The 144179-nt window shown below is 37.6% G+C and overlaps 1 protein-coding gene and 1 pseudogene across 9 annotated transcripts; both read right to left on the bottom strand.

Annotated features, from left to right (window-relative positions):
• Positions 1-29858: 29858 nt before the first annotated feature.
• Positions 29859-140320, bottom strand: KTN1 (kinectin 1). 9 transcript variants are annotated; one of them, XM_046008057.1, is made up of 44 exons: positions 140181-140320; positions 102872-103424; positions 99297-99434; positions 97724-97894; positions 96612-96742; positions 90749-90865; positions 88502-88642; positions 83535-83641; positions 82586-82718; positions 81174-81261; positions 78137-78303; positions 77669-77737; positions 76066-76103; positions 75297-75387; positions 74873-74941; positions 74316-74353; positions 74089-74170; positions 73178-73246; positions 67522-67556; positions 67018-67108; positions 66262-66330; positions 65610-65647; positions 64657-64747; positions 64420-64488; positions 63311-63348; positions 62365-62455; positions 62220-62288; positions 61702-61739; positions 58947-59037; positions 57095-57163; positions 55968-56005; positions 53807-53897; positions 51677-51763; positions 48307-48396; positions 43498-43578; positions 42621-42710; positions 42402-42494; positions 41358-41429; positions 41032-41115; positions 40787-40870; positions 38319-38402; positions 36303-36395; positions 35170-35290; positions 29859-30174 (listed from the first exon to the last, which is right to left on the bottom strand). In XM_046008057.1, the coding sequence occupies exons 2-44, from the start codon at positions 103392-103394 to the stop codon at positions 30170-30172; spliced, it is 4074 nt and encodes a 1357-aa protein (XP_045864013.1). In that variant the 5' UTR covers positions 103395-103424; positions 140181-140320; the 3' UTR covers positions 29859-30169. The 9 variants fall into 9 exon arrangements, with proteins under 9 accessions (XP_045864013.1, XP_045864014.1, XP_045864016.1 ...); XM_046008058.1 differs by lacking the exon at positions 140181-140320 and adding an exon at positions 121322-121363; XM_046008060.1 differs by lacking the exon at positions 41358-41429.
• Positions 69458-69630, bottom strand: LOC123945106 (annotated as a pseudogene).
• Positions 140321-144179: the final 3859 nt, after the last annotated feature.

Genomic DNA, 144179 nt, shown 5'->3' with positions numbered 1-144179 from the left:
ACAAAATACGTGTGCCGGATTCTGCATATGAACCTCATTGCACCACTGCCTTTTTACAAGCCAAGGAAGAGGGTTTATGGAACAAAATGTTTTAGGGAAGTGTCATACGATAGAGGCAGAGGGCAGGGGGAACTCATGCTTATCTCCAGGGAGAAGGGGGAGACCCCATGAATGGAGCAGGTAAGCTCCATCAGCCTGAAAGATACTACTTGTATGCTATGGGACCAAAAAATTGGAGACAGAATTTAGTACCTATTATTTTAATGGTCAACTAAAGAAAATTTTGTAATTCCCTATCTAAGAAATTTTAAGGGACCAAGTTATCTATACTAACCCCAAGATGTCATGTTCTGTCAAACAAAACAAATCTCTCTCCAGATGAAGACAACATTAAATGTAATTCTGTTTTTTAAAACGCATAACTGATTAATAATCACTTAGTCATGAGCTAATAGAACTTACTAGGTTCCCCTTCCTGATTTCTCAGAAATATTTGGAAATTAATGAGATATGATTTATCAGACTAACCCTATAAGCTATTTTCAAGCCTTTGTTCCCTTTTTCTTTCAGGTGACAAAGTGGGCTGCAACTAAGAATTTCTGTGATCACAGTGTATGAGCACTATTGCTAAGTGGAAGCTGCTAGGGTAACACCAGTTTGCCAGGGTAGATTAGTGTCCCATATAAGGCCTCGTCAGTCAACAAGCCTCAGATCACACACTTCTACTTGCTGTCCACACCTCCTCAACTGTGCCTGTTTAAAAAGGCTCAGCCCCAGCAGTTGGTCCATTGTATGCTCTAGTAACCGGGATCAGAAACATATGAGCAATGAAAATTGATGGGCGAGGTAGAATCAATCCAAATTCATATACCCTAAAACAATTATGTGACAGTCACCAAAGTTATCAATTTGTTATCAATAACTTTCAAGTCAAATGGAACAGACCAGCGTCACTGAACCAACAGAGAGCCAAGATAACCCAAAAGGAAGCCCTTTGATTTTCTGACTGTCCAGGAGCCCTGATTCAGAAATGATGGAAGGCACTCTCCCGCTTAAATGCCGAGCAGAAGTACAGCTCTAAAAACTACATATGGTCTTTCTCACACCTTTGGGGTTTTCTGGGCTAGGTCACGGTGGCCATGTTGGAAATGGGAACTCGGCATCACCATCATTCATGTAACTACGTGCCCGTTTTAGGACTTAAGTTGTTACTTTCCTCTAGGCAGAAACTAACTCTCAAGTGGCCTTGGACAGGAGCCACAGCACCTGTATCACCAAGATCTAAAACTGCTTTTGTCAAACTGATGATACATATCACGATCTTGCCAATAAATACCAAATACACTTCCTGCTAGCTCACTCTTCCTGCTAGCGTAGTAGTTTTTCACTGTTCCACAAAGTTCCAGGCTTTCCCAGGACACCTCACAGACTGTTGCCAAGACAGGAAGGGGAAGGAGAAGGTCAAGAGGGTGAGGCATCTATCCCACCTCCACAACCAAGGCCTATGTTTCATACGGTGGGACTATAGTTTTCCACTTGAGAAAGGGTCTGCTTCCTTAAAAAGTACGGAAACCACTATTCTAGGAGATGCCCAGATTATCAGAAAAAATCAGTATCCAGTGTGCCCCATCACAAAGAAGCAGCTACGGAGGTTTCCACTTGTACCTGCGTCCGGGGAAGTCCCCGTGGTAACAGTGTTTCCTCCATGCCTCTACCTCCTCCTCCTCCTTAACACCTGGCTCCCTTCCCTCAGAACGTCTTGGAGAACCTTCCCTCCCTCCTCCATGCCCCAATTCTGACCTGAGCCCAGAACGAGGGGTAGCCGGGTGCCCGGGCCGGAGTCCAGCCAAAACTGACCGCACCAGCTCCGTAGGCAGCTCTGCCCCCATTACTCGGATCAGCAAGGAGGAGGTGCGGGCCCTTTAAAGGGCAAAGGTGACCGAGACTCAGCCACTTCTCAGATGCCCCGGAGCCAGGCTATCCTCCCCTGGCTTTTCTGCTCTTCCACCCACAGTGCAATGCCCCTGCTGGTGGAGGACAACGGCGCTGCCCTCAAGACCCCAGTCCAGTACCTGCTCTCTGGGGCGGAAGCCCGGGACCTGGAAGATCTGCACGGTGGTCGCCCTGGACGAGTGCCCTGTACAAGGCAGACTTCAGCAACCCAGCGGCAACCGCAGGGCCAGCACCTGATCCACGTGCCGAGGCGGTCTCAGGTGCCTGAGATCCTGCAGCCAATGGGCGAGCTGTCGAGCGCATGCGCATTCACTGCCAGGCGAGCCAGGTGCGCAGACTCAGGAGGGGACCTGCTGAACCAGTGCTGGGCTTTCCAGGAGCAGCTCTTTCGCGAGTGGCGTGTCTTCCACGCAGCGAACCAATGTGAAGGACATGGGCTGGCTGGCCCGAGACCTGAGGTGGGTGCTCATTCTGGAGAACTCGCCGGCCTGCCAGATCCTCCCTCCGGACAGCTCCCGACCTGACGGGTGGCCTGCTGGTTTGACAACGTGAGTGACCCAGAGTTCTACGACCTCCCGTCCTCCCTGAGCAGCCCAGCGGCGCGGATGACGGTACTCAGTGTTCATGCAGCCTCAGCAGGGCAGCCAAGACCTGCCCCCACACCGGGGCCCACGCCCCTCACATGCGGGCTCATCCTTAAGAAAGCCCAGCGACCACCACCTCCTCAGCCTCACGGGGAAGTGGGTTGGCCCCACCGGCCTGGCCAGGCTGCAAAGAGGGCAACAGGCTGCACTGAGGGCGATGAGCCCCTGGCTCCTTCTTCTTGGGCGACTGGTGGTGCGGCTGAGTGCCACGCCCCCGTTCTCTGTATCTTTGTCGCTATGTGTTTCTGCTGCCAAACTGAGCACCGTGGCCCTTTCCGGTTCTGTTTGGGTGAGGGAGCAGGTTTTCCCCTGCCCCATGCCTTGGGCCCGCAGTCTGGGAGCAGTTGATTCCAGTGCCTTCCATAGAGCTTTCTTCCCTGCCCAGTTTTCCCAGGGCTGCAAACCCCTCAGCCCTTGCTTTGAAGGGTGTCCAGGTTGTGGCATTCTAGAGTGGTAGGGGAGGAACCAGTCTCCCACCTCCTCCCTTGGGACTGATACAGCTGCCACCAATCTCTACCTAGGAGGGCAGGAAGGGGAGAAGATCTGTTACCACTTGTGAAGGGAGCAGGGGTCTGTATTTAGGCCCTCAGAGTCCAACTTCTCTAGGCTTATCAGCAGCTGAAGCTGAGGGGTCATTCAAGCCCTGACCCCTCACATTTACCTTGACCACCCCAAGGCCTTGGGTCTTGGCTCCCCCAGTTTCTGGTGCAGGGGCATAAGTAGGACCCCTTTGTGGTGCCATATAAATATGTGTACATAGATTTCTAGGGGAAAAGAAAAGGAAAGTGTTGGAGTAGAGACACTCTTTCAACTCTTTCCTAGGACCATGAATTAGAGAGAGGGAGGGAAAGGATTTTTACATTTTTTAAACTCCTATTTTCTGAATGAAACAGGCTAGGCCAAGAGGCCCCAGACCCCATCCTTTGTCCCTCACACCCTCTTTGTTACAATTATTCATTAATTCAGTACACATTTATTGAGCATCTTCTCTGTGCCCAGCATTGTGCTAGGCCCAGCAGCTGAGCAGGGTGAGGGGTGTCTCGACACTTACTTGGTGCCTCCCCCACCCACCCCATACTTAACCATTGCCTTTAGGGGACCTGTGGGAAGTGGGACCCTTTTTGTGGAGTTTGGGAGACTCCAGAAAGCCTGACCAAGCTGTCCCCCTCTCCCATGCCAACCCACCCCTAAAGCCCCCTGCCTTGCCCCCTGCTGGCTGGGGGCAGCTGCCAGGACATCTTACATCTTTGCCTTCTTTATCTGAAACCCCTCCCCCCAAATGAGGAGTTTGGAAGTCAAGGCCTTGGACTGTCCCCAGGGCCTAATAGTTAAGGGGACCCACATACCAGTGCCAAGGGTGATGGTAAGTAACGATACCATTGCTCCTCCCTACCCCCCCCCCCCGGACTGGGAGTGGGAGGGAGGACAAGTTTGGCCTAAATCAGGTGACCTTTCCCTTTTTTCTTAAAGATTTTATTTATTTATTTGACAGAGATCACAAGTAGGCAGACAGGCAGGCAGAGAGAGAGAGGGGGAAGCAGGCTCCCTGCTGGGCAGAGAGCCCCATGCAGGGCTCGATCCCAGGACCCTGAGATCATGACCTGAGCTGAAGGCAGAGGCTTTAACCCACTGGCCACCCAGGCACCCCTTTTCCCTTTAAGTGTCTTCTCTGTCACTGAGCCCCACAGTATTAAGACAACTAAAGAGAATGCCAGAATCTTCCCCCACCCCACCCTCCAACGAGAAGCAGCTATGTGTATAGCAGTGCTCTGGGTTTTCAGAGTAAGGTATTTTCCTTTCTCATCGGTGAGCATTAGTAACCCCTCAGTATTCTGGGAGGAACCAGCAACCCTGAGTGCCTCAACAGCCTCATGGGGCCCCTACTTGATTAACAAAAAAAGAAAGGAAGGAAGGGAGGGAAGAAGGAAGGAAGGAAGGAAAGAAAGAAAGAAAGAAAGAAAGAAAGAAAGAAAAGACATGAGGAGGAAGACTAGGAGATATGAACAAAACAAGTAGTAAAACAGAATGTTGCCACCATGGAAATGCTATCTTGTCACCTAGTTTCATAGAAATTTACCCATCTTTATAGAAATGGTTCAACCCAGCTATTAAAATCTTCGCACAGACTGAAGGAAGCTGAGAGACCAAAGAACTTGAGTAGAGGCTGTGTCTGTGATGGCCTATCAGCTGACCGTCATGCTGAGTCTACAGAGCAAGGGAAACTAGACCCCAGGCTGAATCATCTGTAGTCGATTCTGGATGCATCTCCAGACAAAACAGCAGTCAGACACTCTGGCACCAAAGATATGACCAAGAAAATGCAGGGAAATGATCTGTGTACAGGTCTATGATCCCAAAACAACCTATGGCAAAACGTCTTTGACTCCACGTGCATCAGACTGCTTTCATCCTGGGTGTCCCTGCAACAGACACACCCACTGACAAGCTCCTTTCCGAGCAGGCCAAGATAACTCCTGCTTCTGAGGCCAGAAGCCCCAAGTCACCCAAATGGAACTTCTCAAAAAGCCCAGAGAGGATCACTTTAAATGACTTCTTCTCTAAGCACTGAGTCTAGGAGAAACTCCAGTCTCGGTTTGAGGGGCACAGACCTCAGTGCACCTCTGTGCATCTGGGCTGAGGATTTTGAGGTGGAAAAGGACAAAGCTCTGGATTATGCACTGCTGGGTGGCTTTCCCAGCCCCTCAAAGACCTTCCTCCATCTTATCTGCAATCTGACCCAGCCTAAGGAACTCTGAAGTCGTGAACTAATCCTTTCTCTTCTCCAATAAGGCAGCTTCTTTCATACTGACATTACCAAGGCAGCCCCTTGTCATTAGCTTGGCATGGAGGCTCAGCAGCTTTGCTCTGTGGTGGCTTTGATCTGGTATTTTCATCATGATATCTACAGAAGAAATTGGGGACATTTTCTAAGCCCTAAAGACCTAAATTGGATTTTTAGAGATTCATCAGCTCATGAAATCTTAGGTTATGTCATTGTTGTGTGACAGCCAATAAAAAGGGATCTGAACTATGTGTCTCTAGTGACCACATGGTTTCTCACAATGAGACTCCTCTACAGCCAGTTTCAACGGACGACCAAGCGACTAGCTGAAGGAGGTGGCATTGTCAGAAGACGCCAGGACTTCTGTCAGCATTTTCTTTGTCCCTGTAGAGGAAACAGTTCCAGTTCTTATTTCTTTGTTTGCCAACAAGGTGCTCAGTTGTCTAGAATTCATCTGTGAAGAGTCCCGCAGGAATCTGGCAGTCACACCAGAGCAAAGGAATTCATTCCAAGTGATTAGAATGGAAAGTTATAATAGTAACTTGCTAATATCATTTATTCACAGCAGAGATTTGCAGTCTTTGGGGGCTGAGCCATCATTTTGTTTATTAGGAAGGAACAATATCAAGCTACTTCCGAGGAATGTAGATCATCTAAGTACAAGAGATTTAAAGGCTGAACGTATACCTGCCAGTGCATAGACAAAAGAGAGAAGATGCAGCCGTATCAAGGCAGGTCCAGGCAAACCGCAAGGAAATGAAAGATGGTGGGAGAGGTCTTAGTCCTCTGATTCTGTATTCCCCATCCCAAACTTGCCATAGAGACACTGGAGACTAGTCTCCCTGATCAGAGCCCACATCTCCCAGATAGCTGCTGGGTTCTGCTTCCCGTGCTTTCTGGTCCATGGACAGAGTCCCTTAGAATGAATGGCATAGGACAGTGACCTAGATGAAAAATTCAGAGGGTACTTCAACTTGACCTCCAAAGCCTATGTTTGACTACTCTTAGCCTAGATTCTTTAGGCAAGGATTAAAGGCTAATACTTTAGTTGGGAAGTTCAGTGCCAGGGCAATAAAGTAAAGGGAAAGGAAGGTGAGTTAGGGAAGGATGGAAAGTCAATGCAAGCTCATGTCTTATTGTGCTGTCCACTGCTTCCTGACAAGTTAAAGAAAGATACCAATAGGTGTACCTACTTGGCCACACATGATGTCTCCATTCAGACCATAAAGAGAAAAAAAGAAAAAAACTGTACCACAGGGCTGTCCATCAAAGGGAAGAATGGAGAGGGAATTTACCCATCTTGTCTCACTGGCTAAAATGTAGCCTATTTAATTTCCCTCCTTTCTGAGTTACACTGAATGGCCCTCACTCCTGAGAAAGCTAGGACCTCCCCCCCACACCCCACCCCCATGGCATGGTGCTCATTTACATCCAGAAGTACTGGAAGGAGACAGTCTCTGGGCATCAGAACCGCACCAGATCCTCGCTGGAGTCCATCCCCACCATCACAGCTGAGACAGAGGAAGCAGCTGTGTCAACGAGGCAGGGGAGACCAAGAGAATAAGGGGGCCCTGAGATGCATCAGATAAAATGACCTTATAATGCAGTTAAAGGAAATCACTCTTTGCTCTTGATTTTCAACATAGCTGTCATTGATTCTGAACCCATCACTGCAACTGGCAAAATCTGGAGGTTGTGTGAGAGCCCACAGAAAGGAATCTGAGATATGTGCCTCTGGTGACCACAGGGTTTCTCACAGTGAGACTCTTCAGCAGACTAAGGTAATAAGGCAAGAGGCTCCCACCCCTCTGCCTCTCTAAGTGACCTTCAGGAATGGAAGACATCCAAAGCTTTTTTGCACCTGCTCTCTGAGACAGGCTTTCCACTTCCCAGCCACAAACATAACATTGGCCAAATTAAATCCGTTTTGGCCCATTGGGCGATTATGGGACTCTTCTCTAGTTCTTGGTTTGATGATGCATATCAAGAAGCCAGAAAGAAGCATGCGTGCCCTTTTCCCTATCTTGAGGCAGGCAGCATAGCAATAGGCCAAAGGTTTTAGGTGGGGCTCTGGACTCAGCCTAATGTAACTGGGGCCACCACTTCCCTGTTAGGTAACATCTCTTTCTCTCTCTCTGTGTTCTTTTGTATAAAATTAGAACCTCTTCAGGTCGCTCCTGGGTAGCTCAGGCAGTTAAATATCCGACTCTTGATTTCAGCTTAAGTCATGATCTCAGGGTCCTGGGATCCATCCCCATACTGGCCTCAGCATGGAATCTGCTTATCCTTCTCCCTCTGCCCCTAAAAAATTTTTCTATCTATCTATCTATCTATCTATCTATCTATCTATTTATTTATTTATGAGAGAGCAAGTGAGAAAGAAGCATGCATGCAGGGGAGAGGCAGAAGGAGAGAGAAATAAACAGACTCCTCGCTAAGCAGGGAGCCTGACACAGCAGCTCACAGCTCCATCCCAGGGCCCGGAGATCATGACCTGAACTGAAGGCAGATGCTTAACCACCTGAGTCACCCAGGTGCCCCATAAATAAAATCTTTATTTTTTTTAAAGATTGTATTTATTTATTTGACAGACAGAGATTACAAGTAGGCAAAGAAGCAGGCAGAGAGAGAGAGGAGGAAGCAGGCTCCACTGAGTGTGTAAATGAGGAGGTCAAACGCAGTCACATTTACTTCCCAATTTTTTGGCAGCTAGGACCAAAACAATGAAGTATAATAACGCACAAGAGATTTTTATTTATTAATAATATTTCTTGACTTTTAGGTGCTGTTTAGACACTTGCCAGAGAATGTCTCATTTCATCCGTACTGCAGGTATATGAAGAGGTTCTAATTTTTTTTTAAAGATGTTATTGGGGCACCTGAGTGGCTCAGTGGGTTGAGGCCTCTGCCTTCGGCTCAGGTCATGATCCCGGGGTCCTGGGATATAGCCCCGCATTGGGCTCTCTGCTCAGCGGGGAGCCTGCTTCCTCCTCTCTCTCTGCCTGCCTCTCTGCCTACTTGTGATCTCTCTCTGTCAGGTAAATAAATAAAATCTTTAAAAAAAAAAAAAGGTGAGGGCAGGGAGGCAGGAGCCAGCTGTCAGCAGCAGAATGCTGGGGGGCAGCAGAGTGCTGAGGAAGAGGAGCTGGAGTAAGTCCTTAAAAACAGACAGATCCCCCCTCGACCACCGCAACCCCCACAAGCCAGCTCCCCACCCCGTGACCATCCTTGAGCCATTTAGTACTGGCCAACACTCTTGTGAGGAGGTAGGAAGCACCCTATTTTCTCCTGCCCAACAGTGCATTCTGTTTCCTACAACAGTGAGTCTCTTGGGTAATGGACAGGACAGTTCATTCCTCCAGATGTAAAACCCTAGATTTCAGAACACAAACAGAATTGCAGTTTCTGTGAGGTTGCTAAAGCTGCAGATTTCCACATAACTTCCTTGGGTCCCCCAAAGTCTCACTCACCTTTGTGATTCCTTCACAGCTACCAAAAGGCGCAACAGCTCAGAGCTAGTGGCTTTTCTGAGCCGCAGCCTCCCAACACAGCCTTTCGTGCTGCAGAGAGAGCAGACACAAGGTGCAGGGGAGGGGAGGCTGGGAGCCTGCAGCAGTAGGCTATGCCCACCCCACCTCCCCCCCACCCACCCCTGTGCTCCATGCTGCCCCTTCCCCCCACCCCCAGGTGCTACAAGCTTCTCCTCTGGCCCAAGGTGCCCCACGCTCACTTCAGCTCCTCTGCCCAGTGCTCACACCGAACCACCCCCAGCAGCCAGGGAAGTTATTTGCACTGCTGAAAGAAAGACTGCAGCAAATGCTCCTGCTGCGCGGGACAGAAGAGAGCCTCCTGCTTCTTCAGGACTGCAGATGGTCCCTGTGCCCCCAGGACCTTTACAGTTCTATCCATCATCTCAGGCCACGGGGCACTGACTGAGAATAGGAAGTGAGCTCTGGAAATGTGAAAAAAGTCCACTGCAAACCACTCAGAGCCCTTCTGTGTCAGGAATCCCAGTAGACCAGGAGAACTGGGCTAAAATAAAGGGTCTGGCCTCACAGTCCTGGGAAATCTTTTAAGCCAGAACAAAACAGGCAAAGAAAATCCAGATGCAGTCCACTCTTGGTAACACCAGAACAATGCCTGCTTATTTGTTCGGGCCCCAGCCAAACCCAGCAAAATAAATACAGTCATTCAATTTTCATGGCCTTGACTCAGACTGTCAGAGTATAACATTAATTTTATAGAAAACATTTTCTGTATCTGAGCCCCCATTTTGCTGAAGGCAGCAAACTTAATCTTGTCGAAGTTAAATCAATGTCCGTGCACACCCTGTCTTCATCAGTCTGGACCTCTTACAGCCCCTCCTTGCCCTTTCAGGGGCGTAGCATAGGACCTTTGGATATTCACATTGAACTAAGAGGGATGCCAGGACCCCACCAGGCTGTCTCAGGGCCCCCTGGCAATCCCCCCCATCACCTGTGACTTCTCCAACTCTGGTCTTGAAGGATGGGGAACACAGGTCATGCTCTGGGGTCACCTAGACTTATCTGGGATTTCTATCAACATCTCTCTTCTGCTGCTGGGCTCTAATGGCATGATCCTTCCCCTGAAATACTCCTAACATCAAATTCAATTTATCTACTAACTCAAAAAACAAAACCAAAGAAATTTCTCCAAAGCCAATAAAAAGTTTGCAGTTGTCAAGAAAGACTGTCCTTGCTTACTCATTTTTTCCCAATCCTATTGTTTACACAGTCAACCTTATCCTCCTCCAAGTTTTTTGACTTTTGGAACTCAAATAATAATAGTAATAATAACAATCATAATGGTAATTTTTAAATAGCAACAGCATTTCTCCTCTAGGCAAGGAACTAAAGTTTCACTGCTCACGGTAGAGCCCAAGGAACTATGTGATCCCTAGGATCCATTTTTAGAGCCTCCCTTGTTCCAGGTGTCTGCCTTGGGTATTGAGCCTGAAAGAGCAAAGAAAGGAAAGGCTGGTTTTTTTAAATAAGCAGCTTTTGGAACCCAAAGGAGGTAAAAATGTCTTACCCCAAACCAGTGCTATAGAAGCACTTGTCCAACAAAAGCAGGAACAGCCTCTGCTGTCAAAAGCTGTGGCTCTCCTGCAATTGTCTTGAAGGGAAACACAAGCTAATAACACAAGTTGCCCTTCAAGCTGCCATTTCTTGATGATTTTCCCTCTTCTTTGTGAGATTCCTTGTCACCAAAAAATAAAGCAGAGAAAATTGAGACAGAAGATAGGAAAAGGAACCAGTAAAGATCACAGGAATATTTACCAGCCTATAAAATTTGGAGACTTAAAAAAAAAAAAAATAGATGTTATCTTTCTGAGACACAAACGCATAAATAAGATTTTTCTTAAGATTTATTTATTTATTTATTTGAGAGAGGGAGAGAGAGCACAAGTGGGGAGAGGAATAGAGGGAGAGAGAGAGAATCTCAAGCAGACTCTGGGCTAAACATGGAGCCTGACAAGGGTGGGGTTGGCTCTCTCACAACCCTGAGATCATGACCTGAACTGAAACCAAGAGTTGGATGCCCAACCAACTAAGCCACCCGGATGCCCCAATGATGAAGGTTATTTTATTCCACTTTATTTCTGATTTAATTTTAATTTTTCCACTATTATACAATTTCTAATTCCTAACATTGATATACCATTACAAGCCATATTCAAATTTCCTCAATTATCCTAATGCTGTCCTTTAAAGTCTGATTTTTCCCTCGTATTCAAGATCTAATCAAAGATCACATATTGCATTTTATTTTTATGCTTATTTTTTAAGATTTTATTTGTTAGAGAGAGAGAGCACAAGCAAGGGAGTGGCAGGCAGAGGGAGAAGCAGACTCCCATCTGTGTAAGGAGCCCAACAGGGGACTCCATTCCAGGATTCTGGGATCATGATGACCTAAGTTGAAGGCAGACACTTAACTGACTGAGCCATCTAGTCGTCCCATGCATTTTTTTTTTTAAAGATTTACTTACTTCTGGAGAGAGGAAAAGAGCATCCACATGTGAGGTGAGGAGCAGAGGGAGAAAGAGAGATTCTCAGGCCGACTCCAGGCTAAATGTGGAGTCTGACATGGGGCTCCATCTCACGACCCTGAGATCATGACCAGAGCCGAAAAGCAGGAGTCGGGTGCTTAAATGACTGCACCACACAGACGCCTCCATACATTGCATTTGGTTAAAATGTCTTGTTAATTTCCTTTACTCGTGGGTAGTTCCCCCATGTGGTTATTTGACTCTTTCTTCTTGATTAGATTCAAGCTCAACATTTTCGGCAAGAATCCCATGGGGTGATGCTGTATCTTCATGTGTCACACCAGAAGCCAAGTTGATTCGTCCAGTCTTGGTGATGTTGTTTGATTACTTCGCTAAGGTGGTGTCTGCCAGACATCTCCATCATAAGAGTACCTTTTTCCTTATATAATTAGTAAGTGACATAAGGGATGATCCTTTGAGACTGTGAGAATTTCCTTTACCCAGTGGCTCTGGCATCCATTAGTAACTCTTACCTAAGTTAATTATTATGATGATGGTTGAAAAATGATGGCTTTGTAATTCTACCATTCCTCTGGATTTATTTACTGGCATTCTTCTACAAAGAAAGGCTTTTCCTTCACCCCTCTCTCTTTTATTTAGTACAAATGTAGACTGGTAGCTTCTTTTATTAGTGCAATATATTACTATCCATTACTGTCATTATTAATTTTGATACTCAAGTTGTCCCAAGTTTAGTTAGGGGAACCCCTTTAAAGAAATTATGTGTCCTTTTGACATTTCCCCTTCAGCATTTCTTTGAACACTTAAGAATAGTATTTAAAATGAAAGAAAAATGGGGTGCTGGGTGGCTCAGTGGGTTAAGTGTCTGCCTTTGGCTCAGGTCATGATCCCAGGGTCCTGGGATCAAGTCCCACATCAGGTTCCCTGCTCAGCAGGGATCCTGCTTCTCTGTCTCCCTCTGTCTCTGCCTGCCACTCTCCCTGCTTGTGCTCTCTCTGTCAAATAAATACATAAAATCTTTAAAAAAAAAAAACCAATAAAAATAATTTTTAAAAATGAAATGAAAGAAAAAGATTAAGGGAAATGTGGAAGGAGGAAAAAGAACCATGAAGCACCAGACAAAGGATACTTATGGTTTCAACTAAAACAGAGATCTTTTCTTCAACTAGAGCTTCCCACTGTCCACTACAGGGGTCCAGACATGCTCAGTGGCCATAGGAACCGGTCTAACAGTAGTCTATGTGCATGGGTCATAGTCTTATGGGAAGAACTCAAGATTTGTCCTCCAATAGGTTCAAAAATTCTGTTATGGCTGGCAAATAACCTGTTTTCAGAGGGGTGGAGAAAGGGAGGAATCATCCTAAGGGCACGGGAAGTTCAGCACAACTGATTTGTCCTTGGTTGTTAAAGGAGATCGAATTTCTCAAGATAAAAGTGTGGGGACTGTTAGATGAACCTACCTCCAGCCAGCCCTGAATGTGTGAGAGAGGCAACTCTCCATGAGAGATTTAACAATGCTGCTTTGGGACCCTTCTAACAGGTGGTAACACAAAGGTAAGAGAGCCACTCCTCCCTTTAGCAGCAGAGCCCCATGCAGCTGTGGTTCCAGAGAAGCCACAGAAAAATCTACTGTGGCCAAGGGATCATCCAGTCAAACAGAATTGACACCGCAGGTGGGCTTCTTCAGGAGTACCAAGGACCGACCCCCAGAAACACTTCAAAGTAGGAGAGAAAGGGGACTGTTTGGATAATTGTGCATAAACAGCAGAGACAAGAGCCAGATTAATATGGGTTATAAACTAAATAGTGCTTTACCTGGATGGCAAACATAGAAATTATAACTATCCCTGAATCAAAGGCTCAGTGGGATTCCACTATGTCTCAAGGTCAACTAGCGAGTGAGGGGTATTCACCGGGCTTGAACTCTTAGTCCAATACTTTCTTCCACCTAGCAGAGGGTGTTGAAGAATTCTAGAAGAACGGAAAGGGAACACATCTAAGAGAAAAATGCAGATGACAATGACATGGAAGTAGTCATCGAATGATCTATATACAATAGTCAAAGAGGCCAGCTCAGGAGAACACTATTATAGGGATGGGAAGGATCAAGAATGTACCTTACTGTGGTGAAATGAAGTGGAAAGAAAGAAAGGAGAAGCTGAACCTCAACAAAAACAAAAAAGATCACAAAGGAGACAGAAGGCAAGAAGTCAGAGAACAAAGAGAAAGAGTCAATTCTTCTCCCTTTAATATCATCCATTCATTTTGGGGGGCAACACCCACTATTCAAAAGCATTCATAGGGTCTAGGATGCCTTTGTGGAGACACCTCAACAAAAACACAACGTCAAACCTTTATGAGAATGCCTGCCAGTCCCTAATACAAACCTTTGCTTTTCTATTTTAAACCCCTGAGCATCATTTACAGGAAAAATACACTTTCCTTCCAAGACTAAGCCAGCTTATATGCATTGTCTGTTGCCTCCCCCTAGTGATTACATATGTGATGTACACGAAGAATCCATTGACAAGAGTTGGAAAATTAAGTGACCAGTGACCACAATAATCATGCTTTTTACTTGGATGGCATTGCACGATCCTCCAAATGCTCTCATACATGTAGTCTCTGTATCCTGACCACAGCCCTGTGAAATAGGCACCAAATTGCCTCATGCTGACATTGCTTCAGAGCCCGTTCCCCAAAACTGGGAAAGGAGAACAAGCCAAGAGTTTAGAGTCAAACCCTCCTGTGAAGCCCGGTGCTGCCACACATCCTTCTGTGATTTCCAGCCGGTGCCTTCTGTGCTGTGCCTGCATTGCTGGATGCGCGGAATGGGGCTGAGACGGCAGATGTCAGAGAGCTGTGGGAAGGGCTCAGTGAGTCCTATCTGTACTGGCTAGTGCGTTGTGCCTGGGGTGAGCTAAGGTCCGTACCAATTTTATGGTTGTCGCTGCTGCTGCTATTGGTAATGGCATCTTGGAGGAGGGGTTTCTACTTCCTTAGAAATCCATTCCTGGTTTCTGGACCTCCTCAGAGGCATTTCTTCCTTGAAACTGAAAAACGTGCAGCTAGGAAGTACTAAAATATACTCTCTTTTGTTCAAGTGCCCTCATCTTCCAGTTATGTCTCCCTTTGGGGCCTGGCTGATGACCTGTTACACACTTTACTTTTAAAGAAGAATGCTGGCATTTCGCAAGAGTCCCCTTCTGCCATCCCTCACCTTCGGTCACTAGCCTAGAGCCACATGCAAACCCACAGGACACTCTTTCCTGCTGCTCTCTCAGCTCCTGTGAGTTTCTCTGTCCACGCCCTAGGCACCCAGGTTCCTGAGCACAACCAGAAGAGTGTGTTCAGAACAGACTTTGTTCAGAGCAGATTCTCTTACTCAAAGACTTTCTACACTGGTGGATAAAGAGGAGCCAGTGATCATGAGGAAAGGCAGAAAAATGCGCAGGGATATCTTTAAGACTAAATCAGGGGCGCCTGCGTGGAGCAGTCAGTTAAGCAACTGACTCTTGGTTTCGGCTCGGGTCCTGATCTCAGGGTTGTAAGATCAAGCCCCAGGTTGGGCTCCATGCTCACCATGGAGTCGGCTTGTCCCTCTCCCCCCTGCTCTCTCTCATTCAGACAAACAAACAAATAAATATCAGACTTGTTCTTCGGCCAAGCTTATGAAGTACATGTGCACACATAGATGCCCACAGAGGTTCAGAGCAGTTATAGGCTCATGAGATCTATTCGGGATGGTGAGGAGTAATTCCTATAGTCGGCTACCAAAAATAGGTCCAGCACCTGCAATGAGCAGATGTCAGGATGCAGAGCAGTTTGTTTCTGAGCACTTTGACACCCTCAGAGTCACCCAGGCACAAGGTTAACAAGGGTTAACTTCTGTCTCAACTCGGACAGGGTCAAGACTTGCCAGGTCTCTTTTCAGTCTTATGAGATAACAAGTTGGGGAGAAGAAAAAGGGAAAGCAGGGACTACAGAAACGGTTTTAACCCGATGCCGCCTTCCTCCACAGTGAAAAGGAAACAGTCAGTCTTGGCCAGCCTGTTATGAATCCTCGTTTTACCCCTCCCTGGTTCTACCTCTCCCTGGTTAGTGCATCCTGGGAAAGTTCTTCAATCTCTCCAGTCCTCAGTTTTCTCATTCTTAAAATGGGCATAATAATAATAACTCACTCTTGCAAGGAAATCGAGAGGAGTAGAGGAACGTGTAAAATCCTGGATCCTCTTAGGCAGGCAGTAAGGGGAGCTTTTGTCATTGTGCCCTTGTAACCTAATCAAAGGCCCCTGGTCCCATCAGCGAGAGCGTGGTTGCTGCCCTGCCATTTTGCCCTACGTGATCACACAGGGTCCTCCACTGCCTCGAGGCTAATGGCCCTCACACCGTGCCTCTTGTGTTATTCTTGGGCTTAGGCTTCATTAATTGTTTCAGAGATCTGTTAGGCACAACCCTCCCGAGATTCCTACTGTGCCCCAGAATAGCTTACAATTCTTCACATTAAAAATGAGCATCCTGCACTCTTCATTTCTTACCCCAAGCCCTCTGGGACATGTTTAAAACAATAATCAAAGCAGCATAACCCGTTGACACAAGTCTTGAATAAAAGCAGGCTGCACCTAATCCCATTCCTCTTGAGCTCATTAAGTGACTTTCAGTCCCACTTTAAATAAAGCCTTTCACTCCAGCGGCTGAGCCTGAGAAGCTGCCGAACATCTTAAAGTCACTGCTCGCTACTTAGGTCCTCCTCCTCATTCCTCCTGAACGCCCCCTTCCTGCTCACCCTCAGCCTCCTCTCTTTCAACACCCTTCCCGCTTTCTTGCTCTGCTGCCCCAGTATCGACAGATGATGACGGTGATATCTGATAACATGTATCGCACACTTACAATGTGCCAGGCACTGTTAAAAGCAGTTTACACATGCTATTTCCTTGCCTCCTACAACAAACCCATGTGTGCATTATTATTACCCCGATTTTTCACACAAGATGACTAAGGTACCCCCACATGTCTGAGTAACCCGGGACCACAGAACTGGTGGACACCCAAACCCACCAGACACTGAAGAGCTCTCGGCCATCTTCGAGGCCTTCCTCTTCCCATCTGTCTTCCACAACCCCTGACCAGGTCCTGTCCCTTCTGCCTCCTCAGTTAGCCCTGACTTCAGTCTCTCTCATCTGCATTGTCCTGCTTTAGCTCAGGGTCTCACTGCCTCTTGCCCGGATTCTTACTGCTGCCACCTCTCCACTGGCCTCACTGCCACTAGTATGTCTCCTTCCCCACATCATTCTCCACGTGGCCGCATCATTCATTCGTTCCTTCACTCATTTAACAAAATAGTACTAGGCCGCTATCATGGGCCAGGCCCTGTTATAGTTTTGGGGTCATCCAAATGGTAAGATAGTCCCTGATCCCAAGGAACTCTTGGTATTGGGGAGGTCAGACAGACAAACCAAAAGTAATACTCAGGGATAATGGAAAGAAAGACTGTATGACAAGTAGCGCAGAAATTCAGAGAAGGACTACTAGGTTCTGCCCAGCATTGTGTAACAATTAAGATTGATTTCTGCTGTAAATCACTATAGTGGTTTAAACAGAGTTGGTGTTTTGTTGTTGTTTCAAAAAACGTACTCAGGAGTCTGGAGGTGAGAAGTTACGGGGGGTAGGTCAGAGTTTCAAAGATTTGGGGGTTTCTTCTTCTGGTATTTCTTTGGTTTGTCCTACATGCCACAAGATGACTGCTATATTTCCAACCTTTGTGTCTGTGTTCAAGGGAGGTTAAAGAGAAAAGGCAAAAGGGCTAGATCAGATCATTTATTCCTTTTTTTTCCTTTTGAACCAAGTGAGATTTTGCTTTCTAAGAAGTCCCTTCTGTAGACTTCAACTTAGGGTTCACAGCCCAGATCCGAACTATATCACCACCCTTCACTGCAAGGGAAGCTGGAAAAGTGAGTATTTGGCTTTTCGGCCTCTAATGGGAGGCGGCAAAGGAGAAGGATGTTGGGTGTGGCTGTTAAGGGGACAGGCCACATATGATCAGAAAAGTTTCAGGGCAAAGACTACGCTTGCTGTGGTCTGAATGTGACCTCCCAAAATTTGTATGTTGAAATCTTACCCCCAGATGATGGTATTAGGTGGTGGGACCTGTAGGAAGGAACTAGGTCATGAGGAAGGAGCCATCATGAATGGGATTGGTGCTCTTGTGAAAGAGGCCCAAGAGAGTTCTCTTGCTCCTGAATTGTACCACATGAAGGCACAATGAGAAATCTGTGTCCTGGAAGCCAGCCCTTACTCCACCATGCTGGCACCCTGATCTCAAACTTCCAACCTCTAGAACTGGAAGAAATAAATTTCTTTTTTCAAGCCACCCAGTGCAAGACATTTTGTTATAGAAGCCTGAATGGACAAAGATATGTTTAAACCAAGTCTTGATTCCTAATTCACATTCCATAAATGAGTGCCATGATGGATGTGGTGGTTCTCATTCAGAAATGCTTTAAGAGTGAAACTTTAGGGACAGAACTGTCTTGTCATCATTATCATGTACCCGCCCAACAACAGGACAGAATTATTTAGCTGAAGGTGAAAACACACCTAACATTATCCATCACCATTTCCTGTATCTCTGCCCCTCCCAACCCTACTACATCCCCTTCTTTGCCTGTACCTCCCACTTCAGGTCTTAGTCTAGATGTTGTGTTCTCCTGAGCCATCCCTGACTTGGCTCAGTGGACCTCCCACAGGACTTTCCATGATTTGTAACCCCTGAACTCTGTGAAGACACTGGACTCTGCTGTGTCCCAGCCCCAGATCTCCTAGAAGACTTAAAATAAAAACTTGTTGAATGAATAAAAGTCATACATCTGCCATAAACATATTGTAGCATACCTGTATTTACAGGAAGTGACTTTATTCCTAGCCAGAAAGCAAACAAACAAGCAAAAAACACCTGAGAAGTAAAGCCAAGAAGGAATGGGCTTAACTTTGATATGATCCAATACCAAGAAGCTACTTCCTGCGGAGATCTGTAGAAAATCCTAACACAGGAATCAAAATTAGAAGACAAACCAATAAATTAGGCTGAGAGATGGTGCTCAAAGGATCTAAATCGGTTTCCTGGCAGCAAGGACCCAATTCCCCTGCCTCAGACACACCTTAGTGCACGTGCCAGCCCCTTGCAAGTGTTTACTATAGGAGGCTGATGTAGTTCGCTATGGGAGGGAGGAAAATTAACATCACCCAGGGCACTGCACACATCGCATCTCACTTCCCCCACAACCAGAGGTAATTGGCTGTGCTCCATGTGGAACCATGCTACACGGCTAGAACATGCTGTGGGAACAAGCCCCAGTGGCTAAACAGATTTCTTGCCCATGTGTATGTGTCTGCACAGCTCTCCTCCAAACACAGATCTGGGATCTGACAGAGCCCTTTGGTGTGACTCCATCAACCTGCTCCTGCATTCCCAGCCAAGGAGATCTCGCACTTGCTCTTGCCTTGAGGGCAAGAGCATCTCTATTGTAACTTGCTGCCTCCTTCTTCCTCAATGCGTAGGCAGCTGGCGGTACCTTTAGCTTTTGTCTGCTGAGGTCTTTTCCTCCTTCCGATGGTCCTTCTGGAAAGAATCCAAGACTATCCCACTGGCTTTCTCCCTCCTGTGCCTCCTGTCTGGCCCACCACAGATATCCACATATCTTTCATTCTGAAAAGTCTGTGTAATGCAAGCCATTCAGCTTAGCCACCTCTCCCCTAACCTGCCATGGAAGCAACCACCTTTTGGCCTTTGGATTTTCCTGAAGTCATTCCCCAGTCCATTCTTTTCCAAATGCAGAGGATGCATTACAAGCTCTAGAGACGGTCCCATCAAAAACCCTCCCTCTTGACTGGAGATGAAGGATTCCCACCATCCACCACCTATTTCTCCCCTTTGGCGGAGGTGGGACACAGCAGTAGAAGAGCAATCTCTGAAAAACCCTCTTACCTCATTGCTAACTCTGAACCCTTTTATGACATCAGAGTGGACGTGGGAATTAAAAGCAGCAGAACCATTTCCCCCATCTTCCACTTCCAGTCCTGCAGATTTCAGAATCTCACCACTTCACACATTTGCTTCCACTTTTATTCAGATTTGGAGCTCTTTGCCAGGCATGTGTGAGGGACAGGGGTATTGGAACTTAGTTTATCACCAAAGAACTGGAGATAAGATGGACCATTGAGAAAGGGATAAAATCAATAGGCAACTTAACTTTTTTTTTCAAATGTTGTCAAGGGGCAAAGGCCTCCGTAAGGGCAAATGACAAGAACAGTGGCATTTAGAGGCCAAGAGATCTAGAATGATGCAGGACTGTTATCAGAGGATAGGATACTGGAGAATAATTACAAGGTTCAAGGTGTGGTCATAGGTGTGAAAGGGATGAAGGTCTTTGGAGATGCAGTCTTTGAATAACGCCCCTCTCCCCAGCCATCCTAATCCCCAGAACCTGTGACTATGTTATGTTATATGGCAAGGGGCATGTGCGACTGTGATTAAGGATTTTGAGATGGGAAGATGATCCTGGATTATCCAGGTGGGCCTTCAGTATACTCACAAAGGTCCCTATAAGAGGAAGGCAAGAAAACCAAAGGAGGATTAGATGTGACAACAGAAGTTAACTGTTTGGAATGATACAAGCAAGGGCTGCTCACCAGCCAAGGAATGCAGGGGCCCCAGAAGACAGAACAGAGAACACATTCTCCTTGAGAGGCTCCAGAAGGAACAAATCCTGCTGACACCTTTCGTCTACTGAAATTGATCTGGTGCTTCTAGCCTCCTGTAAGACAATTAAGTTTGTATTGTTTGAAGCCGCTAAGTTTGTGGTAATTTATCAACTCTATAGGAGTCAAGGTCTACATCTTTATTCCAACTGATTCAAGGAGAGAAAAATCCTAACATTAGTCAATATGAAGAATAACATTCATGCACATTCAGGTTTGGAGTAGTGGAGATAGAGAAATTCATCAAAGAGGAAAAAAACTTAAGATGAACTTGTTTTCAAGAAAATACTCCTGAGACACCTGGGTGGCTCAGTGGGTTAAAGCCTCTGTCTTCGGCTCAGGTCATGATCTCAGGGTCCTGGGATCAAGCCCTGCTCAGCAGGGAGCCTGCTTCCTCCTCTCTGCCTCTCTGCCTAGTTGCGATCTCTGTCAAATAAATAAAATCTTTAAAAAAATACTCCTTGTGTGGCATAACCTGGAAATATCAAGAAACACCAAGAAAACCACCAATTAGCACTTTACATCTTTTTTAAGTTTTGGGAGAATTCTGTTTTCAAGGTAGTAGGCTGACATGCTGCAATCTCTCTCCATCTCCCTGAATTTGTAGAAATTATAGAAATGATATAAAAATAATATTTGGCAATGTTTGAAAATGAGAGCTCTCATTTGACAAGAAACTGCAAAGAAAATGCAAAAGAAGAAAGAAAATTAAAAACCACAATGCATGATTTTCAAAGTGTGGTCACCAAACCCAGATCAGCATCACTTGAAACTCATTCCAAATTGCAAATACTTGAGCCCCATCTCAGACCTAACAAACCAGAAATATGGTAGGAATGTATCAATTAACAATTTGAATTTATCATATCTCTCAATAGTTACCCTGAATGTTAATGGGCTAAATGCCCCAATCAAAAGACACAGGGTATCAGAATGGATAAAAAAACAAAACCCATCAGTATGTTGCCTACAAGAAACTCATTTTAGACGCGAAGACACCTCCAGATTTAAAGTGAGGGGGTGGAAAACAATTTACCATGCTAATGGGCATCAGAAGAAAGCTGGGGTGGCAATCCTTATATCAGATCAATTAGATTTTAAGCCAAAGACCATAATAAGAGATGAGGAAGGACACTATATCCTACTCAAAGGGTCTGTCCAACAAGAAGATCTAACAATTTTAAATATCTATGCCCCTAACGTGGGAGCAGCCAACTATATCAACCAATTAATAACAAAATCAAAGAAACACATCAATAATAATACAATAATAGTAGGGGACTTTAACACTCCCCTCACTGAAATGGACAGATCATCCAAGCAAAAGATCAACAAGGAAATAAAGGCCTTAAATGACACACTGGACCAGATGGACATCACAGATATATTCAGAACATTTCATCCCAAAGCAACAGAATACACATTCTTCTCTAGTGCACATGGAACCTTCTCCAGAATAGATCACATCCTGGGTCACAAATCAGGTCTCAACCAGTATCAAAAGATTAGGATTATTCCCTGCATATTTTCAGACCACAATGCTCTGAAGCTAGAACTCAATCACAAGAGGAAAGCTGGAAAGAACCCAAATACATGGAGACTAAACAGCATCCTTCTAAAGAATGAATGGGTTAACCAGGAAATTAAAGAAGAATTGAAAAAATTCATGGAAACAAATGATAATGAAAACACAACAGTTCAAAATCTGTGGGACACAGCAAAGGCAGTCCTGAGAGGAAAATATATAGCGGTACAAGCCTTTCTCAAGAAACAAGAAAGGTCTCAAGTACACAACCTAACCCTACACGTAAAGGAGCTGGAGAAAGAACAAGAAAGAAACCCTAAACCCAGCAGGAGAAGAGAAATCATAAAGATCAGAGCAGAAATCAATGAAATAGAAACCAAAAAAACAATAGGAAAAATCAATGAAACTAGGAGCTGGTTCTTTGAAAGAATCAATAAGATTGATAAACCCCTGGCCAGACTCGTCAAAAAGAAAAGAGAAAGGACCCAAATAAATAAAATCATGAATGAAAGAGGAGAGATCACAACTAACACCAAAGAAATACAGAGAATTATAAGAACATACTATGAGCAACTCTACGCCAACAAATTGGACAATCTGGAAGAAATGGATGCATTCCTAGAGACATATAAACTACCACAACTGAACCAGGAAGAAATAGAAAACCTGAACAGGCCCATCACCAGTAAGGAGATTGAAACAGTCATCAAAAATCTCCAAACAAACAAAAGCCCAGGGCCAGACGGCTTCCCAGGGGAATTCTACCAAACATTTAAAGAAGAACTCATTCCTATTCTCCTGAAACTGTTCCAAAACATAGAAATGGAAGGAAAACTTCCAAACTCATTTTATGAGGCCAGCATCACCTTGATCCCAAAACCAGGCAAGGATCCCACCAAAAAAGAGAACTACAGACCAATATCCTTGATGAACACAGATGCAAAAATTCTCGCCAAAATACTAGCCAATAGGATTCAACAGTACATGAAAAGGATTATTCACCACGATCAAGTGGGATTTATTCCAGGGCTGCAGGGTTGGTTCAACATCCGCAAATCAATCAATGTGATAGAACACATTAATAAAAGAAAGAACAAGAACCATATGATACTCTCAATAGATGCTGAAAAAGCATTTGACAAAGTACAGCATCCCTTCCTGATCAAAACTCTTCAAAGTGTGGGGATAGAGGGCACATACCTCAATATTATCAAAGCCATCTATGAAAAACCCACCGCAAATATCATTCACAATGGAGAAAAACTGAAAGCTTTTCCGTTAAGGTCAGGAACACGGCAGGGATGTCCATTATCACCACTGCTATTCAACATAGTACTAGAAGTCCTAGCCTCAGCAATCAGACAACAAAAAGAAATTAAAGGCATCCAAATTGGTAAAGAAGAAGTCAAACTATCACTCTTCGCAGATGATATGATACTATATGTGGAAAACCCAAAAGACTCCACTCCAAAACTGCTAGAACTTGTACAGGAATTCAGTAAAGTGTCAGGATATAAAATCAATGCACAGAAATCAGTTGCATTTCTGTACACCAACAACAAGACTGAAGAAAGAGAAATTAAGGAGTCAATCCCATTTACAATTGTACCCAAAACTATAAGATACCTAGGAATAAACCTAACCAAAGAGACTAAGAATCTATACACAGAAAATTATAAAGTACTCATGAAAGAAATTGAGGAAGACACAAAAAAATGGAAAAATGTTCCATGCTCCTGGATTGGAAGAATAAATATTGTGAAAATGTCTATGCTACCTAAAGCAATCTACACATTTAATGCAATCCCTATCAAAATACCATCCATTTTTTTCAAAGAAATGGAACAAATAATCCTAAAATTTATATGGAACCAGAAAAGACCTCGAATAGCCAAAGGAATATTGAAGAACAAAGCCAAAGTTGGTGGCATCACAATTCCGGACTTCAAGCTCTATTACAAAGCTGTCATCATCAAGACAGCATGGTACTGGCACAAAAACAGACACATAGATCAGTGGAACAGAATAGAGAGCCCAGAAATAGACCCTCAACTCTATGGTCAACTAATCTTCGACAAAGCAGGAAAGAATGTCCAATGGAAAAAAGACAGCCTCTTCAATAAATGGTGCTGGGAAAATTGGACAGCCACATGCAGAAAAATGAAATTGGACCACTTCCTTACACCACACACGAAAATAGACTCCAAATGGATGAAGGACCTCAATGTGAGAAAGGAATCCATCAAAATCCTTGAGGAGAATGCAGGCAGCAACCTCTTCGACCTCAGCCGTAGCAACATCTTCCTAGGAACAACGGCAAAGGCAAGGGAAGCAAGGGCAAAAATGAACTATTGGGATTTCATCAAGATCAAAAGCTTTTGCACAGCAAAGGAAACAGTTAACAAAACCAAAAGACAACTGACAGAATGGGAGAAGATATTTGCAAACGACATATCAGATAAAGGGCTAGTATCCAAAATCTATAAGGAACTTAGCAAACTCAACACCCAAAGAACAAACAATCCAATCAAGAAATGGGCAGAGGACATGAACAGACATTTCTGCAAAGAAGACATCCAGATGGCCAACAGACACATGCAAAAGTGCTCCACGTCACTCGGCATCAGGGAAATACAAATCAAAACCACAATGAGATATCACCTCACACCAGTCAGAATGGCTAAAATTAACAAGTCAGGAAATGACAGATGCTGGAGAGGATGTGGAGAAAGGGGAACCCTCCTCCACTGTTGGTGGGAATGCAAGCTGGTGCAACCACTCTGGAAAACAGCATGGAGGTTCCTCAAAATGTTGAAAATAGAACTACCCTATGACCCAGCAATTGCACTACTGGGTATTTACCCTAAAGATACAAACATAGTGATCCGAAGGGGCACGTGTACCCGAATGTTTATAGCAGCAATGTCTACAATAGCCAAACTATGGAAAGAACCTAGATGTCCATCAACAGATGAATGGATAAAGAAGATGTGGTATATATACACAATGGAATACTATGCAGCCATCAAAAGAAATGAAATCTTGCCATTTGCAACGACGTGGATGGAACTAGAGCGTATCATGCTTAGTGAAATAAGTCAATCGGAGAGAGACAACTATCATATGATCTCCCTGATATGAGGACATGGAGAAGCAACATGGGGGGGTAGGGGGATAGGAGAAGAATAAATGAAACAAGATGGGATTGGGAGGGAGACAAACCGTAAATGACTCTTAATCTCACAAAACAAACTGGGGGTTGCTGTGGGGAGGTGGGATTGGGAGAGGGGGAGCGGGCTATGGACATTGGGGAGGGGAGGCGAACCATAAGAGACTTTGGACTCTGAAAAACAACCTGAGGGTTTTGAAGGGTCAGGGGTGGGAGGTTGGGGCAACCTGAGGGTTTTGAAGGGTCAGGGGTGGGAGGTTGGGGGAACAGGTGGTGGGTAATGGGGAGGGCACGTTTTGCATGGAGCACTGGGTGTTGTGCAAAAAGAATGAATACTGTTACGCTGAAAAAATAAATAAAATGGAAAAAAAAACCAATTTGAATTTAACAAATAGAAAATATCCATTCTCTTCAATTGCTTGGAATATTTAAAAATACTGACTACTGGCAACCAAGGAATTGAAGAAAATTCATTGTTGTATTTGGGTTAGAATTTACTAGAGCCACATTGTTTTATTACTTGCACAGCTAGCAAGGAGAAAAGCTAGATGCCCAGGGCTGAAAAGCCTGCACAATTTAGATGGTGATGGAGATATGATTATCAACACAATTCATCGACCTAAGAACAAATTTCCATTTTCTACAACTATCATCTACAGATTACTACAATACCATGGTTTAGATATTTTGAAATGAATACTGCTTTGAGCAGATAAACAGAAACTCTGTATTTTGGCAATGAATGAAATCCCAAGAACTCTGTATTTAATAGCTCAGAAAGAACCTGCTCTTAATTCACTCATGACTTCTTGATTCTTCATAGCAAGAGAATGCATAAATGTAAATAAGACTTTCACCTACCTCTTTGACTCTGTTTCCTGTGTTCTGAGATCACCAGAAAATAAATATTACCCAATTCTTTCTCATTTTCTAACTGAAGAGGGTAAGAACTATCCTGGTAAAGTAATTTGAGATTTCAAATCACTTCATTTAATGAACTCATTTCCTCCACAACTTCACATTCTTGCTGACAAATCTTTTATTCTAAACCAAAACTTAATTTTTTGTTTTTAATTTCTTTCTCCTAAAGTCTCCACAAATTCTGGAAATTGGTGTCATACAAGGCATATTCACAGCCCAAATGCAATATTAGAAAATATTACTTAAAAAATCCATGATTTGGCCGCCTGGATGGCTCAGCCAGTTAAATATCCAAATCTTGGTTTCTGATCAGGTCATAATCTCAGGGTCATGAGGTCAAGCCCCATGTTGGGCTCCAGATTCTCTATCCCTCTACCCACCTCCTCTCACTTTCTTGCTCTCAAAAGAAAAAAATCCATGATGTGAAAAATACACACTCCAAAAAAAAAAAAAAAAAAAGTCTCTTACTTTAAAGGAAATAAAGTTACATAAAATTTTCATAAATTGGTGATATTTAAATGTCCTTTAGAGGAATGCCAAATAAACTGTGGCATATCCACAGTTAAAAATGAAGAAAAGCAGGGCGCCTGGGTGGCTCAGTGGGTTAAAGCCTCTGCCTTCAGCTCAGGTCATGATCCCAGGGTCCTGGGATCGAGCCCCGCATCGGGCTCTCTGCTCAGCAGGGAGCCTGCTTCCTCCCTTCTCTCTCTCTGCTTCTTTCTCTGCCTACTTGTGATCTCTGTCAAATAAATGAATAAAATCTTAAAAAAAAAAAAAGAAGAAGAAAAGCTCCATGTATAAATTTTAAAGCTAATATTGGGCAAATAAAGCAAATAGCAGAATGATTTATATAAAGTCCAAATATATGCAAAATACATACTATTTCTGGCTACACGTATATATGTTAATTGTGTAACATGAAATTAAATGATAAACATCACCTTTGGTGCAGTGGCTACCTCTGAACCAGGGCGGGGTATACAAGTCTTTTAAACTGTACCTTATGTTTTTTTTTTTTAAAAACCTGAAGCAGGACAAAATGTTACTTGCTATTGAGAGGATACTCATAGTTTTTTTCCCCATGATTTTCTGTATGTCTAAAATACTTAATGATTTTTTAAAAATTAAGAACTGAAAGACAACAAAATCCTCCCATATCAAAATCTGTGGGATGCAAAGAAGTACAGAGAACTTAGCCTTAAAATGAATTAGAAAACAAGAATTAAAACAAATTATAAGAATAAGAAGTTGGCAAAGTACAACAAAATAAACAAAAAAGAAAATGTTTTTAACATTTTTTTTATTTTATTTATTTGACAGAGAGAAATCACAACTAGGCAGAGAAGCAGGCAGAGAGAGAGGAGGAAGCAGGCTCCCTGCGGAGCAGAGAGCCCGATGCGGGGCTCGATCCCAGGACCCTGGGATCATGACCTGAGCTGAAGGCAGAGGCTTTAACCCACTGAGCCACCCAGGCGCCCCTGTTTTTAACATTTTTAATTCACTAATAAATGAATGAAATATAAAACAAAATACAGTAAGAAAGTGCTGAAGTTACCCAGTGTTGGGGAAAAAAACAACATGCCAGGAGAAGCAGCTCTAAAATTTTTGGTCTTGGAAATCCTTTATACTTTACAAAGCTTTTTTTGTTATTTCTATAATATTCAATGTACTAGAAATTGAAACCAAGAAACATTTTAGATGTTCATTTATTTTAAAATAACAACAAAATGAATATGTTTTTGTGAAATGTAACTTCACTTTCCAAAATAAAATCAACCAAAAAGATGTAGTGAGAAAACTGGCATTACATGTTTGCAAATTTCTTTACTGCATGGCCTAATGGAAGCCAGCTACTTCTGTGTGCAATCTGCTGTGATATGCTGTCTGAGTTGAAGTATATGAAGAAAACCTGGCCTCTGGACACAAATAACATGTCATTGGAAAACAGAGCAGCAGCCTTTCAGACCACTGTGGATGTTCTCAGACATAGGAGCAAAACTCAACATGTTATGATTACAGATTAATTACAACATGGAGTCTGAAACCCCATCAGTGACCTTTTGGCACTGTTACACTGAAATCCATTAGAATGTATCTTGTCACCATGCATGATTTTGTGAACACTGTGTGTTGGTCGTTCTCCCCTCCCTGTCGGTTCTTCTCAACCTGAGTAATATTCTTAGGGCTTCTTTCCTCAATTGGCTGCAGTGGTGGTAAGGGGAGTCACGAGAGACAGAGGACACAGGACTCTCTCTCTGGATGTTCCTTTCCTCTCTCAGGGATCTGCTTATAACACACTGGGGAAAGGTGGACAGTTGAGGATGGAAGAGAGAAATATAAAACTGTTTCAAATTGGAATAGGCCATGTTATGAACTTCTTGCCACTTCAGAGGCAAAAAGATGAATGTGTATTGATTCGGATGTTGAGGGAAGGAACACAATAAGATTGGACTGAATCCTTAATTTAATACTTTAAAAATTGTTTTAACTTTTAAAAATTCAAACATATGAAGAGGCTGAAAAATAATTACACATTTTTTCCAAGGAACTAAGCTGTGAAGGGAGAAGAGAATGGCAAGAGAAAGGAAGGATTTCTGTTTTCTTTTTTCAGATGGCAGAGATACAGGTATATTTATAGACAATAGCCAAGGAAAAAGGTTGAGAGATATGGTATCTGGCCTTCCGATCAATTTTCCAGTGGTATGCTGAAAGCAACCAGATAAGCCCTAAGGTAGTCCAAATCCTCAGGCCAATCATCACTGGCCGTGAGCAGCCTCTTCAGTTTATCTCTACATACTTTAGAAACACCATCTGGTGTACACGGGATGATACGAAAGGCACCACTTCAAATAATTCTCAAACTATAAAAATGAATTTCATCCATTCATTTGTTTCAATACCTGAGCACAAATAAGTGTTAGGCACTTGCTTAAGGGTAGGAAAAAGCAAAGAACAGAAGAGAGGATTCTTGCCCTCATGCAGCAACTTTCTAGTGGGAAGAAGAGGTGTGACCAAGTATATACTGAAGGCTATAAACATTATAACAAAAATAGGTAGGTGGATAGGGAGGCAGGGGGGATACTGGATGGTCCAGAAAGACCTGGTGAGAAAGGTGACATTCAAACAGATTTCCAGATGGTGAAAAAGCAAGCCACGACTGATATCCAAGAGAAGAGAGTTTTAAGTAGAAGCATTACCGAAACAGCAAGGAGACCACAGTATGGGACACCTGGGTGGCTCAGTGGGTTAAGCCTCTGCCTTTGGCTTAGGTCACAATCTCAGGGTCCAGGGATTGAGCCCTGCATCAGCAGGGAACCTGCTTCCCCCTCTCTCTCTCTGCCTGCTGCTCTGCCTACTTGTGATCTCTCTCTCAAATAAATAAAATCTTCAAAAAATTAAAAAAAAAAAAAAAAAAGGAGACTACAGCATGGCCTAACAGGCACTTTCATATTCAGTAGTGCAAGACAGCATTCAGTGGTTAGTTAGCATCTGTAGGGTTCAGTGCTTGCATCAAATTATTTAATTAGAAATTCCTCAACAAAAAATAACACGTGCAAACTATATAACATAGTGCCTGACAAGAAGGACACTTAAAAAGTCACCTATTATTGGTTAATAACGGTTAAGTGTAAAAGCAGAGCTTCTCCACCGAAAGCTGGAGCAGTGGGTCTGAAAGCTAAATTCTTGCCTCAGCCTTTCTGCAGCGCACAGCACTGCTGGACACAGTTCACAGCACACACAGCTACGCAGAAGACCCAGAACTCCCCTTACAGAAGCTGTATGAGCAACAATACCTATCTTACCTTGTCAGGAGCTGCAATTAATAACTGTGTTCTAAATTTATGTTGATCTGTATAGCTAATGAGATCTGCTAAAGCACAATGAAAATTAGAGCAAGTTTGAATAATAAGCAACCCTTTATTTGCTGACGCCATTACAAAAAACGATTACATTAGCAACAAAAAAGTGTTTTCTTGAATTGAAGTCAGAGGCAGTTACTCCCCCCCCCAAAATGTTAAGTAAAACAGTGTACAACATCAGTATTAAAATGTTAAATTTTATATTGTCTTTACCACTTTTGATCTTCTGAACAATTTTATTGAGCAAAATAAGATAAAAGATTACATGTTTATTTTATCTTCAGGAATGTAAAGGTCTAATTATTCAAACAGTTTTTTTATTATAAAACTAAACTCTGAAGGTGTCTACAGAGTTGGCTTTTTTTTTCTCTCTTTAAATCAGTAGTCTAACAAGGATTAGAAAAGACAAAACTCTGTTCAGTGTTTCCGACAAAGTAGAAAGGGTGAAAACATAAATAAGGCTTTAATTTGGCAAAATATAATACAATGCCTTCTGTTATCCTTGAATGAACAGTTTCCCAGTTACTTCACTCTGTAAAAGATCAGAAAGAAAGAAATTCATTTTAAAACAAGAAATAAAAGGCAATCAGAAGACATTAGTCAAACACCAAACATACATATTCTATTTGATCCAGCATGGCTCTTTCAACTAGGATCAAAGCAATTATACTAATGGTAATCAAAAACAAGAGAGAAATAATGGGAATCAGAAGCTTTTGAGGTGGATTTAAAAACATGAGTGAAAACCTCGGACCAAACAGAGTAATGTGGGGATTTAAAAATACCATTAGAAAATTTAAGAGAACATTGGGAATCTATTTTTGTTAGTTCTACTCAAGAAAATGTAAAGCTAATGAGATGAGTAGCACTGAAATTTACAACTCTCCCCCATGAATAAACACAGCTTCAGACAGAAATTTTCTGAGGCCATGTGAAGCTTTCCAAGTCAGATAAAATGACGGTAAGAAATTAAACCTCAAAAGTCATTAGAGAGACTAAAAAGACTTAACTAAATCCAACATATAAATCCTGGTTTGGGAAAAATAGCTAAAAAGATACTTGCAGTTTAAATGGGGAACTTGAACATGGGTTTAATAATGGATAATTTTATGTAACTACTGGTTTTGTTTGAATGTGATAGCGGTACAATGCATTTATAACAGAATGCTTTTGTTCTTCAAAGATGCATACCCAAGTGCTTAGGGATAAACTGTCACATCTGAAAGGTACTTTCAAACAGTCTGACATTAACCAAATACGTATATATATGGAAAGAAATGAAGCAGGTAAAGGATGTAGGAGTGTTGCACTATTCTTTCAGCTTTTCTTTATGTGTGAAATTTTTCAAAATAAAAAGTCAGGGGAAAAGAATGAGAAAGCGAAAAAGTGAAGCTATCACCGGCTATTATGTTCTCCATTAAAAACAAGATTAACACTGCATCAGAAAGTCTACATAGCCCACAGGTACAGGACACTATAAGTGCTATGTAAACACACCGCAGAAAATGAAAATGAAACTCAGTGATAGCCAAGTGTAGAAATAAAAGCTACTTTTTAATCTGGAACACTAATCCTTATACTTCAACACCACTGTATAAGAACATCTTTCAGAAACAAGAGACAACTACATCATAAAATCTATTTGTCACACAGAACAGGGAGAGCACATACATATAAAACACATACACAAAACGTCATCTCAATTTTTTCTGGGTAACATTAAGAGCCTCTCCAACTCACTATTGCCAAACAAAACACTTCAGAAAAATGTCAGAATTGACAACACAAACTGTAAGATGCTGGCAACAAAGGGTTGGACAGAATAAGGAGGAAAAAAAGCATGCAGAAAAAGAGGTCAGGGCACAGAATGCCTGAATTAACAGAAGAAAAGTACTGACTAAGAGCATAGGCACTGGGCAGAGATCAGCTCAATTTAAATCCTAGCTCACCCAGCCACTAACTGCATGACCTTGGGCAAATTATAGAACCTCTGAGGGTATGCTGTAAAATGGCAATAAAAAAAATAATAATAACACCTACCTACCCAATGCCCTGGGTTGCTGTGAAGACTAAGCAAATGACCACAAATCAGACGCCTCCCAAGCTTAGAGTGATACTCATAAAGTGACTGCTGTTAAAAATCAACCTCCTCCCTCCACAGGATTCCGTAAACAGGACCTGAGTGTTACGGTCTGAGTGTTTGTGCCTACCCCCAAAATTCACATATTGAAATTCTAATCCTCCAGTGTAATGGCATTTGGAAGTGGGGCCTTTGGATGACTCCACCATCATGAATGGGATTAGTGTCCTTCTGAAAGGGACACCAGACACCTCCCTTGACCCTTCTGCCATGCATGGACTGCCGAGAAATAAATGTTATTTAAGCCACCCAGTCTAAGCAATTTTTATTATAGCAGCCCAAAGAAACTAAGACATTGGAGTAATGAAATCTTCTGATATGGTCAGACATATAGTTTGAGCACTTAGAAGACAAGCAAATATGAAAGAAACATAAGGAAAAATAGATATCTGGGAACAACAAAAACAACAACAACAAAAAGCATACTATAAAGTACTAGTGTTGCTAGTCCAAAGCTTAAAAAAAAAAAGTATCTTGGGGCGCCTGGGTGGCTCAGTGGGCTAAAGCCTCTGTCTTCGGCTCAGGTCATGATCTCAGGGTCCTGGGATCGAGCCCCGCATCAGGCTCTCTGCTCGGCAGGGAGCCTGCTTCCTCCTCTCTCTCTGCCTGCCTCTCTGCCTGCTTGTGATCTCTGTCAAATAAATAAAATCTTAAAAAAAAAAAAAAAGTATCTTAATTCATACAAAGGAAGGGAAGAGATGACAATCTTCTATTTTTGGGGTGGGGGGATAGGAGATAGGAAGACTTCCAAAATAAAAGAAAGGTTAAAGTCTTACAAATTAAGGATATAAGATCAATACACATACCCTTACAGCTCAGAGAAATGCTAAGTAATGTATATTAGAATTCAGAAAACTAAATAACTGCATATCATCATCCCATTTTTGCTTTTTAAAAACTGTTTTTCCCTTAACAAATATGACATATACTTGCTGTATATATTAAAAAGAAGCAAGTTTCCTGACATCAGATATTAACCTATTACCTACGTTTTGATGATTAATAAGCTGTATTTCCAATTTAATCATCACGTAGTAGTAGGGTTTTTTGTTCGTTTTTCTCATCCAATATATGTACTAGTTTTAAAAGAGTTCACAAGAGGGGCGCCTGGCTGACTCAGCTGGTTGAATGTCAGACTCCTGATTTCAGCTCAGGTCGTGATCTCAGGGTTGTGACATAGAACCCTGCATCAGGTTCCACACTGGCCGTCCAGCCTGCTTAAGATTCTCACTCTCCCTCTCCCTCTGTCCCTTCCCGCCACCCCCTTTTTAAAAGGAAAAAAATAGTTCACAAGAGGGAGAATACACCCAGCAAAAAATGATGGCTGGTTAAAAACTGGGTAACAAACATTTAAAGGGTACAAAAAAGGCTGTGGAACCAAGGAAACTGTAGGGACGGGTTAACACCACCAATGCCGGGTAGAACCTATAGAACAAAGAGTTCTCAAGTGCCTAGCAGACCCTTTTCTTCATACAATCCATTCTATCCTTCACATTGCACTGCTGATGCTCAGCCATCTTTCCACCTGCCAAATTTGGACTGAGGTTCATTAGCTGACAAAAGAGTTATCACTTAGAGAAGCCGCCTGCCAAACTATAGTTCGGTTTTAGCTATGTTATTTAACAAGTTACTACAATTTCATAAATCGGGAAGAAAAACTCGAAAAATAAAAGTGTTATACTACCAACAATCAGTAGAAGTCTCATGTTTAATATGAAAATGACCACTGTGGAAACAGGTTCATAAGACTTAGTTTGAGCAGACCACGTGTTTGGGAAGAAAAAGAAACACTAAAGAACACCTTTCAGACACTAGAGAGATACTACTGATAAGATTGAAAGGCACAGGGTAGTAAGTAATCTTATAATTTTTTTAGGCTCTCAGAAATGAAGCCCTTTCCTTATCATACCAAGGCCTATGGAATGACTTCAGTCTATTTAGCATATTTTATTAACTATTTTTAATCTCTTATACTGGAAATTTATACTTTCAGTATCAAAACAAAGGCCTGTATTAGATCTAGCAATCAGGAAATCACTAATGACCTCAGCAAAAAAGTTTTCATCGAAATGCATTCTAGTGTACACAGAGCTGTTAAAGCAAGTAAAGAGGTAGATACTGTGAGAATAGTTTCTTATTTTAAGAATCTCTGTTAAACAGTAATGTAAAAAAAAAAAATATTAGGGTGGTAACTGAAGGAAGTATAAGGTTAAAATAAGACATCAGAGTAGGCTTTCAAGACTGAACAGAAAGAGCATGTGCAGGGAAGAGAATAAGGCTGAAGACATGGGAAAGAGAGTTACCAGCAAAGTGGAAGCAGATTACTTTCTAATTTGGAGAAGGGAGGTGATGTGGCAGAAGTTTAATTGTAGGCGATGGAGAGGTCAGCTTACCACGGATAAACGATTAAAGTATAATTATTTTTGCTGACTTTTGCTAAAAGAATGAGCTGCATTTGTCCACAAAATCTTATGGAGGTAAATGACCTGAATAGCATTTTTTTTTTAAAAAAGATTTTATTTATTTATTTGACAGACAGAGATCACAAGTAGGCAGAGAGGCAGGCAGAGTGAGAGAGGAGGAAGCAGGCTCCCTGCTGAGCAGAGAGCCCAATCCATGCAGAGCTCGATCCCAGGACCCCAGGATCACGACCCGAGCCGAACGCAGAGGCTTTAACCCACTGAGCCACCCAGGCACCCCCTTGAATAGCATTTTAAAGGACAGTTTATGCTAAGGCAGACCAGAGGACAATCATTCTATAAAAGTGAGATAGAATGCCTCTATAACCAAAATGGTGATACATACTACTTTTCCAGGACACTTAACCTATCAGGAGGGCAATAAAATTTCATAATATGGTTTAATGACAGGTTTAAAAATGAGATTTCTTTAATTACCTTATAAGCAGATTTAAGTAAAAATAAAAACTCAGTTTCCAATTTAAAGAAATTGTGATGACTTGATTTTCAATTCAGTATTTAATCTCAGTAAAAACATTTAACTTTATTTTACCAAGTCATTAAAAAAAAAAAATCACAGATACTTTACCAAAACTAAGATCAGGATAAACTATAGAAGCAGCTGCCCATATTATGCAATGAACAAAACCTATGTAAACAAGTCATAAGGGAGCCTGTTTTATAAAAAGGTCAGAGGAGGCAAAAACAAAAGGTTTTCCCCCCTCCAAGCTGTGAGACCAAAACATGGAAGAGATGGAAATAAAACTCTAAGAAAGCTAAAGCTGTTATCTGCAGGGGCTGAAAGAAAGAAAGGGAGTATTTCCATGAGGGCAAGAGGAGCTCTGGTAGTCCTGGTAAACCCCCACTACAAATACACACATTGTGTCAATTAGCCATAAACAGACAACAGTACTTCAGCTACTCTTACCTAATACCTGGTAGTGTTCTTTCTCCTTTGTGAGCTGTTGGTTTACTGCCTGAAGCAACTGCTGTAACTGTGTGACAGTCTGATTTAGACTTACAGACATCGTCTCCTTCTCAGAAGACTCCTAAAGAGAAGAGGGAAGTGATGAAAAAAACTCCAAACATAAGGAAAAGGCATTTGCAACCTAAAGCAGAAAGTATTTTATTGTTTTAGATACAAACATGAGAAATCTTGAAAATGACAAAAATTAACAAAAAACACATACAGAAACAGTGTTTGCTATCTAGTGACACAAATTAGGTTGCACCAAAGAAAGCTACGTTATGGGGTGCCTAGGTTAAGGCATTGGGTTAATAAGCCTCTGCCTTCAGCTCAGGTCATGATCTCAAGGTTCGGGACTGAGTCCCACATAGGACTCTCTGCTCAGCAAAGCTTCTTGTGATCTCTGTCAAATAAATAAATAAAATCTTAAAAAAAAAAAAAAAAGAGGCTATGTTAAGTCATGAGGCCAACAAAGGCAAAAATCTAGACTCTGATTAGTAGTTGTAAATCCATTTCTCCTTTCAGAAAAAAAAATCTACCAGACACCAAAGGAGAGCACATTCATAACAGTAAAACTAAGTTCACATATATTGAGCTCTAAGTGCTGGGCAGCGCTGTTTTAAGTGCTACGCACTACTTTTAAGTGTTTTAGATAGTAACTCATTTATTCCCTTCAAAAATCCTACAGGTTTGATGCTATTATCATGGCCTTTCACAGATGGGGCAACCAAAGTACACAGAGGCTAAGTAAAAGTTGTCAAAGTCACACTGCTACTAAGTAGCAGGGTCAGGATTCAAGCACAGGCAGTGTAACAAAGCCCACATTCTTCAGCAATATACCATAATACTTCCAACACAAACAGTACAATTAAAGTACTATCTTACTAAGCTAAAGTGACATTAATAAAAACATTAATTAAAAAGTGTATTTCAGAGAGAGAATATCTGGAAGAAAAGACAACCTTCGGTAAGAATCCAACATAACTGACGGAAGTATATCATTTTTTTTTAAGTCAGAAACAGATCTCACACATTTTTATTCTTCATGTAATTTACAACAAGGTAATTAGCCTGGGGTAAAAGAAAATGCATACCATTTCTGGGGAAACATCACTATTCTCAATAACAGTAGTGTCTCCAGCAGCTTTTACTATTTTTGACTGGATGAGATCCAGCGACTGTTGAGCCTGTAAGGAAAGCAATATAAAGCCTCTAAATACTACAGTGGAGTATTATGAGGGATAAAAGGAGTGATTTTCTTAGGTATTTTGTACAAGACTAAAGCTCATCTCAGAATACAACGGATAGCCAATCTACTCCGGTTTTTCCTCCAAAATGAAAACAGTTTCCTCCCTGACCAGATTATAAAAATATATGCTGTTTTAAAAAGTTCAAACAACAGAGAATATGTAAAAAGACATTAAAAGAAGAAATAACCACGGTTGATATTTAGGTTAACATTAGTCTAGATCAAGCATCAGCCAAATCTGGCCACAGCCTGTTTCTGTATAGCTCACAAGCTAAGACTGTTTTTTACATTTTCAAAGGGTTGTGTTAAACACACAAAGAAGGGTATGTGAGAGAAACCATACATGCCCCACAAATTCTAAGTAGTGGCTTTGTTCTGACCCTCTTTTACAGATCACTCTTATATACATATACGCGCTAACAGAAAATTTGGGCAGAAAATTTCATATAAATGGGCTTTTAACATACCTGCTATTTTATACTTGCTTGTTTTACAAAGTATTTTGTAAATTTTTTATATCAATAAATATTTATGTGCATTTCTAATCAAGTGTTGCACAGTATTTCTAGCCTACAGATATGGGCAGTTCACTGTCTTCTACGGTTACATTTGCAATCTTAAATAACACGGCCCATCCATATCTTTGAGCACCTGTTTAATATCTTTAATACCTGAGAAACTAAACTGCTAGGCTAAACTTGCATGTTTTATATTTTGATCAAGAGGTCAAAAATTAAAATCCCCTATCAAACTAAGCCAGATTGCTCATCCTTGACGATGTATCATGAACCTACATTTGAGCTCTGAGACAAACAACCTGAGTTCTCATTTTATCTACTGGTAATAGTAACACCAAAATAATTTGAAGCAATTCTCAATTCCTACACTTATTTTTTCATCATGCTAAATGTACTCTTTGGATTCCCAGACTTTTACATAACAATTAGAAGCTATATCATACAAAACAAAAATATTTCTTTCAACCTTTAAAAAAGTGACATATTTGTTTTGCTAATGACTCCCACAAATACAATCATAGAGCTAAAGCAGCTCTGATACAAGCATATGTGACTTGCACTATTAAAAATACCTAAAAACAGAATTACAAATAACTTGCCATCCTAATGTGGAGAATAAGAAATGTAATCTTAAAAACTACCCCCCCAAAAAAAACAAAAACAAAAACAAAAACAACCCTCCCTGTTTATATATGAGATTAAAGAAAAGTGTATTTCCACAAAGAAATAAATGAAAGGAGGCGCCTGGGTGGCTCAGTGGATTAAGCCGCTGCCTTCAGCTCAGGTCATGATCTCAGGGTCCTGGGATGGAGCCCTGCATCGGGCTCTCTGCTCCGCAGGGAGCCTGCTTCCTCCTCTCTCTCTGCCTGCCTCTCTGCCTACTTGTGATCTCTCTCTCTGTCAAATAAATAAATAAAATCTTTAAAAAGAAAAAAAAAAAGAAATAAATGAAAGGAACAAATTTCTGAAACATCCGAAGTCTACACGTTTTGGATCTATAAAAATCAAAAGAAACATACTTTGTAAGCAACTACAAAGAAAATCCCAACAAAACAATATATGGATATAACCACATTTTTAAAAAAGAGTACCTTCAATTACATTTAAAACTTAATCTGTATTTTATAAAGTAATTACTTATATATATGTATTGAAATAATGAAGCAAATTAAGAATAATTGAAAAACAAGTCAGAAAGTTTAGTTCCAAAAATGCAACAGCTTAAATTTATAAACACATTAATATGAAAAAAAAATCCAGAATTAGCAGTATGTTTACTTAAGATTCAAGGCACAGCAACATAGCATGGTGATATGGCATCTTCAAGACAAGCAGTGTCTTACCTTGTGCAAGTCACCAGCTACCTTCTGTCTTTCACTTTGTTCAGTTCTAAGCTTTGTGAGTGTTTCATTTAACTGTGTCTTTAACTGTAAAAATAAAGGACCACAATTAACTTAATTTGCATCCTTCTTTGTGCTGAGACCTCTAGAAGAATGAATGAGAAAGAATGGGATCGCTAACAGTTATTATGCACAGTGGATTAGCCAATATGCTGCACCAGATGTATAGAAAAGCTAAGCAGTGGAGGTTCCCATCTGGAAAGCTAAATATAAGAAAAGCTACAGAAACAAACTAGGGTTCAGAGTAGAAAACTGTAAATGTAAAAATAAAACCATCACATTCCAGTAAAGTGCCTTTTAAAAGTATTACTATTCACTATTCATAAAGTACTTCATTCATATTTAAATTAATGTAAAAGGCAAGTAGGCCAGAAATTTTACTGATTGGTTTTTTAAGGCCTTATGACCTATAGAGAGTTAACAGTCAATTGTGTAATATTTTAAAAAACACTGAATGGAAGATTACAAATCCAGTAAAATGAAAACTTCAAAATTTAAATGTTGATCATCCTTTAAAACACCACTAAAGAAATCAGTGCAAGAGCACACGGGCCTAATTATACAATAAGCAATGCCTTAAGATACACTTATCAAGAACCAATTTGTCCCAACAGTTATAAAGTTCTATAAACTCTAGTGCCAATAGGTAATGCCTCTTCTCATGATAAATGCTCCGATTAAATATGAATGAGGGAAATGGAATGACTACACTGACAACAAATAACTTTCTTATTAAACTCATCAAGTTAATTGATTTTTCCTAACACCGATAGGTATAATATCTGTTTCTGGAGATCCAAAAGGGAGAAATATAAGATACTAACCTTTCCAACTGGAGAAAGGATTAATGAGGGACATTCCATTTGGAAATTTTATTTGGGGAACTCTATCTAAAGACCCAAATGCTTCAGGTTTTGCTCTTTCACTTAACTCTATTTAGCACATCAGAGAATTACTCTCTTGGCCCCCAAACATACAATGTATGTAGAAGCAAACAAAATTATTTTATCTTAAAATGTGGCAACAGTCATCCTGAGCAAACAGAACTAAAATAAAGATTACGAATTCAAGGCAAAAATAAGAAACAAGTATCATTTAAAATGGCCCCTTAACAGAAGTAAAGAGGCAAAAATACAACAAGAACATTAGGCTGAATTTAACCATAATCCTATGGGTTTGATGCTACTGTTGGGGTCAGCTACAAAGCACCAAAGTTAAAAGTAAAATCTCCAACAATTATAGTTAAAAATGATTTTTTAAAAACACATTATAAGGTAAGGCTCATGGCTTACAGCTATGGCATAATCACTGTCCTGATCTGTACAATATATAACAAGCATATGTATAAAACTAGTCACATGTTGCAGTGGGAATGATTTGATTAAATAAAATGAAGAAGATAAGTAAAACCAAAATTTTATTTCAAAAATAAAGAGGGGGACTCTATGTGTACTTTTCAAAGAGCCCTAGCTTGAAAACTCATTCCCATAAATCACTGCCATAACACAGAAGACCAACCACAATTGAGTGAGTTAAGAAGTTTTCTTTGATACACACGGCAGTATTAAGAAAGTTCCAAACTGGGCAGGACTTGAGGTAAGGAGAAAACTAACTATAATCTTCCTAGAGTTTATTCAGATACTATCAATTTAGTCATGTATTGTAATAATTTTTCAGTCACAGAAAGACAATTGTTTGAAACATACAATGAGTAATATTTATGTAACAGCTAAGAAGCAGTGTAAATTTGTAAATTTGCCAGAATCAGTGTAAATTTCCAGAAAATTTAAGAATGGGAATACAGGGTACTCTGTCATTATAAGGCATTTAGCTATCTTTAGTTAACTTTAAGTCTACAGTTTTAGAATTGCTATACTCTAAATGTTATGTTGATGATAAAGAATTTCACAAGCTTGTTGTTATCTGTAATTTGTAGGAAGACCAGTTAAAATAAGAAGCTGGAATGAATTATTGCCCTTGAATGAAGAATATGTATCTTCAACCTTCAATAATCTCCTTCCAGATTAGAGAACAAGTCCAGTTAACCATCATTAACTCTAAAAAGAGAATCTTCACAATTCAGCCAATCTTAATCTATTTGTTTCACTTCTTTATTAACTGAAAATAATGCTGTCCAAAGATTTTGGTTTTATAAAACATGAATTTTTTTCTGGAAAAAAGAGTTGCAAGCCAAACATGCCATTGTTAGGAGCTAAGAAAGAAGGATCATCTTAGGAGTCAAGAAAAGAAAGATGAACTTAGAGTCATCAGAATATGAAGATTATCTTAAACTTACAAAAATGCCAAGCTAAAGATGTTAGCAAGGAGAAAAAGTTTGGATGGTTTCTCCACATGTCAACACAAGTGTTTTCAGAGCCTACTTGATACCCAGTGGAGAACAAGCTTCTTACCAAATTTAGCTCTTCATTCTGTCTTACTGCTTCAGAATATGAATCATCAAGTTTTTTCTGCAATTCAGTCAACAGATCTTTCAGCTGCAATGAAGTTTAGAGTTTAAGATCGATCTCCTTATGATATCCCATGTTTTGTACGCTACTTGGAAGCTCTGCCACAAACAACTTACACTGAAATATTTTATCACTATTACAAACTTAATTTAAATTGAGAAGCAAGGTCAAAAAAATTCTATAAGTACCTCTCTGACTTCTGTAACATAGGTAGATCGTTCAATTTCTGCCTTCTCTAGTTCCATTTCCAAATGCTCTCGTTCTCTTCTCAGCTAGCAATGCAACAAAGAAGGAAATGTTAACACATTTAAGAATTCCTCTCATGATGCTCCCCCATAATGGAAAGTCATGGTACTTACAAATGTAACACAGTATCATCTCAAACACTACCCAAGATATTCTTAAAAGCACAACAACTGCATCATTAAAGAAATCTTAAGAAACAGATCTTAAGACAATGCTTAATGCTAAAAATGAGTCCACAGGTTACAAGTCAAGCGATGAAATAACATACATTTTCAATATCTTTATTTTCTCTTCTTAATCGCTCTAGCTCTTGTTCTGAAGATGTGAATGACAACTGCATCTGAAATGTGAAACAACTATATGACCAAGTAAATCAAGAGTATAGAGCTTCTATCTTGGAGAATTTTAATCAGACACTTCAGAGATTTTGAAATGCGTCTCATTCTAAAGCCATACTGAATTTTAAGAGACCTTGAAAGTGAGAGCATGACACTTAACTTGATTTATATTGTCACCAAAACCCACCCCATTGACATATTAAGGCCCAGCTAGAAATGCTTATTTTTTTTCCTAACAACCAACTAATAACTGGCTATATTTAATCCCCAAATGCATTAACATAGAATACCACAGGCAATGCTAAATTCTGTACAGGTTGGCCCAGGAAAACAACTGAGCAACAAGAGGACACTCTTTACTTTCCCTTTATTGTAATGGATTTTTATTACAGTATAACTGACATACCAAATCCTGTTAGTTTCAGGTGTACATTATAGTGATTTGATACTTTCATACATTACAAAATATTCCCCACAGTAAGTCTAGTTACCATTTGTCACCATACAAAGAGGACTACTACAACAGATGACACTCTTTACCATAGCCAAGTAAATGGGAGAAAAATTACGACTGCACAAGAAATTTCAGATCAAATGAAGAGAAAGACTCATTAATTTTTTCTTGAAAACTATATCATGGGTCACATATCAACATGGCAAAGCTTGTTCTGAACCCCAAATTCTTTGCCTAATTTTATCACATAGTAGTTCTATAACTTCCAAAGCACTTTACATTCTAGATAACTACATTTCAGCCACGCTCTAAAACAATAATTCTCAAACTTGGGTGGGCATTAGAATCAGATGTGGAAGCTCTTTAAAGCACAGCCTGCTGTCTCCATGGAGTTTCAGATTCAGAAAATCTCAGGTGGGGCCCGAGAAATGGGCATTTCTAACAAGTCTCCAGCTTACTGATGCTGCTGATCCAGGGCCCACATTCTTGAGAACTACTTGCTCTATGCTTTTTTAGATACCTGTTTAATAGTCTTCTGTGATTCATCAACCTTAACTTTCCATTTATTTTCTTCTTGCTCCACACTTCTCTGTAGTTTCTGTAAAATTCCTTCCTATGGGCAAAAGCATAGTTGTTTTGAAAAATTCATGTTCTAATGACAAGATAAACTATTTAAGCCACTAAGGAATAAGTTAATTTAAAAATAAAGCTAAAGTGCAGATTAAAAATCATTTCCTACTGTTTCTGCTAAGACGGATTTGTATTTTTCACACTCGAGCTGTAACAATGTGTGCATTTCATCAGCTTCTTTCAACTTGTGCTCTAGAACCTAGAAAGAATGAAATAAAGAAAACTTCTCTAGTTTTACCAGTTTTGTGTGCTTCAAATTTGTTACAGTATTTAATGGTATACTATGACAAATGGTTTCTAATTGTTTTATACTGAGACACTAATTTCAACCTTCTTGAGTAGCAATCAAGTTCAATGACCCTTTTGGTCATTCAGTCTTTACTAATAAAACTCTCTGAGTCTGATTACTATAAAATATATTACATAATTTATAATAGGCTTATTACTCTTTAGAGCAGGATGGTAAAATCAAAGCAGAACCACATGTGAAGTCAAGTCACAACACCTATGCTACACACACATGGAAAAGAGTATTTTATTCATGCCACTTGAGATACAAAATAATCTTCCAAATTTCAGCTAAGATAAAAACACATCTAGATTCCGAACACTTTTAATGATGTATTTGGGGATACTTTAGCAAATCAGTCAGTTTCTACCTACCTACCTCAACTGATCTTTACTTTTTAAACCCAGGCTAAAAAGAGAGTAAGAGATAGTTAAATATACAGTTTCAGAAATAATTAAGATACAGAGTTAAAGAAACAGCAAACATTAGCTTTGTATACTTATCAAACACAATGAAGACTTAAAGCATTTCTATCAAAATTTATACAAAATGAAATCACCTTCTTACACTTTCTCAAAAGGTCATTATTCTACTTGTAATATATACTTTATCTTTCTAAGCTCATAAAGACAAAGTCTGATTTACTTCTTTCTTCCATGTCTGGTTACAACACAGATAGTTCATTTCTTGAACTAACCTTAACCTCCTCTGAACCTGAAGTTTCAGCCACACATTCTTTTGCCTTCTTTTCAAATCCACGCAACCATTCACTGTAACTCTGTAAAAAAGAGAAGTCAAAATAACCAATTTTCAAAAATATCTAAACGAAACAGGTAAAACATTTGAAACAACCAAATTAGATGACCATGAAAAAAACCTATAGACAAACACCACCCCTCTGGAAATTTCAAAGAATATAACTGCTGCATAAATTATACCTAATCCAGCCTTAAAAATAAACACTGAAAATATACCTCTGTATTACCACCAAAATCACATCTTATTTACCTTGACCAAGGATATCTGCAACTGAGTTCTGGACTTTTATATTATATAGAGATCTGAACTCACTTAATTCCAGCCTCAGCCACTTACTAGTGCCAGGATTAATAGATTCAATCTTTAAAACAGAGAAAAGTGAAAATAACTAAATTTCCAAACTTTTCTCAGATAAACCCATTCTCGAAAACTAAGTGTTCTGAGTTCATGAACTAATGAAGTTCAACTGAAAATACTTTATTCAGAGGATTTCAAACACTATGAAGGTGCTCCAGGGATTCTGAAAATACTTAGAAATATATACATATAAGGAAATGTTTTTAAAATCATAATGAGAAGCAGTAAGAATATATAAACATTTACTCGTTTAAAGTTTTTTTTTTTTAAGATTTTATTTATTTGACGAGAGAGAGATCACAAGCAGGCAGAGATGCAGGCAGAGGGGGAGGAGGAAGCAGGCTCCCTGCTGAGCAGAGAGCCCGATGTAGGGCTCAATCCCAGGACCCCTGAGATCATGACTTGAGCCGAAGGCAGAGACATAACCCACTGAGCCACCCAGGTGCCCCAATATTTACTTGTTTAAAACCAACAAAAGGGCACTTTCATGGATCAGTCAGTTAAGCATCTGTCTTCAGCTCAGGTCATGATCCTGGGGTCCTGGGGCTAAGCCCCATGCTTCTCCCTCTCTCCACCCCTACCCCTGCTTGTGCTCTCTCTTGCTATCTCTCTCAAATAAATAATTGTAAGTAAATAAATAAAAACAACAAAAGCTCTATTTGTGCTGATAGGATAGTTGATGCAAAGACAAGGCATACAGCTTGGTTTAAGTCATTCTAGATTTTAGAATAAACTATCCTACATTTTTGATGCTCCTTGTCCAAATTTTAAACTCTGATAAAGAGTATCTGTTAGTTACTTAAAAGAGACTAAGAGGAAATTTGATTAAACTCTTTGGTTTAGTTTACTTCGAGGAAAAAGAACACATGTGATTTCTATGAACTGCTCAAATTTAAAGCTTTACGTATATGGCTGAATCAGGATTCTCTATACTTTATCAAGTAATAAAAAATAAATAAAGCTGGATGCTGTGATCACCCCATAGTACAATAACTCATAGTTCCAATTGGTCAAAAAGGCCTATTTTTTTTAAAGATTTATTTATTTTTGAGGGAATGAGAGAGCCAGTGTGCGAGTGAACACGTGGTGTTGGGGGAGAAGAGAGAGAAAGTCTTAAGCAGACTCCACACTCAGTGCAGATCCCAATGCGGGGCTCGTTCTCACATCCCTGAGACCCTGACCTGAGCCAAAACCTAAAGTCAGACACCTAACAACGGCACCATCCAGGTGCCCCCCAAAATTACATTCTCACATTATAAATTTGATCCAAGACTAAACGTATACTATTAAAATCCTACTTAGCTTCAAATACTAGAATTCGATAAAAGTTAAAAGTCAGCTGAAAAGATGATTTAGTTGCTTAAAGTTTGTAAACATTCCTCTAGGTCATATAGTTTGGATCTCTCCTATACTGATTAGCTAGCTGAAAAGCAAAAGAAAACAGTAAAAAGATTTTACTTCATGTATAAAATTCCTTTTATATCTACTGACTATATTAACTTAATAACTTTAATTAACACTGTTTTATCATAAATTAATCTATCCTTCACATTTTCAAAAGCCTAAAAGGGCTACACTTTTAGTAGTAGAGTTGATATATTTCTCAAATAAGAGACTACATGCAGAAGTAGCCAACTTTTAACAAGTGGATGAACAAAAGCCAAATATCATCACCCAAATCTTATGGTAATTTATAAATATTTATAGTGTCAAAACCTATATGGCTATTGAGGGTAATACTGCTGTTAAGAAAGAGTCTGTTACATTAAGAGGAATTTTTCATGTCGCTGATTTTATACAATCTTTAAAGAATAGATATCATAATCACTAACTCTCAGCTCGTTATAGCCAAATAAATAAATCCCAATTTTATTTCCATTAAGTAATAAAATTATAAAGTGGAAATAAATAAATAAATACAGGTCATGGGCATAAAAGAAAAAACATTAAATAAACGAATAGCAACCGTTTTTCTAGGCTTCGTGTAAGACCAGCACTAGAACAATGTATCCTTAAGTCTGTCCAGTACAAGTTGTCTTATCAGTTGAACTCATAGTGGTAGATATTTAACTATAGTGATCAAACCTGAATGTATCCACAACAGTTACCAAGGAAACAAAAGAATTGCTGCTTCTTGTACAAGTTAAATGTAGACCGTATGTAGATATAATCTGAGAGCAACAGCTAAACTCAGACTACACATAAAACAGGCTATTAAGTTTACTTATACCACACCTAGCACCCACAGAAAGAAGAGCAAAGAGCTCCTTGGAGAAACAGCTGACTCCCAAGTTTGGGGTAGAAGACATAAACGATAAATCAGAAACATCTTGTCATATCATAAAACAAAAAAGCTGTGAGAGTTTAGCAGTGTTGTGTCAAAAAAAGACTTGATAGCCAGCCTAAATAAATTCTAATCGGCCAAAGAAAAACAAGCAGACATTTACAGACCTCATGATAGAAGTGCACAACACTGCTATGAAGAAGTCTTGCCTTACTCCATCCTACACCTGAAGGACTGAAACTGAATCTCATCAGGACTCTACTGACTACCAATTTATGGGACATAAAAAGCGCAGAGAACACACTGACATTACAGGGATGCAGTTAGTTAAATCCAGACTGGGAAATTTCTTATGAAACCACCTGGCCTAAAAAAAAGGCTGGGGGTGAAGGGGGGCTGGGTGGCACCACTGGTTAAGCATCTGACTCAATTTCAGCTCATGAGATCAATTTCAGGTCATGAGATCAACCATGGTGGGTATGGACCTGCTTAAATTCATTCTCTCCCTCTCGAAAAGAAAAGAGAAGAGGAGCATGTTGCTGACATATAGGAGGGGATCCGCAGAATCAAAAGGATCTAAGAGATATCTTAAACCAATCACATATTGACCTTACTTAGGTCCTTACTATAACAAACTATAGTAAGTAGTTGTTATTTCATTAAAACTGAAAATTTATATGGCAAAAGGGAGAAATGCATTGACAAATGCATAAAGATTTTTTTTTTTAAGATTTTATTTATTTATTTGACAGAGAGAGAGATCACAAGTAGGCAGAGAGGCAGGCAGAGAGAGAGAGGAGGAAGCAGGCTCCTTGCGGAGCAGAGAGCCTGATGTGGGGCTCGATTCCAGGACCCTGAGATCATGACCCGAGCCGAAGGCAGCAGCTTAATCCACTGAGCCACCCAGGCGCCCCTGCATAAAGATTTTTAATATAATTTTTAAAGCAATTCTTATCTTTTAGAAATACATACTAAAATAATTATAGACAAAATGCTCTGATGTTTGAGTTCCTTCAGAATAATCTAGGAAGTACAAGAAACAAGGTAATATAAGACTGTGTACTGATGAATGAGAATGCTATTCTCTTCTGAGTGTTTATACAATTTTCCATGAAAATAAAATTTTAAAGAAAGACCTACATCATTTTAGGAAACTACATGCACACTCATTCTGCCCTCAAATATTCACTGTAATAATTCTCTGAATCAAAGCAACTTTTATCTCTCACTTAACCTGAAGTAAAGCAAGCTCTTTTTTATTATCTTCAAGCCTTTCCTTAAAGAAGTTAATAGGTGACCAAAATCTTGAGCTTTGAAATGAAAAAAGCCTGGTTCAAAGTATTAAACACATTTAATTAAAAAATAAGGCGTTCCTGGGGCGCCTGGGTGGCTCACTGGGTTAAGGCCTCTCTGTCTTCAGCTCAGGTCATGATTCCAGCCAGGGTCCTGGGATTGAGTCCCTCAGGAAGCCTCCTTCCCCGTCTCTGTCTGCCTGCCTCTCTGCCTACTTGTGATCTCTGTCTGTCAAATAAATAAATAAAATCTTAAAAAAAATAAATAATAAGGTGTTCCTAAAACTAGAAGAAATCTATTTTGAAGTGCCTGGGTGGCTCAATCAGTTAAGTGTCCAACTCTTGACCTCGGCTCAGGTCTTGATCTCAACATCATGAGTTCGAGCCCCATGTTGGGCTCCATGCCCAGTGTGGAGCACACTTAAAAATAAATACATATATATATAAATATATAAATACAAAAAATTAAATTACAATAATAAAATTATGCTGTTTTGAATAAAGCTATTAAAAACATAACTGGTTTATTAAAGATTAAGAAATATTTCTTTCCCAAATGTTTATGATCTTCTAAATAATACATATTATGTAAATTTTATAGCATACAACAAAAGTATCAGTTGAATAAACAGAAATGAGTTTTGAACCAAGCTACTGATCTTACCTACTCAAAAGCACCCTATGCTAAAAATAGAAAAGATTAAGGAATAGATGTACTTCTAAACCAAGTGTAGAATGCAAATGCTATTTATTCACAACTTCCTTAAATAATGGTAAAGAGGACTTATTTAAAGAAATAATAAATCAATCTTACCAAATTAGGAGGAACAGATACTTTTGGAAATAATTTTTTGAGAACTTCTTTAGCTTCTAATTCAATAGCTTCCACATGTTGTTGTCTTTCCTAAGGCAGAAGATGACCCAAGTCAAACTTACAAGATTATAGAATTTTAAAAAAAAAAGTCTTTCAAGCTTTAAGGGAGGAAAAAGTCACAGTATTTTAAAAATTCATCTTAATACTGACAAAAGCTACAATTTCTTATTTTAAAACATTAAAATGCTTCCATAAGAAAAAATCTGCAAAATCTCTAAAGTATCCTAAATAACAATGTTTTAAGTTAATCAAACCAAGGCAGTATCTGATAATATGGACATTTTCCTTGCTCTCAGAAATCAAGTGATTTGCCCTTCTAGAAACAATGCAAAAAACAAGAACAAAAAATTAAAAATATACTTCCTACAGCTAAAACTTAAACTACATGCAAAAAAATATCCACCTGGACAATATAACTGAGGCTTATTGGCTGGCAAATCTCTTTCTATAAAAAAAAGCATCATAGGATTAAAAATGGCAATTTCTCATTTCCAGTTTCAAGGTCAAGTGAAGTTACAAAGAAAAAAAAAAAGGCCATCAAAATTTGATGGGTGGTACATATGAGAAAAACAGGAAAGAGAAAAGAGGAAAAGCTGATGGTGATTAATTCACCAATACCAAGCATCAAGAAGACTAATTCTGACACTTAGAGGGACTCTATCAGCTGTAAATTTAAAGATATTACAAATGCATGTCTAATTTTGGTGATTTTAAAACTACAATGGATATCAATTATTAACTCAAAACTATGGTTTGTCAAAATTAGGGTAATGACTTGATCACACGCAAAATAAAAAATCTAATGGTCAAACTACCTCTACAAAATTAAAAAAAATGACATCCAAAAAAACGCACATCTAAACTAAGCCAAGAAAAAAACACTTGTGAAGTTCAACAGGTGACAAGAAGGAAAGCAAGCTAGCAACATCTCAACCTTATCTTTCAAACACCATTTAAATGTGACCTTTGAAATCCATCGCTGTTTTAAGATGAATACACATCAATTTAGAAAGTCTAAATAACATGAAAATCTAAAATTACACAATAAAAAGCTAGAGATTCATCACATTCTGTACACACACAAAAAACTTTTTTCAACGTTAGTGGCAGTATTTTACTAGATGTTTTAATGGATTATTTTCAGTGTTTCAATAAAGTCCACTATTTTTCAGAAATACACCTAACTGCCTAAAATACATTCACTCAAGGAAAATGATTAACTGATAATTCAGAATTAATTCACAATTAAGAGGTCATTTTTATCATCTGACGATAGAAGTGGTAGAACAATCACTAAAGAAAAATAGGAAAAGATCACTCTGCAACAAAGTTTTTTGGAAAACTCCAAGGGAAAAAGAATCTAACTAAAAGAAATGTGTCTAATTTATAAGAGGGAGAAAAATAAGTTAATTTTGATTTGTACTAATTTTGCTAAAAAGTTTCCATCTAATTTGGTAGTTCAGTTGTGGATAGCATTTTCTATTCCACTTTAATACTTGGGAAAGATCTAATATGGAAAGTTGCTATTTTTATCTAAGTGTAATATTTATGAAGTATCTTCCATATGAACCTATCATTTATAGTAGCTCCTCAAAAATATTTACTACTTTAAAGATAATTGTGAAAAAGCAGTGTATCACCCTCTCTTACATTTTACAAAAAGTTATTGTTATTATTTCTCTCATCTAAAGCACTAAAGGAGTTCTACAGAGTTCTTTCTCCTTCCAGCATTACTTTTGGTTCTGCTTCAATCAACATCACTTTAAACCCAGGCTGTCTGACAACAGTGTAAATTCTATTAAATTAGAGAAAGACTGTAAATGCTATTCTCTGTAGATCATTAGCTATGCAAGAAGCCACCATGCACTTGGTGTTGAGTTTGAAATAAGGGTCAATTTCTATACCAAGTACATGATGAAACATGGATAAATTCTAGTTCTCTTTTGGAAACAATATGCAAGAATGCTGAAAACGGTGGCCTGTAATTTCTTGCAGGAATAGCACGCTATTAAGTAAGGGATGCACACTTCCCAGAAACCAAGTTTCATGAACAAAATAAAAACTATAAGGCAGGTGTTAACAGTGAAATACAAAGTAACAAAAACAACCAGAAACTACACCAGAACCCCCACTGCTAATGGAACTGACTGCAACCACTCACAATGAAATAACGTCCTACCTAGCTGGCCCTACTTTCTATTTTCCCTGGCCTAGATTTCTCTAGTCCCAGTGTCTGCCAGCTGTCCCAAATTTAGGTCTTAGTGAAATTTAAGGCAGGTGAATAGGTACAGAAGTAAATACGAATCTATTACACTGAGGAAAAATAATGACAAACATACTTGATTATAAAAAAGCTTTATAGAAATTATTCTACTTAAAAAAAAAAAAAGTCCTTCAAATGTCATTAAGACCTACATTTAAAATTCAATAGATTGCCATGGTCCACAAAATACTTATAGAATGCTCAACTAAATCACATGATTAACTTTATTAACCCATCTACAAAGTTCAATACCACTGTTCCACATTTATTCTTGGTAGAAATTGTCAAAATGCTTGACTGAACTGGCACATTCATTTGTCTCCATCTTTAAAAACAACTCTTCTCAATATTAAGCCATCGAATCTCTGAACCCATGGAACAACCTGAATTCATGGAGAATATCTTCTATTGTTTTTAAAAAGAGGGAGCTCTATGTTTTAGGAGTACTTTATACACTCAGGTCAAGAGAACTATCCCTTCTATTAATATTCCATACTAAACATAACGCACGCCCCATTACTGTCCAGCCACTTCAAAACCTGAAGTTTAATTTTAACTCATCTCTTCTAAGGAACCACCAGAATTGATCCCTTCCCTGTACTTAACACTTCAATCATTTTCTACCTTGTGTGAGTCATCTTGGTGTGCCCCAAAGAACTTAGGAGAGTTAGTGTGCATCTAGGTATTCAAATGTTTTCGTTAATTCAGTTAGATTTTAGGGGGCCAAGGTTTTTACTAAAGTGTCCTTAACTAACCCACAAGGGGTACAGTGACAAGAGCTTACATGGGTAGCATAGGTCTCTTGAGATTCTTCAGCTTAAAGCAGTAATCACCAAAGCTCAATCAGGTAATCACAACAACTGCATGCTCAAAATTAAAGCTTCAAAGAGTAGATGAAAACAGCAGAGATGACAGAGATGATAAATGTGGATGATAAGGAGATTTTATATTTAAATTGCAGTAAAATTAAATGCTTTAGTCTGATTTTAAGACAAGCTGCAGATTTTCTCTGTTCAGTGGATTGCTTCTAGGAGTTAGCATTACAACCTTGGAAGTCTTGTTCACTTTGTCCTGCAGCATTTTTTCAGTTGATGCCAATGCTTCCATTGCTTCCCAGTTTTTCTCCCGAAGGTCCTAATCATTTTTAGAAAGAATGATTTCAGTTTATCCATAATTGAAAGATTTTTTGCTTTTTATTTCATCAGTATTTTGCACTGCATTTAAATGCTGGTTACTGCAAAATTATTTCAATGGGAAATATGTATATTAGCAAAAAAATAAAAAGCAATGTTTAGAAGTCTGAATGAGAAAATAAAGATGCCCACTTCCCATGTTTTAGTATACACACCAGATATGCCAGCTATAGAGTAATTACTGTGTACATGTGACAAAGAAGAAAGCATTCAAAAGTAAACACACAAACCAAGATAAAAATATGATTTCAGGTACACCAAATATTAGGGGATTAAGGACAGGGCAAATACACAAGTACTGCAAAAAGCTTTATATGTGATTCTTAAACAAGGCCCATGAACACTCAGACTTTCCACTACAGCATAACATCTTTTCCTCTAAATAGGTTTTATTGAATTAATGCATTTCGAGTCCACCTAGGAATAAAAGAGTCACTCCTTGTGCTTGCCCATCTTTTTTGGCATGGTCAAATGTGTATGCCATAAAGCAACCTGACATGAATGTATGAGCTACTTGATCAAGGCTGAAAACAGGGAGGCTGGAAAGCTAAAACCCACATTCTTTTGGAAGAGAAACAGAAGTCACTGGAAACTGAGTTCTGAACTATCTATTTTAATAGCATTTCATTAGCAAATACCAGTAAGGACAATCTGCTATATTTCAGTCTTTCTTCAGATTTAGAAATCTAAACATTAGATTAAAAACAAATAAAAAGCCAATAATCACCATTTACTGAATTCTTAATGTGCCCAACACTGAACTTGGTGCTTCCCATAAATTCTCATTAACCCTCACAACAACCCTAAGAGGTGTTTACTCCCATTTTATAGATGGGGAAACCATAGGTGGGGTAAGTTAACAATTTTGGCCAGATGTACACAGCCAGGGTGGTGGCTGAACTATAATGGACTGATTCCCCAATATGCTGGCTCTTTTCACACACTTCAATGCCTGAAGCAATGCTGCTGCATTAGACTGCTATTACTAAGTCCACCTCATCTCAGAATCCAGATAATAAAACAAAGTTAAGATGTTAGCAGTATATTGGCAAATTCACCTCAGGTTTTGTGGCCAAGCGATACTGTTAGTATTATTACACAAAAATACAAAGGACAATTCACATACCTAATTTTGACAAACTCAGGGGTGCAAGTACATGTCAACTTGTTAAATCAACAAATTTATGCAAACTTTGAAAAATTACGCTTTCATTAGAAAACACATCAATTTCCTACCAATATCCCCATAAGAGATTTCAGTAACATGTTTAACCTTGTTTAAATCTTAGCAATCATACTTTTGTATGCAAAAATCCCTTCTCTAGCAAGAATGTTTGGATTCTACGGTATCACCTTCTAGTCAAAAAGAATTTAAGAAAATCACCTAAATTCACTGTCTATTCAGTAAAAGTATTAGGACTTAAATTTCTTAGGGCACTACCCCTTCCCATTCTAGTATTAATGTATTAAGGTTCTAAGGCCCCTAACACTCTTAATTACCAAAAATCTGAACCAACTGTCAGTTTAAAAAAGAAGGTTCCACAAGGCTCTGAAAGACAATTATTGAAAATACTAGGTTTCAATACTGGGTTACTTCTGGTTTACAAAAAGGCTAGCCCAGTCAAATTAAAAGGAGATGCCACTGATTTTAAAATACTGAGATGAAAAAATAATTTTTTCAAATAAAAGTTCAACAGAAAGTTAGCTGTATTTAAAAAAAATAAGAAATCTGAAGCTGTAGTAATTATAGTTTCAATATCTAAAATGATAATTAGAAGTATACAAATTAGTTTTTTCATTTATTCATTAAAATATCTGTTCTCCAATAAAATGATTAATAATCCTCCCCGAAAAGGTACACACAGAACAGTACTGTCTTACAGATATCAAGAAGAAAACTACAGAAGTAAATTTTTTAAAAATGTGATGCATGGTATTTCAGTGAATAAAAGGAAAAGCTTTATTCTGACAAAGATTTGCTTACATTGTTTTTCTTCCTCTGGTGTTCAACAGCCTCCTTCAAAGAATCTAACTCATTCTGAAGACCTGTTATTTCTTCCTCTCTTTCTGAAATTCTAAACCAGAACATAAATACACATAGCAACATTTTAGGTAAACAGTGAAGGTATTTATTACTACAAAATAAAAACAAGTAGATGATGCTTTGCAAAACTTATTAACTTAACAAGCAAACTTTTTTAAGCTTAGCTATTAATTGTCATCATAGAAAACCTATTTGTGATACATTCTTACTTTCAAAAATGGCTTTTACAATATGGCATGATATTTGTGCTCAAGAGAAATCATCCTCTTAAACAGTTCATGAATATATGAACTGCTATAGTTATAGTTGTTTCTATTTTTATCTGTGGAACGGAAGTAGTTATTTTCAGAAGAGTGAAAACTGACATAGACATATTCCCTTTGATATTTTTCCCAAAGGGTAATGAAATTAGTTATGACTTTCTTTAAATGGCTAACCCACAACAGAAGTATGATATTAATGTGAGGTAGGTATCATTTTCATAACATTCTCAGGATTCAGGTTTTCCTAATTCTAATGCATTAGTTAATTCCCAGAAATGCAGAAAACAATGGCAAAGATTCACAATTCAATTCTGTTATAGTTGAGAGCAGCTTGGGTAGAAAGTTAAATTACAAATAGCTCCTTATTAAGAGTAGGCTCTATATAAGAGGTTGGCAAATTAGGGCTCGAGGCCCAAACCACAGTATTTTTTGGTCTGGCCCTCAAGCCAAGAACTGATATTATGGTTTTAAAGAATTGTTTAAAAAAAAAAAAAAAAAAAATGGCGGGGGGGGAGGGGGATGTGAAACAGAACTCTGTGGCCCACAAAGCCTAAAATGTTCACCGGAGGCCATTTATAGAAAAAGTTTGCTGACCTTTGCTCTATACAAACTCCAGACTCAATATACCAGTAAATAATTCTAAACTAGTAAATGAACAATCTTGTAAATGAATCAAGATGAATGAATATTTACTTTTATCACCTAATACACATAATGTGGATAACGACTAGAATATTCAAACACACCAACTTAGCTGAAATGACCTTAAATATACCCTCTTAGAGAAAAATACAAGCCAACAATGAAAGAAAAATGCTTTAGTAAAAAAAGTCTCCTTAAGGAGCACCTGGGTGGCCCAGTCAGTTAAGCATCTGATTCTGGGTTTCAGTTCTGGTCATGATCTCAGGGTCACGAGGTAAAGCCCCACTGCAGGGTCCCTGCTCAGCGGGCAGTCTCTGCTTTTCTCCCTCTCTCTCGGTCCCTCCTCCTTTCTGAGCTTTCTCTAAAATAAACAAATAAATCTGCACCAAAAAAAGAAAGAAAGAATGTCTCTTTAAAAGAGCACTCCTATGGTTGCCTGGGTGGCTCACTAGTTAAGCATCTGACTCTTGATTTCAGTTCAGGTCACAATCTCAGGGCCATGAGATTGTGTGTGGGGCTCCAGGCTGGACATAGAGACTGCATGGGATTCCCTTCCCCTCTCCCTCTGTCCCTACTCCCTCTCAGCTTTCTCTTTTTAAAAAAAAAAAAAAAAAAAAAAGATAATTTTTTAAGAAAGCAAGCAACTATAAAGATTGAGATTTTTTTTTTTTTAGGGCAGAAGCAGAACTTATTTGCATCATTCAATTCCACAATGATACTAGAAGGATAAATGAGATAATTTAAGGTAAATAAAGCCTTAAATACGTATTTTAACTTGGGGCGCCTGGATGGCTCAGTCAATAAGCGTCTGCCTTCAGCTCAGGTCATGATTCCAGGGTCCTGCTCAGTGGGAACCCTGCTTCTCTCTCTCACTCCCCCTGCTTGTGTTCCCTTTCTCACTGTCTGTCAAATAAATAAAATCTTTGAAAAAAAAATATATGTATTTTAGCTTTATTAGATGTTTTCTAAAGTACTAAAACCTTAAAATCTCCCTTAACAAAATCCAAATATCATAAAAAAGCACATCAGTTTAGCCAAGGACATAGCTAAATGCTAGTGACCTGTAGTTCAAGAAATCCAAACAGAATTGGAAAAATTAGGTACCATTTGAAGTACAATAAATTCTTATCTGAGAACTGTTTAACACATAAAAACGATTACCACTTTCCAAACCGTGAATCAAAATTATTACTTACACTTTTAATAGTTCTTCATGTGGGGGAAAAGATGATGCCTATTAAAAAAGTTAAATGTTACTTCAAAATAGTTATTCTACAAGACTACAAAAAAGCTCTTCTCAGATATAAATTAACAAAGGTTAAAAACACTATACATTCTGTATACCTGTAACCAAGTAATTTTAATAAAAATATGTGTAAATTTGGAAAAGTACTGAGTATTAAATCGAATCTTCCTTGCTACAACATAAACTCTTCATTTAACAAGTATTTATCAAGTTCTAATATGTGTAAAGCACTGAGCTAATAATGCCCTAAATCTTCCTATTGTATAATTCTTATTTGACTATATTAAACTTCCAAAAGCCAAAACAAACAAACACAAAAACCTTAAGATGAAATCAAAAGAAAAACTAAGAAAAGTTAGCTTCCATGTAAAAACAGAAATTCTACATAATATGTATAAGTACACAGACCTTCACATACAGTATTTACAATCAATCTCCCAAACTTATCTACTATACTATAATCTCCCAAACTGAACCACTATGCTATAATCTTCTTGCGAAGAAGAATACATTCTTTGGCCCTTCATAATACTCTCGAGCTTACATATGTTCAGAAAAATCAAACCGTATTTTGGTAACATCTTAAAAAAAAAAATTACACATTTCCATTTTATTTTTATTAAACAGAATTATACCTTGAAAAAGTATTTTAAAATAGAGGTCAACTATTATTCATAACATTACACATTTTCTAGTTTCTCTCCAATTACTAAATTGCGGGGGGAGGGGGACAGAAAGGAGGAGGGAAATACGGTATGCACCTAGAGTTAAACTGACCTCTATAGGATTTTAACTGACTTGCTAAGAAAAACATTCTGGAGCATCTGAAAACACAGAGAAGAGCTAGAATATAGGTAGCAGTATTATTTGCATATACCTTATAAATTATAGATTATTTTATTCTTGCATATGGCATAGTAAATTACTCTTTTTAAGGACATCTTCTAAACACTTATAAATAAAACAAGAAACTTTAGTCTCCATAAAAAGGCAAAATAGTTAAGAATACTTATAGACAGTTATGAGTTATAAGTTTTTACCACATAAAAGAAAGGCAAGCTACCTAATAGTACCTACCTGTTGGTAGTTCTGTTGCTTAAATTGCTCGATTTCAGACTTGAACAATTTGTTTTCTTCCTGTACTTCCTATTTAAACAAAAATTAAACATGAATACCTGCACGAAGATTATTTTCCATATAAATTTTTGAAACATACCATATAAGCCAGGGTAATTCTAAAATAGTTTTTTTAAAATGATCATTTAAAAAGTAATAAGCCCCATATTAAAACACAGTATAAAATTAGAATAAATTATTCAGTACCAATCTGAGAATATGTCTCAACGGAAGAGTGCAGGATCCAGAAACAGATCCAAATACCTCAAAAGTGTATAGGGTGACATTTCGGATCAGTAGGTCAAGTTCTAAGTGACATTTTGGGCTGCATGTTTCTCTGTTAAGAGGACTATACTCTGGCATGTTCAGCAGTATTGATGGCCTCCGTCCTCTATATGCACTAGCACCCCTCTACCTGCTGTGACAACCAAAAATGTCTCCAGACATTGTACCCTGGAAAGCAGAACCACTGCAGTAAAGCAGTAATGGATTCTTTAATAATGTGGTTAACCTTTTTTTTCCCCAAGGCTAAAATGTTACTCTCATAACTTACTCAAATAAATTACACGAGTAAGACATCAAACAAAAAAGCAAATTATAAACATATCAAAACGTGAAAATATTTTTATAATCATAAAGTAAGAGATACCTTTCACTCCAAGACTTCTCAGGAAATTACTTACATTTATATATATATATATATATATATATATAAAAGTTTTAACTTCCAAAAACAGGGAGAAAAACACAAACGAAATTTTTTAAAAAATTTAAGAAAACAAGTCACTTCTTACGTGACAAAAGGTTAATTTCTCTTATTATGAAAAAAAAAAAAGGTTTTAATTTGGTGAGAAAAAGGTCAACCCAGAAGAAAAAAATGTGGGAAAAATTAAAGGCCAATTAATAAACAAATGAAGTACTTAACTTCTCTCACAATCAAATGCAAATTACAACAATCCAACCATCTTTCAAGCATAATATCAAATGTTTTCATCTTTGCCAGTGTTGGGAAAGAATGAAAAGGAAATGGCCCTTTATTGCAGTAGATACGTAAAAAAAACTTTTGGAGGGTGATTTAGCATTATCTAACAATATTTAAAACTAATCCACTTGGCAGAGAAAGAGAACACAATAGAACTAACACTTGGAGCAAGAAATGTAAGCAAGAGTGGTTGGAAACAATGCACCTATCTAAAATTTGCTTTCATTTCAAATTAATGTTCTTTCAATGTAACAACATGGGGATGAGGAGATATGGATTTTCAATTTTAACTACCTCTTTTGAAAAAGAAAAGGAAACTACATAACCCTTGACCCAAAATTTTGTTTCCTGGAATTTTAAATACAGATATACTAGCAAAAGTATTGACAATGCACACACAATTATAATAATCACTGTTATAATAGGAAGCACAACTCTAAATAATCTAGGCATCCATAAACCAAGACTGGTTATATAAATGATGGCAGATGATACAACAGAATACCACAAAGCCACTAAAACTTGAAGACAGAAATGTGCTTATGTGGAAAGATCTCAAAAACATTAATAATAGAGGGAGAAAAGCCAAATACAAATTTGTGTATAACTGAATACACTGTGTTTAAAACAAGTGCACACACACATAATTTATGAACGGACACTTTCTCAAAAGATATACAAATAAGGGCTAGTTTTCTGAAGAATGAGACCCAGTACCTGGCTAGGAGGAAAGAATCTCTCTATCCTATTTTCTTTTGTGGTAGTTAAAATTGTTTAAAATATGCAAAGACAATAATTCACACAATAATTAGTTTTAACTAATATATTCACCTGTAACAGCTTTGTTTTGCTAGAAAGGTCATTCTCCCTCTCTTTTAGTACAGTTTCTATTCTCTTCATTTCATTTTCCTTTTCTTTCAACCTAGAATTTTTATAAAGACCTTATATTTAGTTATACAGATAAAAAAGGACAACCAGACTTCAATACCACCCCTAAGGAAAAAAAGATAGCAGAAACAATGTCTAACAGATCTTCTCTCCAGATTACACCAATTTATAAATTTGTTTTAAAAAACATTTCCAGAATCACTCAACTCAAAGTACATCATAAAACTGTTACAGTTTATTTCATAGTTAACATTTCTTAAGCAAGCATGGCTTTATTGAAGCAGAAAATCTAAAATAAAAAAATTTTTAAAAAAATAAAGCCATTATTAGTTGACACTGGAACTTAAAATATGGCCAAGTCTTTGTAAAGCTATGCTACATATAATTTGATCTGGTTCTCCCTTACCCAACATAGATTTAAGTCTTACTCTATCTAGCTCATGTGAATCCCAATTGCCCTTGTCAACCTAAGCAAACAGTTACACCCAGCACTATTAAATTGATCTGTTTATCTATTTCCTCAGGGCAAGAACGCATCTTAGCCATTTCAGTATTCCTGTGCCAAAGGGCACAAAACTGTGCCAAAGGGCACAAAACCTGCTCTCAAATATTTGCTGAACTGAAAGTTATTTTTATCCCACTTTAATGTAAAAAGAACTTCAAAATGTTTCTAGCCTACATGAAAAATGGCAAAGGAGAACACGTGTAGAAGAGGATTAAAAAGTTGGGGGGAAACCCCCGAAAAATTTAAATACATATTGTTAGGTGAAAAGAGCCATTCTGAAAACCTATATTCTGTAGGATTTCAACTATATGACATTCTGGAAAAGTCAAAATTATGGAGACAGTAATTATGGAGAGCAGTGGTAGCTGGAGATTGGGGTGGTGGGGGGTGGTGTTTGGAGGAGGGAAGGGATGAACAGGTAGAGCAAGGAGACTTTTAGGACAGTGAAACTATTTTGTATTATACTGTAATGATGGATACATGTCATTCATTATACATACTTCAATACCCACAGAAGACAGAAGAACCCTAATGGAAACTATAGACCAGTTACTAACGGGATTTCCACACTGGTTCATCAATTGTAACACACCTACACACTAACACAAGATTTAACAAGAGAAACAGGGTGGAGGTGGGGGGAAAATAGAAACTGTACTTTTCTCTCAATTTTCTGTAAACGTAAAATTGCTCCCCCCACAAACCTAATTCTATTTTTTTATTTTTTCAAAGATTTTATTTATTTGAGACAAAGAGCACACAAGCATGCGAAAGGAGCAGACGGGGAGGTTCAAGCCAACTCCCTGCTGGGCAGGGAGCTTGCCACCAGACTCTATCCCAGGACCTGAGGATGGAGATCATGACCTGAGCTGAAGGCAGACACTTAAGCAACTGTGCTACCAAAGGGCCCCTAATAATTTTTTTTAAAAAAGAAAACTGATGCAGAAATAGATCTAAAATCACATACTTCGGGGCGCCTGGGTGGCTCAGTGGGTTAAAGCCTCTGCCTTCAGCTCAGGTCATGGTCCCAGGGTTCTGGGATCCAGCCCTGCATCTGGCTCTCTGCTCAGCAGGGAGCCTGCTTCTCTCTCTCTCTCTCTGCCTGCCTCTCTGCCTACTTGTAGTCTCTGTCTGTCAATAAATAAGTAAACGCTTTAAAAATAAATAAATAAAATGGGGAGCCTGGGTGGCTCAGTGGGTTAAAGCCTCTGCCTTTGGCTCAGGTCATGATCCCAGGGGCCTGGGATCGAGCCCCGAATCGGACTCTCTGCTCAGCAGGGAGCCTGCTTCCCTTCTCTCTCTGCCTGCCTCTCTGCCTACTTGTGATCTCTGTCAAATAAATAAAATCTTAAAATAAATAAAATAAATAAAAATTAAAATTAAAAAAAATCACATACTTTAACGATTTATATACCTACTACAAGTGGGCCAAAAATGTGTCTCTAAGCTTTCTATTAGCAAATGAAACAAAAGTACCTTGATAACTATACAATGCCCCCATGATAAACAATTAGCTGTACAAATGAGAATTTTAGTGTCAAGAATAGAGACATCTCCTTTGTCTTCATAAAGACAATGATCTAATATCTTCAATATCTTACTTCTAAAGACACAGTTTCAAAGGGCCACGTCTTAAATATCCATAAAGATTGATGGAATCACAGCAAAGCAAAAATCTCTTGAAAGTAATTCTATAGCATGCCAAAAAGATGAAGTCCAGATATCCCTCTCACCACTGTGAACTGATTTAGTTAGTTAAAGTTAAGAGAACAGACTTTTTAATACAAAAATTTTCTAGGATGAACATCTATTAAGACTAGTAGTACCTTCTATACTGATCAGACTCAGTATTTTTATTCTTTAGCACAGTAACTGGTATGAAAACAGATAACCATTCTTTCTCAATAAGCAAGTTATTTCTTAGATATTAAATAATCTTCATCAAGGTTACAACTAAGATTATCTTCTGGTTGATGGGTTTGAAGGGCTTGGAAAGGATAATATCCCCATGTATCTGAAAGCACTGAGAGATACTGTTTTATTATACCGAAAGAGACTTATTAGCTTATATGCCTCTGGACTTTAATTCCTAATTTAACAAGAAATGACTGAGAAGAAACTCATGATATTCAAGTACATTCTACAAAATAATGAGAACTTTCTCTTTGAAATGCTGTATAAAATTATACTTACACAGTCTCAAGTTCTTCAAATCGTGATGCAGAACACGCCTAAGGAACAGATTCACATTTTTAATTTAACATCAAAAACATGAGGTATTACAAACTACAAAGTATATATACTATATATAAAGCACCAATAAAATAGAAACATAAAAATAAAGACATAATTTTATGTTAAAATTGGGCTATCTACAAAGATAGAATAAACTTTAACTGAATTTTGTATATCCATTTCTTAAAGGACTACAGATTAATATACCAATTAAACACGGATACTTAGGTAAGTTTAAGAGTCAATCTCAAAAAGTAAGGATGGGAAATGCTTTTAGCCTTAGGCTGACAAATCAGGCAGAAAGACTTGACAGAGATAAAGTTTAACTTATTTTATCAACAACACCACAACTATGGTACAGTAATTTTTATGGCAAGTAAACTAAGAGAGTATACTAACTTCTATATTTTCTAGCGTAATATAAAACAGACTCCTCACTTTTTATGTAATGCACTGGTAATCTATTTATACTATACCTCTTTCAAGTTACATTGTGCTACTTCCTGAACATGAGCTTTTAAAGATTCGTTTTCTTCTTGAAGATCCTGAAAAAGAATTGGTATGAATTGAACTGATAGCCAAGTATAAAAAAGGTGTTTACTTTCGTTTTTAACTTCTTACCTGTAACCATCTTCCTCGATTGGCTAGGTCTTTCTCCTTCTCTTCTAAAACAGTCTTCATGGTATTCATCTGTTCTTCCTTTCCTTGTAATCTGAAAATAAGTTAATAAGAACTATCAGTGAAAATATTACAGAAGCGTACAAACCAAAATTATTGGTGACTGGAGAAGTAGATTTTAGGTTGTAAACAGACATAAAATAAACTAAGTATTTTAAGTACAAAACCATACAAGATTTAGCAGATAATAAATTAATAAGTATAAGACGATTGGAGTGCCTGTGGCTCAGTCAAATAAGAGTCTGCCTTCAGCTCAGGTCATGATCCTAGAGTCCTGGGATCAGGCCCGTATCAGGCTCCCTGCTCTGTGAGGAGTCTGCTTCTCGCTCTTCCTCTGCCCCTCCCCCTGCTCGTCTTGCGTCTTCTCTTTCTCTGTGTGCTCTTTCTCAAATAAAATCTTAAGAAAGGAAGTATAGGATTATTAAAGAAAAAATTTTCATCTATCACTACAGATCCCGATAATTGAATAAATTAGGGTAGCTCTACTCTCACTCCATATAATCTTGTTTAAATCATTATCAGGAAATTAGACAGCATATTACCACTGGTTTGGCTATGAAATACATAGTCAGTTTCACAGTGGCTATTAAAATGGGCAAAGAGCAACATCTCAGTCCGAGGTCATATTCAGATTATAGATTATGAAAAATAAGACTTTCCCCTCTATCCCCATTTCCATCAAAAAGCTTAAGTTAAATCCTAATGAAAACATAAAACTATGATAACGTTTTGAGATTTAATTTCATATTCCTAAAAATACTATGTGAAATTAAATAAAAAGAAGCTCTGATTTTCATTATAACTATACTGTATTTGTATTTGAATTATACATACTTATATTTAATTTGTGGAAAAGATATTAAAGGGAAATGAAAGAAATGGTACTTACAAGTTCTGAAGTTCCTGAATTTGAGAAGTAATAGATAACTGAAATACAAAGGAAAAAGCAGAAAAAAAGCTATTTATAATCCGTTCAACTGACCTTATGCTTTATGATAAACTTTAAAATGTGTACACTTCAAATTACAAAGATCATAGCTGAAATATTCATGCCAAAATGAGATGTGTTTAGATTTTGCCTTCTCTTGATTCCAAAGACAGTAAAAGTAACAAAATAAAAATATGAATAAATCTGAATAATGCAGTAATTCTAAAATTGTGAAAATTAGAGAAGTAACCGTACATATACGTCTCTACTGTATCAGAGCTCTTCTTTCCAGTCTTTCAAGCTATCTACTCAACAGTACTCAACACTGTCCTTTTTTTTTTTTTAAATCATACAGTTATTCAACACCAACTTTTACCTTCCACTGTCTTCTCACAGTTCCTTCAGATTTTGGCTTAAATGTCAGTTCCTCAAGAGATTTTCCTAACCTTTCAATCTATATTAGAGAACTGTGATCTTTTCATCATACCCTGTTTCTTTCAACACATGATCTTAAATCATTAACACAGTGCTTTCACAAGCAGAAGGAACTCATGAAATATTGTTGAATAACTCTGTGGAATGAATGGATGAATCCTCACTTCCATGCAATCTCACTTTTTCAATGAAGCCTTATCAGATTAAACTCACCAAACCCCATCCATGTCAGTAATCTCTGGCTACCTCTGAAATCCCCCCAATGAAGTCTGTATTTTGTTCTATAGGCAAGAGTTAAGCAATACATATTCTATAACAAAACATTTTAATCCATGCAATTAAAAAAAAGGTTAAAAAAAGATTTACCAAACTGTTTTGTGTTTAAGTTGGCAAACTAAAATGAAACATTAATACAGAAAACAGTTTTTTAAAGTTAAAAAATATATTGAATAAAATATCAAGAACACTTTCTCAAATCAGGCATAAATAAATATATTTTTTTTAAAATGCACATAACCCAAAATACTTACAGCACACTACTAAAAGTTTTTTTCTGAGTAACAAGAAAAAAAACCAAATAGCTCATAAACACATACACTAACAAATCTGTCATGCTATGGCTCTGGGATTTTTACCTGTTGAGCCTTTTCAAGCTGGATATTTCCTATTTCTTCTTTTAGAGCCTCTATTTCCTGTTTCAAATCCTTGACAATGACAAAACAGACAAAATTGGACAATGGAAACACAGAAATTGACATAAAATGCAATGTCAGACAAACACATGAAATTAAATGATATTCACTAAAGTTGATAAACAAGAAAAAAAAAAAAAGAAAAGAAATAAACCAGCACAGTTTACTCTCTCCCAATACCTGAATAGTTTTCTCCTTATTAGCAACTTTGAGAACTTCTGCTTCCAGAAGCTCTTCCACAGACTTGATCTTTCCATCCTTTTCATGAATCCTTAGATGAAGAAATGCAGTATTAAACTTTAATAGAAATCAAGACATAAAAAAATAGCACCAACAAGGGTCATCCAAATTAACTCTTCCCATTTTAAATAAAATAGCAAAGTAGCTTGCACATAAGAAGGGAAAAACATACTTAAAAGTCTTCTTAAATGAGGGGCGTCTAGGTCGCTCAGTCAGTTAAGCATATGACTCTCGATTTTGGCTCAGGTAATGATCTCAGGGTACTGAGATCAAGCCCAGCATCGGGCTTAGTACTAACTGTGGAGCCTGCTTAAGATTCTCTGCCTCTGCCCACCCTCTCTAAAAGAGGCGGTGGTGAAGTATTCCTAAATGAGAATTAATCAGTAAATACCAGATGGCTAAAGCTGATACACACAAGGAGAAGCAGGTAACCTGCTTCAAAAGTGCAGAGAGAATGTTATGACTTATACCCTGAAAAACAACGAGAAGAATCAAGTTTCTCTCAACAATATTGGCTTCCAGAGTTCTGAAAGCAGCGGCAGAATGTATACACAATTATGGCATCAAACTTTACAGAGGTCAAGAAGAGGATACATGCGCTCTATATCCAGTATAACCTGTTTTTTTTTTAATAGTTCAATTCTTACTGCAGAAACAGAAAATTAACAATTCGATGCCACAAGAAAATAATTGGAATCAATTACAGAAATAAATGTTTTAGCAATCACACTGCACTAGAAAAGCACAACAAAATTCCCTTAATCCAGCAGTGAAAAATTCTAGAGTGAAGGTTAAACTAACATACAGCTACCTAAACTGCACAAAACAAGATTTATGACCACTAAGAAAATGGACCAAAAGAGAAAGACCAGTTTAAAAATATCATCACTTACACTTTCTTAAGTTCTTCAACTAGAGATGCAAAAGAAACCTGGAAACAGGAAAGTATCCTACTTAGTAATTTGCTCAAAATATTAATAAATTCAGAAATAGAAAGTATATTATCCTTAAATTTTCTACTAGACCAAAATCCAAATGAGAACAGTAAACCCAGGAACTGATTCTTTCTAGGTTTTTTTAATGTTCTAATTATGAAAATGAAAAGCACTCTGAAAGTAAGTAGCTTTAAGGTTACTTATGAAAAGTGTAGGCTAAAAGAAAAATCAACAGATACATGTTACAATTAATAATTTTAACCAGATAAGAAGAAAACAGAACTAGGAAATTGCCTAATTCCAGATAGCTCCTTCTACTGCTATTAAGAGTCTTTATATTTGTACACTCAGAACTTTTATCACTGAAGTAAGCAGCAATGACATCCTATCTAGAGTACGCTACCCAGTGTCTGGTATATAGTCAGCATTCAAAAAATTGCAGCTTCTAGTACTGTTAATCAAGCCACTAATCATTCACAGATTAAAACTATGACTGACAAATTCCACATTGGTGAAAGGAGGAATAAACAACAGACTTGCTCTATTTGAACAGAACAGGTTTGAGCGTTGTTTAAAAGAGAACAGTTACAGGATCTACTGAATACATTACCTGATCATTTTGCTTAGCCTTTAAATCTTGAACTTCTTTCGTCAGAGATGAATTTTCTGTTCTTATTGCCTTTTTCAAAGATAAAGAAGCACAACACACTCTTAACTTTCTAAAAAATTAGCTATCTTCAAAATATCCTCATTTCTCATTTTTCTTTAGCTGCTTCTTTCCCTCTCTGGAAGACCCAGAAGTCTCTTTGTCACACATGTCTACAATTCTGTAACTTTTAGAGATACTCAAATGAATTTTTAATTCATTTATTCCTACAAGGTATTTCTACCTATGTTTCCACAACCTCAAGAGCACACAGTATATCAGTTGTCAAGTCATTTCTCCCCCTAAACTCAAATACATCTTTTAACATTTCTTCCAGCAACCCTGTCCTAATCAAGTTAGTTAGAACTAATGATAATCACAAAACAGAACTGGAGTCTCTCCTTTCCCTGGCCTCCAATACTATTTCATGAACTTGTGAAATCTGTTAGTTATCATCTGGGCATGGTGGAGGTGGGGAAGCATTAATTACAAACCGAAAAAAAAAAGTATTTCATTAAGACAGTGAATGCTACAATCAACTATGCATTTTTGTATCCTAATAAAATGTTAAATTTAATGGAAAAAAGAAATCATATATTCATTAAATGTGGATAACTAATATTAAGTTTTAAAAGTTATGAGAAAAATCTTAATTTACAATAATCCCCTTCATGTTCACTGACAAACTCACAAGGAAAACAAATGTACAAAATGTTTTACATTCAGTTCCTCCTCTTTTGTGGCCACTTGAATAAGTCCAGTTTCAAGTAACTCCTCTACAGTCTTCAACTTCTCATCCTTTTCTTGAATACTGAAATCATAAATTTAAAATATATTAACCATTTTTTAAGGTAAATACTATCACAGCTAAATATTTTACATCAATCAACTCCTGTGTCTCTCATTTCTTATAAACTTAATTTCTAGAAAGGTTTCTGAGGATCTCTGATCATGGTCTAAAAGTACTTCTTAACCAGTAAATAAAATGTGTTCAAGTAATACATAATGGCCTAAATAAAATCATTCCCACACCTAACACCACAAACCTAATGTAATCCCAAATCAAACCAATCAACAGCATGCCACTAACAGCATGCTACCATACTTCCATTATGAAGTACAAAGAGCACTTTAAAAATCTAGATTAATATAGTTAATAATTCTGTTACCTCAAATTTGGTAGAAATTAGTCATTAAAATATAAAAAGAAAAACTTAAACTTACCATTTTTCCATTTGTTCCACAACATCTTTATTAGGCTAAAATAAAAACCACCCAAAAAAGAAAAAAATTTAATTTTACTAAGTTTGCATGATGTAAAACTAATTTAAAAATCTAATTCTATGAAAATTGTTTGGTTTTAATTAGAACCAAAATTTAGGAAGGTGAGACATACTTGAAGACTGCTAATAATTAAAGTGTTATTTAATTTAGAAAACACGAAGGAGAAGCAGCTATACAAAAGACACAGAAAAAGATAAAGTATGAGCCAGTAAAATGAATCAGTACCTTCTGAATAATTTTTAATTGCCATAAAAGAAAATCTTAAGAATAAAGAAGAGAATCTGCCTTAATTCTGTATCAATTCCGTTCTTTGAATATAAAAAATCCAAGGCTCTAGAGCCTTGAAGACCAAGAAGGGAGGCTTTGTTCTTTCTTCTAATAAATTGATTTTTGACATTAAAAACTAAAGTATAACATTTATATGGGCAAGTGCAAAAATCCCATATAAAAATCAATTAATTTTTAACATGTAGATATTATGTGACCACCACCTAGACAAATATATACAATGTTTTAAAACTGATTGTAAGTTGCAGGAGCAACACATGAATATATTCTCCTTGTAAAGCATTAAAACAGGACATGTAAGCTGACCCCCACTTTTAACTACTTCCCTTCCAGCATCTCTCCAGAAACACAAGAAGTCCCCACTGCTAAAATTTATTTTGTGTCCAGAAGAGAGGCTTCCCCCTTAGCATTCCTAAGCCTTCAGGCAGCTAAGCAGCCTACCAAAACAGACTTGGGGTGTTTTCTTTGAAAATTTTTCTGCCCATCCCATTCCTTATCTGTACTTTTCTAATTTTCTAGTTTCTTACTTTTCCCCCAATTCTATTATAACCCTTTTCATAAATACTATTAATTTTTCCATTGCCAAATCCAAGTCCTAAGACTCCACTTCTTACATATTTTTAAAATTAACCCCCTTTTCTTCAATGCCTTAGGTTAGGCCCTTGGCTTCATTCATCTCAAATATTATAATACCACACTATACTTCTGCCTGTTGCCTACAAGGAGTATTTTGTGAGGGGCACAGGAAAAACTTCCCAATGGGAAAAATTTCCCTATCACCAGAAAGGAGACTGGAGTTGTCAAAAGTATAGTAAGTCAGGTTTATAAACTACGAATATAAATCATGCAGTAAGTTTACAAATTTTTCAACAAGATGGGTTTTTGTCCATTTTTGATGATGGCCATCTCACGTAAGATTTAACAGGGGCACTTGGGAGGCTCAGTCAGTTAAGCACTGGACTCCTGATTTCAGATCTGATCATGATCTCGGTCATGAGATCAGGCCCCGCATCCCAGCTTCATGCTGGGTGCGGACCCTGCTTGGCGCTCTCCTCCTCCTCCTTCCCTACCACCTCCCCTCCCCCGACTCCCACCCAGCTAGGGCACACACACACTTGCAGTCTTTAAAAAAAAAAAAAAAAAAAAGATTAAACAAAAAATTTGTAACCGTATGGTGATGAATGTTAACTATTAACTGGACTTTTGCTGTGCTCATTTCACATTATCTACACATAAATCATTAGTCCTTCTGAAACTAATGTTATATGTCAATTATATCTCAATTAAAAAAAGACAACACTATTAAGTCCAAGTTATCTGCACCTTAATCACTTATTGCTTTATACCTTTAGTCCTACATACTTCTCCCACACACAAATTCAAATATCTCATTGTTACCAGAGTGATCTAAAATGCTAGACAGAACACTTATTCATCCTTGCAATTATGACTTCATGACTGGAGGACTTTGTATGCTTTCTCTACTCCTTTCACTGCATCCTTTGCACTTCTAGAAAATGCCAATAAACTATGAATATACCAGTTTGGCCACACACTGCCATGACCCGTGACTTTTTTTTTTTTTAAACAGGGGAAAGTGCAAACACAGTCCCCCCCACCACCACCACCACAAATTATGCAGTCTAATTTCCCACACTTGGGGAAATCGCAGGGGTCAGCACATCTGGAGTGCAATGGATAAGCCTTGCCCTGGAAAAAACACCTTTGTGATCATGGTATCTCCCCTGCCAGGTTAAGTATTAACACTGTATTCCCTCAGCTGCATTTCCCCTTAGCTGTTGGGCAAACTGATGGCCATTTTTCAAAATCAAGCCTTCTCTGTGGTGCCTCTTTACCCTCAGTGTCCTTCAGATGGAATTCATTATCTCTTCCTCCAACCCTGTACCACAGTTAAAGAATTTTATTCTTCATACTTTCCTGTGTTAACATCTATCTCCACACTAAAAGCCATATTCCTGAGGGTAAGAACCAAGATCTCCACACTAAAAGCCATATTCCTGAGTAGGAACCAAGTCTCATTCATCTCTGTAGCCTCAGCATGGAGCATAGTACCTCGCATATACTCAATTCATAAACCTGAATGAAATTAATTTCCTTTAACAGAGATACACTTTAACATGTACTCTCGGTCATCAGCTTACCAAATATTCAATTGCAGAAAAGTGACCAGCTTAGCATCCATCCAAACTTTTTACTTTAAACATTACTGGCCTAACCCAATCCAATTTTGTTCTCCCTAGACAATTTCCCAAACTACATTTAATACAATAATAAATTCTTCTGCAATAAAACAAACAGGCAACAGGGCAAAGAGGAAGAAATTTCCTATCCCTATAGTTTTTACTTAATAAAAATCTCCTAGAATAAGAATAAAAACATTGCCCCTATGCCTTAAAAAAAAAAAAAAAGATAACCCAGAACCTTGCTTTCCTAGCAGTTTTATTTTGAATAAAAGAGATCCTAGTAAGTAACTGATTTATTTGCTTCATTAGGATTATCATACAGCCTTATATCAGCATGGAGCCTTGCCCTCTTAAGTGTATAAACAGGTTACCTTACCTGGTATTTGTTGTCTTTTTGTCTCCTACACCTGAAGAAACAACAACTTGGCACCATCACTGGTTTCTGTTTCAATAAGCTCAATCTTTTCCTCCCAAATAAAAATCCATGGAGCAAAAAGACTGAATTTTTTTTTTTTTTTTTACATAACTAAACTGTTCATCTCTCAACTGTCACTTAGAATTCTGACTGCTGGATAGGAAGGGGTTAAAGAAAGGTGGAAATCAAAGAAATTAAGATTACACTAATCTTTATCTCTTCTTTCACTAGTGATAGCAATAAAAATGACCAGAGAAGAAGCCCAAAGAGATGGTTCTTTGGTCTGCCAAGATGAGAGAGCTAAATCACAACTACAACCAAAACACACCATCATAGTTAACATGCTTTCTGAACTATTTTTAAAAGAGAGAGCTTTAAAAAAAAAGAGAGCTTTAAGAAGAAGAAAAGTTCTAAGAATTACCAAATGGCAAATCTTAAATTAGTACCACAAAGTAAGTTTTCCCTATCAAATTCTTTTAAAAATGTGGCTATAAAATTTTGTTCTGTGGACTATACATTAAACTTCCTAAAACTATTCTTCATTCATTAAAACCTACCTCATGCAAAAAGTTATTATTCTAATAGAATATCTACAAGTACATAGGAATCTTAGGAGTATCAGAAGGCTGATTCGGTTAAGGTAGAAATTAGAGGATTTTTTTTTTTAAGATTTTATTTATTTGACAGACAGAGATCACAAGTAGGCAGAGAGACAGGCAGAGAGAGAGAAGGAAGCAGGCTCCCTGCTGAGCAGAAAGCCCAATGCAGGGCTCGATCCCAGGACCCTGGGATCATGACCTGAGCGGAAGACAGAGGCTTAACCCACTGAGCCACCCAGGCATCCCGAGGATTTTCTTTTTTAATATTAACTTCCACACATATGCTGGGGAATTTTATGTAAGATATCAGAATGGCAACTCTTAAATCATCATCATATTCTCTTTAAGGAAAAGAAAAATTTTAAATTTTTTTAAAAAAATTGGTTTTGTTTCTGTCTAATGAGGCAGAACTAGAGGATTAAAAGATTCTAAAAGTTAAAAGATTTGTAAAGATTCCAGTTTTCTATTTAAATGTAAGAGTTACCAGCACCGTTAATACTGAAATTCCACAACAGAGTCATACATTTCTAAGTATTTGTTTTACCTCCCATGAAGTTAATTTTAGGAAGTATTTAAAACCTTATACACTGAAATAAGTTTTTCAGAATCTCTATAACCAACTCAAAACTTAACATTCTGCTTTTCTGGGCAAGAGGTAACACAATCAAAAATTCTCAATCATATTTTACCTCATCCAAGTCATTAATGTTACATTTCCCGCCTGGTATTTTATGCAGCTACTAAAATTTTAAATGCTGCCAGCTAAACTGTAACCAGAGATTGTAAAATACATTCAGACTTCAGAGATGATAAACTGGGGAGGGGGGCAGGGAGAATTCTTACAACTGATGAAATGAATCTCTTATAAGCTATACAACAACAAAGGGAAATAAGATTTAACAGTAAGACTTAAATATTATCTTGGGATTATAGTGGCATGAAGTCATGTCCCCACACTGCACTAAATATCATCAGTTTAGCATTACCTCCTCTACTGCCTTTTGTTTGCAAGGGTAAAGTATATACAAAATAATAAAGATTATGCAAGGCACTATCATACTTAAGAGGATGAGAATAAGATTATTTCTTGAAAAGTGAACAGATATTAAATACTTCCATAGCATGTGGCTCACGTGAAAAACAGCTATTTATACCAATTTGATACCTCCACAACGTGAATTTTAAAATAAAAAATGAAAGCATGCATCTTTGAAAGGAAGTGCTACCATTTGCAACTTACATTTCAGCTTCTAATACAAGTCTCCAAGTTTAACACTATTAGAGAAACATTCAAAGTTTCTATTTTAATGTGTCATCTAATATCAAGAGTTTCTAGAGTATTTTTAAACCCTGGAATTTGAAGAGTTCTGTAGGAGAAAAGTCCAAAGGCAACTCTTAGGAACCGCCATAGAATGGACATTGCCTGGAACTCCAGTTTATGAAGCCATGCATACTAAGGCTGCTACGGTTTTGATAGGTTGCTATAAATACAGAAGAATCTGATGACAGCAGGGGGTAGAGAGGAGATGAAAAAATAAATATTCTAAGGGAAAGGAACTGAGGTTTAAAATGCCTGCTTAATGCCAACCACTAGGCTAAGCACTACACATAAAGGTCCCCATTTAAATCTAACAAGCTTATGATATAAATAAAATCTCAGTGTAAAGACTTGGAATAAAAGGTCTCAAAAAGGTTAAGCAATTTAATCAACATCACTCCGCTTTTAAGTGCTGGTAGCACTTCAAACCCACTTTCTTTTTAAGAAACCATGTTGCCTTAGAAAAAAGACTCCAAAAGTATAAAGACTTTTATCCTGAGAACCGAATGTATCGAAATGACTTAAATACTTTTTTTGTATTCTATGGCACTTTTTTTTAAGTGCTTATAATAGGAAGTTAGCATTAGCTTCCCCTCAAGGAAGAAAAATATTTTTCTTAGACACCTGATAAGCACAAGATGAACTGAAATGCAATGAAAAGATATACCCATAATTCAGCAAAACTCCTCAAAAATGAGGTGGTTATTATTTAAGAAGAATCAGATCTTGTTAATATTAGATATTTCTGCCTTAAAATTCATTAAAGCCTTACCTGTTCAGAAACAAGAGTCTGTAGCTTCTGAACTTCTAACTGTAATGCTTTGTTTTGGTCATTTAGAATCTGAAGAAAAAAAAAATCTCAATTTACTGTCTATTAAGAAAAGATAAAGCAATGATTTGAGTAAGTTAAAAAAAAAAATTAACACCCCCCCCCCATTCAAACCTATATTAACCCTCCAAGTATACTTAAAGTGACAGGTGAATTATATACTGACACAATGCAAATTTCATGTGGTTTCCATTTTTCATTTTCAATGAATACATTTCCAAAATATAGAAATACAGGACTAGTATAAACCACCTGTACAATGATCTCTAAAACTAGTTTCAGCTAAGCCTCCCAATTCAGTCATGTGGTTTATCCCAAAACAGAACAGTGTTAACACTGTGCTTAGAATTGTTTCACGTGTATTTCAAAGAACTGAAACAGTCTATGCCAATGGATTCTGGGAAATCCTGCTTTCCTAAGTGAATATTTACAGGATTCCTATTAAATAAAAGCAAAAAAAAAAAAAAAAAAAAAAGAGGAAGAAGAAGAATACAAGTCTCATACACATGAAGAGATGTACCCCAGCAGTATGAATGCGTTCCAACTCAAGCTGAGAGGCCGTGACCAGCAACTAGCATTGCACTGACAATGGAGGCAGTTAAAACCATCACAGACTCTACCAAATGGAAACCACAGTAGAGCAAAGACTGAGGCAAAACAAATTTCAAAAGTCTATTATAAGAACAGATAATCCAGGCAAAAAGTGTAACATTCATTGTCCGTGTAATCCCCAAATAAACTACAGAAACATTGCTTCAGGGTGATTTCATATAAAAACTAGTACAATTAGACTCATTTTAACTGTAAACTTTAGAAGGCTGTTCTAAACTCGGCTGACAAGCTTGATCACACACCTTAAATTCTTCCATTTTGTTTGAAATTTCACACTGTAGCTGTTCTTCAAGCAATCTTATTTGATCATCCTTAACATGAATACTATGAGGGAAAAAAAAAATTAAAATAATTCACACAAAGGTTTACATAAATTATGTGCACATCTGTTATGAGTAGCAATAATTTCTGCAACTATACTTGAACATAAATGTATGAATGGCTCCATGTACAGCAATGCTCTAATCACCTTTTTTGCATCTTCTCCAGTTCATGTGCAGCAGCAGCCTGTGTTTGGAATGGGATGAGAATTAAATCATTTCTTAGGAAGCACTCAAAACCATTCTTTCCCTTATTTTTATGTACTGAAAAGTTGCATTTCCATATATTTGAAATAAATGTTAAAGCAGTATCTACATATTTTTGTAATACTTTCTGCCGTCCAGTATTTTGTACTTCTCACTCATCAAATTTTATCCAAATGAAAGTATCCTTTTTTGATTAAATAGGAGAAGGCTAAAACAAATCAGCACATTAAGAATGTTTTAGTGGATTCTTCAGAGTCTTAAAAGTGATCAATTCATTTGGTCGAACATGAGTTTCAACATGAAAAATGTACTATCTAGGTGGGTTGTGATAGTCACGGTCAAACAGAAGAGGCTTTCAACAATATGCCATGTAACCAAACACAAATAACCGTTATATTTACTATGTATAGTAATGAAATTAGGGCTTGCAATTCCAATGGAAATAAGTATGGACAAGGTCAAATTCTGATGTAAATGCTCAACATCTATAAAGATCTACCTGTTCATTTGCCAGGGCCTGTAACTTTTGCACTTCAGCTTTTAATAAGAAATTCATATTCTGTATGTCCTAGAATAAGAAGGAAAAATAATATGTAAATATGCTTTGTAAAGTATCTCTTCTACCTAAGTAAAGGTCTCAAAGTGAAGGCCTCAAATCATAATTTCTTAAGTAGGAAAAGGAAATCATCAATTCCTGTTATTTAGCACACTTCCCAATTATTATGAATTGCATCATGTGAGAAAATCCTCTGAACTTCTTTTCTTAGAAGGCTAATGAGGATTTCGTAGCTTAATAAAGAGATAGACACTTTTTATATGACTTTAGAGTATTTTCCATTTTTCATAGATGGTCATACTGATTACCATATCAGGATAATTCAATGCTTATAAAAATAACTTGCCATTTATTAGAATTACTGTACCTTAAGTTCCTCCTCTTTACTTGTTAAATGATCATGTTCATTTGCTAAAGAGTCTTCAGTCTGTTTTATCTGCTTATCCTTTTCAGCAATCCTTTAACAGGAAGTACATTTTTACATTCAATAAACATTTTGAAGTTAAGTCACAAATCAAAGGATTAAAAGCCTTAAATATGCTCATGCTTACTTAAGTAGTTTCTCATGCATCTGTACCCTCCCGTTTCTGTAGCTCCTTTCAGTTTTGTAGTATCTATCACATACATTCTACAACTTCCTAAAATATATACCCCCGTTTTAAAACTTGAGGTAAAAGAAGTAATTCGTTCAAGCTCACAAACCTGGTAATGCCAAAGCCAGATTTTAGATCTTCTATGCAAATTAAATACTACACTAAAAACAGAACCTCGTTATGGGTATATCACCGTATAGTTAAAATACAGAGTAGGTAATAACTACTTATGAGGCACAAAAACTAATTCACTTCCATTAATTTCAAATCACAATTCTCTTTCACTGCTAAACCCCACATAAAAAAAAAAAAAAAAAAAGGTTCCACAACTCTTTTTACGAAGAACACATAAAAACACAAAATGTGCAATGTTTACGAACTCAACTCACTGAGGGAAGGGGGAGAGCAAAAGTTGCTCCAGATCTAGGTAAGAGTATTTTCTGAACAAGTCAGAATATAAAGTAAACCATAAGTTTTGATGGAACAGGTATCATTAAGTGGTGACTAAGCAATTGTAAGAGAAGTGTAGAAAGGCAGGCTTACACTTTATGTAACTCTTCTGCTAGGACTGAAGCAGAGGTCTAAGAAAGAAAAACAGTGTCAATATAAAAGCATTTAAGTCTAAAACTTGATCACCAACAACCAGTATGAGGGAATTACATTGCATAAAGCAGTTCAAATGAAACAAATTGCCAGGCCTGGAAATTATATAACTGACTTGTTATATATTGTTACTACAATACACAAGAAAAACACCTACAAAGGCCATGTTTCATCTTTATCTTAGTAACAACTTTCGATAATGAAATGATACAGTTCATGATTAAGGTAACAATTAAGTCATTTAATAATAACCATGCTCCTCTTTTTCAAAAACATACTTAAAGCATTCTCTGTTTAATTCCTGATAAATTTCTAGAGCTACCTCACAGCTAATAACTTAAGACTTCAACCCACTTTGAATTGATAATTCATATATACATGTACATGCACATATACACAAACATCCTCCTCTATAGTAAAAAATTCTTAGCTCATTTTTGATTATAGTTTCTACAAAGAAAACAACTAGAAAAAAATATGTGCAATCTCAAAGTCTTGGGAGTTTGAAATTGCCTGAATCTTAAAAACAGTTTTTAATGTTAAAATTACTTTTTTAAAAATATTTTATTTATTTATTTGACAGAGAGAGAGGTCACAAGTAGGCAGAGAAGCAGGCAGAGAGAGAGGGAGAAACAGGCTCCCCACTGAGCAGAGAGCCCATTGCGGGGCTCGATCCCAGGACCCTGAGATCATGACCTGAGCCGAAGGCAGAGGCTTAAACCACTGAGCCACACAGGCACCCCAAAATTACTTTTTAAGGTAGAAAAAACTAGTACTTTTTCTACAATTTTAGAATTTTGAAGTTGAGGAATTGAAATGAACAGTACATATGTTACAGAAATAAGTACATAGAAGTTTTTCTTTTTTTAATATTGTATTATAGATACATACACTTTAGACTATATCTATGTTAAAAACCAATGTTCCAAAAAAAAAAAAATCAATGTTGCCAAAGTATAACAGGTCTAACAATACAACTTGCAAAACTCTGGAAGGTGTCCCCACTTACTAAACAGAAGTTTTAAGGTGATCTTTTTGCACATATAATCTGAGATTATGTATTAACATACTGTATTATATTACTAACATACTGCTACCACCTGAAGGTATATAAAGTTTTCCCTTATGGCCAGTCAGTATTGAGTAAGCATTTTTAATACATAAACCACTATTCTAAACACTATTTGGGCAATTTCTTCTGTTTTGAGTCAAGATTATGAATGTTTCTTCCTCCTACAGTAAAAAACTCTCCATTAGTTGGATTTGGACTTCTTTCTTGATATTTTCCCACAAAACTATATATATAAAACTATCAGAATACTTAGCTATCAGGACTATCAGTGTTGATTCACAGACTAGTTTCCCAACTACTAATCCAGTGTCTGGCACTCAACAGGCATTCAGACAATTAATTTAATGGCGAAGAATTATATTCTATTATATCATTATTAAATTATATATATTTATATTATATATTGTAGTAGTATGTTATCATTATTATAATATATATTAGTAATGACAAGCAATATGAAAGCACAATTACCTGGGCAGCTATCTGGGAATGGAATTGTTGAATTTGAGCTTTCAAAGCCTCGTTCTGCTCCAAAATATCCTTACATAAATAACAACCACAAAGAAGGGTGGGGGGGAGAGAAGTGTGCTATTAACAAATATACCAATGTACATGAACTGAGGGACAAACTTATGTTTATCTTTAAAAAGGCATTCTCAGATTCCACAAGCCATAATTTTAACAACAATGACTAGGCACTATATTTTGAGAGTTGATATAGAAGGTAAATTAAGAATAGGTTGTGTTGTCCCTAATCTAACACAAAGAATTTAAGACTGACTGAGGACATCTTTAAGCACATATACAAGCACACCATATTGTGACAACTGCTCAAAGATTAAGTTACAATTATTCATCACCACTCCACAATTAGGATAAGGTAGATGGTCCTCTCTCTTCTACAGAGACACACATTTTCTAAAAAAGAGAATTAGATACCTGAACTTGCATTTGTAAAGACTCTTCTTTGGTCACCCTTTTTTGCTCCGATTCCATTAACTGCATTAGTCTCTGCTCCAACTGTTGCTTTGATACCAAGGTGTCTGTGAGCTTACTATGCAGACTCTGTACTTCATTTTCTTTGGCCACAAATTTGCTCTGTAAATCTGTAAACAAACAGCATTTTAGAAAGTTCTCTTCCTTTGCCTGGTTACTACTATTCATCTTTAGCACAGGCATTATCTCCTCTAGAAGAAAACTCCTTGAATCTCTCTTCTTTTCCTCCTTCTGCACGTGGCTCCTCTGAGCACTCTAGGGTTTACCTTTATCACAGAACCTGCCACAGTGTACTAATTCTTATCCTGCCTAGGAAGTACACTTTCTGAGATAAGAACTACCTTTTCTCTATATCCAGAGCAGTGCCCAAGGCTTGGTGCACAATACATTCTCAAAAATGTGTTAAGTTAATGGTACATGAATGCTTAACAGTGTTCTATCATTTCTTGAAAGCATTCTTTATATCCCCAAAGACACTTTAGTAAGTTATCTAGTGAATTTCTTATAAATTCCCTGTACTATCCTACCTGGAAAACAGAGAAAGTTGTTGAGAGCTGACAAATGTCCTGGTGTAGAATAAAGTACAACTTTTCTGTCTGCTTCTCTTATTAGCAATGACCCCAAAACAACAACAAAAAAAAATGATAAACAAACACAAACTATCTTTGATGCAATCAGAAATGAATTAACTCCAAATCCAGAAATTTAGATAAAATGAATGGGGAGATAGATGATCACTAACATGGAAGGGGAAGGTGTTTGAAAAATCTGGGAAGTCTCAGGAAATGGAGGTACTAGGTACCCTGAGAGCTACCTCTTGGCCCCACAAAATTAACAAGTCCACCACCACAACCACCAAGGAAGAGAAGCAAATACAGGGAAAAAGAGAAAATGCACGTGTGTGCATATTTTAAAAGATATTGCTGACATAACAAGACACTAATAACAGAGTGAAACAGAACTCAAAAAAGAACTCCTTATAATTAAACATACTGGTCACATCCAGGATTAGAATTCAGAAGAACATAGTATTTCTTTGCCAGCAATAGTGAAAGTTAGAACACTGAATTAATGCCTTCAAACTTCTGTGGGGAAAATTCCGAATAATCTAGAACTCTCCATTCAATCAAACTATATATCAAGCTTGAAGATAGAAAAAATAAAAACGTTTTCAGATATGCAAAGCCTTAACAAATGTACTTAGAGGCATGCTCTCATGGGACTAAAAGATATGCAATTAAATGAAGGAGGAAAGCAAGAAAGATGGCAGTAACATAGTATCCAGAATCCAGGTAGTCTGAGGAAGACAGCTATAGAGCCAACCTAGAAAACAAACAAGTTCTCAAACAGGAAGACAGCGGACTCCAGAGGGATATCCCCAGGAAAAACTGAAAAGATTCTTCACTACCTTATACGTTGAGAGACAGGCAGAGGAGAGAGGGTAATAGTTTAACCATAGGTAAAATTTTAAATCATAAAATAAAAATCAAACAAGTTAAAAACATAAAGCAGTAATTAGCTCCAGGAAAGAAAACAACATCGTTCATGGGAAGAATTGTAGTTTTAATATTTATCTTGGCTCAGGACTAAGCTACACTGTTTTAATGATGTCAACAATGAATACTGATATCATCAAGACTTAGTATGTGTAACCACGCTGGCAGAATGAGGGGAAGGTGGGAGGAATGGTGTAGGAGTTAAGACCTCATTTCCTGTAATAAAAGTCAATAGATGCCTATTAAGGGAAAGCAGTAAATGTACAAATAATACATGTATTTATAAATATGATGGAGAATACTAAAAGCAAAAATGATTGCTTCTGGTCAGTGAAGTTTTACGGTTTACAGTTACATAGTTTATAGAGAAATATATATAGTTTACAGCTCAATTCTTTTGTCAACATTCATATATGCTTCACTGATGAAATGTAAAATGTAAATTTAAAAAATAAGCTAATGTATCTGAACATTGACATAAACTTTATACATAAAGAAAAAGGCCTTTAAGTATGTTGGGTATATTTAAATATTGAACCAAAGGGAAATAGGGGAATGGAGGGATGGCAGGCATGGAGAATCAGAGGAAACCGAAGGTCTAAAAAGCCAAAACTATATGATCTATCCTACTGTTTGGAACTGTATTTTACTACACTGACTGTTATGGGAGAAAAGGAGTAATGGTGACAAATAATACACATAATACAAGCTCCATTATCCCCCAGATGGATTCATCAAATTAAGAATAAATAAAGTCAGCATTTGAAATAGTAATGCTCTTTCTCTTCACAATACAAAAAGTGAGTCCTCCTTTACAAACAAAAAATAAAGAGGTAATCAAGGAGCCAAAGGGAATAACTACAGAAAGGAAACACACACACAACTAGATTCCTATTACTCCATTATAAACTATAATTTTCTTTGCAATTTAATGATTCAGGATAAAACTAGTAGAGAATTTATTTTAGAAACTCTAACAACTCTTAAAAAAATAAAGTACTCTGAAAGTGCAAAAGCTACTTTCAATGGCCTAAATAAAAAAGGTCAAATCATACTTTCTTCATATATACAGAGGGGAGCAAATTTTTTTTAATTAACATATAATGTATTATTTGCCCCAGGGGTACAGGTCTGTGAATCATCAGGCTTACACAATTCACAGCACTCACCATAGCACTACCCTCACTAATGTCCATCACCCACTCATACCATCCCTCCCACCCTCCTCTTCCCCAGCAACCTTCAGTTTGTTTCCTGAGATTAAGAGTCTCTTATGGTTTGTTTCCCTCCTGGTCCCATTTTGTTTCATTTTTTCCCTCCCTACCCACCACAACCCCCTGCTCAGCCTCTCAAATTCCTCTTATCAGAGAGACCATATAATTGTCTTTCTCTGATTGACTTATTTCATTTAGCATAATACCAAGAGGGGAGCAAATTTAACCCAGGACTATATACCAAGTTTGCATGAATACCTCTCCTCTTACCTTGCTGTGCTGCCTCATGCTCTGCTGTTCTCTTCCTAATATAGCTTTGGACTTCTTCCCACCTTCTCTCAGCTTCTTGTAGTTGAACCTGGAAAAAGAGTAAGTCAGCATAATCACAGGATTTCAAATTAAAAAAAAAAAAAAAAAAAAAGGCATCCTCCTCTTTACTCTTGTCATAAAACTGCTTATTCCATCAGTCTCCTACATTAATAAAACAGGCAGATATATCCAGATGTAAAACATACAAAGATATCAGCCGCAGTCATTCTACCCTCCAATTTACAAAAACCAAATATTTGTGCAGGTAGATCACTATAGCTACTACTATGTATATATCTGATCTATTTAGCTAAGATCTGTTTTCCATTTTTATTTTCCTCAGCTAATAGGCTTTCAAAAGACAGAATGGTATCTTTACTGCTAAATCCCAGTAGGTGCCTAAAATTCAAATTTTGAATTTGAACTTCAATGATGACTGTAGTCTTTAGAGTCATTTATCTCCTTATTCATATCCATACAGACCTGCCCTATTTCTAAGTGCCAGCAGTAAACATACCAGCAAGATAAACTTTGAATAAAAGAAAGGATAATTATATTAATCTCCCAGAGGGACCCATGAAAATGTCAAGAAAACAAACTGCACTGTTTTCCACCTTCAATTATTCTCAAAGTCCTTTTAACCCCTACCACTCTGAAACTGATATTAAGGTATGATTCTACCAATGACCTAGGTAGGAATCTAATACACTGGACTTAACACAAATTGAAGTATGTGTTCAATAAATCCTCTCCACAGTAAAGGGAGGAAAGGACAATTCTATTTATCACTCTACTCAATATGCATATGCTATAAGGTACAAAAGAAACAAATCTATTCCTTTGTAGCCTAAGCAACCCCATACATGACTTCTCAACATGAGCCTCTCATGGTACTAAGTATCCTTCTGGTGTCTAAAAAAAAACTGTGACTTTTTTTTTTTAATACTATGGCTCAAGTAAAAGCTACTGGAGCAGTTCTTGGTCTTGTGCAAAGGAAAATCATTTATTCCAATGCTTGAAGAAAAATATGCTCTATAGAACTTACTGAAAAACCCAAGTTATGGATGATAAATTAAAGGTAATTTTAACTACTTGATTTTTGCCTCACCTGTGATCCCTAACCACCCAAAGAAGAAACTGTATCTGTCATTCAGCAAATTTAATTTTTCATTTCTTCAGTCTTTAACTTCAGTCTCAAGCCTATATTCAATTCTCTTGTTACTACACATGCTTCTACTCAGGCAGAGCACTTAAATTACAGGTTCCTTTAAACCTCAAACTGCTTTTCTTAAACCTACATACACAGTTAGGTCCCTGAATTGAATATCTACATTATTTATGAAATGATAACAAAAGGGGTGGGACTAGATCACCTTCAGCTGAGTAACTGCTTGCTCAGCATTCTTCTTTTGGACCTCCTCTTGCTGTAGCTTTCCTGTTTTCTCCGTTAGCTCATTAACCAACCTAGCATAATCCTGGCGTAGTTTATTTAGTTCAGCAGACTGCCTGAAAACAGTAACTGGATTAGGAACCTTCTATTATTACAAACACATAAAAAGAATAAACAAAATATATTTGATACTTGTTTTTCTGAGTATTTCCACTTACAGCCAATCATAAAGAAAATGTTTTATATCTACTAATAATGAAGTCTGGTTGACTATAATTTGTGAATCATCCTGGTAACAATTACACAAATTCTAAAATCACCATAATCAAGAAAAATGGATGACCACACACTCATGAGCATAAGTCAACAGCGTCACCCTCAAACTGGTGTTCTGAAAAATCTATCAAAATCAGTCAGAGTGCTTATTATTCTTGTAAACATGCTACTAACTCTTCTCTAAGGCACAGTTTCTCAAAGTATAGACCAGGGCCAATTTCATGACTATCACAAGGACTATGTCTTAATATGCAGATTCCTGGGCTCCACCTCAGAGCCACTGAATCATAATCTTTTAGGGGTAGGACTCAAGAATATGCTTTTTTAACGAACATGCCAGATGCCTTTCTGAATAATGAAGCTTAAGAACTGCTGTTAAAGGGGACAGGTGTTTTAAAACTTAGAAATTCAGTTTCATATATTTGTAGACAATGTTGCACTGCTAGCACTAGCGTTTATCACATAGTTTAGCTGAAGAGGTTCTTCACATAGCAAGAAAATTATTTTGGAAAATTAATTCATTTTAGAAACAAATGTAAAACACAGAAGTCTAATCTATTACTATCAAACACGATTTTGATGGTTCAAGAAAATATTCTGCCATTCAATGAAAATATTCTGCCATTCAATTAAAAATAAAGCATTTGGAAACATACTTGCTTTCTAGCTGGTTTGTAGTGTTGCTGACAGCATCTCTCAGTATGCCATTCTCTTGCTTCAAGTGAGCTATCTCTGCCTCCATCTGCTCACGAACTTGCTGGAACTGAAAGTATTTTACAAACATAAGATTTACAAACAATGACTGCCAAAGCTAACTTAAAAGATACTTCATTATAATGAGAATGTAAAAGGCATCAATAGAATGAAGTTTGGACCATCTTTCTCAAATAAATATAAACAAATTTAAAGGATGAATTACGTTTCTTTTTAAAAATTATTTATTTATTTACTTGACAGAGAGAGATACAGCAAGAGAGGGAACACAAGCAGGGGGACTGGGAGAGGGAGAAGCAGGCTTCCACTGAGCAGGGAGCCAGATGTGGGGCTCCATCCCAGGACCTCAGGATCATGAACTGAGCCAAAGGCAGCCCCTTAACCACTGAGCCATCCAGGCACCCCAAGGACGAATTCATTTTGATTGTGGTGAATGCAAAGTAAATACAAGCTGCCACAACATTCAAGAATGCAAGTGGATGTTAGCTGCTATCATAATGGAAATGTAAAATAAATACAAATAGAAATGTTGTTTTAGAAATAAAAGACTCAGAATTTCTTTCCTACCCAACAGACTCCTACAGAATAACCCTATCTTGATCCTTTATCAATTTTATGTTTGCAGTTTTTAATGAAAAGATTTAAGTAATCAAAAGTTTAAAAACTGAAAATATGTTTAACACATTTATATTGTCACAAACTGAGCTATAACCAAATAGATGACAAATTCATCAAGCAAAAATCTATTCACTAAAATTCTGGCCTTTCAACCCACAGAATGGAAGAAGATATTTGCAAATGACAGTACAGACAAAAGGCTGATATCCAGGATCTATAAAGAACTTCTCAAACTCCACACACACAAAACAGAGATAATCATGTCAAAAGGTGGACAGAAGACATGAACAGACACTTCTCCAATGAGGACATACAAATGGCTATCAGACACATGAAAAAATGTTCATCATCACTAGCCATCAGGGAGATTCAAATCAAAACCACATTGAGATACCACATTACACCAGTTAGAATGGCCAAAATTAGCAAGACAGGAAACAATGTGTGTTGGAGAGGATGTGGAGAAAGGGGAATCCTCTTACACTGTTGGTGGGAATGCAAGTTGGTGCAGCCACTTTGGAAAACAGTGTGGAGATTCCTTAAGAAATTAAAAACAGAGCTTCCCTATGACCCTGCAATTGCACTGCTGGGTATTTACCCCAAAGATACAGATGCAGTGAAAAGAACGGCCATCTGTACCCCAATGTTCATAGCAGCAATGGCCACGGTCGCCAAACTGTGGAAAGAACCAAGATATCCTTCAATGAATGAACGGATAAGGAAGATGTGGTCCATATACACGATGGAGTATTATGCCCCCATCAGAAAGGATAAATACCCAACTTTTGTAGCAACATGGACGGGACTGGAAGAGATTATGCTGAGTGAAATAAGTCAAGCAGAGAGAGTCAATTATCATATTCACTTATTTGTGGAGCATAAGAAATAACACGGAGGACATGGGGAGATGGAGAAGAGAAGGGAGTTGAGGGAAATTGGAGAGGGAGATGAACCATGAGAGACTATGGACTCTGAAAAGCAATCTGAGGGTTCTGAAGAGGCCGGGGGTGGGAAGTTGGGTGAGCCTGGTGGTGGGTGTTATGGAGGGCACATATTTCATGGAGCACTGGGTGTGGTGCATAAATAATGAATTCTGGTACACTGAAAAGAAATTTAAAAAATAAAAAATAAAAAAATCAGGACTTTATTTCTTATTTCAGAATTACAGAACCAAGAGATAAAGAATACAGATCTCATATTCCCGTAAGGAAAGGTCTTATTTTAGAATGTGAAATAATCTTAATTTTAAGAAAACCTAATTGAGAGAAATTAAAGTATATGTATTTATCTTTCAGAGAACATATCACATAGAACCTATATCCTGGCTTCTAAAAAAGAAAAAGAAAAAATAAATCACCTTCCACCCTCAATAAGAGTACTACAAGTACTTGACTTAATAGTAAGTAGCAATTAAGAAGAAAAAAAGAAAGAAAAAAGAAAAAAATCATCTGAGACTAGGAAAATCAATTCTTCAATAACCCATTTATTAATGGGAAAGAGTATCTCACACCACTCGGGGTTGAAAAGACAGAGTCAAATGAAAGCACAAAGCAGTGGACACTATAAGAACCTGACAACAGATTCATTCACTTCTTCTTTTTTAGTGTTTTTCTGTGGAAAACATTAGGACTTTGATAGCTGTGAAGAATAATTTAATATTTTTTAGCAGACTAGCAATGTGATCAAAATAATATCTGAGAAATAAATATCTGACAGTATTTATGTGTTAGAATGGAAATGAGAGATTAAAAAGTCACTATAATTATGCCAGTATGAAATAATAAACTAAGGAAGTATCTAAGAACTGAATGCGAGAGTACCTTGAAATAAAGTATCTTAAAGATTTCAGAAAAAACTGTAAACTGGGCAAGAGAGAGAAACCAAAAGGATTCAAGCATGAGGATAATACCTCAGATGTTGGAAAATAATTTGATCAAAAGCAAGAGTTTGATCTTAGACATATGTTAAATTTGAGGTGATGAAGAGAGCTTCCAAATTGAACCATCAGCTAGCAATGGAAAAAACTCAAAAAAATCACTGGCCCAGAAAGATCATATAGGCTAAACATTACACACTCAATAGATAAGCCAACACAAATCATGTTCTTCAACAGCCTCTTCATCAATGATAAAAATGGTATTTCAATCTTAGAGAAAAAGAGAGAGAACCAACCAACCAACCAGACTTAACTGGAAACATGAAAATGAGTAATACGTAGAAAAAGACAGTAAGAACTGAACCTTCTGAAATGCTGAACGAAGAGAGGTGGAAGTAAGACAAGAGACAAGTCACTTGGCCAAAACCTTAGGAGTCATCACCCTTCATTATCAGCTCTCTCTCTTGCTCTCTCCTCCACTCCATCACTAAGCCCCACCTACTAACTCTTCTGTATCACTCAAACTCAACCCCTCATTGTCAACATCTGATTTTATGCCCTTGTTCTCAGACCTGGATTCCTGCAAAAGCCTTGCAATTATCTCATTCCACTCTCCACACTGTTACCAGAGTAATAACTAAAAATACTAATATAATCACGCTGCTGGGTTCCATAAACTCTTTTAGTGGCTCCCCAGTCTTCAGGTATAAAGGCCCTTTAAGACAGGGCCTCTATTTACATCTCTAGATCTCTTCCTCACTCTACCTCTGATTTCCAAACACAACTTCTATTGCACTTCTTATGAACTGTTATCACTGGGCAATCTCTATCAAAAACACTTGGGATGCATTCATTAAAAAGCTCCATCCTAAAGAACCTAGATGTCCATCAACAGATGAATGGATAAAGAAGATGCAGTATGGGGCGCCTGGGTGGCTCAGTCGTTAAGCGTCTGCCTTCCGCTCGGGTCATGATCCCAGCGTCCTGGGATCGAGCCCCATTATCAGGCTCCCTGCTCAGCATTAAGACTGCTTCTCCCTCTCCCACTCCCTCTTCTTCTATTCCTTCTCTCTCTGACCTGTCAAATAAATAAATTAAAAAAAAAAAAAAAAAAGATGTGGTATATATATACAATGGAATACTATGCAGCCATCACAAGAAATGAAATCTTGCCATTTGCAACGACATGGATGGAACTAGAGGGTATTATTCTGAGCGAAATAAGTTAATCAGAGAAAGAAAATTATCATATGATCTCTCTGATATGAGGAATTTGAGAGGTAGGGCTGGGGGTTTTGGGAGGTAGGGAAGGAAAAAATGAAACAAGATGGGATTGGGAGGGAGACAAACCATAAGAGACTCTTAATCTCACAAAATAAACTGAGGGTTGCCAGGGGGTGGGGGTGGGTGGCTGGGTTATGAACACTGGGGAAGGTATGTGCTACGGTGAGTGCTGTGAAGTGTGTAAAACTGGCGATTCACAGACCTGTACCCCTGGGGCTAATAATACATCACATGTTAATAAAAAATTTTTTTTTAAAAAGTTCCATCCTGGGCCCCAAAATAGACTAACTGAACAATCACCTTTAGGGATGGGACTAAGGAATCACACCAATAACTCACTGCCCATCTCTTCACTCTTTTACCTGATAATGCCTAATTGTTTTAAAACATTCAACATAGTCTGCATATTATTTCTAATAAGTCTTCCCTATAATCCTCCTCTTCCCTACTCCCCATCCCAATAGTTCCAAAGCATCCACTGCTTATCTCTACAGTAATCCCCCCATCCACAAGTAGTAACTTCCAAGATCCCCACGTAGATGCCTAAAACTACAGAGTACTAAACCATGGGTATACTATGTCTTTTCCCTATACATATATACATACATATCACAAATGTTAATTTATAAATTAGGCACAGTTAAGAGATTAGTAACTAAAAACAGAACTGTAACAATATACTGTAATAAAAGTTACATGAAGGTGATTTCTCTCTCAAATATATTATACTGAATTCACCCTTCTTGTGATGATGTGAGATAATAAATGCCTACATGATGAGATGGAAGGTAATGACGTAGACACTGTGACACAGTGTTAGACTACTACTGACCTTCTGACAGTATGTCAGAAGAATCATCTGCTTCCAGACCACAGTTGACCATGGTAACTGAAACCACAGAAAGTGAAAAGGGATAAGGCAGGACTACTATATTGTAATGGAATATTTACTTGTCAGTTTCCAGCCTCTGCCTCATTCCTACCTCAAAAAGGTGCTTACTTACAGACAGGGAGCCAGTTTAACTAGTCATCGTACCATTGCCCAGTACACACCCTTGCACATATTAGGCACCTAAAGTTTGCTAATTAATGAATGCAAAATTTCATTTTGTTTTCAAAAAATAAAGATACCTTCATCTGCATCTGCTGAGTCTCTTGATAACTAACATGCATTTTGTTTTGAAATACATTATGTTCCTTTTCTAATGTTCCAATCCGATCTTTCATCCTTGCTATAACCACATTGCTTCTTTCTTTCTCTGACATCATTTCCTAGAAGAATAAACCAGAAAAAAAAATTATGAAAACTTATTAAAAAATAAATACCCTAAGATTAAAATTTAAAAAAAAAAAAAAAAAAAACATTTTTAGCATCAGCAAAACTGATGTCAATAAGACAATCATGAATTTTGATAAGTACATGCTTGAGGTCAAAGGTTTAAGAAAGATATTGTCTCTGCATCTTACCTGCATCTAGCTTTACACCAGTTACTTTCATAAACACTTTGTTGTTCCATCTACTCTTATTCCAAATCTACTTTCTGGTCTAAGAGTTAAAGAGCTGAACCTAGAAGAATTCCTACATTCTAACTTGATTATAAGAAAGAATAGTTTTAAGGCAAAATAATTAGGGTTTAGATAAAGACCCTAAAAAAAATAACCTAGCAGAGAAAAAAAGAAGTCTCTTTGCTAAAAAGATAAAAAGATGTTTATAGTAGAATGGAAGATTGGAAGAAGGAAAAGTAAAAAATCAGAACTCCAAGTTTTATTATCTTCCCAAATCAAATCTTAAAAGGGTGGTTTCTTTTTGTATTGCAACTATTATGAACTCCTAGAACAAATATTACCAAAGTAAAAGAGAGCCAACCAACTTTAAAGTTACCTGCAGACATCATCAGTTTATACTCCCTCCTCTAAAAAACTGAAAAATTTTAAACTTTTTTTTTGAAGTGAATATATGTGCCCATGCAGGGTGGGGGATGGGGGTAGGGCAGAGCAAGAGGGAGAAAGAGAATCTTAAGTATGCTCCATGCCCAGCATGGGACACAACTCAATCTCACAACTCTGAGACATGACCTGAGCCAAAATCAAGAGTGGGACACGTAACTGAATGAGCCACTGAGGCACCCCCAAAACTTAAAACTTTTATGGACTGATGGTTTCCTCCCATGAGAGTTTACTTATACCTGCAAAGTGTTATACTGATGTATATAATACACTTAGGAAGAAACTACACACGTCATAAGTATATAGCTCAATGAATTCTACAAAGTGGATAACTTCTTAATTTTTAAATTAGAGTCTGAAAACTATAGCCACAAAAAACTGTACTAAAGTGTGTCATCTTAAGGAAACATGCTATTAGTAACATTTATTGAGTAACAACTTTGATTACTCTTAATCTGACCAAGTTTTTCCATTAATTTTTATTTACTTCAAATTCACATAAAAGGTATTATATTCAAATGAGGCCATCCTCATAATGTCATCAAGTAGCTTTATGAAAGATAAAAAAATAAACCTCATTTACTGTATTTACTCCTAAAAGGAGAAACAAGTACTTCAGGAGGAATAAGACCACATTTTTCCATAGAATTTCAATTATGTTCTCAGTCTACCTAATTTTTTTTGGAGACATAATTAACACAGAACATTATGGAAGTTTCAGATATACAACATGGTTCAATATTTATATATATTGCAAAATGATCACAATAAGTCTAGTTAACATCACCACTATAGTTACAATTTTTTTTTCTCATGATAAGATCCTTTAAGATATACTTTCTTAGCAACTTTCAAATACATAACTCAGTATTACTAACTGTAGTTACCATGCTGTACATTACATCCCCAGGACTTATTTTCTAATTAGAAATTTTTATCATTTGACATGATCTTTACATAATTTTTAAAGGTTTTTTGTTTTTTTTTAACCTCTCAGAGTAAAATTTCTGGGGTTTGAAGAACTTCATTGATTAAAAATTATAAATATTCATCACAAGAACCTTTATAAATAAAATTACCTATTAAGAGTTCCACATTTATCCTACTGGATTTAAATAACCAGTTCTATGCTTCCTTAGAGACTAATTATAGGTCAGACCCAACTGAAACATACCCTCAATGCCCAAATGCTTCTGTTATTTGAAATTAATATACTTATTAGGAGCACTGTTATTTTAAATTTGTAATTCAACTATAGGTTATAATATGAAAAAGTGAGAAATCACCACCACAATTCTGTAAGAAATTGACTCTTACTGGGTATAAATTTGCTATAACAAATAATTAAATCTGTGATTACAGACAATTTCTGAAATCCCTCACTGCTTTTGATTCAGAACACATAACCGTTAAATCCAAGAATGTCTTCACCTGAGTCAACTGCTTACACCGATCCTTACTAGCAGCTGCATCTTCCTTCACAGCAGCAAGTAACTTGTCTTTTTCTTGAAGCTGATGTACAAGTGCAGTCAATTCTCCTTTACTTGACTACAATTAGGAAATCAATACAGAATTAGTAAAAGTGAACATGAGCTACTGAAGATTATGAAAATGAAGTATCTAATAAAGTGTTCTTAGGCCAATGCAGAGTTCACAATTACATATAAAGTAGAATCATGTTTAAGTACTACTCAGTGAAATAACATTCATGAAAGTCACTGTATCATTCTATATTCTGATGCATACAATAGGATACATATCAACCAAGAAATAAATTTTTTACAAAGAATTCTAAGTCTCCAGTTTTAAACCCAGAGTCAAGATAGCAATCTCCTTCTTCTCTTCCTAAAAGATCAAAAGAGGAATATGAAACCAAAATGAGAACAACCAAAATGAAACAATCATCTGTAATATCAAAACGTACATCAGAAAAGACTGCCAAAATTAGTGCAGATCAAATCCAAGTGCTTGACAACCCTGTCAAAATACACAAGACTATAGAAGTGCCCCGGTGCCTAGTTCTCTGAAATTAACCAGCATATCCTGAAAGGAAAAACCAACAATCTTCCACTTGACATCAGCAACAAAGACAGAAGGTTAAGAATCTTCTTGGAAGGAGAGCTCAAGAAGCAAGAAAGAAGAAATCAGACAGACAAACTTTACAAAGAGAGCAGCTAGTGAGAGTCGAGAGAAATTCTCTATAGTGAAACTCCATTGTGAAGTCTTTTTTTCTTCTTATGACTTTACTTATTTGACAGAGAGAAAGATAGAGCACACAAGCAGAGGAAGAGACAGACAGAGGGAGAAGCAGAGTCCCCATTAAGCAGAGAGCCCAATATAGAAATCGATCCCAGGACCCTGGGCTCATGACCTCAGTTGAAGGCAGACACTTAACCAACTGAGCCACCCATGTGCCCCACAGTAGTGAAGTCTTTTATCTGGGAAGACGGAAAGACTAAAAGAACTTATTTTCACACACAGCCTGAGGAAAACAGCAGCTACCCTTGGTCCTTCATTATCAATCTCCAGGCACAGAGGTGATCCAAGAGGAACACCCTCACTAAGAGTACTGATAAAAAGAAAACAGGGTCATGGCGCCTGGGTGGTTCAGTCTGGTAAGCATCTGACTTTAGCTCAGGTCATGATCCCAGAACCCAGGGATCCAGCCCCCACACTGTGCTTCCTGCTTGGCAGGGAGCCTGCTTTTCCCTTTCTCTCTGTGAGCTCTTCAAATAAATAAATAAAATCTTCAAAAAGAAAAAAAAAAAGAAGAGAAAGAAAGAAAGTAGAGTCTATACAAGATACATGAAAAACGGAAGGAAAATAACAAAAATAAGCGACAAGTGAAGAACAATCACCAAAAAAGGATTGTAAAAGAGCAGACAAAATTGTGCCAAAAAACATTGCCATAATTTTTAAAAATCTTACAGCAGTCACTTTTGGAAAAACAAGAGCAAAGAACAGAGCTCATGAGAATAGATAAACTCAAAGAAAAAACCAGAGAATGAGATGACATATGAGTTGGCAAAACCCAAACCGGAAGTAAAAATTACACCACCTGAGAAGCAAAATCCAACTAGAAGCAGAGAAGAGAAGACGACAGGCTGCTGAGCTACGTTAAGACACAGCATCAAGGGGGTGCCTGGGTGGCTTAGTGGGTTAAAGCCTCTGCCTTCGGCTCAGGTCATGATCCCAGGGTCCTGGGATCGAGCCCCACATCAGGCTCTCTGCTCAGTGGGAAGCCTACTTCCCCCTCTCTCTGTCTCTGCCTGCCTCTCTGCCCACTTGTGAACTGTCAAAAAAAAAAAAAAAGACACAGCATCCAGGATGGAGAAAAGTAAGAAAGAAAGAAAAATAAACCAAAAGCTTTTTTTTTTTAGGATTAAAATGTGAAAAATAAAGACAACAGGTAAGGATTTAGCATATACTTAATCAATACCCATTATTTCAATTATGCTAAAGGGACAAATCTCATGCTTGAAAAGACATGATTTACCCAAAGAAATATTGAAAGAGGACACAGGTGTCGAGGCCAAAACAGTATTAAATTTACTGCTGAACTTAAAAGAAGCTGAATCCCTTGATGTCTGTATAGTAGGTGGACACTGGTAAAGTCCAATAAATAATAAATACTTGGGAAGGTTGCCCAAAGGATGTTTTTATTCTGAGTGTGTAGTCTGACAAAAATACATGAAAAGAGTGCAAAATTCAGCGTGGTTTCAGACCTCTATCCAGCTATATGAGTAGAGAATAGTAAAGCAAGCATGAAAAATTCTCAAGAAAGTAAAACCCAGATATATTATACCCCACCAAATTATCATTCAAATATAATGACCAAAAAAAAAAAAAAAAAAGGCATTTTAATCTCCAGAATTTGGAAAATATAGTTCCTAGGAGCCCTTTTTGAAGAAATTTCAGGAAAAATAACTTCAGCCAACCGAGAAACGAATACAGAAACTATGTCCAAAAACAATTATCAAGCTTTAAACCCACCATTAATCTGTAAAACTATGACTAAAACAAACATGAAAATTACAGTCACAAAACAAACATTAAGTATTCTAAGTACCCGACAAACAAATGCTATAATTAACAAAAGTTGAGAGGCAAAAAAGAGAAAGTATAGGAAAAAATTAAATAGGCAGACTTCCTCCTGTTATATAGCATAGAGTGAAAAGAATTAAAATTTAAAGTTGAAAATCACATAATTGAGGCAAGTATATCTAAAGGCCCAACACTAAGAAATTAATAAAATTGTCAAATCAAGTATTTTCTTACTAATAATTACATTAACAGTTAACATTTTTGAGCATTTACTGTATGCTAGGAACTCTGAGCACCTACTATATATTATTTCATTTCATTTTCAAAACCTGATTATCATTCCCATTTGGGAAATAAGAAAACTGAGGCACTCAGGTTAAGTCACTTACCTAAAGCCAAATAAATCTCAATGTGGCAGAACTCAGATTTGACCAGGAAATGTGACTCTAGAACCCGTATATTAACCTAGGTCTAATATAAAACACAAGTGTCTTGTACTTTAAAGATAAAGACACATGCATGCACACAGGCACACAACATAAAATCTCCTCTCCAACTCTGCAACCCCTTTAGCGCTTATTCTCCTCTTCCCATCTAAGGTTATTCAAACTGGACACATTGTCACCTTTCCTATTTATTCAATAGTTATTTACAGTCTAATACTCCAATGAAACTGCTTTCACGGAAGATATCATATCCAATTTTTCCATCCTAATCCTCCTAGATCTCTCTAAAGCATGTCACTGCTGACTTTTCCCCCTCACCTGTGAACGCTCCACCTACCTTAAGCATCTGTGATTCCACTGTCTCCTGGTGTTGCTCCTCCTCTTCATATCCTTTGTGGTGGCTTTACCTAATCTTTACATGTTGGTGTTTCTCAGGGCTCATTCTTAAACTTTCTTAGCACTCCCCACATCACATATTTACCATGTGCATTGGAGATAGCAGATTACTTTCCTAAGTCACACCCTAAGTAATCTTTTTTTCAACTCCAGAAAATATACATTCAACTGTGAAATGAATATACCCACTTAAATGATCAAAAGGATGCCTAAAACAAGTTCCTAAAATTTTTCACAATCCTCTACACTCTCCTGCTCAGCAAAGCGTTCATAAATACTGCTATCACCACAATCTATCCAGTTACTCAAGAGGAAAAACAAGCATTCATTCCAGACCTTTCTTTAGTTACCGTATCCAACTGGTCAGCAAGTCCTCTAACTCCTATATCTCCATCCTATGTTGGTGCTCCTGCACTTATCTTCACCCTTTAGCTGGAGCAATCTTTATTAGGTGTGGGGATTTATTTATACCTAGAACCCTGCCATCTATTAAAAGGTCTGATCAAGGCAGTTGCTATGACAGGAAAGGGAGAAACTAAACTTACTTTTGCAGATACAGAGGACAAAGATACTGAGTCCCTACAGGTGGGAAGAGAACCACTCCAGTGGTTCCAGAACATTTTACAAAAAGCCAAACAGTTCCAAAGATGGGGAAAATGTGAAGCTGCAAAATACTCTATTTTAAAACGCTATCATTAAGAGTACCCAACTTCCTCTTTGGCCTGCCTAAAAGAGCTATCAAGGGGAGGCTCATTTACCACCCAGTCTCTAAAGCTCAAAGCAATCTCAGACAGTAAAGTAATTATTCTTGCCCCCATAAGTCACCACCAACATCCTCAGAAAAGAACACTTAAAGCAATTATTTTCAATTTTAAAAAGTAGTAATTTCAAACATTAGGCATAGTAACTTCAGCTAGAGGTTTTTCCCTTATCCCCACAAATAACTAAGAACCCTTTTAAGATAAATACACTTACCCAATTAAAATAAAGTAAACGAAAGGGCAAATTCTTCAAATAAGAATTTCAAGAAAGTTTCTTGGAACCGAATAGTCTTATTTTGTATCTAAAGTCACACACAGTCACCACACATACCCTGATTAATCCTGGAATTCCTTGTTTACTCTAGGCCATTGCTGGCACCATAGGAGACCCTTCAAAAAGCATTATGAAATGCCAGAGTTGTAAAATACATTGTCAACAGATCCTCAGAAGTATAGACAGACTTAATATGCTATGATAAATGCTGGACAAATATGGACAAAAAAGTCCATATTGTTAGGAGAAAGAATAGTAGAGAGAACAATTTAACAGGGAAATTCACATTAGCCTTATATGAGGAAATGATACAGACACATCAACTAGGAGACTACTGAAAAGAAATCAGGTGAGGGGGATGGCTTGGACTGAAGAAAAAATGGAAGTCACTCATGGTTTTAAAGCAGGTAAGTGGTTAGCTGTGTGTATGTTAGTATGTGGGTGTTTAGAATAAGAACAGTTAAGTCCAACATCTAATATTGAATATCAGACACCATGTCATCTTATCTCACACAAGTAACACTTGAAAACTCATCACCTTTCCCAGTATGACACAGTATACATGAAAATACAGTGAGCATGACTCATGAGAAATTAAATATTAACTCGATGGATTGTCTTTTGTTAGGGGGGGAGTGTTTGTTTTTTGTTGTTGTTGTGGTGGTGGTGGTGTTTTTGTTTTTGTTTTTTTAACAAATTTTAGTCAGTCATAGCAGTAATTCTACCATCCAAATCATTTATTTTAGAAGTATGATATCATACACATATACATACATATACACACACACACTCTCAGGTTCTTTGAAGTATGCTATACTAAGTCACAGAAACATTCCATATAGTCTACACAGAAATCACCTGACCTTGCCTTCAAAACTTCAAAGCAGAGCAAAGCAAGGTTAAGTGCCAAATGACTTTAAAGTCCTATAAATCATCTTACTCATTATAAGCACTTAATTTTTGTCAAAATATCAGATGACTCAACACCTGACAAAGTAAGTATAATGATTAGTATGGATATAAGAAATAATTTCTGAAGCCATTCTGGAATTAAATGTCACTGTGCTTGGGAGTATGAACAACAGGAATGTGAATTTATTCCTCTAAGCAAAAATCTTACATGGTGAACTTTTTGTTGTTGTTGTTGGAGAGTGCAAGCAGAGAAGGAGGGGTAAAGGGAGAGAGAGAGACTCTCAAGCAAGCTCTACATCCAACACAGAGCTTGACATGGGGCTCAATCTCACAACCCCATGATCATGACCTGAGCCGAAACCAAGAACTGGATGCCTAACCAACGGAGACTCAGGGAATCCTTGTTCGATGAACTTCTAATCTCTATTCCCAAATATGCCCATAATCAAAAATAGGCTTACCCTCTTTAAAGCATCCTGTATCACACCGGACTTCTCCTTTAGCAGGTCTACAACACAAAGGGCCTCATCTTCAGAAAACATCATAGTCTTCAAGGACAGAAGAAAATCTTTAAATTTCACTTCAGCATTTTCTTTAAAAAAATAAAGAGTTGGCATTTAAGAAACACAAGTAATAACTTCAGCAAAGGTAAGCATCAAAATTTCTTGATCCGGAAAGTCAATAACCAAGAGAAAACAGACTTCCATTTCAGGTCAAACAACAAAAAAATGTTCCAGTCAAGAGAGAAAAACCTGTTCATCATCTTTAATATACTATGGAATAATTACATTAACTAAAAATTTGGTCGAATTGTGGAATACTTTAAAGTGCCAATATGCCCTCACTTTAAAAACATTCAAATGTCTAGTATGCTAATATCTATACCAGATATGTTCATAAATATTCTCATTTAATACTCATGACATAGGAATCAAATTTTACAGGAGAAAATAAGCACAAAGATAATTATAAAAAGAAAATCTAATTTTATAAATATTATATATATACAAACAATCTTGACATTTAAAAAATCCATGCATCAAGCATCCCCTGATTCACCCAATTTCCCCAGGGAGCTCTTAATATCTAGTACAAACTTCCTCTTTTTAAAAAGCAACTGCAACCCATTAGACCCAAAGAAGCCCAGAGTTTTAATAGTTCAGTAACATGGTAAGTTTAAAAAATCAGATGTTTGCATGTGTGAGGACAACGCGTATATCGGAATTCTCTGTACTTTTCACTCAATTATGCTGTGAAGCTATCACTGCTCTTAAAAAAAAAAAAAAAGTCTATTACGAACGTAGTAGTAAAAGATGGTTGTGAATTAACATAGAAACCTCACAAGAGACAATAAACAAAGCAAAACAACTGTGAGATCTTAGGTAAGTCAAATTCAAGAGTCCAGCTCTACAAAACTTAGCAGACTAGACTAGAAACCACCAATAAACCTTTTAGTACAAAGATTCTATTTTCTTTTACAATTCATTATTTCTATGAGAAAATTTCTTCGACTCCACCAGAACTCAAAAATGTGTTTCTTCAATACAAGAAACTATTGCACACCATGTGTTACCTTTGTCGGTTTCAGTCTTCAATTTTTTAGCCCCCGTTTTCTGGATTCCTTCTACTTGGTCAGGTTTAATTAGATCAATAACCTCTCTCTTATCAAGCACAGGGTTTGAATCAGCATTATCCATCAAAGGAATATAAGTAGTTGCATGAATAAGGGGTTCATCTACCAAGACTGCAATTTAAATTCAACAAAATTACAATTATTCAGGGCTTTATGTAACAGTAATTAATGACATGCACACACATTTAAGCATAATGATAAATGCAGTTATTTTCAAATATCTAACACCAACTTGGGTTTAAATTCCCCTTTTATCATTTAACAAGTCAAAACAGTCTAATTAAAGCAGTACCAGTTCAATATTTTTTTACAGTAAATGATTTAAGTTATCTAAAAGTGAGTTAGCATATCTTTTTAATTGTATCTTAGGATTTCTTCTTTTACATCCTTTACATTTTAGTTAGTTCTCATTTTCTTCCTGTTTTAGCCAAAAATCCATCCACATCTAATGAGTGCCCAAGGAAAACCATTAATCTGTATTTATGTTGGTACTTTACTAAATTCTTACTGCAATTGCTAGTTTTTAATTGAGTCACTTTCTAGGTACAAGAATCAGTCACTGCTCCTTGCAGATATCATCTCATCTCTAAAAGCTATGCCTATAATTCCCATGGCACATCTTACTAAACTGGTTAAAATTTGCAAAACAACATTAAAAGTGGAGGTAGGAACCCTCCTTACACTTTGTTCCCGATTTTAATGGGAAGAACTTTAAGAGTTTTAACATTAAAGTCTGATGTCTGGTGACCAGAGATATAAACTTCCACACACATATGGAAATCTCTACTTCCTTTTTAAAAAAAAATTGGGAGCACATATAGTTTTTTATTTAAAACTTTAATAAATATTAAATATCAAATATTTGAGAGTAGTATTTTTCTATTGAGGGTAGTATATTTTCTATCTGGTTGCTTGATACATTATAATTTTAATACAAATAATAGAATTTCATGTTTTCCCTTCCCAATTATACTATCTTCTAGCAATAGTTGATATCATAGCCCAGTATTATTTGAATATCAAAATTTAATCTACATTCATCTCTTAACTGCCTTCTCTAGACAATTCTGAACCCATAAAAAATGCTCCATCACTCTTACTTGGATGCTTCCTAATATACATGCAAGCTATGTTTAGGAAATAATTGGGACTATAGGATAATGACAGATCTAGTCAATGTCCCCCAGCAAAATCTTTAAGTGATATTTAAAAGTAAATGTTTCAGGAATACTGTTCTTCTATAATTTGTATGCTATTTACATTATTTCCAAGAAATTATTAAGAATGAGAATATTTAATAAATGCTTTGTCTTTTTTAAATTTCAGATTAACTTTCTCATCACAAACTTGGCCATCTGTCAAAGCACTACAAAACCCCAAGGCTATTCGTATAAACAATTGTTATAGTACACATTAAGCTGGGAATTAAAGAGCATGCAAGGTCTCTAGGGTTCTTGTCCTAGTGTACTTCTCTAGGATTAGTATTTATAAAATACGTATCTACACATTTCACCATTTTCTGCCTTTTGCTTCTTTGAAGAAACTTTCTTCTTTCCTGATCCACTTTCTTGTTTAGTCTCTTGATGGAGGGGTAATGATTCTTGCTTTTTTGAAGGTGCCAGAAGAGTTTCCACCTTTTTATCCTGATCATCTTTGTTGAAAATAAATGAAAAGTCATCACAGCAAACAATGCAGAAGATTCAATTACTAATGAATAATTAGCAAACACAGAAAATGCAATTACTAATGAATAATTCCCTAAATGCTTTACCTTCAAATTTTTAAACTCTCTACTGTAAACATCATTCTCGTTTTCTTACGGTTACACCTGTTTTTAACTTTATCAAGATTTCTAAGTACTTGCTCCTTCTTTTACCTCCCACTTCTGAGCCACTCTTAATCTACTCAGCCAATGGGCATGCTCAAATCTCTACCATCTTAAAAAAATAAAACCCTTCCCACCACTATAATTCCTAGCTTCCCACACCCATTTCCATATTGACAAAAGAATGATCTGTACTTCCTTTCTACCAATCATTTCTCGACTGAGACCTGATTTTTATCTCCTTCATTATATCCATGAAGGAGTTTACATAGCCACCTAGTGTCCCAAATGCTATACTCTACCAATATCCTTTAATTCTTCTTTGACTTCTATTTTGCATTCTACACTACTGCTTTCTACCTCCTAAAATTCTCTCCCCCCCCATAAGTGAAATAAGACAGTCACAAAAGGACAAATAATGTATGATTTCATTGATATGAAGTACGTAGTATAGTCAAATTCACAGAAACAGAAAGTAGAATGGCTGCTGCCAGGGTCTGAGGGAGAGGGGAAAGGGGAATTACTAGCTAATGGGTACAGAGCTTCTGTTGGGAAAGATGAAAAAGTTCTTGAGATAGATGGTAGCGATGGTTGCACAAGAATGTAAATGTACTTAATGCCAAAGAACGATACACTTAAAAATGGTTAAAACCGTAAACTGTATGTTATTATTTTACCACAATAAAATAAATTTTAAATTCTCTATCAGCTCCTATAATTCTTACATTTGAAATATTCCTTTTCAGACCCTTTTGTGAACTGTTCCTACAGAAGACCTCATAGGGGGTGTTCTTCAGGATAGAGTCCTTAATTTAAATAATTTCCTTGGATGCTCTTATCTACAGCCGTAACTTCGAGGACTACTGTCATGCTTAAGGCTTCTGAATTTATATTCTAGCTTTATGCCTCTGCGCTTAAATGTCCTATTGCATCCTAAATTGTTCCCTAGGTAAGCGGCCCCTCATAGGAACCTGAAACAACCTGAAGGCATTCTCCTCTCCATATACATCCCCTCTCTCTCCAGTATTCCTTCCCAGTCTTAGTGCTACCAACCATCTACCAATCAGGGGTTGGCAAACTTTTTCTGTATAGGGCCAAACATTACATAGGTTAGGTTCTACAGACCACAGAGACTCTATCAAAACTATTCATCTATTGTTGTAGTATGAAAGCCAGTCATAGATATGTTAATGAATGAACATGGCTGCATTCAAAAAAACTCTATTTATGCACAAAGAGGTTTGAATTTCATATAATTTCCACATTTAGCAAAGTATTATTCTTCCTTGAATTTTTTTCAAATCATTTAAAATGTAAAAACTATTCTTGGCTCATGGGCCATAAAAAAAACAGAAAGCAAGGCCAGATTTAGCTCAATGATTTTAGTATGTGACCCCTGAGAAACTTAGAACTGGGTAATTAGCTTTGATCCTGCCTTCTCCTAATCATCATACCTTATCTAATACAATTAGTCATATCATCTTTTTTTTTTTTTTAACTTTGTAGACCTCCCTAATCCACTTTCTTTTCTTTTCTTTTTTTTTTCCAAAGCAGATTCCATGACCAAGGTGGGGCTTGGACTCAGGAGTTGAAATCACTACCAACTGAGCCAGCCAGGCACCCTTTTCATCTACTTCCCATTTCTTCTCATCACAATAGTTCAATCCTCCAATTTAACTTCAGAAAATAACCTCTTAACTAGTCTATCTACATCAAACATTGCCCCATAAAACTTGTCCTCCTCAAGCACTGACAAAGATACAGTTCTAAAATATAAATGTGACTGTAAAATAACCAGCTTGAAAATCTTCAACAACAGCCAACCTACAGCATCCCATCTCCTTAACACTATACAGAAAACCATCATGGTCTATCCCCTGAATATCTTTTCATCTTTGTGTCCTTCCACTCCCAACCTCACATTTCATGGTTCAACAATACTCCCTATTCTTCTTTATGCCTTTCTACATGACATTCTTCCAGTATGGAATGAGATCCACTAGGCGCTTGGATGAAGTGATTCATTCTGGAAGACCTCAAGCACTGCCTCCTCATAAAGCTCCTCCCCAATGGTCCCCATTAGTAGTCATTTAGACTTCTTGCATTTCTTCTATACTTTGTATATCTCTTATGCAAGTCACATTTTTATTACAAGTCCTTTTCCCCTGCTAAAATAGAGGTGCTTACTCTTATTTCTCTAAGTACCATGCCTTGATCATAGCTGGCAAACAAATATTTAAAATTCAATATAACTAATTTAACACTCTGTTAAGACACAAACAACTTAATGGTAAACACAAATTCTTTCATATAAACTGTCTGCAGTTTCACACATCATGACACCATTTCTTATGTGCTTTCAATTACATGTTTGTTTTGTCTTGCTTTTTAAGTAGGCTCCACAGCCAGCGTGGAGCCCAAGATGGGGATCAAACTCACAACCTAAGATCAAGACCTGAGCTGAGATCAAGAGTCGGACCCTCAACCGACTGAGCCACCCAGGTGTCCCTTCATTACATCTGTTAACCCCTCTACCTGGAATACCCTATCCCACCCCTCCCTTACCACCCAAAAAACTAGCTAGTATTTATGTAACCTCTAAGATAAATTTCAGGCATTACATCCTCTAAGTGATCCACCTTAGAACTACTACATTGGTTTAGACATAACCAAGATCATTATTCTAAACATTTTATAAGAGGGGCACCTGGTGGCTCAATTATGACTCTTGATCTCAGGGTCATGAGTTTAAGACTCATGATCGGCATGAGCCTACTTAATTAAAAAAAAATTAAAGACATTTTATAATAATTACTTATGTTCATGTCTACAGCTTAAAAATGCACTATTTTCATCTCTGGAGTCCTAGTACCTAGTGTAATGCCTAGTTTAAAAAAAAAGCTGTACGATAAATCTTTGCAAAATCAAAGGCAAAAAATGGTATCTAATTTATTTCTTATTTATTTATTTTCATCTTTAATTCCTATCACACTGATAAGAAAGTACTGGTTGCAATAAATATAAGTTTCTAACTGCTGATATTTACAGGTCCTTAGTGGTTTTAATTGCTGTTTTATGATCAATTATTTTATCAGCAATTAATGTTAATGAAAGCAAACACACAGTAAAATGACAATGTTCTTGGTTTCTAACTCAGTATCTAATATAATGTACACACCTAACAAACTATCTAAATTTCAGGCTCTAAAGTTATTAAAACAAATACAATTATATATAAAATATAGTTGAATATATTACAATACCGCTTCCATTTTTAGACTTCTTCTGTCCTGGTTTCTTCTTTGAGGCAGTTGCTTCAGAGGGGGGAGTGGGCTGTTTAGTAACTGGGACAGGTTCTACTTTTTTGCCTGGAATCTTTGACACATCACTTTCTTTGGTGACCTGTTCTTCTACTACAGGCTTTTGTTTCTTTTCTTTTTTCTTTCTTTCTCTGATACTACTTGACGTTTCAACTACATTCAGTGGAACAGGTACAACTTGCTCATCTTCAACAGCCAAGGCATCAGATAATTTAAAGTCCCGGGGTACACTCTCAGAATCAGATTCATGGAGGTTCCCATTCTGAATTTCTTTCTTTTTATTCTTTTTCTTTTCCGCCTTCTTTTTATCTGTTTTGGTAGGAATAAGCTTTTGTTCTCTTTTCTGCTTTGCAAGAACTTCATCATATAATGTTTCTTTCATGAAAAGCCAGAAGAAGAGGAAAATTACTGTAATAACTACTGAGGGAATAAGGACAATAAAATATGTTGACTCATAAAACTCCATGGTGCTTTTGTTAATGTGATCCTATAAAACCTAAATGTGGGGGGAAAAAAAACAACCTTGAGTCAGTATTGTAAAAATTAAACATGCAAAATTTCTGCTCTTTCAAATAGTATTTCAGATCTAACCTGATATACAATCTAAACAGGTTAATCACTTAAATCACACTCTTGTTTTGCCATCTACAATTCAAATACACTATGAAAGAAAAATGTTTGGCAATAACTGAAGAGTGTAACACATCCTGCTATTTTTAAATCATGTGAAAAGATCCTCATGGGACATCCATTACTTGACATCCATTACTTTTTTCTTTCCAAATATCAACTTTTGATATTTTATTAGTATTTAGCTTTTTTCCTTTTATTAGACATTAATTAATACAACTGTATGTGGAAATAGAGGCATCAACTACTACTGAAACACTGAGTATTCATTAATAGTACCATACTTTTAAGTGGGGGAAAAAAAAATAGAGGCAGCTCATTCCTTCACTTAGAGATTTAAGCCCATTCACAAACTCCTAGCACCTTAATTTCAGGGACTAACAGCCTCGTGATATAATGGGATACATCAAAAGTATGGAAAAATAATAAAGATAAAATCAAAATATTAGGTTATATCATTTGGTATTAAAATAAATTATAAATTAGATGGTTTTCTCGGGTTTTTTTTAAAGATTTTATTTATTTATTTGACAGACAGAGATCACAATTAGGCAGAGAGAGAGGAAGGGAAGCAGGCTTCCTGCTGAGCAGAGAGCCCAATGTGGGGCTCGATCCCAGGACCCTGGGATCATGACCTGAGCTGAAGACAGAGGCTTTAACCCACTTAGCCACCCAGGCACCCCGGTTTTCTCATTTTTTTTTTTCATGGTATTCCTTACTGCAAACAAAGTACATACTGCAAAAACAAAGCTGGCCATCATAATCTTTCCCAAATGCTAAAAGATAAAAGAGGCCTTGCCTAATCAATAGAGTAAGTCCTACTTTTAGATTAACCCAATAGTTACCAAAAATAAAGGTACTGCTGTGGTTATCTAGATCTGCCTTGAATATAGGCACTATAATCCCTCATCTGAAGGGTGGTTACAGCTAAAATTAAACCCCAAAGTAAGACTGATTCTGATGTTTAGACTCTAGATATCCTTATTCCTATAAATATATATAAGCCACATAAATATGGTTTGTAATCCTGTAACTCCTATCAAATTTATTGTGAAAAAAGGCAAGGTATTGAATGCAGATAAAATTAAGCCTGAGGACATGCTTAAGATAAAGCTGGTTAAATTCAACTTTTATGTTTTTAATGTATAAATGAATCTGAGAATTTTAAGTTTTTAAATTATCCATTGAAGTCTCAAAAACAGGTAATGGTTAAAGAAACAAAATTCTACCTGAACAGAGGAATCATTCTGAGAATTATTTTAGACTTTGAAAAATCAGCTTTAAAACTGAATAAATCTGAGTTTAATGATTTTAAGACTTCACCAGAACCATTTTAATAGGACTTGAATTTTCCAAGACAAAATAAAGCTATTCACAGTGGTCTCTATTAACTGCCAAGATAGACCTAGAAATCTTTTTTTTTTTTTTAAAGATTTTATTTATTTATTTGACAGAGAGAGATCACAAGTAGGCAGAGAGGCAAGCAGAGAGAGTGAGAGGGAAGCAGGCTCCCTGCCGAGCAGAGAGCCCGATGCGGGACTCGATCCCAGGACCCCGAGATCATGACCTGAGCCGAAGGCAGTGGCCTAAACCACTGAGCCACCCAGGCGCCCCAGAAATCTTTTATTGATAACAATAAACTTAAGCAAATTATTTAAGTCTTTCAACTTGCTTATATCTCATTTTAAAATGTGGGGTATACTTTTTCAAGTTGGAACCTGAAAACAAAGCTGTTTATTAGGCACACTCTTGATCTTTATGATTAACACGGCATTTGCAGAGACACCTGGGTGGCTCAGCTGGTTAAGCCTGAGCCTGCCTTTGGCCCAGGTCATGATCTCACAGTCCTGGGATTAAGTTCCAAATCGGGCCCCTTGCTCAGTGGGGACCCTGCTTTTCCCTCTGCCTGCTGCTTCCCCTGTTTGCATGTTCTGTCAAATAAATAAATCTAAAATAAAATCTAATCAAATAGCATTTGTTAATACTTCATACTTCCATAAGCAATTTTTAATGGTATTAACACAACCCTAGACTTACTTAGACAAGGTTTTAACAAGTTGAAGTGGAACAGGAATCACACACTAACAAAATACTAAAAGAAACTAAACAGAATTGTTCTTCCCTGATAATTCATGAACTCTCCAGATTTTTAATTGATTAGACATATTTTACTGTGTCTGTAAGTGTTACTGGTCAACCAGAAATGCTTTCAAGAGGCAGAGACCATGTTCTATTTTTGGTTTGTTTGTTTGTTTTAACATTACCATCCATTCGCTACCCATAGCCTGTCCAATTTAGCTGGGGATTTGGGGGGAGAAAAATGACAAAACAACAAGTCAATACCCAGATTTTTAACCTGGGGAAGAAAAGACACAAAGGCACTTAGCAGCAGCCGTAGACACTGAAAAAAGGGTCAGGTCAAAGTCAGATCTTGGATGAACAGCAAATGGCAGCCATGAGCAGCCCAGGTCTTAGGAAAGCAAGCAGAGTAAGAAGCAAATGTTCAGAGAAAAGAGAAGCCATAAGACCACAAGAACTCTGAAACACACATTCCTCAAATGTTCTGATGATTTTCTCATTTCCTTTTCCAGGTCCCATATAAGCCTGGAAGAATCATGATTCCCATCTTTGGATTTTCAGGAGATTCCCTTTACCCATTTTCAATTCACCTTCTCTTGAACTTGCTTTCCACATCTACAAGAGCCTAACAAGAACACCGAGACAAATTTAAAGTCAAAAAATGCTTGAGCTTCTTTAATCCAATAATCCTGACACTTAATCCAAGACATTTGTAAGGAAAATCACAGATAAAGATGTTCACAGCAAGAATTACACATAATACGAAAAACTGAGAGAAACATAAAATATCCAACATCAGGGGCGCCTGGGTGGCTCAGTGGTTTAAGCCTCTGCCTTCGGCTCAGGTCGTGATCTCAGGGTCCTGGGATCGAGCCCCGCATCGGGCTCTCTGCTCAGTGGGGAGCCTGTTTCTCCCTCTCTCTCTCTGCCTGCCTCTCTGCCTACTTGTGACCTCTCTCTGTCAAATAAATAAATAAAATATAAAAAAATATATATCCAACATCAGAATGGGTTCAATTGTAGCAAATATCAACTCAATAAAACATTGCTACTAAAACTGTAAATACTTGGAGGCTGGGTAGCTCAGTTGTTAAGCATTTGCCTTTGGCTCAGGTCATAATCCCAGGATTCTGGGATTGAGTCCCACTTGGGGCTCCCTGCTTAGCGGGAAGCCTGCTTCTCTCTCTCCCACAACCCTTGCTTGTATTCCCTCTCTCAAAACGTCTCTGTCAAATAAATAAAACCTTTACAAAAACTGTAAGTACTTAAAAATAAGTTTTGTCAAATTCAATTCAATAAAGCTAAAGTGTCAAAACCATAATTTTACTTGTACAATCAAGACATTTCATGAACAACAGGATATATAAAGATGATTTTTTTAAAGAGTTGTGCCAGAATCATGACTGTAGTCTCACCTGCCTTAACATTTTATACTTTTTTGTTTAAAAGAAATTCATAAAAATGTTTAATTCTTTCCCTATTTTAAAACTGGCAAATAAGTACTACAACATCAATAATAAACAAATAAAAATCAAAAAAAGAAACTTCACATTACATACACAGGTAGAAGAGTAATATAAGGAGAGGGGCACCTGGGTGACTCAGCTAGCTGAGCATTTGACTCTTGGATTAGGCTCAGTCAATCATGAGATCAAGCAGCACAGGGCTCTGTGCTCAGCAGGAACTTGCATGAGATTCTCTCCCTCACTATCCCCCCTCAAGTGCAAGCACACACATGCTCTCAAATAAATAAATCTTTTAAAAAAAAAAAAAAGTAATTTAAGGAGAGAAAAGAGGCAAAAAGCGACTGGGAATGAAATCCAGAGAAATACAAACAAGAATAAAGGTGGGGGCAGGGGAAGACAATGGAAAAATAAAAGGAAGGGGCAGGAGAAGTTGAGACAAAGTTAATTTAGCTCAGGGTGACAGGAATCAAGTTGCTAAAATTTTCTCAGTCCACAATATGCAACTCAATGTAATGTTTGTTGAATTCATAAAACACGGAGACAAATGCCAACTCAGGTTTTGAGATGACAGCAAAATTCACCAGCATCAATCATTTCTCCTCACTATTCCCTCTGTAATATTAATGAGCTTAGAACCTAATCATTCCTTAAGCCTCAGCAGATTCTAACCTGAATGTAATTAACAGCCAATGGTAGACAGGAATGAGATATCCATTGGATCATAAGAAATGTAGCTCATATCAGACACATGAAAAATTGTTCATCATCACTAGCCATCAGGGAGATTCAAATTAAAACCACATTGAGATACCACCTGACACCAGTTAGAATGGCCAAAATTAGCAAGACAGGAAACAACGTGTGTTGGAGAGGATGCGGAGAAAGGGGAACCCTCTTACACTGTTGGTGGGAATGCAAGTTGGTGCAGCCACTTTGGAGAACAGTGTGGAGATTCCTTAAGAAATTAAAAATAGAGCTTCTCTATGACCCTGCAATTGCACTGCTGGGTATTTACCCCAAAGATACAGATGCAGTGAAAAGAAGGGCCATCTGTACCCCAATGTTTATTGCAGCAATGGCTACGGTCGCCAAACTGTGGAAAGAACCAAGATGCCCTTCAACGGATGAATGGATAAGGAAGATGTGGTCCATATACACAATGGAGTATTATGCCTCCATCAGAAAGGATGAATACCCAACTTTTGTAGCAACATGGACGGGACTGGAAGAGATTATGCTGAGCGAAATAAGTCAAGCAGAGAGAGTCAAGTATCATATGGTCTCACTTATTTGTGGAGCATAACAAATAACATGGAGGACATGGGGAGATGGAGAGGAGAGGGAGTTGAGGGAAACTGGAAGGGGAGATGAACCATGAGAGACTATGGACTCTGAAAAACAACCAGAGGGTTTTGAAGGGGCGGGTGGGTGGGAGGTTGAGGAACCAGGTGGTGGGTAACAGGGAGGGCACGTACTGCATGGAGCACTGGGTGTGATGCCAAAACAATGAACACTGTTATGCTGTAAATAAACAAATAAAAAAAAAAAAAAGAAATGTAGCTCAAACTCTTCTCAAACCATATTCCATACCAGTGGCCTTAATATTTTATTTAGACTAAAATCCTCCCAAAAAAAACTGAACAAAGACCAGTCCGCTTCCTCAAAAAGCAGAGATGCCTGGTCAGTCCTTAAGCATCTGCCTTCGGCTCAGGTCATAGTCCTATAGTCCTGGGATCAAGTCCCACATCAAGCTCCTTGCCCGATGAGGAGCCTGCTTCTCCCTCTGCCTACTGCTCCCCCTGCTTGTGCTTGCTCTTGCTCTCTCTACCGCTCTCTCTACCGCTCTCTCTCTCTCTGAAAAATAAATAAAATCTTAAAAAAAGTCTAACATGCTAAGGTGTACAAAAGGTTTCTGGCCTCCCTAAAGAGTATACAGGAACCCCACGCTTAAAATCCTGCTCTAAGAGATGAGAGTTTTCATCCCTGCCCTACCAATAAAGGACTTAGAATTTTAGAATTTTTTTTAAAGTCATCAGATAGAGAAACAATATATAAAATTCTGTTTCATCAGAGTATATATTATGAATGGTAATCAAATAATTTTAAGATTCCATTTACTGGTCCTTATAACTTATTTGTTCATATAAAAATTGAACTCCGTTACTCAGTTAAATCTTGTAAACTTTTCAGAAGACTTAACATTCTTTTTATATGAATAATGAAAAACCTAACATTTTAAATGATAAAAAAATAAAATCGAGGAACAATTATTATAATTTCAACCAAATCACTTAATCAAAAAGGATAAAACTAGGGTGCCTGGGTTAAGCCGCTGCCTTCGGCTCAGGTCATGATCTCAGGGGTCCTGGGATCGAGTCCCACATCGGGCTCTCTGCTGGGCAGGGAGCCTGCTTCCCCTCTCTCTCTGCTCTGCCTCTCTGTCTGCTTGTGATCTCTCTGTCAAATAAATAAATAAAATCTTTAAAAAAAAAAGGATAAAACTATATAATAACAGATTCACTGTCTATAATGGTAAAGCAACAAAATTATCTAACTGTGGGACATCTACAGAAACATCACACATTTAAACATCACACCATTTGGTTGCCTGGGTGGCATAGTCCCTTGAACATCGACTCTTATTTTTGTTCAGGTCATGATCTCAGGGTGGTGAGATCAAGCCTGGCTCAGAGCTCAGCGAAGCATCAGCTTGAGACTCTCCCTCTCTCTCTGCCCCTTCCCCTAGTGTTCCTGCCCTCACTATCTCTAAAATAAATCTTTAAAAATCACACCATTTTAAAATAATTAAGACAGTGTAATGCAGCAAAATATATTACACTAACAAAAAAGCTAAAAACTATGTTGAGCACAATTATATACATATAGATATAACCAGATATTATACTGAAAAATGAGAATCATTTTTTAGAGATTACAAATATATTTAATGTACAGATGACCCTCGAACACCACAGGTTTGAACTACACAGGTTGTGAGCAACTTTTTTTCAATACATAAACTTTCATTATTGATAAATATAATAGAGTGCTATAAATGTATTTTCTCTTCCTTATGATTATCTTAATAATATTTTATTTTCTTTAGCTTACTTTAACTGTAAGAATACAGTATATAATCGTAGATTACACAAAACATGTTAACTGTCATTAGGAAGACTCCCAGTCAACAATAGGTTATTAGTAGTTAAGTTGTGGAGCAGTCAAGTTAAATGTGGATTTTTCGACTGCCTCTAACCCCTGCATAACTGTTCAAGTTTTAAATCCTTCTACATTAAAACAGAAATTTAAATAACCATCTTGAATGCACATTACACTCTTAAAGGTTTAAGTAAGCAAAAATAAAAAGGAATTGGTTACATGTTACAAGGAGGGAAAACAAAAAGAATTTGATCAGTATACTACTGAATTTCAAGTAAACATAAGATTTTAAATTCTACTTTCTTACCACCATAGCATTTCAGTTACTCTTGTTTCTGCCATCATTTTCTTTAAAAGGATTTAAAACAAAGGGTATCCAAAAAAAAAAACAAAACTAATTTTATAAATTCTGCTCGTAAGTTGCTAAAATTGCGTTAACTGGGATGACTCAAAGAATTACTGGGAAAACAATAACAAAATTTAGACTAAAATCCAAACAAATTCAAAGTCAATTTTTTTCCAGTGATATACACCAAACATAGTAGTAAGCAGGCACATTTGTAAAAAAGCTATCAATTGAGGGAAAGATAGTTCTCAACCTAGGAATATTAAATTTCATTAAAGTTCCTATATAAATCAATACTGTCTGGACAACTAAATGAACACACCTTTAAAATATATACAGACACCTAGAGTAGCTTATAGGAGCTTTATTCAGTATACAACATAGCTACAATTCTGTAAGTAGCTGTGAAGCCTAAACTAAAAGCTCTTATTACAGATTCTTTATAAAAATGCTGTTCATAAGTAAAAAAAAAAAGAGATCTGTAACCTGGTTGCACTGAATCTAAATCATCTATATTCCAAACATGCCACTACTCATACCATGTCTCCCTTCCTTTAAATCCACAGTAACATCTTACTTTTTTTCTTTTAAAGATTTTATCTATTCACTTAACAGACAGAGATCACAAGTAGGCAGAGAGGAAGACAGGGAGAGAGAGGGAAGCAGACTCCCTGCCGAGCAGAGAGCCCGATGCGGGACTTGATCCCAGGACCCTGAGATCATGACCCGAGCCAAAGGCAGCAGCTTAACCTACTGAGCCACCCAGGCACCCCACATCTTACATTTTTTAAATGAACAAGTTAATTTTTTTATGAAAAATGGTTTATGGAAAGTACAGTGATAAAAAGTCTATTATTGGTGGAAAAGTATTTAATCAGATTTGCATTCCACAATAGAAGTATCTATAATTTTTCCAAACTCTTCTTGCTAAAATTTAAGAGTAGGCATTGTGTTGTTGCTAACCTTCAAATACAGTCTGCACGTTACAGTCCAAATATATCCTAAGCGAAAATAAATTAAGACATATGAATAGCAGTATAATAAAGCACTAAAATGAAACAGAGTCTTGACTTTTGGTCCCCTTCTGCCCTGGCTCCAGGGGTCTTTTCTGACAAAGCTCTTAAGGGCCAAAAAACCCACATATCTTGGACTACGAAGCCAAAAAATTTAAGTGGTCCCAAGATGGTGGTGCCCACAGTGCCTGTGGCCAGAAATAAATGCACACACCCTCTCTGGTGGAATGTTCTCTCAAGCTAGGCTCAAGATACCCAAAGACTGTCATCCAAATAAGAGTTCACAATCCAAAATGACAGAACACAAGATAAACCACCATAAGCAAAAGGCAACAAAAACAAAGTAAGGAATTAGATCCCTAAACATTTAAGATACTGGAACCAATAGATTATAATATACACAAATAAGAGGGAATTGGGAAAATAAGCAAAGAACTGAAACTACCAAAAGTTAACTGGGTAGATATGAATCAATCAGAACATTTACAAATAAAAATATAAAATTTTAAATCCAATGGATACATAAAACATAGATACAAGGAAGCCAATTAAAATCACTATTTCAGGGCACCTGGGTGGCTCAGTGGGTTAAGACTCTGCCTTCGTTCGGCTCAGGTCATGATCTCAGGGTCCTGGGATCGAGCCCGCATCAGGCTCTCTGCTCATCAGGGAGCCTGCTTTTCCTTCTCCCTCTGCCTGCCTCTCTGCCTACTTGTGATCTCTCTTTGTCAAAGAAACAAATAAAATCTTTTAAAAAAATAAAATTACTATTTCACTAGGCCAAAGAGATCTGATGAGAGTAAATTAAGTCAATGCAAACAGGGACACTTAGGTGGAACAACAAACAGGGACAAGGGAACTCTTAGAACATAGTGAAAATGATGGAGGAGATTAACACACTCTTCATCTCGCTAGACAAGTTGGTGGCATGGGGGCTATTAATAAGAAGTTGTCAAATTATATACATTTGAAGGTAGAGACAAGATCATTTGCTGTGAACGAAACTGTGGGGTGTGAGAGAATCAGCCCCCCCCCCCAAAAAAAGTCAACTCCAAAGATTTTAGATAACACCAAAAACAACAGAACTGCCCTTTACTGAGATGATGGAAATGTGGAAAGGACATGATTGGGGTTGAAGATCAGGAGATAAGTTTCAAACAGGTGGAGATGTCTAGGAGACAGCTAAACAAAAGAGTGGGTGACAGGTGGGCATGCAAGCTGAAGATACAAATTTAGGAGTATTCAGCACATGAATTATACCTAAAGTCAATTAACAAAATTCAAGAGCATGCTACCCTGGTGGCTAAATGAATGGTGTATGAAGAAGGAGAGATGGATCAAATTTACCAAATGGCATTGGTAATAAAGTACAATGAAAACTAGAAAGTGACTGTTGGATTTAGGAACACAGACATCAGGGGTGATTTTGGCTAAAGCAGTAGTTGTGATGAAAACCTAACTGAAATGAATTCAAAAGTGAGAAGGATGCCAGCAAGTGTAGACACAACTCTTCGGAAGAATTTCTATGAAGAGATTATAGAAATGAAATGGAAGCTAGAAGGAAATATGAGCTTGAGAGTTTGATTTTTAAAAATAGAAGAAAGAAATTACAGCACATTAATATGCTGACAAAGATGATCCAGTAGAAAGCGAAGACTGGTCTTGCAGGAGAATGAAGGGCAATGTTTTCAAAGGGCAAGAATAGGGTTTGGTGTACAAGCAGAGAGAGTGGTCTTAGATGGAAGCATAAACTTGTCCAAAAACAGGAAGAGTCCATAGCCACCAACAAAGGCAAGGGGATAGATATGGTATAGAAGTTTGTGGAAACACTCTCCGCAATGCTGCCATTTTCTTAATGAAATGGGGAACAGTTATTAGTCCAGAGTAAGGATAAAAATGATGGTATTGCAGGTCCCATTGAAAACACTGTGATTATTGTTAATTTTTTATTCTTTGTAAATTATTTGACTGTCCAGTTAAATCTAAAAATGTGAATGGAGAATGCAGGATGCTTTAGCAGTGTTGCACAAACTGATCTGCTGACTTTAAATGAGTTCGTGCTCTTGCTGAGGAAGTTAAGCATATAGTACCAATAAATCAGAGCATAAAAACCAAACCCAAACCTCCATGTGCTTCTACTCTTACAGCTCAAGTACCATTCCTACAGCTAGTCCCCCTTCTCTGAAAATCCTAGACTGCTTACTTTCCATGTACACATTAACAGAATTCTATGACATAGGAAACAATCTAACAAAGGGAGGCAGCAGTCTATTGCAGTGTGTACAGATAAAAGGACAGTAACAGAACCCAAATCTAAGATGGAACCAAATAGATAAATATTTAGTTTACTGTATATTATTCCAAGTCAATAAAGGCTGGATCATTTACATCAAAGGAAGACACCAGATTAAAATTTTAAACATTAAGAAAATGCATAAAGTACTAAAGAAAACATAAGAAATAAAAGACTCACCTTACTTTGTACAGTTGTGTATGGTTAAAATTTCACAACTGTATTATACCTGCAGTAAGAATTTTTAAAAATTTGATTCTAGGGGTGCCTGGGTGGCTCAGTGGGTTAAGCCTCTGCCTTTGGCTCAGGTCATGACCTCAGGGTCTTGAGATCAAGCCCCACATCGGGCTCGCTGCTCAGCAAGGAGCCTGTTCCCTCTCTCTCTCTGCCTGCTTCTCTGCCTACTTGTGATTTCTCTCTCTGTGTCAAATAAATAAATAAATAAATCCTTAAAAAAAAAAAAGGCACTTGATTCTACACATCGATAAGAAAAAGACACCAATGAGAAAAACCGAAGCCATTAGCCACTTCCTGAAATGGCCATCAAAATATTAAAACTCATCTAAATTTCCATTCTCTAGTCAGTTGCTACACCAAAAGCATAATGGCCCCGGAATCCACAATAAAACTATAAATTCATCTTTTAAAATAAGAAGAAAAGATTTCAAAGTAACTAAAATATAATCTAGTAAATGAAACACTGAATTGCCTGACATGGGAATTCCATTTACAACAGCTTTTCTAAAATTAACTTTATAGGCTACACTGAAATCTCAAAGCTGTGGTGTAATTTCTCCTTTTAAACTGCAACACACAGTTATTTCTGTGACTCATACCTTATTAACACACCTCTTAACTTATTTGAAGCAATACTTATTCTAAGGTACTGCTACGCCAATCTGAAACAAATTCAACTAATGCCAGAGATGAGTAATAAAATTTAATTTCTCCATTTGATATTACGTCGCAATACATGATGAAGCTTCTATATTTTCTTTTAGCCAAGCTTATTTTTAATACAAGAATAGATAAATTAGTCTGAACAGCTTCTTCAAGAAATTAAAAAGGATCTGCATAGCTGGTGGGTGCTGAACGTTAAACCAGTATCTTTCAGACTTCTGTTTAACCATCAAGCCCAAACTAGTCCATTTTCTCAGGAAACAACATTGCATAACACCTCCATAGGTGGTAATCTGGTTAAAAGTTTATTCTGTAAAGAAATCTAACTTTTGATAATTAAACAAATCAAAAACTTTAATACCAAAAGCACACTTTAAACACACAGTATTTCAAATAGGCTCCATGCCTAGCATGGAACTCAATGCAGGGCTTGAACTCACAACCTCAAGATCAAAACTTGAGCTGAGATTGAGAATCAGACATTCAACCACCTGAGCCACCCAGGCACCCCTAAATACTCAGTATTTCAAATCAATACATAGTTTCCAAAGACATGAACATAAATCATCAAAACTGTTCAAAAATGAACATTAGGACATAAAATTCACATCAGTAATATAATTGTAAAATAGCTATACCATATACAGAAGACTTCCTTCCCTTAACATCTATAATCTTGACCTACCTTTACCTTTTTTTTTTTTTAAAGATTTTATTTATTTGAGAGAGAGTCACTGAGAGAGAGCATGAGAGAGGAGAAGGGCAGAGGGAGAAGCAGATTCCCTGTGAAGCTGGGAACCCAATGTGTTCCAAGATCATGACCTGAGCTGAAGGCAGTTGCTTAACCAACTGAGCCACTCAGGCACCCTACCTCTTTACCTTTTCACTAGACTTTTGGGTTAGAGAGGGCCATCCAATCCAATTAGCCATTCAAAGATTGAACCCAACTGAATGGTCTGTGAGTCTCTGTTTGAAAACCTGGGATGAGCACTTCCCATAAGCCCCTTTTATAGCCTTAGAAAGCTGTTAGAACATTTTTCTTGGTTTTGATCCAAAATCTTATCTCCCTATAACTTCTTCCCATGGTCCAACTCCTGCCTAACCTCACGTAACAGGTGCAATCCCACTACCAAAAAGTAGTTCTAATGTCTGGTATCAATGCAATTTACCAGCAAACAGAAAACCTACTTCAAAACCTGTCATCCCTTGGGAAAGCCTGACTAGAGTGTTAAAAAGTTGCACCTAAGAGTTACTTTATCAGCCTGTTAATCACTTTATGTCATTCAACAATAAGAATACTAAAATGATAAAATGTCATATTTATTCTTGCCTATTCCCAGGAAAGGCATAATACTAAAAAAACATCATTTCACAAACCAAACATGAAATGCAAATGATGAGACAAGAATGTCAAATACTACCCAAAAATTTGTCTGAGGGAACTACTGAAAAAGCTTCACTTATTAGGAAACAAGAATTTTTAAAACTTGCCCAAGAACAGCCAAATAAACACAGAAGAAATAGACCAAATACATATGAACACTTTAGTATATAATTGACCGGCCATTTCAAATCAATACATAAAAAATACAGATTATTTAATAAGCAGTACTAACACAAATGACAGCCACTTTCACAGGAAAATAAGCCCCCCACACCTCAATAATATATGTATCAAAGTTTTAAAGGATAAAAAATTAAACCATAACTAGAAGACAGAAATGTATTTCTTTGCATTTTAAAATAATCCTGTTTTGAAAAAGGCTTTTCTGTGTCTCAAGTAAAACCAAGCACCATAAAGGAAAAGACTGAGAAAGCTGACTAGAAAATATTAAAGATTTTTACGGCACAAGAAAAGTGACTAAATCCCCCAAAATGACCAAGGTCTGATGGCCCTAAATTACAAGTATCACTTAAAATGTGAGAAAAAGATAAACCCAAAGGACATGTTAAGAAGGTTCTCAAGGACAAACCATAAATGACTCTTAATCTCACAAAACAAACTGGGGGTTGCTGGGGGGAGGTGGGATTGGGAGAGGGGGAGGGGGTTATGGACATTGGGGAGGGTATGTGCTATCGTGAGTGCTGTGAAGTGTGTAAACCTGGCGATTCACAGACCTGTACCCCTGGGGATAAAAATACATTATATGTTTATAAAAAAAAAAAAAATTGGAAGGGGAGGCGAACCATAAGAGACTATGGACTCTGAAAAACAACCTGAGGGTTTTGAAGGGTCAGGGGTGGGAGGTTGGGGGAACAGGTGGTGGGTAATAGGGAGGGCACGTTTTGCATGGAGCACTGGGTGTTGTGCAAAAACAATGAATACTGTTACGCTGAAAAAATAAATTAATTAAAATGGAAAAAAAAAAAGAAGGTTCTCAAGGGAAAAAAAATATATACAATAAATGTATTTTTTTTTTTAAATGCAACCTTGGTCACTTTAAAGAAATGCAAACTTCTACTTAAACTGGCAGGGCAAGAAAATGTGAAAATGAGGAATCACAAAGGGGTACAAGGAAATTTTGAAGGTGAGGCATATATGTTCATGATCATGACTGCAGTGAGTGGTTTCAATGTACACATCAAATTTTACAATGTACACATCAAAATTTATCATATTGTACACTTCAAATATTTGCAGTTTATTGTGTGTTACATCTTGATAAAGCTGCCTAAAATATCAGGCAAGGACAGGGAGTATGAAAACCAGTATTCTCATTTAGTTTTTAATTATAAATAGTATAATCTCCTTAGAGAGACATTTGGGGGAATAGTTAAGTATAAAAATAGTGCATACTCTTCGATAGAAAAAACTTCCTTCTCCAGAAAAGCCACCAGACATACATATTCTATAGATCTAATTACACAAGTACAAAGACATACCCAACAGTGTTCACTTAGCAATGTAACTCTGTGAAAACCAAAAAGAACTGTATGTCCAGCATTAGGGAAATGACTAAATAAGCCTTTAATAGAGTTTCACATGTAATATGGTAAGACATTGAAAGAAATATTGCACATAAATCAAACACACATAAAAAGTTGCAGAGCAGTATAGAGAGAAAATTACCTTTCCTGTGACAGAGTCATGCTCATACATGCTTAGAAAACTCTTAGGAAACATCAGAAACCATTAACTCTATGGCGATTTCTGGGTACTTTTCTTGGTAACTTTTCACTTTTTATCCTTCAGAATGTTTATATTTTCCCATCATGCACACATTACTTTTATAACATAATTTAAATTTAATTGTTTTTAAATTATGAGTTTACTTATGACTTAAAAACCAAACTGAGGAATCCATGTGTAGCGTTATGAGCGAACACTCTTCCAATTAAATATAACAAAAATTGTTTTGCTCTAAAACAGGCAAGTCTTCTGGTATTTAAGGGAACTCCTAAGGAAGGAGGAAAATCAAATAGGAAATGAAAGTGTTAATGGCCATTTGAGGCAAAGACAGAAGACAATGAGCTGCACTTGGGGAAGTGGAAATTAGACAGGTACTAAAATTGAGACTTTCAAGGGTTCCACAGTCAGCAAAGGCTAATTAAGAGGAAGAAATTCCCATATTTACACAAGAAAAAGAGAAAGCTTGCCCCACTTTTCCTACCATTCAAAAGCTAACAAAGTTTTCATAAAGATTTTTATAACCATGGGTTCTGAGATTTGCATCCACAGTCTCTGCCAGTCCAGAACACTCCCACCCCTTCAATCAAAAATAACACAAAAATGGTGCCAACGTCCTGAAATCCTCTGGAAAAAAATTCCTTCTACCCAGTCGAGGCCTGCACCGTACAGTATTTACATTCCTCCTGAAAGTGAACTTACAAAACAGGGATTATACCTCCAAGAATTCCAAACAGAATAATGTGAGAGAGTATTAAAAAAAAAATTTCCATCTGTTAGAAGCATAAAAGAAATCACATACAAGAAAGAAACTCTTAAGACCAGAGAGATTAGAAAGAACGGAAGAAATTGTGTATGAACATCCTTACATATATATACATACAGATACATGGACTTTTAAAACTAAATAGACTGATAATGATAACCAAAGAATAATAAAACAGAAAGATCTCATCAAACTGACAATGCGGCACAAAAGAATACATTAGAGAAAACATGAAAGAAAAACTAATAGATACAAAGGAAAGAATGAGAAAAGGTCCTGAAGGTCAAATGGGAATTCAAGGAGAGAAAAGAATCAAGAAAGGTAGTATTTGATGAGATAATAACTGAGAATTTTTCAAAAACTATTGAAAGATTAGAACCTTCCAATTCTAGAAGGGCAATAAAATCTAGATAGAATACACATTTAAGTGTGTGGGTATATATATATATATATATATATATATATATATATCTTAAAACAATGTAACAGAAGATGCAAGGGTCTTAAAGCAATAGGAAAAAACCTATAAAAAATTAAATTAGATTTACATACTACTCAGCAACAGAAGCCAAAGGATAATGGAATAAAATCTCCATAGAAAAAAATTAGCATTAACACAAAATTCCAGATCCAGCTAAACACTGGAATATCTAGTTTTCAGAAGTAGAAAAGACTGCACAAACAAAACAGACTGCTACTGTTAGCAAACAATTAAAAATAATTGATGTGAAACTTAATAATCTTAAATGCAGTTTTTTAAATGAGCAATACTTCCTATCAGAATACGATAGAGAATATTACAAGACTCCTTCATTACATTAGGGATTATAGCTGACCTTTTTCCTAATAAACTTTTTGGGAAGCCAGGGAGAAAAGTGCTAACAAAAAACTTTCTTCTTCTGGCCCCTCAATTAAAGTGTTCAGAGCTTCCAAATACAAAACCATGTAAAATTAAAACAAAACTTCACAGTATTTTACAATCAAGTGCACCAAAGAGTACAAATCTGATTATTTTTTCTAAGACAATACAATCTATTCTTCAGTCTACCTTTCAATTTCTATACTTCCACAGTCTGTATTTCAATTTTTTTTTTAAAGATTTTATTTATTTATTTGACAGACAGAGATGACAAGCAGTCAGAGAGGCAGGCAGAGAGAGAGGAGGAAGCAGGCTCCCTGGGATCATGACCTGAGCTGAAGGCAGAGGCTTTAAGCCACTGAGCCACCCAGGCGCCCTGTATTTCAATTTTTTTAATGTCATTCCACAAATTCCTACTCTTCTACTTAGGAGAAAGCAAAGACATAAAGTCTATACAAACAGCAAAATTGTGAACAGCAAAATCTTAACACATATCCCAACTGCAAGCACATATAAATTGATGGAACTAAAAGACGGCAACGCAACTACTTATGTTTTCATTTTCATATTTTTCTGAAACATCACTTACATAATAAATTATTAACCTACACTGAAGTTAAATAATCTTTAAAAATTTCAGAATATTTTCCCATTGCCATTCACTGAACTGAAGCATCATTTGCTTTTACATTCACAATCTTATATTGCCACCTTTCTCTGAAATTGTACCTTGAGAACTACAGTTTAAAAAAATTCACTTAAGATTTTTACTTACTTACTACAAGGTTTACTTTATACTATTGCAAGTTTAACAAAATACCAAATAAGTGACTTCCCTACTGATCTGTACCTTCTCTCCCACCTACTGTTTGTAAGCCCAACATGGTACTCAACGCATAGCACTGTCTAAAAGGCAACCAGCATAAACCTGGAAAAAAAAAGGTTTACTTCATGACACAAATAATTTCAAAACATAAATAACTTTATACAGGTAGTCCTTATGAGTCCCTCTCTTTGGATTTTCTTTCAAAATAAACCTTCATAAATACAATACATATTAATCCTATCTGTGTTCACTAGTACTCTGAAAAACAAAATCAAGAACTTTTTATCACAATATGGACTTCATTATAATGTTCTTCAAGCTGCAAAAGGAATGTATAACGGAACGTTAAAAATTAGAAAGTCTAGACAAGACTACCATAAACTAGAAGTACAACTTTTGTATTTTAACATTTAAACGTGCAACAACCCCAAAAAAACAAGTTTTGTTTTTACATTATTTTGTTTTCTGCTGTTGCTATTCTTTTGACTCCCAATAAACAACCTAAACAAAAAACAGTGAAAAAAGTTACCGTATTAAGAACAATCTCCAAGAAAAAGTCAAGTCTCTAAGATTTCACCACCTGAATTTCCACACTCAAAACTGCTTTGTAAGTCTATCTAGCCAACATAATCAAAGCTTTGAATACAGTGAACCTTCGAAGTCGTGATTACCAAGACTCCCCTCCAAACAACAGAAATATTTAAGAGCTTCAAAGGTGACCAGATATCAGAAATCTAAAATATAGCCATGAGAAAACAATCCCTTTCATAATAGCACCAGAAACACTATTCAATAAACATAGCCAGGAAGTGAAAGATGTGTACACTGAAAGGTATTAAGACAATGAAAGAATTGAAGAAGACACAGATAAATGGAAAGTTATCACATGGAATAGAATAATACTGTTAAAATGTCCACATTGGGGGCACCTGGGTGGCTCAGTCGGTGAAGCGTCTGCCTTCAGCTCAGGTCATGATCACAGGGTCCTCGGATCGAGCCCTGCAAACGGCTCCTTGCTCCCTCTTCCTCTGCCTGCTCCTCTCCCTGCTGTGCACACACGTGCTCTCCCTCTGTGTCAAATAAATACATAAAATCTTAAAAAAAGAAATCTAAATATAATCTAAAATCTAAAAACAAACCAAAAAAAACGTCCATACTGCCCTAAGCCTTACAGCTATAGAATCAATACAATCTCTATCAAAATTCTAATGGCACATCTTACAGAAATAGAAAAAATATCCTAAATTTCATATGGAACCACAAAGACCCTGAATAGCCAAAGCAATCTTGAGAAAGAAGAACAAAGATGGAGGCATCATACTTCCGGATTTCCAACTATACTACAAAGCTACAATAATCAAAACAGTGTGGTAGTAGAAAAAAAACGGACACATAAAGCAATGGAAGAGAATCAAGAGCCCAGAAATGAGCTCACACATATGTGGTCAACTAATATTTACCAAGGGAGCTAAGAATATTCAATAGGGAAAAGGTAAAAAGTGCAGTTCAATGAACAGTGCAGAGAAAACTGGCTGTTCACATGTAAAAGAATGAAACTGAACCCCTATCTTACAACATTCACAAAAATTAATTCAAAATGAATTAAAGATTTAAATGTAAAACTCCTAGAAAATAAATATAAGGACAAAGCTCCTTGACATTGGTTTTGGCAGTGATGTTTGGATAGAACACCAAAAGCACAAGCAACAAAAGTAAAGACTATATCAAACTGAAAAGCTTCTCTACACCAAAAGAAACAATCAGAAAATGAAAAAGCAATTTACAAAATAGGAAAAAAATTTTTGTAGACTACATTATCAAGTAAGGGGTTAATATCCAAATTTTATAACAACTCAACAGTAAAAAATGGGCAAAGGATCTGAATGGTCATTATTCCAAAGAAGATATACAAATGGCCAATAGATACATGAAAAGGTGCTCAATATCACTAATCATTAAGAAAATGAAAATCAAAACCACAATGGTATATCACCTTAAACCTGTCAGGATGGCTATTATTAAAAAAAAAAAACAGAAAACAAGTGCTGGTGAGGACACAGAGTACTTGGTACATTGTTGGTGGGAATGTAAATTGGTACAGCTACTGTGTAAAACAGTACAGAGGTTCCTCAAAAATTAAAAACAGAAATACCATTATAATCCAGCAATCCCACTTCAGGGTATATATCCAATGGAAATGAAATCACTACCTCAAAGAGGTATCTATACCCCCATGTTCACTGCTGCATTATTTATAATATCCAAGACATGGAAATAATCTAAATGTCTGTTGAAAGATGAATGGATAAACAAAATGTACACACACACACACACACACACACACACACAGAGGAATATTGTTCAGCCATGAAATATAAGGAAATCTTACCTTTGGAACAACAAAGATGGACCTTGAGGGCATTATGAAATAAGGGAGACAAGGAAAGACAAATATTGCAAATACTATTAACATCTCATAGGGGCACCTGGGTGGCTCAGTGGGTTAAAGCCTCTGCCTTTGGCTCAGGTCATGATCCCAGGGTCCTGGGATCAAGGCCCAAATCTGGCTCTCTGCTCAGTGGGGAGCCTGCTTCCTCCCCTCTCTCTCTGCTGCCTCTCTGCCTACTTGTGATCTTTGTCTGTCAAATAAATAAATAAATAAATAAAATCTTCAAAAAAATAAAAATCATAGACACAGAAACTAGATTGGTGGTTGCAAAGAGATGTCAGTTTCCAGTTACATACATAGGTATCTATGTACTACACACAACTGGATGAACCCAGAACGTTTTGCTTTGTATACATAAAGAGGAATGCAAAGCTATTATCTCCTACAACTCTTCGGTCTTTTCTGCCTGTGTTCTATTTCTATTACTGTTTAAGGACTTCTGTTTGGCCTTTATTCACTTAAAGGTGCTTATCTGTGCCACAATTTGACTTTTAAGTGTAAAATGCAAGATAACCCTGAGCATCAAAAAAGCTGGCATGAGTGAAGAAAACTGTACAAAAAGAATAAACTTTCCAAAGAGTAAACACCCCACCAACCATCACCAGCCTCACCAAGTTTTCTCTTCCACTTTTGGCAAGTACAATTTACCTTTATTTTATCAATTACATTTTACATCCAAAGTATATTTATTTTCAAATTGTTTACATTTACATAAATTCATCTTCATTGTTAAATTAATATTTTTAAGAGGTTTTATTTGTTAGAGACAGAAAGAGCACAAGCAGGGGGAGCAGCAGGCAGAGGGAGAAGCAGGCTCCCCACTGAGCAAGGAACCCAATGCAGGACTTGACCCCCAGGACTGTGGGATCATGAGCTGACCTGAGCTTAAGGCAGACACTTAATAGACTAAGCCACCCAGGAGTCCCGCTAAATTAATATTTTCTTATATGTGAAATTCGTCAGCTGCGATGGAAAGCAGCATCATTTCCCATTAAAATTAATGGAGGGGCTCCTGGGTGGCTCATCTGGTTAATTTGGCCCAGGTCATGATCCCAAGGTCCTGGGATTGAGTACCACATCTCCCTCACCTCTCTGCTCCTACTCTCCCCAGCTCTACCTCTCCCCCAAACCCCCTCTCCCACTCTACCTCTGCCCACCACTGGTACTCTCTTTCTCAAATAAGTAAAATCTTTAAAAAAAATTTCTTTAATTAGTGGAAATATGTTTTCATGTAATGGTTTTTCACTTAGCAGGAGAGTTTTCAAGAATGAATTCAAGACATTAAAGGATACGTACATTTGATTCTGAGTTTGAGGCAACAAACAAGAGCTAAAAGTTGAAAGACTGATATGATCTGAAGAGAAACCGGAGTGTGCAACAAGACTTAAGACAGCAAAAGATACCAGTTCTACCCTGAAAAGAAAAATTACTCAACCTCAGAGTAGCAAAGGATACCTAGAGTCCAAAAGAGACTAAAGAAGCATAGGATGAACAGTATCAACTAGCAGGAACGAGAATCACACTTCGAGTCTTATGGAGTTTAATTGACTGCAATCATTAACAAATTAGTGTGATACTAAAATCAGATTTGTTCTACAGAGTTGAAAAACACCCAACAAGATTAAAAGAAGGCAGAGTTGCACAAAGGAACAGATAACAGAACTATAGCAGTCAGGATACTGTGAGCTGGCCATCAAAAAACAAATCAGGATTATAACGGGTAAAAATGAAGATGAAGACTGCCAATAAGGATGGTTCTATTCCAAACATTTAAAATGATAGATTAAACATAAGAAGAGATTAACAAAGATTTGGCTTAACTCAAAACTTAAATAACATTTCCCTGAGTCAGAAAAAATAAAAATCCAAAACAGTAACCAATACCTAAATGCAGTGTAGGAAAGAAAGAACGGAGAGGACCAGATACTCTACAGTAAGCAAAAGATCAGAAATTCAGCTCTTGCAGGTAACAGCAAGAGAACTGAACCAAATTCTCTACTTGACACCAAGGGGTAGGCATGGGAATAGGATTTGCACAGGTTGTGTGGACAGGGAGGAGAGGAAAGTGGGGAAAGGAAAGAGAGGAAGAGAGGGGAGATAAAAAATAATCAGGTTGCAAACATATTATCTAGAGTTACAACTTTATAAAAGCTCTGAACCTGGACGGGAAAGAGGACAAAACATCTCACAGCAAATTTTAAATTAACTAACTCCTTAATACCAAGTATTAAGCTAGTATTCACAACAATCCAACTGCTTTATAAATATCTTTTCAGTTATTCTTTGTGGATTGATTATTTATCATCTTGGTTTCTCTTTTTATTATTCAGTTTATCATTCTTAGAACTTGGGGTTGGAAAAGCCAGTTGGTCCTGTAGGGATTTCCAGTGTGAATTTTGTTGATGGTATCTTCATAGTATTTAACAAGTTTTTTGTCCTTTTATTTCCTATTAATTGGTAAATTTAAAGGCTACATCAGGGGGGCACTTAGGTGGCACAGCTGGTTAAGAGACAACTCTTGGTTTCGGCTTAAGTCCCTATCTCAGGGTTATAAGATCAAGCCCTACATCAGGTTCTGTGCTCAGCATGAGTCAGTTTAAGTTTCTCTCTCTCTCGGGGCGCCTGGGTGGCTCAGTGGGTTGGGCCGCTGCCTTCGGCTCGGGTCATGGTCTCAGGGTCCTGGGATCGAGTCCCGCATCGGGCTCTCTGCTCAGCGGGGAGCCTGCTTCTCTCTCTGCCTGCCTCTCTGTCTGCTTGTGATCTCTCTCTGTCAAATAAATAAATAAATAAAAATCTAAAAAAAAAAAAAAGTTTCTCTCTCTCTCTGCTCCTTCTCTTCTCTGCCTCAAATAAATAAATCTTTAAAAAAAATAATAATAATAAAGGCTATGTCAGATTCAGGATTATGACTTGAATGTATGATTATGGCATACTTCTTAAAGTATGTATCTAATGTCCAGATGTCTCCCCCTTTGTAGTGACAATAGCAGCCATTGATGATCTTTGCCTAGACATTATTAAGACATACAAAATGGTGCTATTCCATTATTCTTTCTTGATTAGGTAGAATACATCCATAGAAATTTCTCTCCCGCTCTACTTGATTACCTTGAGACATAAATCATGTGAGTAGGACAGATTTTTTTTTAATTTACCAGTTGTCAAAATAATAAGCTGGCCCAATAGCAACTAATTTAAGGTTTTTTTTTAATGTTTTTTAGTATCTTGAATTCACAGGTTAGACATTTGATTGGTCTCAATTCACTAATTACTATCATTGATGTTCAAATTCCCCCCCTTTTTGGCCAATGAGATGTTATTCAGGATGGCCCCTGGGTTGTTTTGATACTACCCTCATAGTTTGCAGCCTCTCTTGCTTTGGATAGGTTCTAGGCTGTGGCAAACAGACTCTAGAGTGATCCTCATGGCCCTTGCCTTGTGGTGTTCTCACCCTTGTGCAATCTCCTCCTGTTATGTGTGCGTGAGACCTGTGTCTTGCTTCTAATTAATAAAGTAGGGCAAAAGTGACATGATCTAAGTCACCTTACATATACATGATTACACTACCTAAGACTGTAACCCATGTTACTAAGACATGCGTTCTCTCCCTTAATGGCTTTGAAAAAGCAAGCTGCCATGTTGTAAGCTGCCTATGGAGAGGGCCATATGGCAAGGAGATAAAACAGCCTCCTAGACAACAACCAGCAACAAAGTGAGGCTTTCACTTGGGCAATCTTCAAGGATCCAAAAGCTACCAACAACCACATGAACTTGGAAGCAGATCTTCCCCCAGCTAACCTTCAGGTGGGGTCCCAGCCTTGGTCAACACAATAATAGCAGCTTTGTGAAATACTGTAGACCCCATTAAGCAGAGGACCCAGTTAAGCAACTTCTGACCCACAGAAACCGTAGTATAATAATGTGTCTTGTTTTGAATGTGTGTTGTATAATAAATGTGTTGTTTCTAAACTTGTAGTAATATTGTAACACAGAAATTAATTATTAATTTGTAGTTCATCTCATACAATTCCTGCCTTAGAAAATGCCCATTCTAGGGGCACCTGGGTGACTCAGTGGGTTAAAGCCTCTGCCTTCGGCTCAGGTCATGATCCCATGGTCCTGGGATCGAGCCCTGCATCGGGCTCTCTGCTCATCGGGCTCTCTGCTCAGCGGGGAGCCTGCTTCCTCCTCTCTCTCTCTCTCTGCCTGCCTCTCTGCCTACTTGTGATCTCTGTCTGTCAAATATATAAATAAAATCTTTAAAAAAAAAAAAAAAGAAAAGAAAATGCCCATTCTAAACACTAGTTTACTTTTATTGTGAGAGGTACTTAAAGACCACAATATAGGCAGCAGGAGTGTTTTTTGCTACTGGGTTTGATTGTTGTTTCTAGGTCTTTGGGGCCAGAAAATGTACACATCTTTAATAAGGTAAATTATTGCATGACTCACACAGATCCTTTCATTCAAATATAGTACTATGGGATTTTTTACTTAATTTCACTGACCTTAACACTACATCAGTTTTCAACAATGTTAAAAATCCGTTTTCAGTAATACCAATGTAATTGCTCATTTCATTTAGCCCACAATGCACACATTACTCAGTACTGGAACAACAATATACACATTACTACCAAAATTATGATTATAACAGTTGAAGACTTGTTTTTCTTTTTTTTGCCATCCCTCCTCCACTCTCTTCCTAGGGTATATTCTAATTAGGACTTACAGTCAAGTACCATGTTTTAAAGTCATGTGGCATAGTTCACTCTGGCATCCAGCAAAGAAATACAAGAAAGATTCAGTGGTTTCATTTTACTTTTGACTTTTACAGATTTTTTTTTTAAAGATTTTATTTATTTATTGGACAGACAGAGATCACAAGCAGGCAGAGAGGCAGGCAGAGAGAGAGGAAGAAGCAGGCTCCCCGCCTAGCAGAGAGCCCGACAGAGGGCTCGATCCCAGGACCCTGAGATCATGACCCGAGCCGAAGGCAGAGGCTTATCGCACTGAGCCACCCAGGTGCCCCAACTTTTACAGATTTTTAGATTTTTGTTTAATAATTATGTAAAATATTTAAACAGCTCCAAAGTCAAATCTTCAGAAAAGGAAAATTCGAAGCATAGATTATACCCTTGTACTTTTCTACACTATGCTTCTTTCCCCATAAGTAGTGATCACTTTTTAGACTTCATTGTTTTAATAAGAGCAATATATACAACCATCTCCTTCTTAAGAAATACATGATTGCGTATTAAAAACATCTATCCACTTTGCTTTTTTTTTTTTTTTTTAACTGCATCTAGAGGCAGTGGGCCTGGTAGAAACTAAATAACTTGGAAAGAGGGGTAAAGGGCGTTAGCACTGATGGAAAAAAAAAGTTTTAAAAACTCTCCACTCAAAATAAGCCTAACAAACCAAATTTCAAACCACAGGAAGAAATTTAGTGATGGGTGAGGTGCCTAATAAATAAATTAACACCAAATGGTACTAGCTTTACAAAATAGTCTTCACAAAGAATTTTAAATTTGAACATGTTGAAGATGTCAGAGAGATAAGAGACTCCTTTAAAGTAGCCACAAGATTACAGAAAACCAGAAAGAACTGAAATAGACAGGTATATATGAAAAAACAACTCCAAATCCAACACTGTAGATACTAGCATAGAGACTCAACAGAGAAGATAGTCTACACTGAATACAGTAGTATTAGTAACTGCAACATAGTACTAAATTATGCGGCATAGAAAAATTAAAAAAAAAATGAAATAACAATTAAGATACAAAGACCCAACTTAGGTCTTTCAAAAGAGAAATGAAAATAACAGACGCCATATTTAAAGAGCTGAGAATTTTCCTAACTTGAAGATCAGATTCGTCACAGTATATGTAATTACTCTCAGTACTAGCTGGATATAAAGAAGTTTGTCCACACTTACAACGCACTGTGGTGAAACTGCAAAATATCAAGCACAAAGAGCTGCTACTTAAGGAAATAATTAACCAGAATGCTTCACAACAATGTCCTTAATTTAAGGAAACCACATGCAAACACTGGTATCACGAAAATGTTTTCAAATCTCTTATAAAGTCGCATGGGATGAATGGAGACTTCAAAGTTATCTATACTTTAAACTCTATCCATACTTGAACATTCTTACATAATTACGACTCTATGAAAGCAAGCTGTGGACACTGCATAAAAACTAGTAACTCAAAGACTTACTTCAAAGTATCCAGTAAATTCACGCATTTTAGCTTTAAAAAAAACAAATGCTGAGCAATAAAATTTTAGAGAAAAGAAAACAGTAGCATTAAAAGAACAAAATCAATTCTAGGCAAAGAATTGTGAAAGGCGACATAAAAGGATGTGTAAAAGTATCTTTATAACCTTGCAGTAGAGAAGGATTTCTTAAGACACAAAGTATAAATTGTAAAAGGGAAATGCTAATAAATTCAACTAAATTAAAATTCTGAACTTTTACTAAGACAATATATAAGGCAAAGAAAAAAAAAGTAAGATGCCATGAAATGGGAGAAGACATTTGTGATACTTATCAGCAAAGAACTAATATTCAGAACATATACAGAACTCCTATCACAAAGAAAAACAACCCAACAGAAAAATAAACAGCCATTCCAAGAGAAGGGAAAAAAATAGCCAGCAAACACTAGAAAAAAGGTTTCCTCTCAGGAAGCAGAAATGCAAAAACTACAAGCTATCATTTCATTAGGGTTTCTAACTTTAGCATTTGCCAATTATCAAGTATAGGCAAGAACGTGAGCCAACACATGTATATATTAGTGAGGAGAATGAATAAACTGGTATAATGACACTGGAAAACATTTTGGTGGTACCTAATAAAGCTGAAAATGCACCCCTCCAACAGTTCAGCAATCTCATTCTTAGTGTAAACAGGGGCTCCAAAACAATATACTTAAACGGCAAATTTCAGCTCATTAGTGGGTAGCAAAAATCAACTTAGTGTGTCTTAATCACTATTCTTATTTTTAATGAAATGGACTAGCATCACATAGGTACCTTTTCTTGAACATTTTTGTTATAGATGTAGCACATCTGATAACGTACTGAGTCTCACAATGTAAAATTTATTACAGTAAGTAGTAACAAAAAGGTTTTTCAAAACACTATCCTGGGAAAAAAATTTTTTTAAATAAAAAATAAATAAAACACTATCCTAGAGACATTTACATATGCAAGTGTACCAAAAGACCTACGCAGGGTGTTCACAGCATCATTTTTTTTACAACAGCAAAAGAAAAGTGGAAACAATCGAAATGCCCATGAACAGGTAATTAAGTGAAAAATATTCACACAATGAAATTCCATGCAAGCAGTGGAAGTGAATGACTTAGAGCTATATACAACACGGTGGAAGAATATCAGGACCATAAAGCCGAGAGTAAAAAGGAAGTTGCAAATAAACTCATCATACAGAAGGATCTCTTTTCTAAAGTTCAAAAACAAAACAAAAAGTTCAAATACAAAACAGGAAAAAATATTTTAGGTATAAAGGTATAAATATATGTGGCAAAACTACAAAAAAAAAAAAGCAAATATTAACGGTTACTTCTGGGGCGGAAGAGCACAAAAAGGAATTAAAAGTTAGGATAATGTTCCTGAACTGCGGATTTAGGTACAAGGCTGTTCACTGCATCCTTACTCTTTAGCTTACATATATCTTATAAATACTATTTTTATGTACTTAGTTTTAAAAGAAAAAAAATTTTTTTTAAAAGTTGAATGAAAGGTACACAGATATTTGGTACAAGGGCATTTCTTTTATATTTAATCTTTAAACTGCACAGACACATTCTATATTCTCTTGTATATCTGAATCATTCAGTATCTGTTTCATTTGAGAGCAAGCAAGCCCACACAAGCAGGGGAATGGTAGGGAAGGGAGGTGAAGAAAAGCAGACTCCTCGCTGAGCAGAGAGCCTGATATGGGGCTGGATCCTGGACCCCGTGATCATGACCTGAGCCAAAGGCAGACACTCAGCTGACTGAGCCACCCAGGCGCCCCTCAGTATTTAACTTTCAACAAAATATAAAGATGACAAGAACAAAAAGGTTAACGTAAGTTTAAAACTAACAGGTATGTACTTCCCCCCTTCTTAAATGTATACAATATAATTACAACAGCACTAAATACCCCTAGAAAGTTATATTTTGAAACAAATCCTCCACCCCCCAAAATAAAAGCAAATGCTTCAAAATATAAAATAAGAAATTTCTAAAATCTTTACCAAAAATACCTAGGGTTTTCTTGACCTACCACAAAGCTACCTTAAGAAATCCAATATAGCAACCCAAAGTAGTAACTAAAACTCCTTAAACAAAAGTAATGTTATTTTAGGGGCACCTGGCTGGCTCAGTCAGTGGAGTGACTGATTCTATGTCAGGGTTGTGAGCTCAAGCCCCATGTTGAGTACAGAGATTACTTAAAAAATAAAATCTTAAGGGGCGCCTGGGTGGCTCAGTGGGTTAAGTCTCTGCCTTCGGCTCGGGTCATGATCTCAGGGTCCTGGGATCGAGCCCCACATTGGGCTCTCTGCTCAGCGGGGAGCCTGCTTCCTCCTCTTTGTCTGCCTGCCTCTCTGCTTACTCGTGATCCCTCTCTGTCAAATAAATAAATCTTTAAAAAAATAAAATAAAATAAAATCTTAAAAAAAAAAAGTATGTTATTTTAAATGTTGCTGGGACGTTTTGCGTAAATAAAACTGCAAAGAATATGGAATATAATTATTCAATTTATGCCACATAAATAATGCCAGACAAGCAGACAAGAATTCAGCCTTGCCCATTTTACAGTTATTTTATATTTATAAAGTATTTTTTTCTCCCTTACCCCTATTAAACAAGGTAAATGCACGGGTTATATTTTACATAAAATTCCAAGGCTAATCTTAAGTGTGTATTTTACTTGAAAGTACTCCAAAAATTTCAAATTCAGAAAGACTTCGTTCAGGTTAAAACTAAATGTAATTTTTTTGACTCTCCCCCACCCGCAACTACCAAAGGAAGAAAAGAACTAAGACACTTTTCTAAAGGATCCAATTTAACCTTAAATTACAGTTGGGGCACCTGGGTGGCTCAGTGGCTTAAAGCCTCTGCCTTCGGCTCGGGTCATGAACTCAGGGTCCTGGGATGGAGCCCCATATCGGGCTCTCTGCTCAGCGGGGAGTCTGTTTCCTCCTCTCTCTCTGCCTACCTCTCTGCCTACTTGTGATCTCTGTCTGTCAAATAAATAAATAAATCTTTAAAAAAATTACAGTTAACATCTAGGTCAAACTGAAAGCAATTTAAGAAATTACTTCCATCCATCAGAACAGTGTACCAACCACAAGTTTTATACACCCCAGTACCTGAAAACTGTACCCAGAAATGAAGAGTACCAAATGATATTACAAGCTTGAGAAATTCACATCACAGAAAATTGTAACTGTCAGTCAACCTCATTCAGGTTAAGAAAACTGTAAAAAGAATTAGAGCACATTTCAAATAAACATGACTTTCCAATAAACTAAGTAAGTACAGGTCAGAAGCAACATAAATGAATTCAACCTGAATTCAACATACACATAATATGTGTAGATATTAAAAAAGTAAGGAAACGGGGCGCCTGGGTGGCTCAGTGGGTTAAAGTAAAGCCTCTGCCTTCAGCTCAGGTCATGATCCCAGTGTCCTGGGATCGAGCCCCGCATCGGGCTCTCTGCGCGGCAAGGAGCCTGCTTCCCCCTCTCTCTCTCTGCCTACCTCTCTGCCTACTTGTGATCTCTGTCTGTCAAATAAATAAATAAAATTTTAAAAAAAAGTAAGGAAACATCTTAAATGTTCAGCAACATAGCATTCAGAACACTTGGGAGCTTTCAGTGTACAGCTTAGTTCTAGTTTATTTCAAAGACAACTAGATCTAAACACATGTAATCACTAAATTACGTACACATTTTACTCAAAACACATTACTGATCAACAAAGTTAACTGGTACTAGGCATAGATACATTTTTGCTGAAATTCGTGTATTAAATAGCTTTCCATTCCGCTCCCAAAAGTAACCCTGAAACCCTTATTCCAGAGGTTTCGTTTTACATGGGATTTCATATAAATCAACTAGCCTTGCTAGCAGAGAAGAATGGCACAAAAGATAAGCAGAAGGCTCAGTGAGTCCTCATCACATTCAATCAAGCAATTCATTCACTGAACTGAACACCACCTACCAGAGATACAGTTCAGTGGTAAACGACAAAGTTCCCACTTTGTAGCGCTTCTTATAGGTGAGACAGCTATCAAGCAATATAAATAAGCATATACTATAATGGTAGGTAGTAACTGATCGATGAAGAAAAATAAGGCTGGGACAAGGAATAGAGTATTTTAGGCAGGGTGGTAAGGGTTGGCCTTTCTGATATAACCACTGAGTGATGCCTACAAGAGCACATGCAGTAACTCATAATACACAGTCAAAAGAATTAAAGAATTAAAACTGAAAAAATTTCTTAGGATCAAGAACAATCATAATCTATCTGTTTTCTACATAAAACATTTTATGGCATTTGGTTTAAAGTTGCTTTTTCTATTTCCTCCACTTAGAAAATTTCAAGTTCTCAAATTTAAGTCACTAACAGTAAGAGCCAATCCTCTAACTCTGGGAGAAAGAAAGTCTGTATAACATTAATGTAGTTAATATTAACTAAAACACCTAACAGATAATTGCACATGGACAGTGCCTTATTTTTATTTTTTTTTTAAAGATTTTATTTATTCACTTGACAGAGAGTGAGAGAGAGAGAGAGCGCAAATGGGGGAGCAGCAGAGGGAGAGAGAGAAGTGGGCTCCCTGCTTAGCTGAGCAGGAAGCCCCATGCAGGCACCCCTATTTTTAAGACATCTCTATACCCATTGTGGGACTTGAACTCCACCAATGGTGGACCACACTCCACCAACTGAGGCAACCAGGCACTTCTTTCCTTCCTTCCTTCTTTCCCTTTCCTTCCTTCTTTCTATTTTTAGAAAGCATACTTACAAAACAGCTCGATGAGTGTTAGAGGATAGACTCTAGGGTCAGAATACCTCAGTTCACATTCAGGTTCCTCCTCTCACTTGCTGCTCTTTGGACAAATTATTTAACCTGTCTCCCTAGTTTCCACCCAATAGTAACAATCTCATAAAATTGTTCGGAAGGATTAAATATGGTACTGTACAGAAAGTGTTCACAGAGACTTACAGCACTCTAATAATTAGCTATCACTTATGTAGCAACTAGTAAGATAATACAAGCAAGGCAAATGAGCCTTAGGCAAGTTAAAGATAGTAAGTTCACACATACAGTAAGTGGTACTAACTAGCAAGACCAAACTTAAGCTCTTCACAGTCACTACCATGCTTTTTCCATTACACCATACATTATAGAAAGTACTGAGAAAAAAGAAAATTGCATAAAATCTTGGAGTTATTAAAGTTTAAGACATGTAGGTCTCCTAAGTACTGACTTCCAGCTTATTACACCAGGCCAGACTGTTTCCCTGGCAACTTAAATGACTCATGCACAAAAATAAGTAATAATTGCCCCACATTTTCCAGTGAGAATGTAGCATAGTGTCAGGTCTCTTGATAGTCAATTACTGCAAATCACGTAAGTTCTGATAACTAATCATAAATGTTACTAACCAGTCAAAATAAAGAAATGTGAATAAAGGACATTTTCCTCAAGTAATGGTAGGCAGCTAGGATCCTATAGCCGCAACAAAACCTTTTCAATATGGAAGCTACCTTCAAGGATCTCTCCCACTGGAGTAAATGACATTTCTCCCCTTGGTAAAAACACAGGAGCTAGTGTCTACAGAAACCTAAATGTTTCTGGAGAGCAGTCTACTCTCCTATATACTCCTATATACTATATTCTATATATAAATAGAAATTTATTTCTATAAATTCATTAAATAGAAGAATAAAAACAGAAGCTCTTATTTCTACAAAAACTGAGTTACATCCTTTGGAAGGCCTTAATGAATGAGAGGAAAATCTAGAATGTTTTTAACTTGGAATGTTTCCCAGGCCCTACATTTTCATTCCATTTTAAAGAAACCAATACTAGAAACCATAGGCAATGCTTTCAGGGTATAATTTACAGAAAAAAGGATCAGTAACCCTTACTCAAAGAGATTGATCCAAATAAAAAGACAAAAGTAAATGTTTTAAGTTAAAATAAAACACTTAAGGTACATAGATATGAGTTCTTGTTTCAACCAACTTTTTTTTTTTTAAGATTTTATTTTATTTATTTGACAGAGAGAGATCACAAGTAGATAGAGAGGCAGGCAGAGAGAGAGAGGGAGGGAAGCAGGCTCCCTGCTGAGCAGAGAGCCCGATGCGGGACTCGATCCCAGGACCCCGAGATCATGACCTGAGCCGAAGGCAGCGGCATAACCCACTGAGCCACCCAGGCGCCCCTCAACCAACTTTTTTTTTTTTAAGATTTTATTCATTTATTTGACAGACAGAGATCACAAGTAGGCAGAAAGACAGGCAGAGAGAGGAGGAAGCAGGCTCCCCGCTGAGCAGAGAGCCCAATGCAGGGCTCAATCCCAGGACCCCGAGATCATGACCCGAGCCGAAGGCAGAGGCTTTAAGCCACTGAGCCACCCAGGCACCCCTCAACCAACTTTTTAAGTCACCTAACCAATGGTCCTAACCGCACAGGGAAGGTCCAGAAGATCTCAACACTCTAATATCACTACCTCCAACAAGGGGTTCCCAAAGGCTCTTGCCACTTTTCTTCTGTTCTCTGTTCCTAGGAAAGGAGCAAACTGAAAACTCCATGTGTTCAAGAATGAATCCATCACAGTAAGAAACTGCAAGATAAGGATTTAATTCACTTACAATGAACAGATATTTAATAAATCTTTACTGAACACCTGCCTGAGACCCTTAGGATCCATCAATAAACACAACAGTCAAAAAGTCCTGTCTTCATAGAGGTTACATTACAGTATGTATGGGGGGCAGAGAGGAAAGACAATGAACACAATCAAAAACGAAATTATATAGTATGCTGGAAGGTGCAAGTGCCATGGAGAAAACAGAGCTGGATACAAGACTCATTAAGTAGGGGAGTGCAGCTTTATTTTTTTGTTAAGATTCATTTATTTATTTATTTGAGAAAGAAAGGGAGAGGAAATCTCCAGCAGACTCCCCAACTGGGGTCAGAGCTCCACTACGGGGCTGCATCACCACCCTGAAATGAGGACCTGAGCCAAAACCAAGAGCTGAACGCTTAACCGACTGAGTCACCCAGGCACCCCAAGGGAATGCAGCTTTAAATAAACCAGTAAGATAGACCTTTTGAAAAACTTTGAAGAATAAAGATTTGAAGGAGACAAGAGAGTTGGCCATGCTGATATCTTAGGGAAAAAGTGATCCAAGGAGGGACAACAGTCAATTTAAAGCCCTTAAGACAGCAAACGGGGCTGGAGAGAAATAAGCAGGGGGGCAAAGCAGTAGCTAACTTGAGAGGTAAAGGATATGGAAGAGTAGATTCTCTAAGGCACTGCGGGCTATAGGGACTTTGGCCTTTACTCTGCAAATGAGAAGTCACTGCAGTGCTTTGAGAAGTGATTGGATCTGCTTGCTAAATTGAAAAAGACTCTAGGGAGCTAGGGAAGAAGCAGGAAGGCAAGTAAGGAGGCTAAACGCCAAACTCTAGATAAGATGGCCTGGACCAACTTCGCAAGCAATACAGGTGGTAAGAAGTGACCAGATTCTGGATATATTTCCAAGATAAGATAAAGCCAAGAATGCCAAGTGTAAAAGATTAAAAAGAGAGAAGTCAGGAATGACTCCGCAACTTTTCTTTTGCCTGAATGTTGGGTAGAGCTGCCATCAAATGAGATGGCATAGATTGCACCATAGGAGTTTTAAAGAGAAAAATGGAAGTTAGCTTTGAGTTGACTACTTCACCTACAAGTGGAAAAGCAGAACAGGTTGTCTGGAGTACAGAAGGAAAGCCTGGGCTGGAGATATAAATATGGAAGCCATCAGCATATAGGTATTTAAAGCCATGACATTGGATGAGATCACCAAGGGAGTATAAAAAGAAAAGTGAACCAAGGACTGAGCATTTCTACTTCAAGAGTAGAGGATGAATCATAAGGCAGAAAGAGCAAAGCAATTAGTAGGAGAGAAACCCAAAAAGCAATGTCCTGGAAGGAGGGGAGAGTATAAACAAATTAACTTAGGTTCTACTTAGTGTACAAATCACTTTGCTGAAACCAGATTTAAGCTAAAAGTTCTTAATCTAACTGTAGTAAAGATGACACATAAAACACTAAATCACAACTTTTTCGAAAGGAGTGGAACATTTCTTTAAAAATTCCTAGGAATGGGGCGCCTGGGTGGCTCAGTGGGTTAAAGCCTCTGCCTTAGGTTCAGGTCACGATCCCAGGGTCCTGAGATGGAGCCCTGAGTCCGGCTCTCTGCTCAGCAGGAAGCCTGTTTCCCCCTCTGTCTCTCTGCCTGCCTCTCTGCCTACTTGTGATCTGTCTGTCAAGTAAATAAATAAATAAAGTCTTTAAAAAAAAAAAATTTCCTAGGAATACTCTATCTCCTAGCAGAGTCTCTACTAAAACTAGGCTTAGTACTTACTGAAAGTACATTTTGCCTATCCTTCCAACGTTAAAGCCAATGGGTGAGGGGGAAGCCTAAATGGTTTGCATTGCTATCCCTCTCAAAGACCAAAAAATATTTAAACAGCAAGTGAACAGCCTGGCATGCAAACAATTACAAATTATCATTTCTTTTTCCAGAGCTCAGCTACAGCAGGTTAAGTTAATCAAACTCCTTAATTCACAGTACTGAAGTTTTTACCGTTTAATTCTGTTTATAGAAAGAGTAGCTTACACTCTTACCTAAACCAATGTTTTCCCTTTGATTTGCACATAAACTACATTTTAAGATCAGAACATCCAAAGTCATGTTCACAAAAACTGGAAGAGAAAGCAGTAAAACCCAACTCTATTTATGCATAAGAGTAATCAATGTCATTTATAAAGAACCAGTTACTTGCTTCTAACCTTTAAGTATACTCTGGATTTACCTTCAACGGAATTAAAAACAAACTGTACAAGAACAAGCAGCTTAAGATGCCGTCATCCTCAAATATTTTAACGTTCCTGCAAAGCATGATTTCTCTTCATTTTTTTATTACACATTAGAGATCAGATCCCTAAAAAACCCAAAACCCTCCTGGAAACATTAGAGATCTTTCAGATTAAAACTTTCTTTGCAATACAAAAATTATAATAAACATTCAATTAAAAATACATCTTCCATATCTTTTCAAGTAAAATTCAATTTTTACTTCAATAACAGTAACAATTTTAACATGAGTCCTTCAGTCCTTCAAAAAAGCCTTCACTTATTAGGCCCTTTAGAAAAGCCATATTGACTGTTATTCAACATTATTAAAATGTTTTCCCTACTGAAAGTAGTTTAAGGCCTACAAACTGTAAGAAGACTTGGAGTGAGAGACCCAAGAAAACACATCATCAAGCAGAAGAGACACTGATGTTAAGGAATAATACAGAAAAAAATAAATTGGGAACAAAATCATAAATGGTTCTCCATAATGTTGACCCTGAGTCATCAAGAAAAAGTTAAATAATATTTGATATCCTTTATAATCTTAAAGTGCTTAACACATTTATGAAAAATTTTCATTAGGCTTTCTTACATTTTAAGTTTCACCATGAGTCTCAGAAAGGTAAACAGAACACTCCATTCTCCAAGCACACCTGACAGATACTGTTATGACTGCTCATGCTGCAAAATTAGAAAACTCATTTCTAATTCAAGGTTAGAGGGAAATTAATGTTTTTCTTAGAACCTACCAATAAGCCCAGCTATTTCTTGTTAGATCCTAAGACAAAGGGCGGGCGGGGGGGCTTGTTTATGAGAGAACACAGAAAATACCAAAGTCTACAGCAAAGCACGTCTACTCAGTGTTATTCTTGGGAAGATCATCCTAGTCTTGTTAGCAACCGTTTTAGCCAAGCTGGAGACAGTGTTGCCATTTGCCGGCTAGGTGAGGTAGAACAAGTGCAACCTAATTTAGCAAGAACTCAAACTTAAATCAATTCCTATTCAACTCAAAGTGTTTCGTACACCCCACGGTATTTATCTATAGCAAGGCACGGGTGTCTAAAATTTTCAGGACTTTCCACAAAGCATCTCAAAAAACCCCACAACTTTAAACAGTTAGCTCTTTAGACAGTGCATATTCACATGTCTGCTATGGAATCCTTCTCTGATACAGGCCCAAATACGAATTTCGATTCCTCCTTCCTCCCGGGAGAAGGAATGTCTAAAATTAAACAGCCCGCTCTTGAACCTAATCAAGCTGGGGCTGGACGAGGTTAGGATGCCGCTCCCCGCGCTGGGAGCTCCCTGTCTCTGGTGCACACACACTCCTTCACGACAAACGTGCGGGGCTGCACATCCCACACCAGGTGTCTGATTACCGAACGACTTTTCTGGGCTGCCGGTTTGGTTTTCCGCGGAGCTCCCCGACGCCAAAAATCTCATTGTTGGAAACCGAAGGGGGGAGGGGGAATAACTAAGGAAGACACACCCCTCGGGGAGAGGAAGGGATAACTTCCCCCGGCTTGAGGGCGGTCCACATTTTTCCAAACTCCCCTCATGCCGCTTTCCCAGCCCCAACCGCCCCCCACCGCGACCCGGGGACACGCACACGGCGGTGGGAGGGGGCACTGGGAAGGGGGCCAGCGCCGGTTCCCTAAGTATCCGGAGGGACAGCGAGAACTGAAATTCCAGCATGGCGTAAGCATGGCCCAGCTCCGGCCCAGGGACGCCGCCGGAGACGGGCTCCCTCTGTCCACCGGCCGAGGAGGCGGTAATCCGCCTTCCTCCTGGGGGCCCTCAGGCCCAGCTAAAAATAGGCGCCTCGGTCACCCCAGGGCCCTCTCCGGCCAACCTCTCACCGGGAGACGTCCCCAGGAGACTCCGCGCTCGCAAGCGCTGCCGCGGAGCCGGGGTCGGGCCCTTAGCGGCCCGGCGAGGCCAGGCGGCCCCTCGGAACTCGCCCGCCGCGGCGGCCCCGTTCCGGCGGGAGCCCCGCCGCGGCGAGCCGGCGCCCAAGGCCTACCCGGCGGGCAGGGGCAAGCGGCGGTCGGCGTCCGGGCCCCGGGGCCGCGCCCCCGGTCCGGCGCAGCCCTCCTGCCCGCCCTGGGACACCGCGGCTGGCACAACCCTCCCCCACGCGGTCCCCGCGACCGGCGCCAGGCTCGGCGCGGCCTGCTTACCCTTACTCTGAGCAGCCGGGAAAGGAGACCGGGAAGACGCGGCGGCACGGGCACTACAGCCCGGGCCGCCCGCTCTGAGGCGCCGCCGCCGCAGTTGCTCAGGTGCCGTCGCGCAGCCCGGCAGGAAACGGGCAGCTTCGGGGCGGGGCGGCCCCCGGCACGTCCCGGCGTCTGGGCCGGAGGTGCCCGGAGACCGGCCCCTTAAAGGGACAGGCGCCCGCCGCCTCGGCCCCCGCGCGCGTGTCCGCGGGCTCCGGTAAGCCCCAGCGTGGGGCTGGCTCGGGATTCCGGGGCTTTCCTCTCGAGGCAACGTCCCGCAGCTAGGTGGGGGGTGGGAGCACAGGGTTTGGAGGCTCAGCGGAATTCCCTTCATTCATTGGCCCTGCTCTCGTTCTCTCTCCCTCTCCCCGCTTTCGCCAAAGCTGGTTTCGTCTTGCGTGGCCCTCCCACTGAAGAACCACCTGGCCCCCACACTGGATGATTTTTTTTTTTAAACCTTAACCAAATGGTACCCGATTTCACCCTGCCCGTTCTGAATTTCCTCCCAGAAGTCACTGGAAAACGAAATCTTCCCTCTCCTCGGTCTCCAGAGTTTGCCTGAATTCTCCTCCGGGTAACCCCTGCTTCAAACGGAGAGAGAAAGGAAAAACCGACCCAAACAAATTGTATACAAATATTATGAAGCTGTTGTGTCTGCCAGCTGGTGGCCATTCATTAAGCCAGAGTAAATAACAAGAAGCTGCAACGGAAAGGAGAGGCTGGCCCGAATCTCTGCTTCTTCGTTTGCTCTTTGCTGAGAGGATAGCAGCGATCTTCCTGGTCTACTGGCAAAGGAGATGTGCTGATTATCATTACTGATTGCTCATCAGTCTCTTGCAAAATGCCAGGCACTGCCCAGAACATACACAAACACCCCAAGCTCTCCTCAAGCGTTATGGAAACTCAAAATGATTGAAACGCTTTCAATCATTTGAAGATGTGGACTGAGATAAGTAAAATTAGGGACTCTTCACTAACTCCTCCCCCTACATCCTGACCTGGAGGGAATAGCAGAAGTCTTCAAGGAATGAACATCAGAACAGTTCCTACACCAACAGAGAATCTCCTGTATATGGGCTGGCTAAAAATGCACACTCTACATTTGAATTCAATTATTTTTGTCTAAGCTTTCTAGAGCACCCCCAAAATACAAATGAAAACTGAAAAATATGTGTTAGCCTGAGATGTTGAGAATTCTGCCAGTCTGCAGCCACTATGTCCTCCAAAGATGCATTCTGTCTTATTTTAACTCCAGAACTGTCCTCCTTTTTCCTTTCTCAGCAGTGTAATTCAGTCCTCAGCTGCTCCAATGCCCCCAAAGCAATCTACCTCGAAACCACTGGATGTCTCCTGAGTGTGTGCCCAAGGATCCAGCTCTATTGAAGAGGGAAGCCATTAGACCCAATACAAAGGGGAGTGCATCATTTGTATAATGGAGTTTAAGGACTCTTTATTAGCTTACAAATAGCCACCTAATTCCCTTGGGTTAGTACTAAAGCATGCTTTAGGCTAGAATAAAAATTTCTATAATTTTCCTGACTTCAGTAAAACCTCAGTGTCATTTTAGAGACAGTAATATTTAAGTACATTTATACATAAGACAATAAGAGGAGTTTGGGGACATGTTTACCCTAAATACACTAAATTTTACAATCAAAGTACACTTATTTTTGTACTCCACAGTCTGAAACAAAGAAGCATAAATGTATCAGCTATTTAGGTTTTTCTGGGTGATTGAACTTTGACTTAAAAGGAAAGTGATTAGTTGCTTCATTTTTATAAGCTTCCTATTTATTCTCATCTTAACAAAAACACTAACTAGAACTGTTATGCATGGTAAACCCTATTAAGAACTAAGACATATCCTCTAAGTTTTGAAATATAGTATAATTAACTATAATTAGCACATATAATTAACTTAAAATATAATTAATTTTGGTTGCTGCTTACTACCGTCCAAAGCTACTGAGACAGCAACTAACTGGCTAAAAAGGACTAGCATCTGAGGTATCTCTAACTGTAACAACTAAGAAATAAATTAAATTGAAACTTGTGAAGTGTAACACTGTTATCTAAGAGGACTCGTGTGTGTGTGTGTGTGTGTTTGTGTGTGTCTTTTTTTTTAATTTAACAAAGTGCAATTTACTGGAGCGTGCCTCCCGATAATAATTCTCTTTGTTCTGAAATTTGGAAAAGTTTTAAAGACACAGTACATATCTCTCCAGTGGAGAGAGAGAAAGCTGGCTCTTCCTGTTTTATCTAGGGAAGATTTCCCAGAAGTGGTGAGTTATGTAGAGATCTGAGTAATATGTGAGTAAAGGATTACATCTCCACCAGATCAGGGATGTCAGAGGTGACAGTATAATGAAGCGATTCCGGGAACTGAAAGTAAAGGGCAGATTCCAGGTATACTTCTCTTCCCAAGTAATGGAATGCGGAAGCACTTGGGAACATCTGCAGGGGTTGATCTACAAGTAATCAGCTATTCCAACAAAGTATCTGGCACATAACTGTGCTTATTTGATTCTGAACTGTGCCGCCTTTGACATGTAGTTGCTTCAAGCATATGGTATTCAAGTGCTTTCATGACAAATTATTACCAATCTTTGCATGGAGAGGTAGGGTCTGTGTCCCCTACTCTTGAATGTGGGAGGGCTCTGTGACTGCTGTGACTAATAGGATACGTTAGAAGTAAATATCCCAAGTTCTGGGCCCAGGCTGTAAGAGACAGGCAGCTCCACTTCCTGTCCCTTGAAACCATTGATCTTAGAACCCTGAGCTACTATGGGAGACGTCCAACTACCTTGCTGGAGAGACCATGTGGAGAGGTCCTGAGACTACATGGGGGCGGGGCGGGTGGGGCGGGAGGGACGGTGTGGGGGGGGACCCCCTGGTCCTAGCCTTCTAACTGTACCTACCACTGTGCCAGATATATGAACAAAGCCTTCTAGAACCCCAGATCAACCAGGCCAAAAGTTAAATACCACAAGGGGCCCTCCATACCATGTGGAGGAGAAGAATCCACCCAGCCAAGCCCCAACTGAACTTCTACCCCCATATAATTTTTATGATTTTAAGTGGTTTGTTAATCAATAATAGATAAACAGAAAAATTTTTCTTCCACTTTTAAATAGCTGCAAGAAATATGAGAGTTTCATATAAGCAGAAGGGAGTTCCAACGTTACCCATACAACCCCAAGACTTCACTGGGGGAAGTCTTCAAGGGAAACTTGGGCAGGAATGGGTAGTGATATAAAACTACTTTATAGCATAATTTAATATTATTGAAACCACCTTATGTCTCCCATCTTCAAAGGCTTGTCCAATGATCGAAAACTGGTAGATTAAATGAGGAAAGACAAACCAATACTGATTATATCTATGCACAGTGCAAGTGTTTATTGTACACTAGTTCACACAATTACCAAAGCCACCCTATAGTATAGTACTAGGCTTACACTGAGTAACTAGCTTAAGGGCACAGAACTCAAAAACCAGCATCTAAACCCAGACTCCAATTCCCATGCATGTGCCACTGCACTATGTTAACTTCCAAAGTATAAACCCTTAGGTACACAAACATTTAAAACCCAAGTTTTCATTTATATGTAGGTTTCACTTACTCAAGATGTCTTTTCTGTCATTAGCATAAATAAGGAGCACAAATCTAACATTCAACTAAATCAGCAATTTGAAAATGGCTATCAGCCACCATCCTGTAAACTCTAACAGAATTCAGTATTGAAATGGAAAAAGAACAGTCTCTTCAATAAATCCTTCTGGGAAAATTGGCCAGCCACTTGCAGAAGAATGAAACTGGATCATTCTCTTATACCATACACAAAGATAAACTCAAAATGGATCAAAGACTTAAATGTGAGACAGAAATCCATCAAAATCTTAGAAGAGAACAAAGGCAGCAACCTCTTGCTAAACATGTCTCTAAAGGCGAAGGAAACA

Source organism: Meles meles, chromosome 6 (assembly GCF_922984935.1).
Source record: "Meles meles chromosome 6, mMelMel3.1 paternal haplotype, whole genome shotgun sequence".
Classification (NCBI taxonomy): Eukaryota; Metazoa; Chordata; class Mammalia; order Carnivora; family Mustelidae; genus Meles; species Meles meles.
Note: the sequence above shows the minus strand (reverse complement) of the source record. Positions and strands in the feature narration are given on the sequence as shown.

What these genes read in the sequence shown, in the direction of transcription:
- KTN1 (XM_046008057.1), bottom strand. Translation starts at nt 103,394, where the DNA reads ATGGAGTTTTATGAGTCAACATATTTTATTGTCCTTATTCCCTCAGTA. An exon ending in CACAGAAGACTATTAAACAG is followed by an intron (nt 41,430 to 42,401) that starts GTATCTAAAAAA and finishes TTCACATTTCAG; the next exon opens with ATGCAGTTGTCATTCACATC. An exon ending in TAGCTGGTGACTTGCACAAG is followed by an intron (nt 36,396 to 38,318) that starts GTAAGACACTGC and finishes CTTTCCTTACAG; the next exon opens with GCTCAACAGTCGCTGGATCT.